The following is a 144,179-nucleotide window of genomic DNA, read 5'->3' as shown; positions in this document are numbered from 1 at the left end:
TTGTAGCCAAATTAAATAAAAAGCGAGCAATTGTGAATGTTCCAAGGGTTCAGAAGAGATGAGGATTGGGTTCACCTCTGTTCCTAGTAAAAAAAATCAAAATCAGGCAATCTGTGCCCAGTGCTAAACTTGAAGAAACATAATAAGCACAGAAAGTTGAATTTGTGCAAAATAAAGAACTTCCTATCAACTGTATTATTGATAAATCTGGGAGATTGGATGCTCTGTAGGTTTATCAGATACCTATCTACTTGTCCCAATCCATCCTGCATTTCAGTTCTACTACCAGTTTCAGTGCCTCCCCTTCAATCTGTCCACCTCCCTCAGCACATTCATAAAGGTCCTACTGTCTGCAATAATGACGGATATGAGAATACACCACTACTTGTACGACATCCTTCTTCTATAGCCAGCATTTCGGAGATGCTTATCCAGCATTAGAATACTCTGCTACACAATCTACAAAATTGTGATAGCTAATTGATTGGAAGAAGAGCTTCCTCTGCCCAGCGCAAAGAATGAGGTTCTTGGCATTTTTTGATACACAGAAAAATTCAGTAGAATTTCCACGAGGGAAGATCCGTCCTCCGATAGAGAAAGCCAAAGGTGCTTTGGAGCCTGAAGAAAAAATGTTTTTATTGAATTTTATATGTAGTACAAACAAATAAACAGAGCAACAAAACTGATAAGCAAGGTTAACTAAATGGGAAATAACAGTATAGGTTCAAGTAGTATAATAAAGATGTACACACATTGCCATCTTGTGTCAGAAAAGCATATTACATGCAAGTACTTATTACATATTAAAGAGGAAGTAAACGCACATAATAAAAACGAGAAAAAAAAAAACCCTGTAAAGACAAAGGCATAATGAGCTAGTATGCATCACATATTAGCTCATTATGAAATACTTACCTAAAAACGAAGCCCCTGCAGTGTCGCCCGCTCAGTAACAGGGCAGCCGACATGTCCGGCCGCCCTGCTTCCTTGTTCACGTCCTCCGGCCATCTGATTGGCCAGAGGCACGATTACATCACTCCCGCGCGCCCGGGAGCCGCCGTTCACAGCATAGGGTTCTGAAGGAATGGCAGGGGTGGCCTTTCCTTCAGAGCGCATACGCCGATGACGTCATCGGCTGCATGCACTGTAAATATCTCCTAAACGGTGCATGTTTAGGAGATATTTGTAGCACCTATAGGTAAATGTCAAAAACGTGGGTTTACAACCTCTTTAAGTATTACAATAGTGTTGTATTGGGTGCCATCTAGTGGTCAAGATGTGTATTACAATTTAGGTATAAGTGTATGGAGATATGTTCATTTAGCAAAATGGGTATCGTACCAAAGTGACCACTGCTGCCATTTAAGTTTTTCTTTCTGGTGAAGATCATAACTGGACATCATAAGGAGCTCATATATGTAATGGGTTTGTGTGACTTCAATTATTTCTAGTAGGGAAGGAGGACTGCTGCTTTTCCATGTTCTTGTTATAGAAGTTTTATTTGCGAGAAGTATGTTGACGGCTACTTTGCGAGATTTTGTAGGGAGATTTTCAATAGTTAGGTTTAGCAAGGCTAGTTCTGGTGTGGGTGGGACATGTGCCCTATGATTGCAGACAGTAGGTGGAAGACTTCCGTCCACAATGAGGCTATAGGGGAACATGTCCACAATATGTGTTTGAGTGTGCCTTCATGACCACAGCCTCTCCAGCATTTGGATGTAGAATCCTTACCAAATTTAACTATTTTGGTCGGAGTGAGGTACCACCTCATGGAGATTTTTAGGTGTAGTTCCCAGAGAGAAGTGCTAAGTGTGGCCTTATAGCTTGAGGTAAGTGCACTTGTGCACTGGGAAGGGGTAAATTAAGTTTCTAGGTCCTGTTCCCATTTTAGTAGGGGTGGGGTTTTAGTAAAGAGATTTTCTTCATTAAGCAGAGGGTAGATAGTTGAGATGCCTTTGGCCTCGCTTGAGGGGGATGTTAGGTAGAGCCAAAGCTTAGTGGGGATTAGGGCACGTAGTTGGGGGTTATGGCTTAGGCACGAGGCAATTTGGAGGTATTGGAGCCATTCTGTGGGTTGTAGGTTCAGTTTGGACGATAGCTGCGAGAAATGTTTTATGGTGTTTGTAGCGTAGAGGGTGCTAAGACGGGTCGGGTTGGTTTAGGTCAATGGCTTCAAGTTTATGTCGGGGAGAAGTTGAAGTAGGCTAGAAATGGGTAGGCCTATAGTGGTGGTTGGTGGTAAATTCCATTTTACCCCCATTAGTCTCCGCCATGTAATAACAGATGCTCTGATGGGTGGAGGTAGGTATGATGGGGTAGCTTCCCCTTGTTTCCTACTGCAGAGCCAGTTGGAAAGGTTTCTGTGGGGGATTAATTCCCTTTCTATATTTCCCCAAATGGTATTCGGGGCAGGTTGTGATAATATGGTAGCATGGTAGTAATCCTCCAGGATGGGCAGTGAGGTGCCCCCTGAGGTTCTATGTTTTAGTAGCGTGGATGAGGCACATCTGGCTTTTTTGGATTGCCACAGGTATCGAGTTAATTTTGGATTGGAGGGAGCTCAAGTATGATTTGAGAACAGGAATGGGAAGAGATCCGAGCGACGCAAGTCTTCCTGACCATGACAGTTCGAATTTAGAGAGGGCCTGGAGTTCTTTGTCCATTTGCGCTTTAAATGGGGTGTAGTTGGCTTGGAAAAGGCTTTTAGTAGATTTAGTAAGGGTTATACCTAAGTAGGTGATTCCTGCATACGCCCATTTGTATGGGAAGGTTTTAGACAGAAGGATTCTAGTGGTGCCATCTACTCCCAGGTCCAGAATATTGGATTTAGCTTAATTGACTTTATATAAGTATATTTTCCCAAATTCTGAGAGTATGTGTTTGATCTTGGGCAGGGAGGTAGTGGGATTGGAGAACATCAAAATAATGTCATCTGCGAATAGACTGATGTGGTGCTCTTGTGGACCTATATGTATGCCTGTAATTTGTGTGTCTGAGCGGATCTTTTGGGCAAGAGGTTCAATGGCCAAGTTGAATATGAGGAGTGATAAGGGGCACCCCTGTCTCGTTCCATTTGTGATTTCAAACGGTCGGGACAGTAGGTTGTCGACCAGAACCTGGGCAGATGGGTTTGTGTATAGAGCTAGGATCGCTGAGAGTATTTTCCCTGTCAATTCAAATCTTTTCTTTTTTTCTTTTTTTTTTAATGATTTTTATTGGATTTTTCAAGAAAGTACAAAACATGTAGTACCATGGTATACAAAACAACATACATAGTTGACTTGTGAACATATTGATAGAACGAGTGTAGAAAACATTTTTAACCACAACTGTCAGTGATTTGGCTTTGATTGCCATGCATTTCAGAAATTTGCATAAATTTGCATAATAGACCATACACAAAAAAAACAGAAAAAGAAGGGGAGGGGAAAACAATGAAAAAATGGTGACTAGCAAGGCGAGGTAGTAACCATACCACCCCACGTTGCCCGCCATCTGTTGTAGTTATCACGGGACACGCGCAGACCCCAGGAAGCACCCAAATGGGAACATTTCCGCCCCCCGGGGTCGCACCCGCCCAAGAATTATATTTTTAAGTAAAAGGAAAAAGAACAGGGTTACATTCTAGATGCTCGGAAAACCTCCCATAATTGCCACCTGCTGTTGAATTGTTTGAAGTTTTGAGCAGAGCGGGAAATAATTTTTTCCTATTCATATGACTCTCCTACGATCTGCAGAACTTCTCTTTTGGAGGGCAATACCTGGCTTTTCCAGTTGCGAGCTATCGCCAATCTAGCTGCATAGAGGACATGTTGGACTATTACTCTGCAGGAAGGCGGGTACCAGTCTAGCCCAATACCCAGTAAGGCTTGTTCCACTCTTAGTTTGTTGAGAATACCCGTGATATCAGCTATCAGTCTGTGTATTGAAGTCCAGAAACTTCGTAAGGATAAGCATGACCACAACATGTGCACTAATGTACCGACTTGCCCGCATCCCCTCCAGCACAGGTTAGAGCAGGAGCCACCGTATTTAGCTAGAACATAGGGAGTCCTATACCACCGCAGGTGGATCTTTTGTGCCCCTTCCCTGAAGGTGGAGCATTTAGTAAGTGAGTAGTTCAGCTTAAAGGCTTTCAGCCATTGGGCATCAGTAAACGTCTGTTGTAGGTCTTTTTCCCATGTCAGTAAATGGGGAAGTTTTAAAAATGAGGATCTGTCATGCAGAGAGTTGTAGAAAATGCTGATCCCCCTCTTGCCTACGATGTCAGTAAAGCAAAACTTGTGAACTAGGCGAGGGAAAGTGATATGCAGCTCCGGTAGAGTGTGAAAAATATGTGAAACTCTGTGGTATGTCAGAAATTCTGTCTTAAAGTCTCAGGCATAGGTCAGCGAACGGTGTTAAGGTGGAGTGAGTGTACAGATCTGGGACCTGATGTAGTCCGTATTTTCCCCAATGTGCAGTGCATAAGTCTGGGGACAGTGCTCTCAACGTGGATAATGCAATAGGTGTCTGAATCTGATCCCCACCCCTAGACCTGTGTGCATAAAAGAATTTCCATGCTTGAATCGTGGCTGAAATGGTGGGGTGGTCAATCGTCTTTGGTTTCTCTGTAAAGGGGAGTGCCAAAATTAGGTCCTTCAGTGAGGGTTGTGGCACATATGAATGCTCCAAAGAGCACCACAGAGGCGCCTTCCCTGTAGAGAACCAGTGCTTGGACTGTGCCAATATAGCCGCCATGTGATAATCTTTCACATCTGGAACTCCCATGCCCCCCACCAGAACGTGCCTGGTGAGAGTCTTGTGAGGTGTTCTAGGCGGTTTACCGGACCAGAGAAATTTACTGATCAGTGTCTGCAGCGCTTTGTAAAAATGGTTTGGGATCTGAATAGGTAGCGCCCGGAAAATGTACAATATTTTGGGTAGTATTAACATCTTGAAGGCCGCATTTTTACCCAACCATGAAAGATAAAACTTCTGGAGTCTGAGAGTGTGCTGAGTTGTGGAGGTCAGAAGGGGAAGAAAATTAGCCTTGAACAGGGATGTCGTGGAGTTAGTCAGTTTGATGCCCAAATAGTCCATGGATTCTTCCTGCCATTGATAATGTACCAAGCTCCGGAGCCGTGCTCGGAGCCTGGGGTCCATTGCCACTCCAAGGAGATTAGATTTAAGCTCATTCACCTTGTAGTAGGAAACCGACTGAAATTCCTCTAGTATGCGTCTAACATGTGTCAATGATGTTTCTGGGTCTGTGCAGGTCAATATGACGTCGTCCGCAAACAATGAAATAACATGAGGAGTTCCTCCAACACATATACCCGTAACCCCAGGGTGGGACCTAACCCTCTCAGCGAGGGGTTCCATGAGCATCGCAAAAATAATTGGTGACAGTGGGCACCCTTGACGTGTGCCATTGGTTATGTCAAAACTGTCAGAAAATAGGCCCTCAGTGAAAACCCTCGCCGAGGGGGAGGAGTATAAGGCCATGATAGCCTGGGATATCGCTCCCCGAAAGCCAAATTTGTCCAGAACCTGCCTCAGGTAGCCCCAGTGAATCCTGTCAAAGGCTTTTTCGGCATCCAAAGACAGGAGTACCGTGGGAACCTTGTGAGTGGAGACTCGATGGATTAGGCCAATTAATCTCCTAGTCGCATCTGTGGCTTGACGCCCCAGAACAAAGCCCACCTGGTCAGGTTTAATTAGGTCAGGAAGGAACCTAGAAATACGGTCAGCCAAAATTCTAGCGTAGACCTTTAAGTCCACGTTTAACAGTGATATGGGCCTAAAATTTTGTGGTCTATTAAGTTCCTTGCCCGGCTTCGGTAGCGTAATCACTGTGGCCTCTAGCATCTCAGCTGGAAAAGGGACCCCACCGATTGCCTTCTGGAACACTCGTGTAGCATAGGGAACTAAAGTATCTGCGAACAGGCTGTAGTACTCGGGAGTGAATCTGTCAGGACCCGGGGATTTCCCCTTGGGGAGAGATTTAACCGCTTTCAAAATCTCTGCATCAGTGAAAGGGGCATTCAGGGTTTTCAGATCCCCAGGCAACAGACTCGGAAGAGAGATGGAAGACAGAAATTGTTGGATGTCTGATATAGTGGGTTGAGGAGTTGATGCGTCCTCGCGTAAGTTGTATAGGGAGCTATAGTATTGGCTAAAGGCGTCCGCTATATCCTTTGGATTGGTCAGACGTTCTCCCGTAGCATGGTGAAGCATGTACGGTATTTTCTGTTTGTTCAGCTTAGCTTTCAGTTGGTTAGCTAGTAATTTTCCGGCCTTATTGCCATGAGAGTACTGCGAGGCCTTGAGCCGCCCAATGGCTCTAGTGTGCTGACCAATCAAAAGGACCCGGAGTTCAGATTGACATTTGAAAAGCTTCTCCGCGCAAGCCGCGGATGGAAGCAATTTGTTTTCAGCTTCTAGATGTTTGATAGAGGTGAGAATGTCATCCAATTTCTGTCTCCTCTGTCTCCGAACCCTCGCCCCTCTAGCCATCAACAGACCACGTACAAAAGCTTTATGTGCATTCCACACGGTGTATGGACAAATCTCAGGGGTATCGTTAATAACAAAAAATTCAGTCAATTTAGAGAGGGTCTCCGTATATGCCTCCTGGTTGGTCAGGAGGGTAGCATCAAACCGCCACCTGTTTGCTCTGGTGGTGTAGGGCACGTCCCCGAATGTTAAAATAACAGGGGCATGGTCCGACCACGTTATGGAGCCCACCGATGCGCGTGTGACCCTTTGTAACAGAAATTTATCCGTGAGGCAGAGGTCAATTCTGGAGTATGAATGATGGATCCTGGAATAGTAAGAATAGTCTCTTTCCGAGGAGTTATAACATCTCCACACATCGTGCAAGTCCGCAGATGACAGAAATGCAGACAAGTCCGCACGGTGATGGCGCCTCGGATAGTTCATGGACACATCCAATTGGTAGTTGGGAACAGCGTTAAAATCACCGCATAGCAGCACATGGCCCTTGAGCATAGGTTGTAGTTGCTGCCACAGGCGTTTGAGAAACGTAATTTGTCTGGAATTGGGGGCATAGATTGTCACTATCGTGTATGTAGAATTGTTAATGGAGCAGGATATTACCAGGAACTTGCCCTCTGGGTCCGCAAACTGCGAGAGCAGCGAAAATACCAAAGTATCCCTGAAGAGCAATGCCACTCCACATCTCTTTTTGGGGTTGTTGGCGTAAAAGGCGTGTGGGTATTGCTTTGATGTGAGTTGTGGGTGAGCTTGGGCCATGAAGTGCGTTTCTTGCATGGCAACCACATCACAATTCTGGGTTTTAAGTTCCCTCCAAAGCATATGTCTCTTGTGGGGGCTATTAAGACCATTTACATTAAGAGAGAGCAATTGGAAAGACATCTTGTGGGGAAGATCAGGAGCAATGTTATGTGAAGGTGTATTGAAGTACACTCACTGAGTTCACGCCAGTTGCCAAGTCGCAGTCCCTCACCGAAGGATCCCGGGAGTTATGGAAGTAGGTGCGAGACAGATCAAGGCGGAGGTCTTGAGTCGTTAGTGCTTGGCAGTTCAGGAGATTGTTGTAGAGCTGGATAGAAAAATTAAAAATAAAACAGAAAAAATAAAAGACAAGGCAAAAGTGCGTGGGAATAGGCACTCTGCAACAGCAGAGATCAGGAAAAATAAAAAAGGACCACTCTACTGGAGAGTCTGCACGGTACACTTTACCGTTAGGTGGGGGTGTAAATAGAACAAACATTAGCCGAGCATGTCACTCGGAGCTTCGTAGTTGTAAACACGTATAACTAGGAGGGTCACATTAGAGGAATCAGCTTGATAAGGCCGCACACATAAAAAGAAAAGTCATTCCACAGCTGGGGCCTGGTGGTCCTCTGGGTCCAAAATGCCCCACCGTTGTAGCAGTGCTATGCCATCATCCAGCGAATTAATCCGGTAGTCTTTGTCCCCCCTAGTAACCACTAAGGTAGCGGGATAATTCCAACGGTATGTGACCTGATGATTTCTAAGAGGCTTAGTGATAGTTGAAAGGTTGCGGCGTCTATTCATTGTATGAGCCGAGAGGTCTGCATAGAAGGATAAGTTGTTTAAAGCAGGAGGAAGATTTGTACCCCTCCGAACCAAGGACATAAATTTTTCTTTCACTGTAAAAAAATGAATCCGGGCAATGGTGTCCCGGGGGAGTGATGCGGCAATGTGTTTCGGTTTGGGCAACCTATGTATGCGGTCAATAGCCATGTCACAGAGTGGGACGTCTGGGAGGACTTCCTGCATCAGTGAAGTAAGATAGTCTGTTAGTTCTTGAGGCTTAACCGACTCAGGGATCCCCCTGATCTTTATGTTGTTGCGTCGTGATCGATCTTCAAGATCTGCGACTTTCGATTTAAGCCATGTGATATCATCGTTGTGTTCGTTGTGGGCATCTACCATAGTATTAAAGGTGTCCGCAAATTCTCCCATCTTATTTTCGATTTTTTCCACCCTTGTATCTACTGCCTTAACAGCCCTGTTGCACTGGGACATAAGCTGTAGCATGTCTGCATGGATGGAGCTCCTAAGGGACATCATCATGTCTTTCAGCAGGGAGTCCATAACAGGTAGGCCTTTAGTGGGGAAAGATGAGATGGTGTCATGAAACTCTAAAGTATCGTCCACTGCTTCACCTGAGGCCCTGTCTTCATCTGTAAGCTGCAGTTTCATCTTAGATTTAGCGGGGCTGGCACAGGGAGAGCGAGGGGTAGAGGTGATATGTGTCTCCCCCTGTGAGTCCGCAGCCGCTGCAGCACCTCCCTCAGTGGCTGACTGTACAGAGCGAGCAGGGGCCGCCAGAGCGGGCAGTGAGGCACCGCTACTAGAAGAGCTGGCGCCATCTTGGCTGCGTGGCCCGCCCGTGGGATGGAAGAAGTTTAGTAGCTTACCGGGTTTATTCTTCCCCCTCCTCTTCCCCGGTATGTGCTGCTGACGTCCGGCCATCGTGGGGTGTAAGTGAGATGTGAAATAACTGACCCTCGATCCGTAGATTCGTAGTGTGACTGCTTAGCGAGGAGCTGTGCAGCTAAGCGTCCATCTCTCTCGCCGGCCGGCTCCGCCCCCAATTCAAATCTTTTCAACACTTCGCGAAGGTAGCCCCAGTGGACCCTGTCGAACGCTTTCTCTGCATCCAATGCAAGAAGAAGAAAAGGCGTTCTAGTGAGGGTGGCAGTGTGTATAACATTTATAAGTCTCCTGGTTGCATCTGCAGATTGTCTCCCTTTTGTAAACCCTGTTTTGTCCATGTGAATGAGGCTCGGTAGAATTGGCGTCAGTCTATTTGCGATTATTTTGGCATATAATTTTACAACAGTATTGAGCAGGGAAATAGGGTGAAAGTTCTGCGGAATGGTAGGTTCCTTGCCAGGCTTTGGAAGAGTAATTACCATTGCTTTTAACATCTCCGTTGGGAAGCTGGAAGAGGAGGCAGCCTCGTTAAATAACGTACACAGGTGGGGAGCTAAGATGTCTTTTATCAGTTTGTAATATTAGTTGAGGCCATGAAGGCCCAGGGATTTGCCCATCCCTGGGCCAGTGCAAATTTCTTCTGTTGTAAAGGGGGCGTTTAGGAAGTCTAGTTGGTCAGGGGAAAGTGTTGGCAGGATGATAGAGTCCAGAAATTTGTTGATTAGTTCCTGGGAGGGGAAGGGGCATCGTCAGAGTGGAGGTTGTAGAGGGAGTCATAGTAGCTGCTGAATGTGTTTGCAATGTCTATAGGGTCATAGAGAGTTTCCCCAGAAGAGGGGTGGTTGATAGATTTAATTCTGGTTTTAGAGCGTTGGCCTTTTATCTTTGCTGCTAGCAGTTTACCCCCCTTGTTGCTGGTAGCATAGTGCCTGGCTTTAGATTTTTCAACTGCCTTTCATATGTGTCTAGTAGGTGGGACCTAAGTTCTTGTCTGAGTAGTATGATTTTCTGTTTCAGGGCAGGGGAAGGGTTGTAGAAGAGAAATGGGAGGGGCCATAGAGAACCCCTTGGAACGGCTGCAGGAAGGGATGCTCAGACCGACTTTGTATAAATTTTCAAAAAGCTTTATTGAGGATCAAATGACACATGGTCTAAAAAGTACCCCAACATTGGGGAACAATGTACAAATATCAAAAAGGTACATGGAAGTACAGCCAACAACATACAAGACATATAAAAACAATGACTCACACTCACAGGGCCGGCCACAAATTCATTCCAGAAGATTTGACCAGTAGATACTTGAGCCTGCTGCATATATTCCCTTATGGGAATTTGTAAATGCCTCTAGCTCATGGGTCTGCTGGTCGGCATGCCACAATTTGGTATTGTAACCTGGTGTATTAATAAACCAATAATGCTGCACCAATTAGACATTGGATCATGGATTACATATAGTATACTCCCATCGAGTCAGGCTAGTGTTTCAAAACCAATATGTGATGAATTCAGGTAGCGATGATGATGACCGATCGGTCACTTTTTTAAGGGAGGGTGCGGCGGAGGATGTCTCTCCGCCCCCAAAGGGGATTCTGAAAAAAGGATCCAAAAAGAACAAAGGAAGCAAAGACAGAGAAAGAGAAAAAACGGGAGGACAGGGAAACGTTTGGGAACAAAGAACCAGACCACGCAATCGTCGGTAATGATTAGTTTCACACAGTCTCCAAACGGTGAAGGGGTCTCGTCCCTTTCAATGACTGAAGGATCAAATGACCCTAAAGTCATTAATCTGTCCAACTTTATTTTAAATGAATCACATATCTCTGTCTTAACTAAAGGCCTCTCTTTCTCACCAACCTCAGGCATGGACCATTTTGAGGTATACAAAGACCTTTGTCTTTACCTCAGGAAAGTGTACTACAGACTGGTACATGCAGGAGAAAGAGAGACCCTAAATGAATCACAATTTAATGCAAAAGAAGTGGAAGCTTTGTCAGCCTTAGAGTCATTACTAGATGAGGCCGGTGAGTTCTCGGAGGAGGATGAAGCCCCACAGGACAGCGATAATTTGAGAAAGAGCAATATCTACATACGCTCAACTAAAATGCCCAAATTTTGCACTAACAAATGGCTAAATTCCTTCTTATTGTTAGTAGAAGAAGATCTCAAACGGGTCAACTGGGACTCGCTCTCCTCCGATAATCTCACACGGGAAGAAAGAATAGCCTTACACGACCTTAAAAAAGCCAGTGACCTAATCATCAAAAAAAGTGACAAAGGAGGCAATGTGGTGTTGCTTACAGCTGATAAATATGAGAGAGAGGTTAAACGCCTACTATCAGATGAAAACACCTATACAAAACTTCAACACAATCCGCTACCAGGGCTAGTAAGTAATATTAATGAAAAACTCCAGTTCGCCCATGAAGCCAGATTAATAACTACCAAGGAGAAACAATATCTCCAGGTATTAGAATACAATATACCCACATTTTATATCATACGAAAAATTCATAAAAATCCAGTGGACCCCCCGGGCAGACCAATAGTGTCTGCCTGTGGGGGCCCACTGGACAGGATTGGTAAATACTTAGACTCATTGATCAAGGATCTTGTTCTCGACCTTCCCTCGTATGTGAGAGATACGGGGGACGTCTTGAGCAAGATCCAAGATCTTGAGTTCACCACTGAAGTACTGCTTGTCGGTATAGACATTGAGTCACTCTATACCTCTATCCCCCACCCCTGGGGGCTACTATCAGTATACCATTTTCTGGAACAAAAATTCCCATTACAGGGCCCACAAAATGAGTTCCTTTTGGAATTGCTTGAATTCTCCCTACTGAACAATGTTTTTCAATTCTCTAACCACTTTTATCAGCAAATTAGAGGTACAGCTATGGGTGCCTCCTGGGCACCTTCATATGCATGCCTGCACCTTGGCATGTGGGAGGAAGAAGTGGTGTACACCTCGTCTATGTACCTCAGCCACGTTCTGACCTGGCTGAGGTACATAGACGATGTGCTCATGGTCTGGGCAGGTACACCACTTGAGTTGGAGCAGTTCATTTCGGAACTCAACAACAATCAGCGCAACATCCGGTTGACCTATACAGTTGATAAGAAAATGATTTCCTTTTTGGATTTGAATATTGAGCTTAGAGATGGAAAACTAGCTACCACTACTTTTTGTAAACCAACAGCCGCCAATACCCTCCTCAGGGCAGATAGCCCCCATCCAACCAGCCTTAAAATGGGGATCCCTGTAGGACAATTTATCCGCATTAAGCGCAACTGCTCATCCGGTGAGGACTATTTACGTGAATCCAGAGAACTCTATGCGAGATTTCGCGAAAGAGGATACTCTCACCGAATGATCAGGAGGGCTAGAAGGAAGGCGGCCGCAAGGGACAGAAATGAGCTGCTGATCCAAAATAAGCCAAAAAAAGAAAATCCCAACCTACCGCGCCTAATCACCAAATATGGCTGCCATTGGAATGAGGTGAGACAAATCCTTCAATCACATTGGCACATACTGCAAAATAATGAACAACTAAAAAATGTAGTGGGCCCAAGTCCACTGTTAACAGCTAAAAGAGCCACAAATCTTAATGACCATCTGGTACGCTCTGAGTTTACACGTATCACCAAAACCAACTGGCTCACTGAACTACAACCCTTAACCCTTGTGGTCACTGTCAGATCTGTAGCCATGTGATAAAATCACAGGTCTACACTGACTCACAATTTAAAGTAACTTACAAAGTTGAGTCCTTCATAAACTGCTCCACCTCCCGAGTATTATATATTATAGAGTGCCCATGTCACAAAATGTACGTAGGTAAGACCAAACGGCAACTACGTATTAGAATAGGGGAGCACCTGAAAAGTGTACGACTCAAGGAAGAGACCCCTATTGGCTTACACTTTGCTGAAAAGCACAATGGAGATCCTTCAGGCTTGAAGGTAATGGGCTTCTGGGCCTTAAAGATATCACCTAGAAGAGGTGATTTTGATAAAGTCCTTCTAAAAGAGGAGAAAGCATGGATTTTCCGTCTCCACACATTGGTACCTTTAGGCCTGAACACCGACATGAGCCTTAGCATATTTCTTGAACCATAGAATCATGGGGTCAGTCTTAGTATTAGGACTATAGGTGGGCAACTAGGTGACACAAAGGGTAGACTATGAGAGGAACCACACTAAGTCTTAGAATACTGGAATAGAGGGCGAAAGAACTCCTTGCTCTTTAATTATCACCAGACAATACCACCTAGCACCCTCTACACTTTCCAGCAAATTATGCGATATTTCCTTCGAACCAGCACCCCTTTGACCTGAATTATATCTGTCTTTCATAAATCCAGATAACTCATCTGTATATTTATCTACATGCATGCTAATAATGGGCGAAACCAATACTAATATGTCCCCTTCATAAGACATAGGCTATTGTACCAAAGCATAGTCTAAGATCCCACTAAAATGAAGTATGGAAACTCTGTTTAAAATAATGCCCACTTTTAGATGTATAGGTCAAAGGTGACACTAAACTAGCACCAGATGTATGGGTTCCATATATCACTTACTAAATCCAGTATATGTCTAATCACTTAATAATCTCAAGCTGTGTTTATCACGGTTGCCATTTGAATAATATCAATGTGACTTGTCAGAAGAGTACTAAAAAATGACAGTAATAACGTAGCTCTATGACTAGCTTGGCCAATGGTACTTCAATATCTGCTGACTATAGTTCTGACTCATGCCTCGAAGTTAGACAATATTTTTGAATGCTGTTGTATGTAGTTCCGGAGCCACGCCATAACTGTTAATGAATATGAAATATAAAGCTTTACCTATTTTTCACCACAAGATGGAGCTCTACCATCCGGTTTTTAACAATACAGGAAGTGGTAATGGAGGAATGTCTGCAGTGCTGCCACCTGACAGCACTCACCAATCAGGCTATCTCCCTATTTATTGTCCTTCCGCACTATCCAATGACGTCCTGACGAAGCGTGCGTCACGCACGCGAAACGCGTTGACGTCACACGCCGGCCGCACGTCACCCGGAAGAGCCACTGATGCATTCCAGCTCCCGCCTACGGCGCAGTCCACCAGCCATACACGGAACACGCTGCCTCTTCATGGCATGCAGGAGCTGAACCCTCACATCGGGCCTTCATCTAAAACTACACCCGAAGAGGATGCACAGAAGTCTACCTATTGAAAGTCTCAAGTGCACGGCGAGCTAAAACCTTTGAATGATAGGGGATAGGGGAGAAAAGGCAGTGAACACCTGGCTGTACTGGACACACAGCATGTCAATGCTATTCAGTGAACGGCCATAGACTGGCCAATTGCAAATTTGTCCCATATTGGATACAGCCTGACCACGGTGTGAGCCCGCGCAGCTATCCAACTATACTGCGTCTCTCCCCAGCTCCCGCACCCCCATCCATTACTGAAAAGAGAGACTTTCTGTTGCAGGCGGACACATGACGATCCGATATTGCTACCGCCAAATTCAAGAGGGACTAAACCATATCCCTCTAAGGACATTAGTCATCGTCCATATTTGAAGGACTGGCTTTCCATATAGCCCATCCTACTCGGCACGCAGACATTCCTCCAGATACCCTCCCCTTAATGGTGGAACTGCATTGGAAACCAAGAGCCAATTTGCATCACAGATAAGCAGAAGGGTAATGGTTCAATGCGCACCTGAGTAGCCCACTAGTGCTTCCTAGTTACATGATTGTCTGCCAAGCGGACTCTTGAATTCATCACATATTGGTTTTGAAACACTAGCCTGACTCGATGGGAGTATACTATATGTAATCCATGATCCAATGTCTAATTGGTGCAGCATTATTGGTTTATTAATACACCAGGTTACCAGGTTACAATACCAAATTGTGGCATGCCGACCAGCAGACCCATGAGCTAGAGGCATTTACAAATTCCCATAAGGGAATATATGCAGCAGGCTCAAGTATCTACTGGTCAAATCTTCTGGAATGAATGTGTGGCCGGCCCTGTGAGTGTGAGTCATTGTTTTTATATGTCTTGTATGTTGTTGGCTGTACTTCCATGTACCTTTTTGATATTTGTACATTGTTCCCCATGTTGGGGTACTTTTTAGACCATGTGTCATTTGATCCTCAATAAAGCTTTTTGAAAATTTATACAAAGTCGGTCTGAGCATCCCTTCCTGCAGGCGTTCCAAGGGGTTCTCTATGGCCCCTCCCATTTCTCCTCTACAGTATTACATTGGCTGCGGTGGCTCCCCACTTATGATTTGAGACTAATTGGATTTCCAATAGGTCTCTTGACGGTTCTGTGCCCAGTACTTATAGGACACAGTAGTCTCTTAATTGGGTGCCCTTCATTCCCAGGGGAAGGGTTGGCCTGGTTTTTGGATTCTATGGTTTTCATTTCGTCAGTCAAATTGTCTAGATGCTGCGTCCTCTTCCGATTAGTTCTGTGGTGCAACTGAATCAATAGACCTCTGCCGAATGCCTTATGGGTAGAGTTGAGCGAACACCTGGATGTTCGGGTTCGGCGGGTTCGACCGAACTTGAAAAAAAAGTCCGGGTTCGTGAACGGGACTTAACCCAAACTTTGTCCTGATCCCGAACCCCATTGAAGTCAATGGAGACACAAACTTTTGAGCACTAAAATGCCTCTTAAACAAACATTGAAAGGGCTAGAGGGCTGCAAATGGAAGCAAAATCAAAATGTGGATAGGGAAATAACTTAAAAGAACATAAAAAACAGAAAAATAAAAAATAATCATCTTGAATGATGTAGGAGGAGGATGAAGCCCATATGGAGTAGGAGGTTGAGGTGGCGGTGGATGTGGCGGTGTAGGTGGAAGCGGCGGCGGCGGTGGAGGAGGAGGACGAGGCCCATATGGAGTAGGAGGTTGAGGTGGCGGTGGATGTGGCAGTGTAGATGGAAGCGGCGGTGGAGGAGGACGAGGTAGCCAACACTGGTTTTTGTTTTGGCTACCTGGGTAAGGCCGGTATACATGTCTATTTTGCACAAGGTACGGACAAGTCCTGTGGGATCCATGCCTGGTTCATTTTAATGAACGTGAGCTTGTCCACATTGGCTCTGGACAGGCGGCTGCGCTTGTCTGTGATAACGCCCCCAGCCGTGCTAAATACACGTTCAGATAATACACTGGCTGCAGGGCAGGCCAGCACCTCCAAGGCATAAAGGGCAAGCTTAGGCCGTGTGCCCAATTTGGAGAGCCAGAAGTTGAAGGGGGCAGACCCCTCATTCAGTACGTCTAGGCGTGTGCACACATACTGCTCCACCATGTTAGTGCTGGGTCGTGGTGCTGCTGGTGGAGCTCCTGTTGCAAGGAGAGGACGTGGTCGATCTGTGCCAGCTACATGCACAAGTGAAACACCTTTCTCAGCTGTGAGTAGGCGACAGAACCTTACAGCAGTATTTGGCAGGGCCTAATGCGCCTCTACAAATGTTGAGGCCAGAACAAGTACAGGCGATAGTAGATTGGGTTGCTAACAGTGCCTCCAGTTCCTTCACATTGTCTCCCACCCAGTCTTCTGCTGAAAGGTCAGAGTTGGCACCTGCAGCTGATGTCCATCAATCTTTCGCCTCACCCCCTTGCAAATCAGCCAAGCAGTCTGAGCCCCAAGTCATGTAGCAGTCTCTTCTTCTTTTTGATGACTCTGTTAGCATGGTTTCCCAGGGCCATCCACCTAGCCCTGCCCCAGAAGTGGAAGAGATCAAGTGCACCGATGCCTAACCACTTATGTCTCCAGATGAGTCCATGGGAGGACCATCGCAGCACGTCCCGGATGATGACAAAACAACTGCAGAATTCCGAATTGTGGAGACCGACAAGGAGGGCAGGGGTGAAGACTGCGTGGAAGATGATGTGGAGGACGATGAGGTCCTCGACCCCACATGAAATGAACGTCATGCAGGTGACCTGAGTAGTTTGGAGGAAGATGCGGTGGTCGCACAGAGCCACCAGCACAGCAGAAGAGGGAGCAGGGTGCAAAAGCGGAGCGGCCGTGCCCTAGACACTACGCCTGCTACTGCCCAACGCAGCAAGAGTCTGAGCACACCAAAGCTAGCTAAAAGGAGTTCCCTAGCGTGGCAGTTCTTCAGACAATGTGATGATGACAGGACACGAGTGGTGTGCACGCTGTGCAATCAGAGCCTGAAGCGAGGCATAAACCTTGTCAACCTGAGCACAACCTGCAAGACCAGGCATCTAAGTGCAAAGCACGATCTGCAGTGGAGTAGACACCTCAAAAACCAAGAAAGGTCTCTGGCTCCACCTGCTTCCTCTTCTGCTGAAGTCTCGGCCTCTTCATTCACCTCTGTAGTGAGACCGGCACCTGCCACCCCGCAAACAGAGGATCTGCCAGCAACACCACCACCTGGGTCACAAACAACCATCTCCACAATGTCCCGCAGAAGTGTTGAGCTTTCTATCTCTAACACTGGAGCAGAAGAGGAAGTACCCCCCTACCCACCCGCGATCCCTGGCCCTGAATGCCATCATTTCAAAATTCCTGGCCTTTGAAATGCTGTCATTCTGGCTGGTGGAGACGCAGAGTTTTAAAAGCCTTATGGTGGCGGCTGTCCCACAGTACGTCGTGCCTAGCCGCCACTACTTTTTCAGGCAAGCCATCCCTTCCCTCCACAAGCAAGTGGGTGACAAAATCAGGTGTGCACTGCGCAATGCCATCTGAGGCAAGGTCCACCTAACTACAGATAACTGGACCAGTAAGCACGGTCAGGGACGTTATATCTCCCTAACAGCACACTGGGTAAATGCAGTGGCGGCTGGGCCTGAGGCGGATAGCAGTTTGATGCATTTCCTTCCACCACCGAGGATTGCAGTGCGCTTTAGTTTGCCTCCTGTTCCTAACTCCTCCTACTCCGCTTCCTTATCCTCTACCGCCTCCTCATCCAGTCAGCATAACACTTTCACTACCAACTTCAGCACAGCCAGGGGTAAACGACAGCAGGCAGTTTTAAACCTCACCTGTTTGGGGGAAAAACCACACACCGCGCAGGAGTTGTGGAGGGGCATTCAACAGCAGACCAATGAGTGGTTGGTGCCAGTGAGCCTCAAGCCGGGCCTGGTGGTGTGCGATAATGGGCGAAATCTCGTAGCAGCTCTGGGCCTAGCCGGTTTGACACACATCCCTTGCCTGGCACATGTGCTAAATTTGGTGGTGCAGAGGTTCCTTAGAAATTACCCCGATATGTCAGAGCTGCTGCAGAAAGTGCGGGCCATCTGTGTGCACTTTCGGCGTTCTCACCCTGCTGCTGCTCGCCTGTCAGCGCTGCAGCGTAACTTTGGCCTTCCCACTCACCGCCTCATATGTGACGTGCCCACAAGGTGGAACTCCACCTTGCACATGCTGGCCAGACTGTGCGAGCAGCAGCAGGCCATAGTGGAGTTTCAGCTGCAGCACGCATGCATGAGTCACTCTGCGGAACAGCACCACTTCCCCACCAGTAACTGGGCCTCAATGCGAAAACTGTGTGCCTTGTTGCGCTGTAACATATGCAGACTAGGCCGCAATGTAATATTTTTTCCATAAATGGGTGTTTATTAAATAGCGGAATAGAACAACAGTATCCAAAGGGTGTATCTCACAGTAACATATGCAGACTAGGCTGCAATGTCATATTTTTTCCCTAAATGTGTGTTTATTGAATAGCGGAATAGAACAACAGTATCCAAAGGGTGTATCTCACAGTAACATATGCAGACTAGGCCGTAAATTAATATTTTTTCCCTAAATGGGTGTTTATTGAATAGCAGAATAGAACAACAGTATCCAAAGGGTGTATCTCACAGTAGAAAAGAAAGGGACAACCAGAACCAAAGAGGGGGAAGGCCCTAAAGCACCATATAAGAGTAAACAGGGTATAAATGAAATAGTTCCCTAACAAAAAATATTGACACAGAAATATATCAAAATGACAATAATTTATTAGAAATACAATGTAATCCAATGTGAAAGAAAAAAAGGAACCAAACCTTCCCCTTGATCACAGTAAAAAGCAGACTATGTAGTCATTAAAAACAAGAACACATGCACCCCACACACTTACTGCTGCGAACCACCAAAAGAGCATATATAGAATAATTGATAACTAAGATAATCAAATCAAAATCATGGGTCAAACCAGGGCTATCACACAAAGCCAATCAGTGTCAGGACACATTGTATTTCTAATAAATTATTGTCATTTTGATATATTTCTGTGTCAGTATTTTTTGTTAGGGAACTATTTCATTTATACCCCGTTTACTCTTATATGGTGCTTTAGGGCCTTCCCCCTCTTTGGTTCTGATTGTCCTGTTTTTTCTATATGCCTTTTACCATTAAGAGTGTCACTCATTTGCGCTGTACAATTGACACCGTTGTGAGTGAAGGGGTTTACCAGGACACCTCTATTTACATAATTTCCTAATTCTGTGTCCATGATACTGCCATTTGTGCTTGTGGCTTTCCACTTTTTTCTTTTTTTGTTAGTGTATCTTACAGTAACATATGCAGACTAGGCTGCAATGTCATATTTTTTGCCTAAATGGGTGTTTATTGAATAGCAGAATAGAACAAAAGTATCCAAAGGGTGTATTTCACAGTAACATATGCAGACTAGGCCGCAATGTAATATTTTTTACATAAATGGGTGTTTATTGAATAGCGCAATAGAACAACAGTATCCAAAGGGTGTATCTCACAGTAACATATGCAGACTAGGCCGAAATTTAATATTTTTTCCCTAAATGGGTGTTTATTGAATAGCAGAATAGAACAACAGTATACAACGGGTGTATCTCACACGTACAGATACAGACCAGGCCGCAATTTAATATTTTTTCCCCTAAATGGGTTTTTTTTGCAATGCACAACACAACAGTATGCAATGGGTGTATCTCACTGTACCATATTCAGACAGGGCTGCAATTTACATTTTATCCCCTATATGGGTTTTTATTGCAAAGCGGAATACAACAGTATGCAATGGGTGTATCTCACTGTAACATATGCAGACAGGGCCGCAATCAACTTTTTTGCCCCTAAATGTTTTTTTTTTTTTTGCAAAGCGCAATACAACAGTATGCAATGGGTGTATGTTACTGTAACATATGCAGACAGGGCCGCAATACATTTTTTTGCCCCTAAATGTTTTTTTTTAATTGCAATGCGCAATACAACAGTATGCAATGGGTGTATCTCACTGTAACATATGCAGACAGGGCCGCAATTAACTTTTTTTGCCCCAAAATGTTTTTTTTTTGCAAAGCGCTATACAACAGTATGCAATGGGTGTATGTCACTGTAACATATGCAGACAGGGCCGCAATTAACTTTTTTTGCCCCTAAATGTTTTTTTTTATTGCAAAGCGCTATACAACAGTATGCAATGGGTGTATGTCAGTGTAACATATGCAGACAGGGCCGCAATTAACTTTTTTTGCCCCTAAGTAGTTTTTTTTTTTTTGCAAAGCGCAATACAACAGTATGCAATGGGTGTATGTCACTGTAACATATGCAGACAGGGCTGCAATTAACTTTTTTTGCCCCTAAGTCTCGGTTCACACTTGTGCGATGCGGGAAGGCTGCGAATTTGCAGCCTGTTCCCGCATCGCAAACGCACCCCTGGCAGTTCACACTGCCATATGCGATACGCAGGGGGTGTCAATGAAATGTTAACAACACCCCCAGTTTGATCGAATATCACAGTGCGATCTGACAGTTAGCACAGGATCGAATCGCACAAGTGTGAACCACTGTGCGATCCGATCCTGATGCGGCTGGAAAAAAGGGTCATGTGCGTGTTTGGTGCGGATACAGTGCGAATTCAGCCATACAAAGTGTATGGCTGAATTCGCATCCGCACCTCCGATTGCATGTAATGAAGGAGCAGTGCGCTGTGAATTACATGCAATTAGCAGACTCGCAAACGTGTGAACCGGCCCAAAATGTTTTTTTTATTGCAATGCGCAATACAACAGTATGCAATGGGTGTATGTTACTGTAACATATGCAGACAGGGCCGCAATACATTTTTTTGCCCCTAAATGTTTTATTTAATTGCAATGCGCAATACAACAGTATGCAATGGGTGTATGTTACTGTAACATATGCAGACAGGGCCGCAATTAACTTTTTTTGCCCCAAAATGTTTTTTTTTTTGCAAAGCGCTATACAACAGTATGCAATGGGTGTATGTCACTGTAATATATGCAGACAGGGCCGCAATTAACTTTTTTTGCCCCTAAATAGGTTTTTTTTTATTGCAAAGCGCTATACAACAGTATGCAATGGGTGTATGTCACTGTAACATATGCAGACAGGGCCGCAATTAACTTTTTTTGCCCCTAAATAGGTTTTTTTTTTTTGCAAAGCGCAATACAACAGTATGCAATGGGTGTATGTCACTGTAACATATGCAGACAGGGCCGCAATTAACTTTTTTTGCCCCTAAATGTTTTTTTTTATTGCAATGCGCAATACAACAGTATGCAATGGGTGTATCTCACTGTAACATATGCAGACAGGGCCGAAATTAACTTTTTTTGCCCCTAAATGTTTTTTTTTTTTAAAAGTGCAATACAACAGTGTGCAATGGGTGTATCTCACTGTAACATATGCAGACAGGGCCGCAATTAATTTTTTTGCCCCTAAATTGTTTTTTTTTTTAGCAAAGCACAATACAACAGTATGCAATGGGTGTATGTTACTGTAACATATGCAGACAGGGCCGCAATTAATTTTTTTGCCCCTAAATGTTTTATTTAATTGCAATGCGCAATACAACAGTATGCAATGGGTGTATCTCACTGTAACATATGCAGACAGGGCCGCAATTAACTTTCTTTGCCCCTAAATGTTTTTTTTATTGCAAAGCGCTATACAACAGTATGCAATGGGTGTATGTCACTGTAACATATGCAGACAGGGCCGCAATTAACTTTTTTTGCCCCTAAATGTTTTTTTTTATTGCAAAGCGCTATACAACAGTATGCAATGGGTGTATGTCAGTGTAACATATGCAGGCAGGGCCGCAATTAACTTTTTTTGCCCCTAAGTAGGTTTTTTTTTTTGCAAAGCGCAATACAACAGTATGCAATGGGTGTATGTCACTGTAACATATGCAGACAGGGCTGCAATTAACTTTTTTTGCCCCTAAGTCTCGGTTCACACTTGTGCGATGCGGGAAGGCTGCGAATTTGCAGCCTGTTCCCGCATCGCAAACGCACCCCTGGCAGTTCACACTGCCATATGCGATACGCAGGGGGTGTCAATGAAATGTTAACAACACCCCCAGTTTGATCGAATATCACAGTGCGATCTGACAGTTAGCACAGGATCAAATCGCACAAGTGTGAACCACTGTGCGATCCGATCCTGATGCGGCTGGAAAAAAGGGTCATGTGCGTGTTTGGTGCGGATACAGTGCGAATTCAGCCATACAAAGTGTATGGCTGAATTCGCATCCGCACCTCCGATTGCATGTAATGAAGGAGCAGTGCGCTCCGAATTACATGCAATTGGCAGACTCGCAAAAGTGTGAACCGGCCCTAAATGTTTTTTTTATTGCAATGCGCAATACAACAGTATGCAATGGGTGTATCTCACTGTAACATATGCAGACAGGGCCGCAACTAATTTTTTTGCCCCTAAATGTTTTTTTTTATTGCAAAACGCTATACAACAGTATGCAATGGGTGTATGTCACTGTAACATATGCAGACAGGGCCGCAATTAACTTTTTTTGCCCCTAAATAGGTTTTTTTTTTTGCAAAGCGCAATACAACAGTATGCAATGGGTGTATGTCACTGTAACATATGCAGACAGGGCCGCAATTAACTTTTTTTGCCCCTAAATGTTTTTTTTTATTGCAATGCGCAATACAACAGTATGCAATGGGTGTATCTCACTGTAACATATGCAGACAGGGCCGCAATTAACTTTTTTTGCCCCTAAATGTTTTTTTTTTTGAAAAGTGCAATACAACAGTATGCAATGGGTGTATCTCACTGTAACATATGCAGACAGGGCCGCAATTAATTTTTTTGCCCCTAAATTGTTTTTTTTTTTAGCAAAGCACAATACAACAGTATGCAATGGGTGTATGTTACTGTAACATATGCAGACAGGGCCGCAATTAATTTTTTTGCCCCTAAATGTTTTATTTAATTGCAATGCGCAATACAACAATATGCAATGGGTGTATGTCACTGTAACATATGCAGACAGGGCCGCAATTAACTTTTTTTGCCCCTAAATGTTTTTTTTTATTGCAAAGCGCTATACAACAGTATGCAATGGGTGTATGTCAGTGTAACATATGCAGACAGGGCCGCAATTAACTTTTTTTGCCCCTAAGTAGGTTTTTTTTTTTGCAAAGCGCAATACAACAGTATGCAATGGGTGTATGTCACTGTAACATATGCAGACAGGGCTGCAATTAACTTTTTTTGCCCCTAAGTCTCGGTTCACACTTGTGCGATGCGGGAAGGCTGCGAATTTGCAGCCTGTTCCCGCATTGCAAACGCACCCCTGGCAGTTCACACTGCCATATGCGATACGCAGGGGGTGTCAATGAAATGTTAACAACACCCCCAGTTTGATCGAATATCACAGTGCGATCTGACAGTTAGCACAGGATCGAATCGCACAAGTGTGAACCACTGTGCGATCCGATCCTGATGCGGCTGGAAAAAAGGGTCATGTGCGTGTTTGGTGCGGATACAGTGCGAATTCAGCCATACAAAGTGTATGGCTGAATTCGCATCCGCACCTCCGATTGCATGTAATGAAGGAGCAGTGCGCTCCGAATTACATGCAATTGGCAGACTCGCAAAAGTGTGAACCGGCCCTAAATGTTTTTTTTTATTGCAATGCGCAATACAACAGTATGCAATGGGTGTATCTCACTGTAACATATGCAGACAGGGCCGCAATTAATTTTTTTGCCCCTAAATTGTTTTTTTTTTAGCAAAGCACAATACAACAGTATGCAATGGGTGTATGTTACTGTAACATATGCAGACAGGGCCGCAATAAATTTTTTTGCCCCTAAATGTTTTATTTAATTGCAATGCGCAATACAACAGTATGCAATGGGTGTATGTCACTGTAACATATGCAGACAGCGCCGCAATTAACTTTTTTTGCCCCTAAATAGGTTTTTTTTTTATTGCAAAGCGCTATACAACAGTATGCAATGGGTGTATGTCACTGTAACATATGCAGACAGGGCCGCAATTAACTTTTTTTGCCCCTAAATAGGTTTTTTTTTTTGCAAAGCGCAATACAACAGTATGCAATGGGTGTATGTCACTGTAACATATGCAGACAGGGCCGCAATTAACTTTTTTCGCCCCTAAATGTTTTTTTTTATTGCAATGCGCAATACAGCAGTATGCAATGGGTGTATCTCACTGTAACATATGCAGACAGGGCCGCAATTAACTTTTTTTGCCCCTAAATGTTTTTTTTTTTGAAAAGTGCAATACAACAGTATGCAATGGGTGTATCTCACTGTAACATATGCAGACAGGGCCGCAATTAATTTTTTTGCCCCTAAATTGTTTTTTTTTTTAGCAAAGCACAATACAACAGTATGCAATGGGTGTATGTTACTGTAACATATGCAGACAGGGCCGCAATTAATTTTTTTGCCCCTAAATGTTTTATTTAATTGCAATGCGCAATACAACAGTATGCAATGGGTGTATCTCACTGTAACATATGCAGACAGGGCCGCAATTAACTTTTTTTGCCCCTAAATGTTTTTTTTTATTGCAAAGCGCTATACAACAGTATGCAATGGGTGTATGTCACTGTAACATATGCAGACAGGGCCGCAATTAACTTTTTTTGCCCCTAAATAGGTTTTTTTTTTTGCAAAGCGCAATACAACAGTATGCAATGGGTGTATGTCACTGTAACATATGCAGACAGGGCTGCAATTAACTTTTTTTGCCCCTAAGTCTCGGTTCACACTTGTGCGATGCGGGAAGGCTGCGAATTTGCAGCCTGTTCCCGCATCGCAAACGCACCCCTGGCAGTTCACACTGCCATATGCGATACGCAGGGGGTGTCAATGAAATGTTAACAACACCCCCAGTTTGATCGAATATCACAGTGCGATCTGACAGTTAGCACAGGATCGAATCGCACAAGTGTGAACCACTGTGCGATCCGATCCTGATGCGGCTGGAAAAAAGGGTCATGTGCGTGTTTGGTGCGGATACAGTGCGAATTCAGCCATACAAAGTGTATGGCTGAATTCGCATCCGCACCTCCGATTGCATGTAATGAAGGAGCAGTGCGCTCCGAATTACATGCAATTGGCAGACTCGCAAAAGTGTGAACCGGCCCTAAATGTTTTTTTTTATTGCAATGCGCAATACAACAGTATGCAATGGGTGTATCTCACTGTAACATATGCAGACAGGGCCGCAATTAATTTTTTTGCCCCTAAATTGTTTTTTTTTTAGCAAAGCACAATACAACAGTATGCAATGGGTGTATGTTACTGTAACATATGCAGACAGGGCCGCAATAAATTTTTTTGCCCCTAAATGTTTTATTTAATTGCAAAGCGCTATACAACAGTATGCAATGGGTGTATGTCACTGTAACATATGCAGACAGGGCCGCAATTAACTTTTTTTGCCCCTAAATAGGTTTTTTTTTTTATTGCAAAGCGCTATACAACAGTATGCAATGGGTGTATGTCACTGTAACATATGCAGACAGGGCCGCAATTAACTTTTTTTGCCCCTAAATAGGTTTTTTTTTTTGCAAAGCGCAATACAACAGTATGCAATGGGTGTATGTCACTGTAACATATGCAGACAGGGCCGCAATTAACTTTTTTTGCCCCTAAATGTTTTTTTTTATTGCAATGCGCAATACAACAGTATGCAATGGGTGTATCTCACTGTAACATATGCAGACAGGGCCGCAATTAACTTTTTTTGCCCCTAAATGTTTTTTTTTTTTGAAAAGCGCAATACAACGGTATGCAATGGGTGTATCTCACTGTAACATATGCAGACAGGGCCGCAATTAATTTTTTTGCCCCTAAATTGTTTTTTTTTTTTTTAGCAAAGCACAATACAACAGTATGCAATGGGTGTATGTTACTGTAACATATGCAGACAGGGCCGCAATTAATTTTTTTGCCCCTAAATGTTTTATTTTATTGCAATGCGCAATACAACAGTATGCAATGGGTGTATGTCACTGTAACATATGCAGACAGGGCCGCAATTAACTTTTTTTGCCCCTAAATGTTTTTTTTTTTATTGCAAAGCGCTATACAACAGTATGCAATGGGTGTATGTCACTGTAACATATGCAGACAGGGCCGCAATTAATTTTTTTGCCCCTAAATTGTTTTTTTTTTTTAGCAAAGCACAATACAACAGTATGCAATGGGTGTATGTCACTGTAACATATGCAGATTGGGCCGCAAACAACTTTTTTTGCCCCTAAATGTTTTTTTTTTTTATTGCAATGCGCAATGCAACAGTATGCAATGGGTGTATCTCAATGTAACATATGCAGACAGGGCCGGAATTCATTTTTTTTGCCCCTAAATGGGTTTTTTTATGCAAAGCACAATACAACAGTATGCAATGGGTGTATGTCACTGTAACATATGCAGATAGGGCCGCAATTAACTTTTTTTTCCCCTAAATGTTTTTTTTTTCTATTGCAATGCGCAATACAACAGTATGCAATGGGTTTATCTCACTGTAACATATGCGGACAGGGCCCCAATCAAATTGTTGTTGCCCCTAAATGGGTTTTTTTATTGCAATGCGCAATACAACAGTATTCAATGGGTGTATCTCACTGTATCTCACTGTAACGTATGAATGAAAAAAGGATAAATAATTGTCCCCTTAATTGGTGCTAAAAGATCATGCACTGCACCCCCACACAATCAAATCAATGTAGATCGCTGTCTGATTATTGAAGATTCTTCCTATGCTTTCCCTAAAAGCAATCTTCAGCCTGACCCTACAGTAAACTCCTATCTCTCCCTCAGAAGCAGCAGGAACCTCTCCCTAGTATAGTTATAGCAAAGTGACGCGCGGCACTATGTGACTCCAGCTTATATAGACTCTGGGTCACATGCTGCACTGGCCAATCACAGCCATGCCATTAGTAGGCATGGCTGTGATGGCTTCTAGGGCACACTAGTTAAACGCTTGCTGATTGGCTGCCTTGCACCTGTTGAAAGCGCGCCATTAAAACCGCGCCAAAACATCAAATAATGTTACCGAACAACAGACAGTACCCGAACATACAGTGAAATGTTCTGGTTTGGGTCCGGGTACCGAATTCCCAAAAGTCAGGTACGAACCCGAACAATACAGTCTGGGTTCGCTCAACCATACTTATGGGCACTCCAGAGAGTTGCGGACTCCGATACCGACCCCTCATTATTGAGAAAGAATTCTGCTTGGGAGTGTAGTAGAAAATCTGCATTGTCTTTGGGTTTCAAAACTTCTGCTCTGGCTCGCCACAGTTTTTGTGACAGGACGTTTTTAGATAGTGATAGGGAGATACTGGTAGGAGCATGGTCCGACCAGGTTATGGGGGCTATCTCGGTAATCGCAGCCCTCTGCAGTAACAATTTGTCAGAAAGAATCACATCTATGTGAGAATAGGTATTGTGAACAGCAGAATGATGGGTATATTCCCTGTCGGAGGGGTGATGGCACCTCCACACGTCAAAACGTTTGTTGCGATGAAACAGGCTCTGGTGTCTTGTGCTGGTGTCTTGTGCTGCAAGCTGATGTGTCCATGGTCCTGTCGGGCTGATCACTTTGTTGTACTGATTCAGGGATGCCACAAACCTTAAGATTATTTCTACTAGAACGATCCTCTAGGTCTGCTATTTTTGCTTTAAGCCAGTGTCTCTCCTCTAAATCTTCTTCATTGGCTTCTACCAGATCATTAACAGTGGTTACTACGTCTGACATGGATGCTTCAATATTATGAACCCTGTCCCCCAGGGAATGAACTTCTGCAGTGAATTGCCTGGTGAGTGTCACAATATCTGCTTGCAAAGAGGTGTGGAGAGAGAGCAGCATCTCTTTTAAAGTTGTGTCTAGTATAGGTTGGTTGGTGGAATGCTGCTATAGGGGATTTTTCCAGGACTGCCTGCAATGTGCGGTCCGCATTGCGGCCTAGCTCTGAGGTCTGGGTGCTGTGTTCCAGCCGCATCCTGGATTTGGCCGGTCTACAGCAGGAGGGGCTGGTGGGTGCTGAGGTGTGGGGGGAGAAAGTAACTGCTGAGCCTTGTCCTCTGGCGGGGTTGTCCCCTGGGAGGTCAGGGTAGTGTTCCCGCAAGCGCTCCGAAGCGACAAGGCCCGGACCGCCAGTGCCATCTTGTCCACCGCCTCGGGGCGGCTGCGGGAAAAATGCAGTTAATTTTCTGGGTCCCTTCTCCTCCTTGCTCTTCCGCGACATGACGGGGTGTTGCTGGCTGCTTTACAGGCTGGATGGAGCAGGGATGGATCACGGATGCTGCCCTCGTCGCTGGGGATGCTGCTGGATAGAGCCGCTGAGTGCCTGAGCTCCGGATTAAGCGGCCAGCTTGGTCCCACGCCTGCCATGCACACTTTTTTTTTTTTTTAAGCAGTGCAGCACAATACACAGTGCATCGACATATGTGCATTGTGGTCCTTTAAAGGGCAGGTGCACTTATTTATATAGTGTATATGTGCATTAAATTGCCACTCAAAATGGGGGGACGATGTACCACAACACACATGCAGTGCGGCACAAGCATTTTTTTTTTGTTTCTTCATTTAACCAGTGGGTTAAAAAAACTGTACATCTAAACCCAGCTTTAGTGCCTGACCTCAGGGGGGCACTAGTGATTTTTATGATGGATGTTACGAAAAGAAGGGGACAGGGATGCCAGGCAAGCCCACCGCAAGATTGCAGTCTCGCTATAAGTCGCTGAACGGTGCCATTACTAGTATAACAAAAATAAATACAAATGTCAGTATATATACACACCACAGTTTATAAATGCTATAACTTTTGTGCAAACCAATAAGTATACCCTTATTGGTAATTTTCTTTTACCAAAAATATGTAGCAGAAAACATATTGGCCTAAATTTAGCGTAGCAAGGTTTCCAGGCCTATGGCCCGATGTGGATCTGCCATTAGTACCGGAATCCTCGCCAGCCCATATGAGCTGAGTCCCCAGGTGCGACAACTGAGACAATGACAACTCTGGCATCTTTGTTTGTGTTTTTTATTGGAAATTAAGGGGATGGGAGAAGGGAATGAGTGAGATACTCCTTTTGGTTTTAACTAATTACAATTGGGACTTGATCCTGGAAAAATGCCCGTTGGTGCTTCCTTGACGCAAGCCAGCGCCAGCCAACGCTCACTGACTCTAAGAACACTCTGTAACTCCAAGAAAGTGTTGAATCTCCGACTAATAGTCCTGTAGATCCAAGACTAAAAACTGTAGAACTATTGATACTGTTATGCTGTGTAGGCCACCAAATACTTTCCCCCGCTTGGTACAGCTTGAGGTAGTATATTGTAGAACTCTGTGTAACTGTTACTGTACTGACTCGCTCTGCACAATTCAGGGCCCAAACTGCAGGTACCCCCTTTGACCTTGACTCTTCAGGGTCCACTGACTATGTACCCCCTTTACAACTTCAGGGTCCTCAGCTAGCTGACACTGGATCCAAGAACCTCTCCTGGAGTGGTCCTCTCTGACACTAAGCAGACCCCCAGGGGCAATCCGCAGTACTCAAGACCTGTGTAGGCTTTCCTGGGACTGGACCCCTCTCTCTCTCTCTCCGCAGGTTCTCGGCACACCGGATCCCCTCTGCTCAGCACTCTCTGGACTCTCAGACAACACCCCAAGACCTCCACCTTCCTCAGACAGGAGGAGAGACAGCCGCGCTCTCCTTCCTGGGACTCTGCTCCCGCCAAAGACAACCCGTCACGTTTTCCCCCAAACTTATACCCACTCCCAGAATCCTTTGCAGCTTAATCTGCCTTCTGGGGTAGTTACAAGCTGGGATGTGTCCCCTGATTGGGCTTCCAACACTGCCCTATGAGAAGCCTCTCACAGGAGCCAGTGGGGATACTTCTCCCTTCAGTAGGCACATCTGGAAGCCCTGACACCCCATCTAACAAAAAGGAAGACAAGGGCGCCAAGTCACAGGGGTGAATGTAAAACAAGGCAATTTATTGTATCAACTTACATGTAGATAAAACAAGATCAGCATATGTGATGTCCAAAGGGGGTCTCCACAGTGAAGCCAGATGGTAAGTAGCGGGCTGTGAGGTCCAGGTGACGGTTATGTGTTGAAGGAGCTCACGATCAAGGCACTGTGCTGAAGCCTGCAGATAGCAAAGGCTCCCTGGATGGGCAACCTCGCTAACGCCGCTGGTGTCCGGAAACCGGAAGTGGCCGGAAACCGGAACCGGAAGTGACAAACTAGTGACCTGTCGGCTCCTCCACGGAGACCGACAGGGATCAGAATGCTAAACAGAGCGTGGAGGGCGGGCCCCAACGTCGTTTCGGAGGACCTCCTCCTTCATCAGGCAGGCCCACCCCTCCACCAACATTGCACTTATATAGAAAACATAACAAAGGGACTAATTGAATGATTAGATAGGTCCAGACACAATTAAAATCGGTCTGTATGTGTATTGAAAAGTGACAGACCAGCAAGGAAAACTAGGAAAAAGGGGGAATGAGTAAAGCGGGACCCTCATTGTGGGCTATTAGAAGGCACCATGGACCAAAAGGCAGGATCATGGCACCTCCTATTTAAACTAAATTGATGTATTTAAAAAACGAAGATGGGAATGGGGAAATATTATTATATTAAACCACCATTAAGGGGGAACCCCCCACCTATGCATCACTAATCTAAAAGCTTCTTATCGCATGTCATGGGACCTTACCCAGTAGTGGTATCCCAGCAACGGTGCATATGATACGTGCATGTATTGCTGTGAATATAAAGTACCACAATGTCATAATGTCTATAATAATAATAATATTTAAGAATTCATAAATTAATAAAAATAAAAATATATGTATAGTTTTTATACTCTGTAGTAATGGATACATCAATTAAGAATTAATTATTAAGATTAAGATAAATCAGTGTCTATTGAACCTGGATGTAAAGTTGCCATTCTATGGCTGATCAGAGCTGGAAAAATGATAAGAAATTAAAATAAAAAATAAATAAATAAAATATAAAATATATATATATATATATATATATATATATGTGATCAAAAACTTAATTCATGTGTCTGTTCTGCTCATGTTACATCCTTATATCCTTGTTAAAATCCTTGTTAAAAACTCATTAAGTGGCAAGAAAGGCAAACTGGGGGGGAAGGAGGAGAAAGAGAGGGATTCATGACATGGTTATCTCGAGTTCCCATTATAAGATGATATTTATTTCGAGCTCTTCATTTAACCCCCCAGGAGCTAAAGAATTGAGGGTAAAAATCCAAAAAGTTTCCCTGAAACATAGGGACTGAAAACGCTCTGCAACCGAATCACAGGGGGGAATGGTCTCAATGACCTAGACCCGTAACCCCTCAGTTGACCGGTTGTGGTGGAGACGGAAGTGTCTGGGGATACTGTGTTCCATGGAGCCCTTTTCTATCAGTCTCCTGTGGTCCCCAAAACGAGCACGCACTATGCCAATAGTGCGTCTCATGTAGAGAAGACCACAGGGACAGGTCAAGCAGTACACCACAAATTCGGTGGAACAACTGTAGAGATGTTTGTGGGTGTACTTCTTCCCCAGTGGACTATGAAAACACCTCTGTCTGTGTGTGACAAAAGGGCACATTTTGCAAAGTATTTTCTTGTACTGGTACATGCCCACTAGATTGCAAAAAGTGGTGAGGGGCCATGGAGAGATCTTAGGCCTGGTGATCCTACTTGGGGCTACTATGTTTTTGACGCTCCTCTGTCTCCTGTAGATAACTTGAGGGCACTTCGGTAAAACAGGAGCCAACTTGGGATCCTGCATTTTAGGATCCCCCAGTGGCGTCTGGTGATGCTTTCCATCTGCTTATGGGTGTGGTGGTACTGAGTTATAAACTTGATTTCACCAGATGCCATCAGCTCTGATGCAGGTTTTGCCATACGGGGATGTCTACATTCCTCAAAAGCCGTGTGAACAAGGGTGGAATCATATCCTTTGTCCAGGAACCTGTTAATTAGAACTTGGCCCTGCGCCTCATAATCCTCACCAAGGGTGCAATTCTTCCGGAGTCTGGTGAATTGCCCCATGGGTATGTTTTGTATCCACTTTGGGTGATGACAACTCCCAGAGTGGAGGTATGAGTTGCCCGCTGAGGATTTGAAATGTGTCTTAGACACAATCGTACCCTCTCTGTGGGACAACTCCAGGTCCAGGAAAACAAGGTAGGTGGAGTCAATCACATGAGTGAAGGCAATGCCCATGTTATTGCTGTTGCAAAATGCAATAAAAGGGAGCTATGGTAGATGGGGGCCCATCCCAGATCACTAACACGTCGTCGATATATCGACCGTAATAGATCAAATGAGCAGCAAAGGGGTTATTCCTTCAAATGCATGTGTCTTCCCACCAACCCATGGTGAGGTTGGCATAGGACAGTGCGAAGGAGGCGCCCATGGCTGTTCCATGCTCCTGGAGGAAATAATCTCCCAAAAATTTAAAATAATTGTGTTCCAAGCAAAACTGGGTGCTATCTGTGATGAATTGGGCTTGTTTGAAATGAATATTGGGGTCCCTGGAAAGAAAATGACTGACGGCAGCAATGCCTGTGTTATGTGGGATGGAGGCTTAGAGTGACGTTACATCTAGTGAAAGCCAGGTGTACGTGTCACTCCACATGTAATGAGAGAGGGCGTCCAGAAGGTTAATGGAATCTCTGATGTAGGAAGGTAAAGGCTGGACCAGAGGCTGCAGGAAGGAGTCTATATACTGGGATAGACCGAAGTCAAACTGTCCATGGCAGCTATGATGGGTCTCCCAGGGGGGGCAGGTGGAATTTTTGTGCACCTTTGGCAGGTGGTAGAAATATGGGTGTTTGTACAGTTCCTTGTACAGGAACTGGTACTCCATTTTATTGATGACTTTGTCCTGCAGGGCCAGGTCTACTAAGGATTTTAGTTCCAGTTTATAGGTGTCTAATGGATCTCCCTTCAATTTTCTGTAGGTGTTCTTATCTGACAAGAGTTTACCTGACTCTGCAAGATAGTCTGATATCTTTACCTAGCACCTACCTGTAGGGTGCTACGCTAGGAAGAAATTTAATTTTTGAATTGTTTTTTATTGGATATGTTTTTTGCAGAAAGTATAAAAATTATTTATTTATTTTTGAAAAATTTGGCAGTTTTTTTGTTTATAGAGCAAAAAATAAAAAAAAAAACAGTGCTGATCCAATACCATCAAAATAAAGCTTGATTTGCGGGAAAATAATTGCATACATTTCATTTATGTACAGTGTTGCATGACCGCACACTTTTCAGTTAAAGTAACGTAGTACTGTATAGCAAAAAATGTCCTGGTCCTGAAAGGGTTTTAACCTCCTACAGATCAAGTGGTTAAAGGTAAATTGTTTCATTTCTTAGAATTGTTCCATATATGAGTGGGCAATATTTTTTATAGAGGTGTTCCACTAATGTATTACTTCCAGGAACCATAGCTAGACCAACTTTGTTTTTAAAGTTCCAAAGATGTAGACCATACGAGTCCGTGAAAGTTGGTGGATTTTCATAAACTTCAAAATATTTTTCCCAGGATGTATACAAAATTGGGTAGAAACGATGAGGATGAAAGTAAAATATATCTTGACATACAGTATCTACTAAAAATGAAAATACTATCTCGCCACACAACTTTTTTATAACACGTGTGAATACTCCTGGTCCTTGATGACCCCATTTCGATCCTTTGTATTCCACTACAAAATTTTCCATAAACTCCCAGGTCACGCTATGAAAGGGGGACAGCCCAAAAACACTACTGCTGGTAACTCTAGTAGATTCAGCAGCTACGAAATGATCCTTAGGTATTGGGCGAATGGAGATGACATCAGTATCCATATAAATTCCACCATGTTTCCACATCATAGCAAACCTGCTGGCATCAGAAATAACATGGGTCCAGTACTTTTCTTTTGTGGGGTTTACCTGTAAACAAAATACAAACACATAGAAAAGCAGTCAAAAGTATTGGTTGATAAAAGTTTTCATTCAACTATGTAAACAGAAATGATAGACCAATGGAAAATATGTTATAAAGTATGTCTGGTTCTTTTCTGTATAAGAGAAGAATTTCTCTTATACAGAAAAGAACCAGACATACTTATGTTTACGCTATGTTCACACAGGCTTCCACTTGTATGAGAGCAGTGCGTACAGCAAGCTCTTGCAAAGCATCTGTAAAGCTTTCAACAAGCTTCAAGCAGCTTAGCAGAAGCCTTTCGAGAAAACTTCACTTTTCATATGGCTAAGTTTGATACTGTACCTGCCAGGGGCATATGTCTTCCCCTGCCATCGGAAATGTCTTTTTCTGCTGCCCCACTATCAAAAGCAGCAAACTGATGAGCTCATCTCATCTACAGTTATTGGCAAGAGCTTTATACCAAGTCAAACTCAGATACTTCCACTACTTAAATTCAAAACAAGGTGTGCATGCCCGCACACCAAAAGACCGCCGCCTTAAGATTATTAGGACTTTTTTAGATAAATTTTTTGGGTGTGCGTGTGTTATCACTTATAGGGAAGGGTATATTCAAAACATACCTCTCAGTCTGGTTACCTCCAGGGCTTTTTTTCTCAGAGAATAGGTGCAGGAACGTACCCTCCCTAGCAAACTCTCCGCCTCCAACCCTGTCTTTCTGCAGGGAGAGAAGTAAAGCGGTGCCTAATCTGCGTAGGCCCAAAAAGGCACAGAGTACCGCACTTAGGAGCGCATAACACACAAGGCTAGGGAAAGTCTTTGCAGTGATGAGGTGTGTGTATCACACAGGGCAGAGAAAAAAAAAAAAAAAAAAACAGCACAACGGACAATACTTACATATCTCCACCACTGTAACCATCTATTGCTTACCTCTGTGCAACCCTTGTCCACAGCCCACCTATGCCCCCCATCCACAGCTCACTCCCCCCCCCCCCCCCGTCTGACGCTTACCAATTCTTTCCCCAGTCAGGAGCTCACTTCTCCCCCCCCCCCATCCTCAGCTCATCACTTCTACCCCCCTCCCCTGTCTGCAGTTCACCAAATTTTCTTCCCTATCCACAACTTAGCATTTCTTCCCCCTGCCCGCAGCTTGAAAATTCCCCCCCACCCACCTCCGCAGCGCACCCCCCCCAATGTCCACAACTTACCACTTTTAGCACTTCTTCCCTCCCGTCTATAGCACACTTCCCCTGTTCCTTCTCAATTCTGCACCCCTGTCAACTGTAGCACCCCCACAACTCATCTTTGTACCCCCTGTCAACAACTCAAATCTGCCCCCCCCCCCTCCCATCCACAGCTTACACCCCAGTCTACAACTATAGCTTGTCTCTACCCCCCTTCCACATTTCACTTCTGTACCCTCAGCTAAAGATTACCCCAATCCACAGCTCTTATCTCTTTAACACTCAAACGTTCACCTTTTCACCCCCTGTCACCTCTAAACAACCTGCCAACCCTCCTTTCCCAGCTCTTGCCACTGTACCACCTGCCCCCCTCCCCACTACTCAGATCTCGCTTTGCCACAACCTCTCCCCCTTTCCAGCTCTCACAACTTCACCCCTCTCTTCACAAATTCACCCCCACTGCGGTTCACAGCTGTTACCTTCCCCACAGATGCCTCTCTGCGCAAGTAACAAAGAAATGGCCCCTGCCCCATCTATAACTGGCCTTAACAGTAAGGAGCACTTGGAAGGGCAAACACATACAAAACAAAACCAGAGAAAACTCCCAGCTCAACTCACCAACCAGTCTGTACAACCACTCGCCTCCCTTCTCCCTTCATAGTTTTCACTCGCCTCCTCTCAATAGCTTACAGTGCAGCTGTCAATGGTTCATTAAGAGCATGCAGTTCCCCCCATCCCACCGCACCTGTTAGAACTGTGTAACACAGAGCCAAGGTGGAGTTTTAGAACACTTCACTTGGCTCTGAGCTACACACTTCTGATAGGCGAGGCAGGGTAGAGTGGGACGGGAGCGGCAGGGCGGGGTGGGAGCCATAGCTCCCGAAGCTCCAGAAGAAAAAACAATGCAGCAGTCATGGTGTGGGTGTACCCCCTGACACATGCACTGTTCTACACATCCTGTGTGCCTGGCAATAGGACATAGAAGCTGGTGGAGAAAGTGAGTAGTGCAAAAAACTTCCTCTACCGCCTTCTGTGGTCGGTGACAGGATGGAGAGGACAGGGCTGCCAGAGGTAGCTGAACGCTGCGCCGGCAGAAAAAAAAAGGCCTGGTTACCTCTATCTTTACTGCAGCAATTAGAAGTAGTATATTAGGGAGGTCTCAGATTTACCTGCCACTAAATTTCCTCCCTATTCAAAAGCACTCCTGGGAAAGTGCTGCAGTATACTAATCACTCTTATCCCTGATCTAGGAGATTAGCCAGAAAGCTCAAAACCCCTCCCCATCAAATATATCCCCATACTGAAGTGATTGGGCACCAAAACCTATCTTACATGTTTTGCTCAAAAATACTTACGTAATCATGTATATAAAAGAGGCAGCAGCATTGCATCCCAAAGACAGGAATCAGCTGAGTCAAGCAGTGCACAAGGAGAAGAAGAGAGGATCCAGCAGAGCTTTAGGAATCCATGGAAAGAACCGCTGAGCGCACAGGATAGAAACCGCACCCCCCCGTGCCGTTCCTTCAGAGCCCTGTCCCATGAACGGCGGCTCCCGCGTGCTTACCATCGCACCTCCGCGTCTCCGATGGCCAGAGGACACGAACCAGGAAGAAGGATGACTGTACATGTCTGCCGTATTACAGTGAATGGGTGGCACTGTAGGGGCTTCGTTCTAAAGTATTTCTTAATGAGCTAGTTAGCGATACATACTACCTCATAATGCCTTTGTCTTTCAGGTTTTTTTTTTCTTTTTTCAGAGGTTTACAACCTCTTTAATGATTACTATGTGTAAAAAAAAAAACCCCTTCAATTGCATCAAATAAAACAGAACAGTTATTTTGGAAAGATGCTGAGTGTATCTTGCCTCTGTTCCCTTCTGCAGTAGTTATTCATTTGGAACCACTAATCAATATTAAGATAGGAGTTTCCTATCTATAAAATATCCAGAACAATTTTCAAGAGAGAAACACTGGAGAAAAAAAAAAAAAACTGCAGTATCATATGCGCCATTTTTTTGTGCAAGTTTCATGAGATAATCCTTATTAGCGATGCTAACACTTCAAATAATAGATCACTAGTTCCCTGCTGGATTTCAAGTGGCAGAGCAGGTTATGAAAAATATGACAAAGTGTGGTTTAGCAGAATAATAATTGTTCTGCCTGGCTGTGCTCTCAGAAGGGAAGTATAATAAGGGCTTTTAGCCACCTAAAATTGTGATTTTTATGCATGATGGAGCCTTTCCTCCTGTCTCCTGCTTCAAAGGTTTAATTTGGGCTACGGATGTCTTCTATTTGTAATAATATTCACAGTTTCAAAAGGAAAACCATTTGTCAGATTCTTTCTAATCTTTCGTTTGCTTTTAAAAATGAACTCCAGTCAAGTATAAAAGAAACAAATAAATGCAACCTAGTATAAATAAATAGAGTTTTTGAGTCTGGGTCGGAGTTGGTTTTGAGACGAAATTATAACAACCAACTACCAATAATGCACTTCTCTGCAAGGTGGCTATGAATTTGGGGGTGGTGGAGAGGAAGATATTTACAATATATGTTAGGGCTGCTGGTGGGTCTCATGGAGCCTCTCGACAGCCTCCTCACATGAACTCCATGTACCACAGGAAGGCGTCAGCTCTGATGAAACGCGCTGGTCACGGCGTACTGACATCACCCACGTAACCCAGAAGGACGGGTGGACATCTTTGCCGGCCGGCTTGTTTGAATTTAGTGCTATTACTCAGCTTTTATGTAAGTGTCTCTCTTTATTTTAATAAATACTGTTATGCGGTTTTACACTATGGAGCCCCTTTATTTCTTTCCATGATGGCTGGCCTAATCATTTGTGGATATTGAGCTGGGAATTAGTGTTTTCACGGGGGTGACATACACGGCCTGTCGCTTTCCTGTGGTGAACACCCTCCAGGATATCCCTTGGCCCATTGAAGTTCTGTGGTTTCTGGTCATCTATTTTGCCATTGGTGTTTTTCAGGCCTCATCTCATATGCTTTCTGGTAAGCAGATCTACATGCAGTGGCGGTGCTGAGCACTCGCAGTGGATGAATCTCTCAGCACTTTATTTATATTAGTAATCGTTACTGTGTCACATTATTTATTAATTTGAGACTTTTGGATTATCACCATTGACACTATTCATTTACTTGCACAAACTCTATATTATTTATTTGATATATAATTTTTAGAATATTGTAAATTTAAAGTCAATTAATCACAAGATTTTATTATTTATTCATTTATTATCGATTATCACTTAGCGCAGCTTGTTTAGTATTATTATGAACTGTCTACAGTCAGAAAAAGGCTGATTGTGTAAGAAGGGGGAAGGAGGGAAAGGCTATATTAGGATTTCAGAAGCATGGCTGATTTGCAGCCCCAAGGAGGAGGAGGAAAAAGTCTAATTAGCAGGCCAAAAAACATGGCTGCTTTTTTCTCTTGTATATAGTGATTTTTTTTGTAATCACAGAGCACGAAGACCAGTTTATACCACACATTATTCAATCATCTAACAAGCCTATCGTTTTGATTCATTATCTAAAAGTATTTTATGCTTAATATTCCATATAACATTTTACCTGCTCAGTCTAGCATTTTTACTTTATTATCATCATTACTTTATTTTATTTCATTCATATTTATTTTCATATGGCTTCAAGTTCCCTTTTTATTTCATCATGCACAATATCCTTTTTTTCCATCCACAAGACCATTACAAGCCTAGATATATGTTTTGTCTTATCACTGCACCGCCACTGAGCATTACATCTATTCACATTACAGCCATAAGACAACTCCATCAGCTCCTTTTTGTACTATGTTGTACCTAGTGCTTAAACTGTACCTCAGTTTAACCACCAGGGGGCATCCAAGCTGTAATAAAGGAGACTGGGATGTTGTTGCTGTTTTAAACTAAACTAGAAGTATAAGTAAAAACTGTATTCATGCTAAATATGTAATCCCAGAATACGATGGTGTTGGAGCTGTCCATGGGAGTTGTACTGTTTTGTTATGCTACATTTGGCTAAAAGTCACCCTCGAAGTTGCATTAAAAGCTGCACCCTCTCCCTTTTACATTGGTACATGTCCACCATGGCAATGCCAAGCCCCACCATGCCCATTTTTTTTTTAACCACTTGCATATTAGCTTTGAATATGGGCTTTATGTGCAGGAGACAATCGCTTTTGTTGGAGATTCCCAATCCCAATTGATGTTTATGTGTTCTAAATCCTGAAAATGCATAACTATGAAGACCAAGTAGGGGAATAAGTACTATTCCACTGCACATATGGATAATCTCTTGTAGCCTTGCTGCCCTCTAGCACCAAGGATGTCCTATGATCACTGAAACAACAAATAAACAAAAGAGGGCACACAGGTCTAGTGCATTATCCCACAAATTATAATAAAAATATGTATGATAAAAAAAAAAAAAAAAACACAAACATGAGTTACAAGCACTCATCAGGCCACACCCCCGTGGCTTAGTAGTTCCACACTTAACAGTCACTACAACATAAGGGGGACCTCGCCGGGGCATTTCGAATGGAGTTCCTTCTTATTGAGAGCCAAAGAGCAAGTGATCTTTCAGCCTATTATTTACACCTACAGTATATGCACTCTGACAAGTCCACATCATGAGAAACAAGGGTCCCTCCCATGTAGGGTTTGGTTTTAAATTGTATTTTTATGTATTTCGTGACGGATTTAAAAAAAAAACACCCAAAAAAAAAAAAACATTTAATAATCTAAATAATTTAATTAATTCAGGCTGGGTTCACACTATTGCAAATTGGATGTGGGTTTCCCTGCATCTAATTTGCATGTCGGGAGCCTGTGGCTGGCTCTCAATGGAGCTGGTTCACACAGCTCCGGGGCGGCTGCGGAGCGAATTTATAGGAGTCTTGTGAGCAGGGCCGCTGATAGGGGGGGGACCACCAGCCCTCTTGTAGGGGGCCCGAGCACACTGGGTGGCCCACACAGAGATGGGGATTAGTGATGGACAACAAATACAGAAATCTTCCTCCAGCACCTGAATCTGATCTGTCCCTCTCCCTGATATCAGCTTTTATCTGCTGAGAAAGAGACAGTTGTCCCTCACTAATCCCCCTCCCTTGTGTGGGCCCCTCCCAGCACTTATCTCTGCTCAGGAGTTTATTTGTAAATTATAACTTTGTTTCTCTCTCTCTGTCTCTCTGATCACTGAGCTCCAACTGCCCAGCGTGTATATTTTTCTCATCTCATCTTCTTTTTTATTTAACATAGTTTTTTTTTTTTAGATTTAGCAGGAATTATGCGAGTTATGTTATATTTGTGTCTGCTAATAGTGGTTTTGTTGCAATTTTAGCTAAATATATCTTTAATATTTTCTTGGGGGGGGGCCTGCCAGGTAGTCTGTATGGGGCCCCGTGATTTCTAACAGCAGCCCTGATTGTGAGTCTTCTGGTCCCTTTCAGGTCCAAATTCAGCCGGACTGAAATAGGACCTGAAACGGTGAACAGGGATACACCAAACCCCTGCTCTGAGCCACTCCGCACAGATGTGTGAACCCGTTCTCCGTGTAAGCAACTGACTTTTACTTGGTATCTTGCAACCTTCTTTACAACAGCATGCAGACTGCGTTAGGAGGAGGCAATCAGGTGTTCTCATAGCTCCCAACTGTCCCATCCCTGATTTTGAGGGACTGTCCCTAAGTTGGAACAAATTCCCTCTGTTCCTTTTTCCTCCTCATTTGTCCCTCATTTTGTTCTGGTCTATATAGTTGTATAAAAAAATGCACTATTTATCTTTTAAAAAGTGTTTCCCAGTGCTAAGCCTTTCATCTTATTTCTAAATTGCTGCATTTGTAAATTTTAAAAGCCAATATATAGGAATAGTAGTGGTAAAAAAAAAAAAAAAAAAGCACTTGTGGGTTTCACTAAACTTTTTTTGTATAATTCTCCTTTAAGGGGGCATGGCCGGGGGTGTGTCCTATGCCTACATACTTTTACTAATAGGTGTCCCTCATTACCATCTCGAAAGGTTAGGAGGTATGGGTTCTGCATGCAAATATATGCTGACCAAACTGATAGGAGAGGGCAGATTAAGCAGAGCAATTACTTTATCAGTCTACTGCTGCTCTTTCACTGTCCAATCAGCAGGATGTTGAAAGGACACCACTGTATTCTTTCTATTGTGTGTACATGATGTCATCTGTCTGACTGTGCTTTGGGGCAGGGCTGTGTTAATCTCAGGACTGGATAATCCATTCCAATAGCTCCCCAATATGTTTTTAGCCTGTTTATTTAGTGGTTTGTCCGGAATTCACCTTTAAATTTACTTCTAGGCAGAAAGATGCTTATAATTCACAAATGGTAGCATATCCTAAAGAGGAGCTCCAGTCCCCCCCCCTCCCCAAAAAAAAAACAAACTGAAAAAACTAACAGTCAGCAGCTACAAATCCAGTAGCTGATGACTTTAATACGGTATAAGGACACTTACCTGCCCCTGGATCCCGGGATGTCCTCACCTGAGCCAATTCTTCAATCGGCTTTGGGTGCAGGCGTTAGCTGCGCTTTGTGATTGGTCTCACAGTCTTCTAGGATCTGTAATGTGTCCTAGAAGGCTGTGGCGAAAGGAGGGGGCCAAACTTCCGCTCAGATTGCAGCAGCAGTCTGGCTGGAAGTGGGGGAGCAGGTACCTGTCAAAATCAGGTACCCACTCCAAGAAAAAAAAAATGCTAAATATAAAAGGGGGGAGGTGGAGTTTTCAGTTTTGGGCGAGGTTCTGCTTCAAATAGATTTACTTCTTCATTTCTTAATTGAGGGACATTTGGGTTATACTGTTGCCTAAAGGAGGATTACAATCGAACAGAAGAAACAGTGATAAGCCTGATAACTCCTCCCACTCTCAGCATGCCTCAGTTTTATCCTATGTATGAAGCTGGGGGGGTGGAGATGGTAGGGGGCTGTATGGAGATGAAGGGTTGTATTAAGCTGGGGGGGGGTGTATGGAGATGGGGGGTGGAGATGGTAGGGGGCTGTCTGGAAATGGAGGGGTGTATAAAGCTGGGGGGTGGGGTGTATGAAGCTGGGGGGGGTGAATGAATCTGGGGGGGTGTATGGAGATAGGGGGTGTATGTAGCTGGGGGGTTGTATGGAGATGGGGGTGTATGAATCTGGGGTGGGTGTATGGAGATGGGGGGTGGAGATGGTAGGGGGCTGTATGGAGATGAAGGGGTGTATTAAGCTGGGAGGTGTATAAAGCTGGGGGGTGTATGAATCTGGGTGGGGGTGTATGGAGATGGGGGTGCATGGTGCTAGGGGGGTGGAGATGGGGGGGGTGTATGAAGCTGGGGGGGTGCATGATGCTAGGGGGGATGTATGTCATCTTCCTACCTTCCCACCCCCTGTCATCTTCATCCCCCATCAGCTTTCTACCACCCCACCCCCTGTCATTTTCATCCCCCCTATCACCTTCATCCCCCTTCAGCTTCCTACCATCCCAACCCCTGTCATCTTCATCTCCCCTGTCATCTTCCTACCATTCCACCCCCTGTCATCTTCATCCCCCATCAGCTTCCCCCCATCCCACCCCCTGTCATCTTCATCCCCCCTGTCATCTTCCTACCATCCCACCCCCTGTCATCTTCATCCCCCAACAGCTTCCCCCATCCCACCCCCTGTCATCTTCATCCCCCCTGTCATCTTCCTACCATCCCACCCCTTGTCATCTTCACCCCCCCCATGTCATCTTCCTACCATCCCACCCCCTGTCATCTTCACCCCCATTGTCATCTTCATCCCCCCTGTCATCTTCCTACCATCACACCCCGTCATCTTCATCCCCCATCAGCTTCCCCCATCCCACCCCCTGTCATCTTCACCCCCCCTGTCATATTCATCCCCCTGTCATCTTTATCCCCCCTGTCATCTTCACCCCCCCTGTCATCTTCACCCCCCCGTCATCTTCCTACTATCCCACCCCCTGTCATCTTCACTCTCCCGTCATCTTCCTACCATCCCACTCCCTGTCATCTTCACTCTCCCCTGTCATCTTCCTACCATCCCACCCCCTGTCATCTTTATCCCTCCTGTCATCTTCATCCCCCCTGTCATTTTCACCCCCCCGTGTCATCTTCATCCCCCCTGTCATCTTCCTACCATCCCACTTCCTGTCATCTTCATCCCCATCAGCTTTCTACCACCCCACCCCCTGTCATCTTCACCCCCCGTCACCTTCATCCCCCTTCAGCTTCCTACCATCCCACCCCCTGTCATCTTCATCCCCCCTGTCATCTTCCTACCATCCCACCCCCTGTCATCTTCATCCCCCATCAGCTTCCCCCCATCCCACCCCCTGTCATCTTCACCCCCTGTCACCTTCATCCCCCTTCAGCTTCCTACCATCCCACCCCCTGTCATCTTCATCCCCCTGTCATCTTCCTGCCATCCCACCCCCTGTCATCTTCATCCCCCATCAGTTTCCCCCTATCCCACCCCCTGTCATCTTCATCCCCCCTGTCATCTTCCTACCACCCCACCCCCTGTCACCTTCATCCCCCATCAGCTTCCCCCCATCCCACCCCCTGTCATCTTCATCCCCCCTGTCATCTTCCTACTATCCCACCCCCTGTCTTCTTCATCCCCCATCAGCTTCCCCCATCCCACCCCCTGTCATCTTCCTACCATCCCACCCCCTGTCATCTTCATCCCCCCTGTCATTTTCATCCCCCCCGTCATTTTCACCCCCCTGTCATCTTCACCCCCCATGTCATCTTCCTACCATCCCACCCCCTGTCATCTTCACCCCCACTGTCATCTTCATCCCCCCTGTCATCTTCCTACCATCCAACCCCCTGTCATCTTCAACCCCCCTGTCATCTTCACCCCCCCTGTCATCTTCCTACCATCCCACCCCCTGTCATCTTCATCCCCCATTAGCTTCCCCCATCCCACCCCCTGTCATCTTCACCCCCCCTGTCATCTTCACCCCCCCGTCATCTTCCTACCATCCCACCCCCTGTCATCTTCACTCTCCCCTGTCATATTCCTACCATCCCACCCCGCCATCTTTATCCCTCCTGTCATCTTCCTACCATCCCACCCCCTGTCATCTTCATCCCCCCTGTCATCTTCACCCCCCCCGTCATCTTCATCCCCCATGTCATTTCCCCCCCCCCCCGTCATCTTAACCCCCCCTGTCATTTTCACCCCCCCTGTCATCTTCATCCCCCCTAATAGCTTCCTACCATCCCACCCCCTGTCATCTTCATCCCCCCTGTACCCCACTGCCAGCTTCCTACCACCCAAGCCCCTTATTTACTGGTGCACATCATATGATGGATGCAGGGAAAACATTTTTTGTGACAACACGGAGACAAGGACATTTGTCCTTACAGTGAAACCACCAATGCAGGGAATTTTTTATTTCAGTGACACCAAGGATGCATTTCTACCCAAAAACCATCTCACCCATAGTGCAGTGCGGTGTTTTAAAAATGGTTTAAAGTTTTTCTTTTTTGGGGGGGGCGCAAGTAGCTGGTCTTGCCTAGGGTGCAAAATAGTCTACAGGCCCAACCCTTTGTGTTTATGGTCTCAAAACTGAGGCGTGCTGGGAGTAGGAGTGATTATAGTAGGCTGGTCACTGTTTTTATATTTGTCAGTATCCAAATCCTCCTGTAGGAGGACTCACATGACCCAAATGTCTCTGAAACTTGTGTCCTGAACTCTAAAAAAAAAAAAGATTTTACAGTACAAAAATCCTATTTTATTTAACAATCTGCCTTGAAGTGATTGTAAACGATCACCTTGTAAAACAACCAACTCAGTTTAAAACAAGAAATTAAAAGGCAAAACATTTTTGTATAGCTATATAAAAAAACAATATAAATACAGTTTTTTATATATCTATACAAAAATGTTTTGCCTTTTATTATAAGTGATCACAATTCCTCTGCAAAAGTGCTGGGGGAGGTGAAGCAGCAGTACACGGAGGTTCCCAGTGAGTAGCTGTGGATGTGGAGGGGGGGGGGGGGGGTAGGGGGGAATTAGGACAAGTCTGAACAGTAAGGGAGAGCAGGCTGAGTTCTAAGCAAAGCTAGAAAACTAACTATGACATGTTCTCCTGTTTAATGTTCTCAGTTTTTATTAGGCAAGCAGAGGGGCTGGCAGGAAGACCAGGGGTTTTACATAAAGGAAGCAATACAAAGAACAGAGGACTTTCTCATATAAGTACATGGTTCAGCTCAGCAGGCACATACAGTATCAGGGATATGAAGTTTTGGGTTTACATACTTTTTAAATTCACCAAAAAGCTACCTTGCCAGCCACATTCTGAAGTCTCATGGTCTGTTTTAGTTACACTTTTATTTCTGTAATGCTTGATATGGGAGGGCTTCTCCAACCCAGTCAGCCATTTCCCCCCAAGTATACATACCTTTTTATACCAAGTCATAAGTGGTATATACATGAACAGCGCCTCCATTTTCAATGGAAAGAAGTAGATATTATCAAACGGTAAAAGAGTTGGAAAGCGTTTGCAAATTCTGTGCTCATCTTCCTCTGTCACGATATACCCCAGTCCTTTCATAAAGAAGAAAATTGGTCTGTCAGGGTAGATTTGGGCTTCCTACCATCCCACCTCCTGTCATCTTCATCCCCCATCAGCTTCCCCCCATCCCACCCCCTGTCATCTTCATCCCCCCTGTCATCTTCCTACCATCCCACCCCCTGTCACCTTCATCCCCCATCAGCTTCCCCCCATCCCACCCCCTGTCATCTTCATCCCCCCTGTCATCTTCCTACCATCCCACCCCCTTTCTTCTTCATCCCCCATCAGCTTCCCCCCATCCCACCCCCTGTCATCTTCCTACCATCCCACCCCCTATCATCTTCATCCCCCCTGTCATTTTCATCCCCCCTGTAATCTTCACCCCCCCCCTGTCATCTTCACCCCCCCATGTCATCTTCCTACCATCCCACCCCCTGTCATCTTCATCCCCCCTGTCATCTTCCTACCATCCAACCCCCTGTCATCTTCATCCCCCCTGTCATCTTCACCCCCCCTGTCATCTTCCTACCATCCCACCCCCTGTCATCTTCATCCCCCATCAGCTTCCCCCATCCCACCCCCTGTCATCTTCATCCCCCCTGTCATCTTCACCCCCCCCGTCATCTTCCTACCATCCCACCCCCTGTCATCTTCACTCTCCCCTGTCATATTCCTACCATCCCACCCCCTGTCATCTTTATCCCTCCTGTCATCTTCCTACCATCCCACCCCCTGTCATCTTCACCCCCCCGTTATCTTCATCCCCCATGTCATTTTCACCCCCCCCTGTCATCTTCATCCCCCCTGTCATCTTCCTACTATCCCACCCCCAGTCATCTTCACCCCCCCTGTCATCTTCATCCCCCCTAGTAGCATCCTACCATCCCACCCCCTGTCATCTTCATCACCCCTGTACCCTACTGCCAGCTTCCTACCACCCAAGCCCCTTAAATTTACTGGTGCACATCATATGATGAATGCAGGGAAAACATTTTTTGTGACAACACGGAGACAAGGACATTTGTTCTTACAGTGAAACCACCAATGCAGGGAATTTTTTATTTCAGTGACACCAAGGGTGCATTTCTACCCAAAAAACATCTCACCCATAGTGCAGTGCAGTGTTTTAAAAATGGTTTAAAGTTTTTCTTTTTTGGGGGGGGCGCAAGTAGCTGGTCTTGCCTAGGGCGCAAAATAGTCTACAGGCCCAACCTTTTGTGTTTATGGTCTCAAAACTGAGGCGTGCTGGGAGTAGGAGTGATTATAGTAGGCTGGTCACTGTTTTTATATTTGTCAGTATCCAAATCCTCCTGTAGGAGGACTCACATGACCCAAATGTCTCTGAAACTTGTGTCCTGAATAGGGTTGAGCGGACACCTAGATGTCCGTGTTCGACAGGTTCGGCCGAACTTTAAAAAAAAGTCCGGGTCCGTGTCCCGGACTTTTACCGAACTTTTCCCGGACACCGAACCCCATTGAAGTCAATGGGGACCCGAACTTTAAGGCACTAAAATGGCTCTAAAACACCAATGGAAAGGGCTAGAGTGCTGCAAATGGCAGCAAAACGTAGTTAAGAGCATGGCAAGTGCTCTGCAAACAAATGTGGATAGGGAAATAACTTAAAACAACAAAAAAAAAAACAGAAAAATAAAATAATGTTCTTCATCTCTGAAGGACGAGGCCCATATGGAGTAGGAGGGAGGTTGAGGTGGTGGTGGATGTGGCGGTGTCATAGGCGTGCGCACAGGGTGTGCCGGGTGTACCTGGGCACACCCTAATCACCTAGGGCACATAGAATTATCGCTCTGTTTGCCAGTGAGGAGATGGGAAAGATCTCCCTCGGACCTGCTCTGCTCTATTTCTCTTTGCCAGCAGGGAGAGTAATGTATCGGGGCCATGTACATGTAGGCAAACACATGCATGTGTATTTCAACTTTGGGGTGCACACCCTAATGCAATAGGCTGCGCACACCTATGGGCGGTGTAGGCGGAAGCGGCGGTGGAGGAGGACCAGGGCCGGATTAAGAGCATCATGGTCTTGGTGCTGAGGATTTTGAAGGGCCTTAAGGGCCGTGCCATGCACCCAGAGGAGGAAGGGTGCAGCCATGCATGCCTAATTCAACATGGGATGCTGTCTCTGAAGCCCATAAACACATCCATGCATCGGCAACTGTCCCTCCTTGTCAGGCCTTCGCGCTGTGTGGGGAGGTTCTGAGGGTGCTGCCTGGGGAAACGAGCATAGAAGCCAGACTTCTGTGTTTACAAGTGACAGAAGAGCGGTCACAGTGAATATGGCCAACCCGGGGCCTATATAAAAGGTAGGGGCCTGGAGCTGCAGCTCCAATAGCCCCTACGTTAATCTGGCCATGAGGAGGAGGACGAGGTAGCCAACACTGCTTCTTTTCACAAATTTTAAATGAGGGTACACCCCAAAAGAGTGAGAAAGAGCAAAAATGGAACAATGGGTGGGTAAGGTCGGTATCCATTGCTATTCTGCACAAGGTACGGAAAAGTCCCGTGGGATCCATGCCTGGTTCATTTTAATGAACGTGAGCTTGTCCACATTGTCTCTGGACAGGCGGCTGCGCTTGTCTGTTATAACGCCCCCAGCCGTGCTAAATACCCGTTCAGATAATACACTGGCTGCAGGGCACGCCAGCACCTCCAAGGCGTAAAGGGCAAGCTCAGGCCATGTGCCCAATTTGGAGACCCAGAAGTTGAAGGGGGCAGACCCCTCATTCACTACATGTAGGCGTGTGCACACATACTGCTCCACCATGTTGGTAAAATGCTGCCTCCTGCTAAGACGTTCCATCTGAGCTGCTGGTGCTGCTGTTTGTTGTGGCGTGCTGACAAAGCTTTTCCACATTTCGGCCATGCTAACCCTGCCTTCTGAGGTGCTGGCGGTGCCCTGGTTGCGTTGGCGACCTCCTCCTCCTCTGCCTTGTGCTTCCACTGTGGCCCCGCTGTCAGATGGGAATGCCAGCAGCATCGCATCTACCAGCGTGCGCTTGTACTCGCGCATCTTGCGATCGCGCTCCAGTGAGTGAATTAAGGACGGTACGTTGTCCTTGTAACGGGGATCCAGCAGCGTGGCCACCCAGTAATCAGCACAAGTTAGAATGTGGGCAACTCGGCGGTCGTTGTGGAGACACTGCAGCATGTAATCGCTCATGTGTGCCAGGCTGCCCAGAGGCGACGAAAGGCTGTCCTCTGTGGGAGGTGTATCGTCCGTGTCCTCTGTATCCCCCCAGCCACGCACCAGTGATGGCCATGAGCTGGCCTGGGTGCCACCCTGCTGTGAACATGCTTCCATCTCCTCCTCCAGCTCCTCCTCCAGCTCCTCCTCCTCCTCATCCTCCAGAACTGTGCCCCTGCTGGACAATTGTGTCCCTGGCATTTGTGTGTGCAGGAACCCACCCTTGGAGCCCCTTGCGAATGACTGCCCTGAAAGCCTTTGAAATGTTACCTCTTCATCCTCCTCCTCCTCCTCCTCATCCTGTGCCACATCCTCTTCCATCATCGCCCGAATTGTTTTTTCAAGGAGGCATAGAAGTGGGATAGTTAAGCTGAGAACGGCGTCATTGCCACTGGCCATGTTGGTGGAGTACTCAAAACAGCGTAACAAGGCACACAGGTCTCGCATGGAGGCCCAGTTATTGGTGGTGAGGTGGTGCTGTTCTGCAGAGCGACTCACGCATGCGTGCTGCAGCTGAAACTCCACTATGGCCTGCTGCTGCTCGCACAGTCTTTGCAGCATGTGCAAGGTGGAGTTCCACCTTGTGGGCACGTCACATATGAGGCGGTGAGCGGGAAGGCCGAAGTTACGCTGCAGCGCTGCCATGCGAGCAGCAGCAGGGTGAGAACGCCGAAAGTGCGCACAGACGGCCCGCACTTTCTGCAGCAGCTCTGACATATCGGGGTAGTTTTTAAGGAACCTCTGCACCACCAAATTCAACACATGCGCCAGGCAAGGGATGTGCGTCAAACCGGCTAGGCCCAGAGCTGCTATGAGATTTCGCCCATTATCGCACACCACCAGGCCGGGCTTGAGGCTCGCTGGCAGCAACCACTCATTTGTCTGCTGTTCCATGCTCCTCCACAACTCCTGCGCGGTGTGTGGTTTGTCCCCCAAACAGGCAAGTTGTAAAACTGCCTGCTGTCGTTTAGCCCTGGCCGTGCTGAAGTTGGTGGTGAAGGTATTACGCTGTCCGGATGAGGATGCGGTAGAGGATGAGGTAGCGGAGTAGGATGAGTTAGGAACAGGAGGCAAACTGAAGCGCCCTGCAATCCTCGGTGGTGGAAGGACATGCGCCAAATTGCTATCCGCCTCAGGCCCATCCGCCACTGCATTTACCCAGTGTGCCGTTAGGGAGATATAACGCCCCTGACCGTGCTTACTGGTCCACGTATCGGTAGTTAGGTGGACCTTGGCACAGATGGCGTTGCGCAGTGCACACCTGATTTTTTCCCCCACTTGGTTGTGCAGGGAAGGGATGGCTTGCCTGGAAAAGTAGTGGCGGCTGGGCACGACGTACTGTGGGACCGCCACCGACATAAGCTTTTTAAAACTGGGCGTCTCCACCAGACGGAATGACAGCATTTCAAAGGCCAATAATTGTGAAATGCTGGCATTCAGGGCCAGGGATCGCGGGTGGGTAGGGGGGTACTTCCTCTTCCTCTCAAGTGTTTGGGAGATGGAAAGCTGAACACTTCCACGGGACATTGTGGAGATGGTTGTTGGTGACCCAGGTGGTGGTGTTGCTGACAGATCGTCTGTTTGCGGGGTGGCAGGTGCCGGTATGACTACAGAGGTGGCTGGAGCGGCCGAGACTGCAGCAGAAGAGGAAGCAGGATGAGCCAGAGACGTTTCTTGGTTTTGAAGGTGTGTACTCCACTGCAGCTCGTGCTTTGCACTTAGATGCCTGATCATGCAGGTTGTGCTCAGGTTGAGAAGGTTTATGCCTCGCTTCAGGCTCTGATTGCACAGGGTGCAAACCACTCGTGTCCTGTCATCAGTCCTGTCCTTGCTGCGTTGGGCAGTAGCAGGCGTAGTGTCTAGGGCACGGCCGCTCCGCTTCTGCACCCTGCTCCCTCTTCTGCTGTGCTGGTGGCTCTGTGCGACCACCGCCTCTTCCTCCAAAATACTCAGGTCACCTGCATGACCTTCATTCCATGTGGGGTCGAGGACCTCATCGTCCTCCACATCATCTTCCACCCAGTCTTCACCCCTGCCCTCCCTGTCGGTCTCCACAATGCTAAACGCCGCAGCAGTTGGCACCTGCGTTTCGTCATCATCGGAGACGTGCTGTGATGGTCCTTCCATGTACTCATCTTGAGAAATAAGTGGTTGGGCATCGCTGCACTCAATCTCTTCCACTTCTGGGGCAGGGCTAGGTGGATGACCCTGGGAAACCCTGCTGACAGAGTCCTCAAAAAGAATAAGAGACTGCTGTATGGCTTGGGGCTCAGACTGCTTGCCTGATTTGCAAGGGGGTGAGGTGAAAGACGGTTGGACATTGGCTGCAGGTGCCAACTCTGACCTTTCTGCAGTAGACTGGGTGGGAGACAATGTGAAGGAACTGGAGGCACTGTCAGCAGCAAACCAATCTACTATCGCCTCTCTGTGTTCTGGCCTCATCACTTCTAGAGGCGTATGATGCCCTACCAAATACTGCTGCAGGTTCTGTCGCCTACTCACACTTGAGGAAGGTGTTTCACTTGTGCGTGTAGCTGGCACAGATTGACCACGTCCTCTCCTTGCAACAGGAGCTCTAGCAGCAGCACCACGACCCCGGCCACGGCCCCTATTTGACGCTCTCCTCATATTTCTGAAATTTAAGATCTTGCCCTAGAAAGGTCTTTATTGAATAGCAGAACAAAAGAACAACAGTATCGCACGGGTGTATCTCACAGTCAAATATGCAAACTATGCCGCAATTTAATGTTTTTTACACCAAAAGGGTGTGTATTGAATAGCGGAATAGGATAAAAAACTGTGTATCTCACACGTACAAACACAGACTAGGCCCGATTAAATTTTTTCCTACCCTAAAGGGAGGATGAGGAAGAGGAGTATGGAACAGGCAGCACCCTCAAATCTTCAGAAGTATGAGATGAACCTCAAAAACTTGGAAAGGTGGATCTCACACGTACCGACACAGACTATTCCGCAATTTAATTGATCCCCAAAGGTTTTTATTGAATAGCGGAATGGGAAATATGATCAAAAAAAGTGTATGTATCTCACACGTACAGAAGCACACTAGGCCCCAATTACTATTGTTTGTACACCTAAAAGGATGGAGGAGGAGGAGGAGGAGTATGGAACAGGCAGCACCCTCAAAGCTTCAGAAGTATGAGATGAACCCCAAAAACTTGGAAAGGTGGATCTCACACGTACCGACACAGACTATTCCGCAATTTAATTGATCCCCAAAGGTTTTTATTGAATAGCGGAATAGGAAATATGATCAAAAAAGTGTATGTATCTCACACGTACAGAAGCACACTAGGCCCCAATTACTATTGTTTGTACACCTAAAAGGATGGAGGAGGAGGAGGAGGAGTATGGAACAGGCAGCACCCTCAAAGCTTCAGAAGTATAAGATGAACCCCAAAAACTTGGAAAGGTGGATCTCACACGTACCGACACAGACTATTCCGCAATTTAATTGATCCCCAAATGTTTTTATTGAATGGCGGAATAGGAAATATGATCAAAAAAAAGTGTATGTTTTTCAAACGTACAGAAGCACACTAGGCCCCAATTACTATTGTTTGTACCCCTAAAAGGATGGATGAGGAGGATGAAACAGGCAGCACCCTCAAATCTTCAGAAGTATGAGATTGTGTTCACTGTACCCCACAAAGATTGTGTTCACTGCACCCCAAAAGGATTGTCTTCACTGCACCCCACAAAGATTGTGTTCACTGTAATCCACAAAGATTGTGTTCACTGTACCCCCCAAAGATTTTGTTCACTGCACCCCACAAAGATTGTGTTCACTGTACCCCACAAAGATTTTGTTCACTGCACCCCACAAGGATTGTCTTCACTGCACCCCACAAGGATTGTGTTCACTGTACCCCACAAAGATTGTGTTCACTGCACCCCAAAAGGATTGTGTTCACTGCACCCCACAAAGATTGTGTTCACTGTACCCCACAAAGATTGTGCTCACTGTACCCCCCAAAGATTGTCTTCACTGCATCCCACAAAGATTGTGTTCACTGTACCCCACAAAGATTGTGTTCACTGCACCCCAAAAGGATTGTCTTCACTGCACCCCACAAAGATTGTGTTCACTGTACCCCACAAGGATTGTCTTCACTGCACCCCACAAGGATTGTCTTCACTGCACCCCACAAAGATTGTGTTCATTGTACCCCACAAAGATTGTGTTCACTGTACCCCCCAAAGATTTTGTTCACTGCACCCCACAAGGATTGTCTTCACTGCACCCCACAAGGATTGTGTTCACTGTACCCCACAAAGATTGTGTTCACTGTACCCCACAAAGATTTTGTTCACTGCACCCCACAAAGATTGTGTTCACTGCACCCCAAAAGGATTGTCTTCACTGCACCCCACAAAGATTGTGTTCACTGTACCCCACAAGGATTGTCTTCACTGCACCCCACAAGGATTGTCTTCACTGCACCCCACAAAGATTGTGTTCACTGTACCCCACAAAGATTGTGTTCACTGCACCCCAAAAGGATTGTCTTCACTACACCCCACAAAGATTGTGTTCACTGTACCCCACAAAGATTGTGTTCACTGTACCCCACAAAGATTTTGTTCACTGCACCCCACAAAGATTGTGTTCACTGCACCCCAAAAGGATTGTCTTCACTGCACCCCACAAAGATTGTGTTCACTGTACCCCACAAGGATTGTCTTCACTGCACCCCACAAGGATTGTCTTCACTGCACCCCACAAAGATTGTGTTCACTGTACCCCACAAAGATTGTGTTCACTGCACCCCAAAAGGATTGTCTTCACTGCACCCCACAAAGATTGTGTTCACTGTACCCCACAAAGATTTTGTTCACTGCACCCCACAAAGATTGTGTTCACTGCACCCCAAAAGGATTGTCTTCACTGCACCCCACAAAGATTGTGTTCACTGTACCCCACAAGGATTGTCTTCACTGCACCCCACAAAGATTGTGTTCACTGTACCCCACAAAGATTTTGTTTCACTGCACCCCAAAAGGATTGTGTTCACTGCACCCCAAAAAGATTGTGTTCACTGCAGCCCACACACAGAAAAATGGATGTGGATCACTGACACCTGCCTATCTCCTATCCCACACCACACAGCAATATCGATTGTAGTTTGTAGAACACACTGACCCTATAATTCAGCAGACTCTATCCCTAAAATGCCTACAACTCGCCCTGCCTAAACACTCCGACCTGACCCTAAATTCTATCCGGACACCAATTCGTTTTCCCTGCCTGTCTTTCCCTAATCAGCAGCCAGCACGTATGTGTGCTCTGTCCCTGAGCTAAGCAGCAGAATGACGCCGCTGCGGCTGCCTCGAACTTATAAAGACTTGGTCACATGCTTCAGACGGCCAATCACAGCTACTCATACATTTGCAGGCATGGCTGGGATAGCTTAAGGCACACCAGTTAAACGATTGTTGATTGGCTGTTGAAAGCCCGCCATGAAAAGAGCGCCAAAACATGCAAAACCCGGAAATAAAACGACCGAACACGGATTTTTTACCCGAACATACAGTAAAGTGTCCGTGTCCGTGTTCGGGTAACAAAAATCCAATTATTCGGTACGAACACGAATAATACAGTCCGTGTTCGCTCAACACTAGTCCTGAACTCTAAAAAAAAAAAAGATTTTACAGTGAGTACAAAAATCCTATTTTATTTAACAATCTGCCTTAAAGTGATTGTAAACGATCACCCTGTAAAACAACCAACTCCGTTTAAAACAAGAAATTAAAAGGCAAAACATTTTTGTATAGATATATAAAAAAACAATATAAATACAGTTTTTTATATATCTATACAAAAATGTTTTGCCTTTTATTATAAGTGATCAAAATTCCTCTGCAAAAGTGCTGGGGGAGGTGAATCTTCATCCCCCATCCCGTCATTTTCAACCCCCGTCATCTTCATCCCCCCTGTCATCTTCCTACTATCCCACCCCAGTCATCTTCACCCCCCCTGTCATCTTCACCCCCCTAGTAGCTTCCTACCATCCCACCCCCTGTCATCTTCATCCCCCCTGTACCCCACTGCCAGCTTCCTACCACCCAAGCCCCTTAAATTTACTGGTGCACATCATATGATGGATGCAGGGAAAAAATTTTTTGTGACAACACGGAGACAAGGACATTTGTTCTTACAGTGAAACCACCAATGCAGGGAATTTTTTATTTCAGTGACACCAAGGATGCATTTCTACCCAAAAACCATCTCACCCATAGTGCAGTGCGGTGTTTTAAAAATGGTTTAAAGTTTTTCTTTTTTGGGGGGGCGCAAGTAGCTGGTCTTGCCTAGGGCGCAAAATAGTCTACAGGCCCAACCCTTTGTGTTTATGGTCTCAAAACTGAGGCGTGCTGGGAGTAGGAGTGATTGTAGTAGGTTGGTCACTGTTTTTATATTTGTCAGTATCCAAATCCTCCTGTAGGAGGACTCACATGACCCAAATGTCTCTGAAACTTGTGTCCTGAACTCTAAAAAAAAAAAAGATTTTACAGTGAGTACAAAAATCCTATTTTATTTAACAATCTGCCTTAAAGTGATTGTAAATGATCACCTTGTAAAACAACCAACTCAGTTTAAAACAAGAAATTAAAAGGCAAAACATTTTTGTATAGATATATAAAAAAAACAATATAAATACAGTTTTTTATATATCTATACAAAAATGTTTTGCCTTTTATTATAAGTGATCACAATTCCTCTGCAAAAGTGCCGATGGGAGGTGAAGCAGCAGTACACGGAGGTTCCCAGTGAGTAGCTGTGGATGTGGAGGGGGGGTAGGGGGGAATTAGGACAAGTCTGAACAGTAAGGGAGAGCAGGCTGAGTTCCAAGCAAAGCTAGAAAACTAACTATGACATGTTCTCCTGTTTAATGTTCTCAGTTTTTATTAGGCTGGCAGGAAGACCAGGGGTTTTACATAAAGGAAGCAATACAAAGAACAGGGGACTTTCTCATATAAGTACATGGTTCAGCTCAGCAGGCACATACAGTATCAGGAATATGAAGTTTTGGGTTTACATACTTTTTAAATTCACCAAAAAGCTACCTTGCCAGCCACATTCTGAAGTCTCATGGTCTGTTTTAGTTACACTTTTATTTCTGTAATGCTTGATATGGGAGGGCTTCTCCAACCCAGTCAGCCATTTCCCCCCAAGTATACATACCTTTTTATACCAAGTCATAAGTGGTGTATACATGAACAGCGCCTCCATTTTCAATGGAAAGATATTATCAAAACGGTAAAAGAGTTGGAAAGCGTTTGCAAATTCTGTGTCACGATATACCCCAGTCCTTTCATAAAGAAGACAATTGGTCTGTCACGGTAGATTTGGGCTTCCTACCATCCCACCTCCTGTCATCTTCATCCCCCATCAGCTTCCCCCCATCCCACCCCCTGTCATCTTCATCCCCCCTGTCATCTTCCTACCATCCCACCCCCTGTCATCTTCATCCCCCATCAGCTTCCCCCCATCCCACCCCCTGTCATCTTCATCCCCCCTGTCATCTTCCTACTATCCCACCCCCTCTGTCATCTTCATCCCCCCTGTCATCTTTACCCCCCCCATCTCATCTTCCTACCATCCCACCCCCTGTCATCTTCACCCCCACTGTCATCTTCATCCCCCCTGTCATCTTCCTACCATCCCACCCAATGACATCTTCATCCCCCATCAGCTTCCCCCCATCCCACCCCCTGTCATCTTCTTCCCCCCTGTCATCTTTATCCCGCCTGTCATCTTCCTACCATCCCACCCCCTGTCATCTTCACCCCCCTGTCATCTTCCTACCATCCCACCCTTTGTCATCTTCATCCCTCCTGTCATCTTCCTACCATCCCACCCCCGTCTTCCTAACCCCCCCCCCTTCATCTTCATCCCCCCTGTCATCTTCCTACAATCCCACCCCCTGTCATCTACACCCCCCCTGTCATCTTCATCCCCCCTAATAGCTTCCTACCATCCCACCCCCTGTCATCTTCATCCCCCCTAATAGCTTCCTACCATCCCACCCCCTGTCATTTTCATCCCCCCCTGTACCCCACTGCCAGCTTCCTACCACCCAAGCCCCTTAAATTTACTGGTGCACATCATATATGATGGATGCAGGAAAAACATTTTTTGTGACAACATGGAGACAAGGACATTTGTCCTTACAGTGAAACCACCAATGCAGGGAATTTTTTATTTCAGTGACATCAAGGATGCATTTCTACCCAAAAACCATCTCACCCATAGTGCAGTGCCGTGTTTTAAAAAGGGGGAGGAGAAGCAGCAGTACACGGAGGTTCCCAGTGAGTAGCTGTGGAGGTGGGGGGGGGGGGGTAGGGGGGCATTAGGACAAGTCTGATCACTAAGGGAGAGCAGGCAGAGTTCCAAGCATAGCTAGAAAACTAACTATGACATGTTCTCCTGTTTAATGTTCTCAGTTTTTATTAGGCAAGCAGAGGGACTGGCAGGAAGATCAGGGGTTTTACATAAAGGAAGCAATACAAAGAACAGGGGACTTTCTCATATAAGTACATGGTTCAGCTCAGCAGGCACATACAGTATCAGGAATATGAAGTTTTGGGTTTACATACTTTTTAAATTCACCAAAAAGCTACCTTGCCAGCCACATTCTGAAGTCTCATGGTCTGTTTTAGTTACACTTTTATTTCTGTAATGCTTGATATGGGAGGGCTTCTCCAACCCAGTCAGCCATTTCCCCCCAAGTATACATACCTTTTTATACCAAGTCATAAGTGGTGTATACATGAACAGCTCCTCCATTTTCAATGGAAAGAAGTAGATATTATCAAACGGTAAAAGAGTTGGAAAGCGTTTGCGAATTCTGTGCTCATCTTCCTCTGTCTCGATATCCCCCAGTCCTTTCATAAAGAAGACAATTGGTCTGTCAGGGTAGACTCGGGCTGCTGATTCAATAGCACACAAGACCAGGGATGGTGGTTCCATTCTGTCTGTGGTCTCCATAAATAGGATTCCATTTCCTTTGCCTAGAATGGTATATGCTGTAATAGGTTTAGACGTTACATTTTTCAGCCTATGAGATTGCGCATCAGTGGAAATGGATGCTGAAACATCTGAAGTAAGTTTGATTGTGGCCTGTTGATTTTTTTGTTTAAAATACACGAATGCAAAAAGAACTATAGCGGTTATCAATATCACCTTGAATTTCGTTAAGTTTATCCACATGATGGCAGAGTCCCATGTCCAATCTACAAAAACAAAAATGGAAAAAAATGTGTTATTGAGTACTAACTCCATATTGAGTACTGTCTGTGATCGTTTTTTTACTTGCACTAACATTTACATTTTCAGGACAAGCTTTTGGGATGTTCCCTTCTTCGCAGTCCAAACATTACTGATAAACTATAGCTGGGTATACACATTCATTTTTTTTTTTTCCTCAACCAAAATGTTAAAACTAAAAAAAAAAAAAACAGATTACCTTGTCTACACAATGATGTGTGCTGCAAGGATCTCCCCATAATGCTATTGTATTCTGACAAAGGGAGGGCTTCCCCTGCCAGAATACACTGATCAGTGCTTGCAGCTATTAGCTGGGCTTTCAGCAAGACTGTTTGACAAAAGCTGGTTGTTAGACTGGTTTCTTTTGTACAGACCGCGGTACACATGTACTAAACGTCAGCCGGTTCCTGCTGAACCAGTTAAAGTGATTGTAAACAATCACCTTGTAAAAAAACCCATTCAGTTTAAAAAATAAATGAAAGGTAAAACATTTTTGTATATAGATATATAAAATATATATATATATATATATATATATATATATATATATATATATATATATATATATATTATCATCGATCCCATTTTTCCCTTTTTTAAAAGTGATCCCATCCCCTCTGTTCTCAGCTGCATAGGAGCTGGGGGGAGAAGAAGCAGCATCACTCTGAGCTTCCCCTTCCCAGTTGAATGGCTGTACAGCGGGGGTGTGTCAGGACAAGTCTGATCATTGGAGCAGGGAAGGCTGAGGTCCCAGCATAGCTAAAGAACTGACCATGGCATGCTCTCCTGCTTAGTCAGTTTTTAATAGGAAAACAGAGGGACTGGCAGGAAAATCAGGGATTTCACATAAAGGAAGCAATACAAAGAGAACAGGAGACTTTCTCATACAAGTACATGGTATAGCAGGCACATATCAGGAATATGAAGTGCTGGAACAAACACTTTAACTTTTGGTACGTGTGCCAGGCTTCAGTTTTAGCAAATGTTGAGTAAAACAATTTCTAGAAAAAAAAAAATAAAACACACATATACAAAAACACACCAACACATATACTTCTCCTTTAATTACCATTGCTACCATTGCTGTGTGACAAAAGAATTTTGGCCATATGCATCACAGGAGTGCAGTTCATTCTGCACTCCTATGACCCATTTTCAGCCGACAGCGGGCTTTGTCACAAAGCCAGTCAAGGCTTGTGAAAGACGCACTGTAAAGTCACCAAAGATCCCAGGACTGGGCAGCTGGCTCAGCCACTCAGCTGGGCCGCTAAAGAACTCATCCATTCAGGTATTATTGAAACAAAGAGCGTTGCATCCTTTTTTAAATCCTTTGTGCATTTGAAATTTGTTATGATGTAAAACTTTTATAGGTCAATGATGTGAGAAGTCTTATGATGTACTGTAAGTATTTGCCTTTGTGTATTGTATTTAGATGCCTTTTGAATGCCTGCTTTAATGCCTTTCCCTTTTTCACACTATTTAGCTTGCTATTTCATCCCCTGATATGTTTACTCCGATATGTGAGTTTCTTTTGAGCTGGCCTGCTCCTGTGGGTATTGTCCACTGAAGCTACCCTAAGGATTAGGTACCTTTCTCAATCCAAAGGGCCTGTCAGTCATGCTCCCTAGGACCTGTCATCCATGGCTTCTCCTTTAAAGAGGAAGCCATTACCAACCTAGCTTTTGCTGGTATCTATCCAGCAACTCTGGTTACTAGGAAATAGGGACACCCTGCAGCCTTGACCTGAAGGTGGAAGTAGTGTATGTGTGTTAGATTAGAAGGAAGAATGATTCTCCTCTCTCCTCCCTGTTGAGCTCCACATGGAAAGGAAACATTTGTTTGCTCCTATGTTTACCCCTTTGCTGCCATATGGGTAAGTGTAGAGCACCCCTTAAGGAGTCGTTGGTGAAACAGATTCCTTTACTGGAGATTAGTGCACATACAGCCAGGTATGCAGCATAGAACAGTTTAAGGGTATCTTTTTCATGTTTTATTGAAAAGTTGAACTTGGATAGGGAGGAGGAAGCATGGGATACCCCCAAAATTTGCTGAACTAACATCATTGAGGACTCCTCTCTTCACACTAAGCTACACAAAAAGTCGACTCTCTCTACAGCCTGGTGCCTATGACTTCAGAATTAAAAACTGCACAGAGTCACTAGGGCACAGCATGTAGTTCATTTACTTGCAATGCCACAGAATCATCAGCTGCCTCCTTCTGATATTCATCAGGCACTCTTCAGGGAGGGAGATACAGACTCACACTACCACAAGACAGCTTGACTTTCTTCCCCCAAATTCTACCAGGTATTCTTTAGTAAACTCACCACACCCAAAAGAAAACTCCCAGACCAGACTTTGCGAATAGGCCCCCCCAGCTTAAGCTCAAGCTGGGAACTCGATGACTCCTAAACAGAGACTCCAGCAGCCTTCCCTCAGGGGCAGAGTCCCCAGATAGGTGATAGGGGTCTCCTCTCAACAGAATTAGACACAGGATCCACACACCCTGCCCCAGGTCTCGGACTATTTATGGGCATTCCAGCCACTGGGCACACCTTCCCAAGGGATTGGCTAGATTTCCATAAATATTCAAGCTGCCTCCCTATTCTTCCTACCACTTTAATTCTAGAATCATCTAGAATCCTCTAGAATACAGGGCAAAGCAATCAGTTCAGCAGCCTGTTAGATACTCAAACGGGAACAATCAATTCCTGCTCCACTGACTACAGAGGAGCTAAACTAAAATTTACCTCACAACCTACATGACCTAAGAAGGTGCTATATTGGTATCATTCTGCTTGCACAGAGGTGGTCCTTACATAGTATAGTATACCATTTTAATGCTGTATTAACTTTTTTCTTTTTTTTTTATAATGTTCAGTTTCCAGTGAGTCAAAAGGCATGTAGTGTTGGACACATGCTTAAAACCCTGTGTCATTGAGGGCAGTTCATTGTGCTTGTTGTGTTACACTATGCAATTTATTATTATTTCTCTGTGTTCATATTTTGGTTTATAATTGCTCTGGGTCTTTAAGCTGTGTCCCTATCCTGTCTAGGCTAAACTCTCTCTCTTATCATACCTTTGTATATCCCCTCCCCTTCCTTCTCTCTGGAATCATTCCACTGTATCCTGTAATGGTGAAAACATCTTTCCATGTGGCTTACGACATCAACGTCTTTCTTTTTGTAGCACCCTCCTTAGGAAGTAGCATATGTGGAGTGAACTGCATCCTGCAGCTCCTTCTGCTTCCCTGTAAATACTGGTCCCAGCTCCACCCCTACAGAAAATACCAGCCCAACTGGCTGCTTTTTCTTCCCAGTCTACCCGGCTGCCATACTGGAGACTTCCCAGAGCAAGGTTGGATGAAGACATGCACACCACTATCTTCTAGAGAGACCTGCTACATGTGGCAGGCTCTCCCCTTGTCTGTCCTTGCACTGTGCTGATCTACTCACAATGTATTTCCTTGCTCCTGCTGCCTCTCCGGAAAGCTTCCTTCCAACTGCCTCCTGTAATGGGATCCTTCCAGGTGAACAACTCTAGCTCCGACCCGAGGTAAAACCCCTCCCAGGCAGGAGACCCTCAAGGCCCTCCCTCAGCACTGCTTCTCCATCTTCCACCCGACTCCCTTGCTGGCATGGCTCATGTCTATTTAAGAGCTCACTTAGTTCCCTGCTAGGCTCACTTCCTGGGAATTGACTAAGGACCCTTAAATATGCAGGGCAACCCTCCTGGCCTCTGCCCACTAATTTCTAGGAATATTCTTCAATATTCTAGAACAAGAGGGAGGCATAAGAGAGCTGCCTGGCTGAGTCATCCAGCCCTGAACTCCAATGAACCCTTACCCGGATTCCAAGATTCAGGCTTAGCCCTTAGCCCTGAGCCAGACTATAGTTTGCCTGCAGTACCACTAGTGGCACACTAGAAGGTGCTACATACAGTATAAATAAGCCCAATCAAGGTGAAACTAGGCAAGGTTGCGTAAGCCAAGGTGGGGACTGTGTTTGGAAGCCAACTACCTTGACTAAAGCTTACTGTAAGATTCTGGTACCTCTGGTACCCTTATTTTCCATTTTCTCTCAATATGCGTCCCACCTTTCTAATTAGGTGGTACGCATACACCTTTAAGACGGATGACGTCATCGCCGAGCGCCGCAGAGCGGCTATTTCAACCGCCGGCGTTCTCTCTCACGTTGTTCGTTCAACCTGCCTGTGTGTCCACATGCTTACAAGCTTGTCTTGCTACCGGAACCTCCAGCTATTCTCTTTTACTTGGAACAGACCGGAACCTCGCTACTGATCCCTGTATCTCGCTACTGGATCACTCCCTCACTACTGGACCCTTCTACTACTAACCTTACTAGTGATAAGTACCCCACAGGGGAATCCTCCATAACCTTACTTACACTATCTACCTCTGCACATTAAGGACTGTTACTATCTATGCATACTAATTCTATCATCTGCACTGTTACATAGATTGCTAGCTCTTGAGTCTACTACCATCTATCCTTGCACTGGGTTAGTCTATCCTGTATTTGTCATCTGCTGTCCTTACCACCTGTTACCATACTCGATTACTAACCTATCTGAATTCTACCTAATACCATCTAATACTCTCCTGAACATTTCTATCAAGTGCTTACCATCTCTGTCACTGTTCACACCTGTCTCTTCAGCACATCATCTTCATACTATCATATACATCCTATCACTCCAGGAACATCTTATTGAGTGTGTATATCTGTATGCTGAAGCTGACAGGCCCACAGTGATGAGTCTGGAGAGTTGGATCTGGTTATTCAACACATCTCTACATGACTACTGAGTGGAGATTCTGCAGCTGCAAATCCAGCCTACTACAAAAACGCAGGAGCGTTACAGATTGAACGAACCTAAAAAATGGATTCAGCAGAATTACCCACTCAAGTGACACAATTAACACAACAAGTAAATGCATTAATACTTGCTCTTACTGAAGTAAAAGAAGAAAATCAGACTCTGACACAGCAGGTAACCCGTCTTTCACGGCTTACTGCTGCTGAACCCCCTGAACCTAAAATAAACCCTCCTCTAGTGTTTACAGGTGATCGGAAAAAATTTTGTAAATTCAAAAACGCATGTCAATTGCTTTTTTTGTTAAAACCTCGTACATACCCTACTGATCAAATGAAAGTCTGTACCGTTATCTCATACTTAACGGGTGATCCACGGGCCTGGGCAGACTCTCTCTTTGAGAAAAATGATCAGCTTCTCAACTCCTATTCTTTATTCCTAGCGGAACTCGCTAGTTTATATGATGACCCCAACAGGCAGAGTACTGCTGATATTCAATTGAGGGCTTTAAAACAAGGAAGGAGACCTGTAGAAGACTTTGTAGCTGAGTTCAAAAGATGGACCCTTGATTCAGGGTGGAATGATACATCTCTGCGAACTCAATTCAGACTCGGGTTGTCAGAAGCTGTTAAAGACGAGCTCGCCCGAGCGGATTTACCTGGCACCTTGGATGCCTTAATACAACTCAGTATCAACATCGACAGGCGACTGCGTGAAAGAAAGGCTGAGAAATTGGGAATGCCATTGTCTAGTCCTTCTCGGATTTCGGCCGTTGACCCTACTCCCATGGAGGTAGGAACCATACGCCCACCTTTATCAACTACTGAACGAGCCAGAAGAAGATCCAGAAACCTCTGCATGTACTGCGCATCCCCGGATCATTTGATAAGCGTCTGTCCCCTTGTCCGCAAAAAAGAGGGTGAGTGCTCACATGTCTTGCTAGGAGGATTAACGACTTCCTTTTCTAACCCCTATCTCTTTGTTCATTTGACATTGCAGTGGGACCAGACTAGGATTACCACCAAGGCTATGATCGACACCGGATCTTGTGGAAACTATATTGATACACGTTTTGTTACCTTAAATAAAATACCTATTATTTCAAAACCTAAACCTGTTTCTGTTAGTTTCATTAACGGTATTCCACTATCTTCCGGTCCAATCACCAACCAGACACAAGCACTCCTTGTCACTGCTAACGAGTCTCATATGGAGATCACCACTTTTGATATACTATCTTCACCCCATTTTTCTATTATTTTGGGACTCCCCTGGTTACACACACATCAACCAATCATAGATTGGAAAAGACGGACTTTGTCTTTCCCTTCTCACTATTGTGAGATTACGTGTAACCTCCCATCTTATGGAAAGATCCTGTCTGTGGTGTCAGATGAGATTGCACCACTATGCTATCAGGATCTGTCCGAAGTATTCCTTGAAAAAAATGCTCAAGTGTTGCCTCCCCATAGGGATTATGATTGCACTATCGATCTACTCCCTAACAGCAAATTGCCTTTCGGTCATGTTTATCCTCTTTCACAGGATGAACTCTCTCATCTCAAGGAATACTTGGATGAGAATTTGACAAAAGGGTTCATCAGACCCTCTACTTCTTCCACAGCTGCAGGACTTTTCTTTGTCCGCAATAAGGATTCAAGTCTTAGGCCTATTATCGATTATAGGCAATTAAATACGATTACAATAAAGGATCGCTATCCTTTACCGCTCATCCCTGAACTCATTGAACAAGTGCGTGGGGCTACTTACTTCTCTAAATTAGACCTGAAAGGGGCATACAACCTAATCCGAATCCGTGACGGAGATAAGTGGAAAACAGCATTCAGAACCAGATACGGATTATTCGAATATCTTGTGATGCCATTCGGGTTGTGTAATGCTCCCGCAGCTTTCCAAAGGTTCATAAACGACATCTTTAGAGACCTAATTGATGTCTGTGTTGTAGTATATCTGGACGATATACTTATCTATTCTCGATCTCTCTCTGAACATATAAAACATGTAAGACTTGTGTTATCCAGATTACTCGCACACAATCTATACGTGAAATTAAAAAAATGCCTATTTCATAAAGAAGAAATATTATTCCTAGGATACATCATATCCAAAACCGGAATTAAGATGGATATGAGCAATATATCCTGTATTCTGGACTGGCCTATACCAACAACTCGTAAGGCATTACAGCGATTCCTTGGATTTTCAAACTTCTATAGGAAGTTCATCAAGAACTTTTCTGCCATTGTGAGACCTCTCACACAACTAACAAGTATAAAGAAACAATTCAAATGGTCAGAAGAAGCAAATCGAGCTTTCTGCTTGTTAAAATCAAGCTTTACTTCTGCTCCCATACTACGCCATCCAGACCCATCCCTCCAATATATTCTGGAGGTAGATGCGTCAAATATGGCAGTAGGAGCAGTTCTCTCCCAACGACCAACAAATACTTCACCACTCCACCCAGTTGCTTTCTTTTCAAAATCATTAAGCAGCCCAGAGGTGAATTACCCAGTGGGTGAAAAGGAGTTGCTTGCCATAAAACTGGCACTGGAGAATTGGCGACATCTACTTGAGGGTACCCGGTTACCAATACTCATATATACAGATCATAAAAACCTTCAATACCTCCAGACTAACAAAACTCTCTCCCACCGGCAGGTACGATGGTCATTATTCTTCCTAAGATTCAACTTCTTAGTGACCTACACGCCTGCAGACAAAAATAAAAAAGCGGATGCGCTATCACGATTAACCGAAGATAACTGCGCCGAAATCCCTTCTATTCCTATAATACCCTATGAACGTATTATTGGGGTTGTTCGTTCCCTGAAGGAAGAGATTTTGCACAGTATAGGATTGGATTCACCTCCACCACAACTAAGTACTGATGCAGAAGGCTTCCTCTATTACAACGACAAACTCTACATACCCCCTACTATGCGCACCAAGATCTTGGAGTTATCACATGATGTGCCCATGGCAGGACATATGGGTATGACGAAAACCCTTAATTTGCTTACTAGGCAGTTTTGGTGGCCTGATATGAAGACGTCTGTACAAAAATTTGTATCTTCATGTGACATCTGTGCAAGGTCCAAAATTGACACTACAAAACCATCTGGTCTACTCTGCAGTCTACCAATACCCCAGGTTCCATGGGAAGTTGTGTCCTTAGACTTTATAGTAGAACTACCACCTTCTAAAGGATTTAATACCATTCTAGTGTCAGTGGACCACCTGACAAAGATGGCACATTTCATCGCTATCCGTAGACTACCTTCATCTAAACAAACAGCGGAACTACTGATGAAACATGTGTTCAAGTTACACGGAATTCCAAAGACTCTTTTATCCGATGGTATGGTTCACAGTTCATCTCCAAATTTTGGCAAGCTCTTTGTCAAATATTACGGATTGAGCGAAAGCTCACTTCTCCCTACCACCCTCAGACCAACGGACAGACTGAAAGAGTCAACCAGTGTATAGAACAATATCTGCGTTGCTACACATCATACCTACAGGATGATTGGGTGGACCTTCTCCCTCTGGCGGAATTTGCTTATAACAACGCAACCCACAGTACTACTAAGCAAAGTCCGTTCTACTTGAACTATGGGTTTCATCCCACACTTCTTCCACCACGCATCCTACCATCAAGTAACCCAGTAGCCTCAGACTATCTTACCCAAGTAAAGGACTCTCTGGGTTTACTTAATACCACTATCTCACACGCCCATAGCCAACAAAAAAGGTACTACGACCTACGTAGAAGACCTTCTCCTCAGTATGCTATTGGGGACCTCGTTTGGCTATCGACAAGAAATTTAAGATTAAATATCCCTAGCAAAAAGCTTGGACCTTTATTTCTGGGACCCTTCCCAATTAAGAAACTTATTGGAAAAGCTGCAGTACAGCTCACCTTACCAGCAGATCTCAAGATCCATCCCATCTTCCATGTGTCGCTACTGAAACCCCATGTTCCTAATCAAGGAATAAGGCCTACCATCTTGCCTCCACCTCCAGTACAAGTTGAAGGTGGAGAAGAATATGAGATTAAGGAGATTTTGGATTCTCGTATCCACAGAGGAAGACTCCAGTATCTCATAAGATGGAAGAACTATGGACCCCAAGACCACACCTGGTTGGATACCACTGATGTTCACGCACCTAGGCTTATACGAAGGTTTCACTCGAAATACCCGGAGAAACCAGTGCTATAGGCCTTCCGGAGCCGGCCTTAAGGGGGGGGTACTGTAAGATTCTGGTACCCTTATTTCCCATTTTCTCTCAATATGCGTCCCACCTTTCTAATTAGGTGGTACGCATACACCTTTAAGACGGATGACGTCATCGCCGAGCGCCGCAGAGCGGCTATTTCAACCGCCGGCGTTCTCTCTCACGTTGTTCGTTCAACCTGCCTGTGTGTCCACATGCTTACAAGCTTGTCTTGCTACCGGAACCTCCAGCTATTCTCTTTTACTTGGAACAGACTGGAACCTCGCTACTGATCCCTGTATCCCGCTACTGGATCACCCCCTCACTACTGGACCCTTCTACTACTAACCTTACTAGTGATAAGTACCCCACAGGGGAATCCTCCATAACCTTACTTACACTATCTACCTCTGCACATTAAGGACTGTTACTATCTATGCATACTAATTCTATCATCTGCACTGTTACATAGATTGCTAGCTCTTGAGTCTACTACCATCTATCCTTGCACTGGGTTAGTCTATCCTGTATTTGTCATCTGCTGTCCTTACCACCTGTTACCATACTCGATTACTAACCTATCTGAATTCTACCTAATACCATCTAATACTCTCCTGAATATTTCTATCAAGTGCTTACCATCTCTGTCACTGTTCACACCTGTCCCTTCAGCACATCATCTTCATACTATCATATACATCCTATCACTCCAGGAACATCTTATTGAGTGTGTATATCTGTATGCTGAAGCTGACAGGCCCACAGTGATGAGTCTGGAGAGTTGGATCTGGTTATTCAACACATCTCTACATGACTACTGAGTGGAGATTCTGCAGCTGCAAATCCAGCCTACTACAAAAACGCAGGAGCGTTACACTTACAGTGTGATTCAGAGTGCGGCTCGGTCTTCACTTTTTGCTACATGTGCAAAAAAGTCATACTTGGAATTCAGCTTCCATAAATGTGCTTTAATCCTACTCAATCCACTTCTGTGCCAGCCCTCTTTCAGGTACACACAGCAGATAAAAAATGAGGTCTTATTTCTAAGAAAGGTAAAAAAAGCATGCCTAAATGTTAATTTATTTATGTTTGAACGGTATATCAGTGCAATTGTCTATAACCACTTGATGTTCTAGAGATAGATTAGGGTAATATGGTTTATAATTGTAATAGGGGGTTGGTTTGGTAGGGGAGTACAACATTGTTTATAACCACAAGAGGAGGTTTAAGCATGTTAGAGCAATAGTTCTCTACCCCTGTAAACCCAGGTACTAGCTGTAAACCCAGGTACTAGGTACATTCTTAAAAAAGAGTAAAGATCGTATAGCAAAACATATATTTACAATTCTTATTTATTAGAAGAAGGTAATCAATCAAAATAATACTGTAAATTACAGTATTCCTGTATAGGTTACTGTGACTTCACAATGACAAAAGAAAATGCAAGAATACATGCAGTCCCTAAGTTACATACATCTGAATTACATACAACTCATACTTACAAACAGAGGGAGAAAACAGGAAGTGAGAGGAAATCTACCCTTGAAAGGGAAATTTACTCCTGTAAGAGTTATCATGGGAAAAGGTGTCTCTACTGAAGCTTGATCACTAATCCTTGTTTCCACAACAACTCAAAAATTTAAAAATCCAATCATCATAGGGACAGAAAGTGAGGTAGAATCTTCTGAACAGGGGCACAGACAGCAAAAACTGAATTTTTGTTTTAGGACCAGCTAGGCATATAGACTTAGTCAAAAGACAAAAAGCATTAGCATATACACACCCACAGGGGCTGTCCCATCTGGCCAATACCCCCCCTGCATCACCACTCCCAACTCAGTTTGGTAGCATAGCAGTAGGTAATAAGAACCCCACAAAAGAGGGGCGGGGGCGGCGACTGTCGGAGGACTCAGAAAAAGGAATTTTACGGTAAGATTTTACAAAAATTCAGTTTTCTCTTACGCCCTCCGACAGTCGCCGCCTCCTCTAAGTCATCACAATGGGGATGTCCCAAAGCAGTATAGACATGAGGGGTGGGAGACGCAACCGTAGAAAAGGCAACGCAGTACCCACAACAGAGAAAGGAATCTTACATGCACTGTAAGAACCAACTGGGCAACAGAGAAAAAAACAAGCTCAACAGGAGCAAAAGCCCAGGAAAGCCAATGCCAACAGCCAGGGACCCAGAGAAAAAACTCAAGGGTCCATCATGGCACAGCCGCACTGAGAACTTTGCAGCCAAAAGAAGCATCATCTGATGCCAGAACGTCTACTTAGTAGAACTTGGAAAAACGTGTGCACAGACGACCAAGTCGCCGCCTTGCACACCTGGGCCACCGAGGCCCGATGCCAATAGGTCCAGGAAGTACTCAAAAACCTGGTAGAGGGCGCCCTAACAGGGAAGGGCGGAACCCGTTCCGTCAAGGCGTAAGCTTGTTCAATGGTCTGTCTGATCCACTTGGCAATAGTCGCTGCGGACGCAGCCATGCCCTTCCGAGGTCCCTCAGGAAGGACAAAGAGGGAATCCGTCTTCCGAAAAGACTCCGTAGACGACAGGTAAACCCTGATCGCCCTGACAACATCCAAGGAATGCAAGGCAATCTCCTTTGGATGTATTGTCTTCGAACAAAGCGAAGGCAGGACAGTGTCCTCATTAAGGTGATAATCCGAGATCACCTTGAGAAGGCAGGATGGGGGTGGTCGCAAAACCACCTTATCCCTGTGAATTATCAAGTAAGGGGAGCGGCAAGACAACGCCGCCAGCTCCGACACACTGCGAGCCGAAGTGATCGCCACAAGAAAAGCAACTTTCTTCGACAGCAGAGGCAACGACATCTCCCTGACATATTCAAAGGGAGCCCGCTGCAACGCGGACAGGACCAAGTTCAGGTCCCATGGAGGTAAAGGCTCCTTCCTGGGAGGAGCCAAATGTCGCACACCTTGAATGAATGTGCGCACCAAGGAACGAGACGCCACAGGACGTTGGAAAAAGGACCGCCAGTGCTGACACCTGGCCCTTTATTGTGGCCAGCGCCAGGCGCAGATCCACTCCAGACTGGAGGAAAGCCAAGAATCACGACCCCAAGTAAGAACGAGGGGAAAACCCCCTGGACTCACACCAGGTGAAGTAGGCCTTCCAGGCACGGTAATAGATCTTACCAGAGGAAGATTTCCTAGCCTTGATCAAGGTAGGAATAACCTCAGAGGATAGACCCTTGTCCTTCAAGACCTGGGTCTCAACAGCCAGGCCGTTAAAGCCAGCGACTGTAAAGCAGGATGGAAGATAGGACCTTGAGACAGGAGATCTTCCCGCAGAGGCAGGCGCCACGAAGGTGCCACTGCCAGGCGAACAACGTCAGCGTACCAGGACCGGCGAGGCCAGTCCGGTGCCACAAGAATCACCATGTGTGGTTCCGAGGCCAATCTGCGAAGGAACCGGGATAGCAACTGAAACGGAGGAAAGGCGCACAGCAGACGATACTGATGCCAAGGGGCCACCAACGCATCCGAGGCGTCCGCCAATGGATCGCGCGGTCTTGCCACGAAGCTTTCCACCTTTCGGTGTAGCCGGGATGCGAACAGATCCACATCTGGGGATCCCCAATTCACACACAGCATCTGAAAGACCTCCGGGTGAAGGGACCATTCCCCCTGGTCCAGGGTCAGGCGGCTCAGATAGTCGGCCTGCCAATTTTTCACACCCGGAATGTATCGCTCTTAGTTCCAGTACATTTATTGGGAGGGAGGATTCCTCCTCCGACCAAGTGCCCTGGGCAGATAGGATGCCCAGGACTCCACCCCAGCCCGACAGGCTGGCGTCCGTGATAACCACTGTCCACACCACAGGGCGGAAGGACTTGCCTTCCGCCACCGACGGGGACTGGATCCACCACAGAAGAGTCAATCTGGACCGGCGACTCAAGGAGACATCCAGATCCAAGGACTGAGGAAGTCTGTCCCACCTGGCCAGGACCTCCCATCTGGAGAGCCCGCGTGTGGAACCGCCTCGAAGGTCGACACCATCAACCCCAGGCCCCGCATGCAGGTCCTGAGTGACGAGGACGGATCGTCCCCGAGGGACCTGAGTACGTCCCGCAAAGTCCGGAGCTGTCCTCCGGCAAGAATACCTTTGCCTGAGAAAAGTCCAGAACCATTCCCAGATAAGCGACGGAGACAATGCTGATTCCTGAACGTTGACGGTCCATCCGAACTCCTGGAGCGTCTGTACCGTGATGGACAGATCGCGCACAAGGTCCTGGCTGGCCCTCGATCTCAGAAACAGATCGTCCAGGTACCCCAGGACCGCAATGCCTGGGGCCCGTAGCAGGCCCAGGACCGGACCAACACCTTGGTAAACACCCTTTGTGCCGAAGCGATACCGAAAGGCAACGCCACAAACTGGTAGTGGTCCTTTGCAATAGCAAACCAAAGGTACCGCTGATGACCCTCGAAAATGGGGACGTGCAGGTACGCATCCTTCAGATCTATCGAAGCCAGGAATTCTCCCGGCCTCAAGGAGGCCACAACCGAACGGAGAGACTCCATTTGAAACCGTCGAATTCGCACAAAGCGGTTCAGTGCTTTCAGGTCAAGAATAGGACGCACTTTGCCCACTTTCCTGAGCACAGTGAACAGATTCGAATAAAAACCCCAAAACCTGTCCCGATGAGGCACCGGGACAACCACTCCCTGAGCCAGCAGGTCCTGCACCGCCCGATGCAAATCCTGCAGACGCCCCGGAAGCAGATGGAGATTGGAGGGAAAGAATCTGTCTGCCGGCCTTGAAAGGAATTCGATCTTGCATCCTGATCGAACGATTTCCTGGACCCACCTGTCCGACATCCGGAGCAGCCAAGGTTTGGAGGAAACCGCGCAAACGTCCCCCCACCCCAGAAACGGTTGAGGGCGCCCATTCAGGCAGAGGCGGAGTGTCACGCCGAGCCGGCATTGCCGGCTTTCTGCTTACCCGCCCAGGGCTTCCTCTGGTTGCCCTGGGCCTTGAAAGGCTTGCCCATGGATTGGTTCCGAAAGGCACGAAAGGACTCCTGATTAGACCTAGGCGCAGAACCCCGCTTGCCTCGGAAGGACTTGTTCTTCGGGTTCTGGGGCAGTATAGCGCTCTTGCCCCCCCGTGGCGCCTTTTACCAGGGTATCCAACGCCTCGCCAAAAAGACGAGAGCCAACATAGGGAAAATCAGCAACAGTTCACTGTGAGGACTGGTCGGCCGACCAGCTCTTCAGCCATATCAGTCGCCGGTGAGGCACCGCGACACTCGAGAGGCGAGCCACCAAGGGGGCCTCATTTAATGCTGCATCACACAGACACATGACTCCTTGGTGGACCTGATCCACCATTTCCAGTCGGGCATGCGGCACGTCATCAGACACCAGGTAGCTACGACGCACCTAGATCCAATCAGCTACCGCCTGTGAGCAACGAACCCGCCACCGTATAGGAATGGCGGGCTAGAGACTCCAACCGCCGGTTCGTGAGATCCCGGAAAACCGGAGTATCCTCAAGAGGAACTAAGGTAGCCTTGTTCAGCACGGCCACAGTGTGATCTACCTGTGGAGGCACACACCAACGCGAGTCCGTAGCAGGCGCAAAAGGATAAAGCAATTTGAACCGACTAGGCACCACGAAACAGACGTTTTAACGTGCGCCACATTTCATTAACAGTGTAATGAAAAGCAGCTGGGCAGGGAAAAACCTGCGCAGACTTGCGGGTTCTGCGCGTCCCAAAAAAGGACACAATGCCCGGAGGATCGGGCTCACCCTCTAAATGCAAAGTTTCCTTTACAGAAAACAATCAACTCATCCATGGTCGCCCGTTCATCAGGGGACCCTGGGGAGGATGTGTCAACACCCTCAATGTCAGCCTCCCCCTCAGACCCCGGGGGGTCCAGGGATGAGCGGGACCCTGAAAAGGGCACGCTTGCAGCAGCAGCCGCAGCATCAGCCATATCCCCATCTGAATCAGAAGAGAGAGACAGCCTGGGCCTTTGTCTTGCAGCCCGTTCAGACATCAGCATTTCCACATTTGCCACTAAAGTCGCAACTACAGCAGCCAGATCAGGTCGCAGCGGAGCCACAGGAGAACTGGGGCCCCCCACCAAAGCAGGAGGAAACTTGTTTTCCTGAGAATCCATGGCTCAATACAGTAAAAAATTACAGTGCAAAAAATCAGTGTACTGTCCCCTTAAATAGCGCTGCGGAGTGCGCAGCCCACCGCTACTGTCACAGCAATGAAGACCCCCAAAGGAGAAAGAAAAACTGAGCCAGAAGCAGCATGCAGAAGAAGACTGAGAGGGATACACTGCAGAGCCCGCAGATCGTTGCTACCTGTGCCTGTGCTGTCGCAGAGAAAAAAGGAAATGCTGTTGGGAGGGGCTGGCTATAAGCCAGACCTCAGGGAAAATGGCTGCCCCATAGGGAAGCATAGGAGGCTTCACTAAAATGGCCGCCGACATGAAGCCGAACCGATCGTTCTCCCGCCCCTAAAATGGCGGCGGATGGCGCCAAAAACGAGCGGTATACTCACCCCAGAGGGGCCACACAGTGTGCATAGCAAAAAACATGGTGGACCGCGCAAATTTTCGCCCGCAGCGGTCGCCGCACCAGACACACGGCTGTACCCCCAAACATGCACCTAAGGTGACACAGGGACAGGGACCCCCAGCAATCAGACATATCTGTACAAAAAACGAACCCCGCAGGGATCGCACAGGGAGTCACACAGGCACAGACATGGGGACACACAGCAACACAGACTGCCACCCCAGACAGAGGCCCCACACAGAAAAGTACTTACCTGTACCCGATGGCGTGGGGAAGCCTCTATGCACGGATAAACCTCTGTCCTCATCTGACAGGGAGTGCCGTGAGCCAGGGACATGACGCTGCAGTACCGCAGACGAGTCCTGTGAGGTAGCCACCTCACGGCTGCATCCCTGCATCGAACAGGGATGGGTCGTTCTTAGTGCCAGGGCGAACCATTGCTGAACGCTCGATGGCGGGCTGGGGGTCCATCTGACCCTCAGTGCCCTGGAGAACCAGGGCGGCCAGTCCGAATCCCAGCACCGCATGATCCATCTTCATCCGAAGACTAAACTAACACTAAAGCTGACAAAATAAACAGCTAGTAAAGTGAGAGAAAAAACTGACATTTTCAAAGAAAATCAAATAAAAGATCAGGAATAGTGTTGAGCGAACACAGACTGTATTATTCGTGTTCGTACCGAATAATTGGATTTTTTGTACCCGAACACGGACACGGACACTTTACTGTATGTTCGGGTAAAAATCCGTGTTCGGTCGTTTTATTTCCGGGTTTTGCATGCTTTGGCGCTCTTTTCATGGCGGGCTTTCAACAGCCAATCAACAATCGTTTAACTGGTGTGCCTTAAGCCATCCCAGCCATGCCTGCAAATGTCTCAGTAGCTGTGATTGGCCGTCTGAAGCATGTGACCAAGTCTTTATAAGTTCGAGGCAGCCGCAGCGGCGTCATTATGCTGCTTAGATTCAGGGACAGAGCACACATCAACGTGCTGGCTGCTGATTAGGGAAAGATAGGCAGGAAAAAACCATTTGTGTCCGGATAGAATTGAGGGACAGGTCGGAGTGTTTAGGCAGGGCGAGTTGTAGGCATTTTAGGGATAGAGTCTGCTGAATTATAGGGTCAGTGTCTTCTACAAACTACAATCGATATTGCTGTGTGGGGGGTGGGGTGAATCTGCACTCAATCCTGATCTACGATCTCTTCTCAATCCTGTTAGGGACAGAGTCTGCTGAATTTTAGGGAAACTGTGTTCTACAAACTACAATCGATATTGCTGTGTGGTGTGGGATTGGAGATAGGCAGGTGTCAGTGATCCACATCCATTTTTCTGTGTGTGAGCTGCAGTGAACACAATCTTTTTGGGCTGCAGTGAACACAATCTTTTTGGGCTGCAGTGAACACAATCTTTTTGGGCTGCAGTGAACACAATCTTTTTGGGCTGCAGTGAACACAATCTTTTTGGGGTGCAGTGAACAAAATCTTTTTGGGGTGCAGTGAACACAATCCTTTTTGGTGTGCAGTGAACACAATCTTTGTGGGGTGCAGTGAACAAAATCCTTTGTGGGGTGCAGTGAACACAATCTTTTTGGGGTGCAGTGAACAAAATCCTTTTTGGGGTGCAGTGAACAACATCCTTTTTGGGGTGCAGTGAACACAATCTTTTTGGGGTGCAGTGAACAAAATCCTTTGTGGGGTGCAGTGAACACAATCTTTTTGGGGTGCAGTGAACAACATCCTTTTTGGGGTGCAGTGAACACAATCTTTTTGGGGTGCAGTGAACAAAATCCTTTGTGGGGTGCAGTGAACACAATCTTTTTGGGGTGGAGTGAACAACATCCTTTTTGGGGGTGCAGTGAACAACATCCTTTTTGGGGTGCAGTGAACACAATCTTTTTGGGGTGCAGTGAACACAATCTTTGTGGGGTACAGTGAACAGAATCTTTGTGGGGTGCAGTGAACACAATCTTTGGGGGGTACAGTGAACACAATCTTTGTGAGGTGCAGTGAACACAATCTTTGTGGGGTGCAGTGAACACAATCATTGTGGGGTGCAGTGAACTCAATCTTTGTGGGGTACAGTGAACACAATCTCATACTTCTGAAGGTTTGAGGGTGCTGCCTGTTCCATACTCCCCCTACTCCTCATCTAGCCTTTTAGGGGTACAAACAATAGTAATTGGGGCCTAGTGTGGTTGTGTACGTGTGATATACATACACTTTTTTGGGATCATATTTTCTATTCCGCTATTTAATCAAAAACCTTTGGGGATCAGTTAAATTGGGGGATAGTCTGTGTTGGTACGTGTGAGAGAGATCCACCTTTCCAAGTTGTTGGGGTTCATCTCATACTTCTGAAGGTTTGAGGGTGCTGCCTGTTCCATACTCCCCCTACTCCTAGCCTTTTAGGGGTACAAACAATAGTAATTGGGGCCTAGTGTGGTTGTGTACGTGTGATATACATACACTTTTTTGGGATCATATTTTCTATTCCGCTATTTAATCAAAAACCTTTGGGGATCAGTTAAATTGGGGGATAGTCTGTGTTGGTACGTGTGAGAGAGATCCACTTTTCCAAGTTGTTGGGGTTCATCTCATACTTCTGAAGGTTTGAGGGTGCTGCCTGTTCCATACCCCCCCTACTCCTCATCTAGCCTTTTAGGGGTACAAACAATAGTAATTGGGGCCTAGTGTGGTTGTGTACGTGCGAGATACATACACTTTTTTTGATCATATTTCCTATTCCGCTATTCAATAAAAACCTTTGAGGATCAATTGAATTGCGGGATAGTCTGTGTCGGTACGTGTGAGAGAGATCCACCTTTCCAAGTTGTTGGGGTTCATCTCATACTTCTGAAGGTTTGAGGGTGCTGCCTGTTCCATACCCCCCCTACTCCTCATCTAGCCTTTTAGGGGTACAAACAATAGTAATTGGGGCCTAGTGTGGTTGTGTACGTGCGAGATACATACACTTTTTTTGATCATATTTCCTATTCCGCTATTCAATAAAAACCTTTGAGGATCAATTGAATTGCGGGATAGTCTGTGTCGGTACGTGTGAGAGAGATCCACCTTTCCAAGTTGTTGGGGTTCATCTCATACTTCTGAAGGTTTGAGGGTGCTGCCTGTTCCATACTCCCCCTACTCCTCATCTAGCCTTTTAGGGGTACAAACAATAGTAATTGGGGCCCAGTGTGGTTGTGTACGTGTGATATACATACACTTTTTTTGGATCATATTTTCTATTCCGCTATTTAATTTAACTGGGCCTCCATGCGAGACCTGTGTGCCTTGTTGCGCTGTTTTGAGTACTCCACCAACATGGCCAGTGGCAATGACGCCGTTCTCAGCTTAACTATCCCACTTCTATGCCTCCTTGAAAAAACAATTCGGGCGATGATGGAAGAGGATGTGGCACAGGATGAGGAGGAGGAGGAGGATGAAGAGGTAACATTTCCAAGGCTTTCAGGGCAGTCATTCGCAAGGGGCTCCGAGGGTGGGTTCCTGCACACGCAAACGCCAGGGACGCAATTGTCCAGCAGGGGCACAGTTCTGGAGGATGAGGAGGATGAGGAGGAGGAGGAGCTGGAGGAGGAGATGGAACCATGTTCACAGCAGGGTGGCACCCAGGCCAGCTCATGGCCATCACTGGTGCGTGGCTGGGGGGATACAGAGGACACGGACGATACACCTCCCACAGAGGACAGCCTTTCGTTGCCTCTGGGCAGCCTGGCACACATGAGCGATTACATGCTGCAGTGTCTCCACAACGACCGCCGAGTTGCCCACATTCTAACTTGTGCTGATTACTGGGTGGCCACGCTGCTGGATCCCCGTTACAAGGACAACGTACCGTCCTTAATTCACTCACTGGAGCGCGATCGCAAGATGCGCGAGTACAAGCGCACGCTGGTAGACGCCATGCTGCTGGCATTCCCATCTGACAGCGGGGCCACAGTGGAAGCACAAGGCAGAGGAGGAGGAGGAGGAGGAGGTCGCCAACGCAACCAGGGCACCGCCAGCACCTCAGAAGGCAGGGTTAGCATGGCCGAAATGTGGAAAAGCTTTGTCAGCACGCCACAACAAACAGCAGCACCAGCAGCTCAGATGGAACGTCTTAGCAGGAGGCAGCATTTTACCAACATGGTGGAGCAGTATGTGTGCACACGCCTACATGTAGTGAATGACGGGTCTGCCCCCTTCAACTTCTGGGTCTCCAAATTGGGCACATGGCTTGAGCTTGCCCTTTACGCCTTGGAGGTGCTGGCGTGCCCTGCAGCCAGTGTATTATCTGAACGGGTATTTAGCACGGCTGGGGGCGTTATAACAGACAAGCGCAGCCGCCTGTCCAGAGACAATGTGGACAAGCTCACGTTCATTAAAATGAACCAGGCATGGATCCCACGGGACTTTTCCTTACCTTATGCAGAATAGCAATGGATACTGACCTTACCCACCCATTGTTCCATTTTTGCTCTTTCTCACTCTTTTGGGGTGTACCCTCATTTAAAATTTTTGAAAAGAAGCAGTGTTGGCTACCTCGTCCTCCTCCTCAGGGCCAGATTAATGTAGGGGCTATTGGAGCTGCAGCTCCAGGCCCCTACCTTTTATATAGGCCCCGGGTTGGCCATATTCACTGTTACCGCTCTTCTGTCACTTGTAAACACAGAAGTCTGGCTTCTATGCTCGCTTCCCCAGGCAGCACCCTCAGAACCTCCCCACACAGCGTGAAGGCCGGACAAGGAGGGACAGTTGGCGATGCATGGATGTGTTTATGGGCTTCAGAGACAGCATCCCATGTTGAATTAGGCATGCATGGCTGCACCCTTCCTCCTCTGGGTGCATGGCAAGGCACGGCCCTTAAGGCCCTTCAAAATCCTCAGCACCAAGCCCATGATGCTGTTAATCCGGCCCTGGTCCTCCTCCACCGCCGCTTCCACCTACACCGCCCATAGGTGTGCGCAGCCTATTGCATTAAGGTGTGCACCCCAAAGTTGAAATACACATGCATGTGTTTGCCAGCAGGGAGAGTAATGTATCGGGGCCATGTACCTGTAGGCAAGGAGAAATAGAGCAGAGCAGGTCCCAGGGAGATCTTTCCCATCTCCTCACTGGCAATGCTATGTGCCCTAGGTGATTAGGGTGTGCCCAGGCACACCCAGCACACCCTGTGCGCACGCCTATGTCACCGCCACATCCACCACCACCTCAACCTCCCTCCTACTCCATATGGGCCTCGTCCTTCAGAGATGAAGAAGAACATTGTTTTATTTTTCTGTTTTTTTTTTGTTGTTTTAAGTTATTTCCCTATCCACATTTGTTTGCAGAGCACTTGCCATGCTCTTAATTACGTTTTGCTGCCATTTGCAGCACTCTAGCCCTTTCCTTTGGTGTTTTAGAGCCATTTTAGTGCCTTAAAGTTCGGGTCCCCATTGACTTCAATGGGGTTCGGTGTCCGGGAAAAGTTCGGTAAAAGTCCGGGACACGGACCCGGACTTTTTTTTAAAGTTCGGCCGAACCCGTCGAACACGGACATCTAGGTGTTCGCTCAACCCTAATCAGGAAGGCTGAGACTAAAGCCCCAGCACAAGGAGAGTCTAACTAGTCCTGATGCTAGGCAGATTAAAACTGAGTTGGGATTGGTGATGCAGGGGGGGGTATTGGCCAGATGGGACAGCCCCCGTGGGTGTGTATATGCTAATGCTTTTTGTCTTTTGACTAAGTCTATATGCCTAGCTGGTCCTACGGACAGGTGGACAATACCCCATTGTGATGACTTAGAGGAGGCGGCGACTGTCGGAGGACGTAAGAGAAACAAACATTACAGGGGTGTGAACCTTTCCCTATGCGATCTAAACAACTTAAAAAATGTTTTTTTGGGCTGGAGTTACACTTACAAACAAAAATGTACATGTTTCAACTAACTTACAAATGTAACCTAAAGTGAATGTAAACCTGATTCATGAAATGTGACCTGGGCACATAGCTGTAGTGTTTACTTGTCTCTCTCCAAAGCCCTGAGTCCCATGTCTTTCTGATGCTCTATTATTCTGTTATCAGCATGATAACTTCTGACAAGTTCTCTGAGAGAGATGGGAGATAAATGCACCTGAAAATTTGTGTTGGGGTGGGTGCTATAAATAGATTAGCGGAGAGCTGGTCTATTCACAGCACAGCTCTGCACATTCCTTCCTTCCTTCCTCCTCTGTGGAGGGGGTGTGTGTGCCTTTCCTCCAATTAGCTGTCACACAGTGTATGCCTAGACTACACTCCTACTGCTAAAACAGGAAGAAAAAAAAAAATCTAACACAAAGTATACTTTCTAAACAATATATAAAAGCTGAAAACAGCAGATATACATGTAAAACGTATATAAGGAGATTGGTTTCATCCCCGTGTATCATCTGAGGCTGTTCACTTCACTAAGTATAGGAGAGGGTTTACATCCACTTTAAGAACAAACCTACAGAACCTATCTTGCTTGTAACCAGGGGACTGCCTGTATGTAAACCTAAAATGTTATATTCCTGATATGCTCCTGCTGTACCATGTACTTGTATGAAAAAGAATCGTGTTCTCTTTGCATTGCTTCCTTTGTGTCAAATCCTTGGTGTTTCTGGCAGTCCCTCTGCTTTCCTATTTAAAAACGGACCACACTAGGCATGAGAGTACAATGTGATCAGTGTTCTGGCTGTGCTGGGAGCTAATCCAATGATCAGACTTGTCCTGGCACTTCCTACCCCCCCCCCCCCCCGCACAGCCATTCACTGGGGAGATTAGTGTTCTGCTGTTTCTCCTCCCCCAGCCCTTATGCAACTGAGAAAAGAGGGTATGTGATCACTTATTGAAAAGGAAGGCTGGAAAAAGTGTTTGTTTTTTTCAATCAAAAAATGTTTTGCCTTTCATTTCTGTTTAAAACTGAATGGGTTGTTTTACAAGGTGAGGGTCTACGTACTTTCCAAAAAAAATCCAAATAGACAGATGAAATTTCAAAGATGCTATAGAGGAGTATTTCCATTGGCAGGAAGAGAAGCAGATGACCCAGCTGAGGATTGACATGTGGTGAATACATAAAAGCGAAATTAGCCTATCATGAAAATGAGAGGCAATACAATTTGGTGAATGTCTTACAGGGAGTGGGTTTCACTGAAGCATGTGGTGAAGTGTGGAAATGGACATAACACATGAAGAATTTTCTTTTTTTTTTATTTCATGATTCTTTTTTGGAGTAAAATCACATGAGGGCTCGTGTTTTAATTTTTATTTTTGATGATAAACGGAGGTATAGCACCATCTAACCTGGATTGGGTATCAGTGGGTACAGTGGGTGTGCATTAATTGATATTAATGGTGGCAACAACACCTTATTTTAGTTTGATTGAGTATTGGTCAATTGTGATATTTTTCCAGGGCACAACATATGTTGTGGTTAATAACTACATTATTACCTAGTAAGAACATCAAAAACATTTGAAGTGTACAATACCTTTAAAGTAAGTAGTTGTAAAGGTAGAAGTTTTTTTTTTTTTTTTTTTTTTTACCTGAATGCATTCTCTGCATTAAGGTAAAAAATATTCTCTAAACAGGACAACCCCAGCCCCCCTAAATACTTACCTGAGCCAAATCTTGATTCAGCACTCTGCCAGAGATAACTCTCTCAACTCTCCCTCTATCCTCAATGGACATGGAGACAGCAGAAGGCAGCCATTGGCTCCTGCTGCTGCCATTCACAGCCTGTGAGGAAAGTGAAGGGGGGGGTGGGGCCGAACTGTGCTGTGTGTGTCTATGGACACGCAGAGCACCACTTGGAATCAAGCCTGCCCCATTCCCCTCTAAGCAAGCAGCTTGCTATTGGGGCACTCAGCAATGGGGGGGCAGGAACACTGGCAGGAGACCAGAGAAGAGGATCGAGGCAGCTCCATGCAGCAAGTAGAAAGTGTTTAATGCCTATTTTTTTTTTAATTAAACGTTTACAATTACTTCAAGTGGGTTATTCTTACTTGGAAAACTTTTTGGTTTAGCTTATATTTACACTTTAACACCTTCCCATGCAGACTATAGCAGAATGATGACTGGGCGGTGGCTTTAATGTTCTGAGTGGACGTCACATGATGTCCTCTCAGAAAGCGCCGCACAGCAGTGCGATCTGGACACAGCCGATGGCTGATCAGTGTTCCGGCTCACTGCTGGTACCATTTGACCAATTACAGAAGATCACATGACAGTTGTAAAAAATGGATGGCTTCCTTTCAGGCCATCCATTGTGTACAATTGTGTTGCTAACAGTGATTGGTCAATGTGATCATATGGTACAGACAGGGCCAATTACAGCTCATCTGCACCATGTGATTAGCTTTGACCAATCACAGCTAATCTCAACAAAACAAGCTAAATAAATCAGTTTCATTCAGTAAAATGCTTGCTTATAGCACTGTAATTCACTGCTATAAGCAATCATAATGTGTACAAAAATAAATAAATAAATCACTCCCCCAGAGTAGTCCAATGTTACATTAGTAATATTATATTGCTCTGGTCACAGTGTGTTTAAAAAAAAAAAACATATAAAACTAAAAAAAAAAAAAAAAAAAAAACGTACATATTTTTTTTTCATTTCTTTATTTTCCAAAAATCACACTTTCAAACACCCACCATAACTCTTACTAAATACCTTGGATTGTATACTTTCCAAAAAGGGGTAATTTGGGGGATATTTGTACTGTCCTGACATTTTAGGGCCTCAATAATATACACTGATTTGGGTTATTTTTCATCAAAGAAATGTAGCAGAATACATTTTGGCCTAAATGTATGAAGACTAGGGTTGAGCGAACACAGACTGTATTATTCGTGTTCGTACCGAATAATTGGATTTTTGTTACCTGAACACGGACCCGAAAACTTTACTGTATATTCGGGTAAAAATCCGTGTTCGGTCGTTTTATTTCCGGGTTTTGCATGCTTTGGCGCGCTTTTCATGGCGGGCTTTCAACAGCCAATCAACAAGCGTTTAACTGGTGTGCCTAAGCCATCCCAGCCATGCCTACAAATGTATCAGTAGCTGTGATTGGCCGTCTGAAGCATGTGACCAAGTCTTTATAAGGTTCGAGGCAGCGCCGCTGCAGCGTCATTCTGCTGTTTAGTTCAGGGAGAGAGCACACATCAACGTGCTGGCTGCTGATTAGGGACAGACAGGAAAAAAAAAACATTTGTGTCCGGATAGAATTGAGGGACAGGTCGGAGTGTGTTAGGCAGGGCGAGTTGTAGGCATTTTAGGGAGAGAGTCTGCTGATTTTTAGTGTCAGACAGTGTGTTCTACAAACTATAATCGATATTGCTGTGTGGGGTGGGGTTTGCAGTCACCCGATCTACGATCTTATCAATCCTTTTAGGGACAGAGTCTGCTGATTTTTAGGGTCAGACAGTGTGTTCTACAAACTACAATCGATATTGCTGTGTGTGTGGGGGGGGGGGTTTGCAGTCACCCGATCTACGATCTTATCAATCCTTTTAGGGACAGAGTCTTCTGATTTTTAGGGTCAGACAGTGTGTTCTACAAACTACAATTGATATTGCTGTGTGGGGGGGGGGGGGGGGGTTTGCAGTCACCCGATCTACGATCTTATCAATCCTTTTAGGGACAGAGTCTGTTGATTTTTAGGGTCAGACAGTGTGTTCTACAAACTACAATCGATATTGCTGTGTGGTGTGGGATAGGAGATAAACAGGTGTCAGTGGTCCACATCCATTTTGCTGTGTGTGGGCTGCAGTGAACACAATCTTTTTGGGGTGCAGTGAACACAATATTTTTGGGGTGCAGTGAACACAATCTTTTTGGGGTGCAGTGAACACAATCTTTTTTGCCCACTGAGGAGGAGGGAGAAAAGTATTTTTCTATCAGGCACTGTGTGCAGCATTTTTCCTTCAGCTGTGCTGTGCTGAGTGACTGATCATACACTGCTGTGTTCAGTTCACATGTGCTATTATTGAGTGGTTTCAAAAATCATACACTTTTTTTCTACTCCACTATTCAATATACAGCCTTGGGTTAAAAAAAATTAAATTGTGGCCTGCAGTAGAGCTGAATGATATTTGGGGTTTTTGGGGTTCATCTCATACTTCTGAAGATTTGAGGGTGCTGCCTGTTCCATACTCCTCCTACTCCTCATCCAGCCTTTTAGGGGTACAAACAATAGTAATTGGGGCCTAGTGTGGTTTTGTACGTGTGAGATACATACACTTTTTTTGATCATATTTTCTATTCCGCTATTCAATAAAAACCTTTGGGGATCAGTTAAATTGCGGGATAGTCTGTGTTGGTACGTGTGAGATCCACCTTTCCAAGTTTTTGGGGTTCATCTCATACTTCTGAAGATTTGAGGGTGCTGCCTGTTCCATACTCCTCCTACTCCTCATCCAGCCTTTTAGGGGTACAAACAATAGTAATTGGGGCCTAGTGTGGTTTTGTACGTGTGAGATACATACACTTTTTTTGATCATATTTTCTATTCCGCTATTCAATAAAAACCTTTGGGGATCAGTTAAATTGCGGGATAGTCTGTGTTGGTACGTGTGAGATCCACCTTTCCAAGTTTTTGGGGTTCATCTCATACTTCTGAAGATTTGAGGGTGCTGCCTGTTCCATACTCCTCCTACTCCTCATCCAGCCTTTTAGGGGTACAAACAATAGTAATTGGGGCCTAGTGTGCTTCTGTACGTGCGAGATACATACACTTTTTTTGATCATATTTCCTATTCCGCTATTCAATAAAAACCTTTGGGGATCAATTAAATTGCGGGATAGTCTGTGTTGGTACGTGTGAGATCCACCTTTCCAAGTTTTTGGGGTTCATCTCATACTTCTGAAGATTTGAGGGTGCTGCCTGTTCCATACTCCTCCTACTCCTCATCCTGCCTTTAGGGGTACAAACAATAGTAATTGGGGCCTTGTGTGCTTCTGTACGTGTGAGATACATACACTTTTTTTGATCATATTTCCTATTCCGCTATTCAATAAAAACCTTTGGGGATCAATTAAATTGCGGGATAGTCTGTGTTGGTACGTGTGAGATCCACCTTTCCAAGTTTTTGGGGTTCATCTCATACTTCTGAAGTATGTAGGGGTACAAACAATAGTAATTGCGGCCTAGTGTGGTTGTGTACGTGTGATATACATACACTTTTTTTGATCATATTTTCTATTCCGCTATTTAATCAAAACCTTTGGGTATAAACAATTAAATTGCGTGATAGTCTGTGTCGGTACGTGTGAGATACACCTTTCCAATTTTTTGGGCGCATCTCATACTGCCGAGGATTTGAGGGTGCTTCAGTCTGCCTCCTGCCTGTTCCGAACTCCTCCTACTCCTCATCCTGCCTTTAGGGTAGAAAAAATTGTAATCAGGGCCTAGTTTGTGTTTGTACGTGTGAGATACACCGTTTTGTAAAATTTGTCCTATTCCGCTATTCAATATACACCCTGTTTGAGTGTAAAAAATTAAATTGCGGGATAGTCTGTATCGGTACATGTGAGATACTCCTTTTGAAATTTGTTTGGCGCATCTCCTTCTACCGCCGAGGATTGCAGGGCGCTTCAGTTTGCCTCCTGTTCCCAACTCCTCCTACTCCTCTTCCTCATCCTGCCTTTAGGGTACAAAAAATTGTAATCGGGGCCTAGTCTGTGTTTGTACGTGTGAGATACACCGTATTATAAATTTTTTCCTATTCCGCTATTCAATATACACCCTTTTGGAGTGTAAAAAATTAAATTACGGCATAGTCTGTATCGGTACGTGTGAGATACACCTTTTAAATTAGTTTGGCGCATCTCCTTCCCCCGCCAAGGATTGCAGGGCGCTTCAGTTTGCCTCCTGTTCCCAACTCCTCCTACTCCTCTTCCTCATCCTCCCTTTAGGGTACAAAAAAATTTAATCGGGCCTAGTCTGTGTTTGTACGTGTGAGATCCTATTCCGCTATTCAATATACACCCTTTTGGGGTAAAAAACATTAAATTGCGGCATAGTTTGCATATTTGACTGTGAGATACACCCGTGCGATACTGTTGTTGTTTTGTTCCGCTATTCAATAAACACCTTTCTAGGGCAAGATCTTAAATTACAGAAATATGAGGAGACCGTCAAATAGGGGCCGTGGCCTGGGTCGTGGTGCTGCTGGTAGAGCTCCTGTTGCAAGGAGAGGACGTGGTCGATCTGTGCCAGCTACACGCACAAGTGAAACACCTTCCTCAAGTGTTAGTAGGCGACAGAACCTGCATCAGTATTTGGTAGGGCATCATACGCCTCTAGAAGTGATGAGGCCAGAACACAGAGAGGCGATAGTAGATTGGTTTGCTGCTGACAGTGCCTCCAGTTCCTTCACATTGTCTCCCACCCAGTCTACTGCAGAAAGGTTGGCACCTGCAGCCGATGTCCAACCGTCTTTCACCTCACCCCCTTGCAAATCAGGCAAGCAGTCTGAGCCCCAAGCCATACAGCAGTCTCTTGTTCTTTTTGAGGACTCTGTCAGCAGGGTTTCCCAGGGCCATCCACCTAGCCCTGCCCCAGAAGTGGAAGAGATTGAGTGCAGCGATGCCCAACCACTCATTTCTCAAGATGAGTACATGCAAGGACCATCGCAGCACGTCTCCGATGATGACGAAACGCAGGTGCCAACTGCTGCGGCGTTCAGCATTGTGGAGACCGACAAGGAGGGCAGGGGTGAAGACTGGGTGGAAGATGATGTGGAGGACGATGAGGTCCTCGACCCCACATGGAATGAACATCATGCAGGTGACCTGAGTAGTTTGGAGGAAGAGGCGGTGGTTGCACAGAGCCACCAGCACAGCAGAAGAGGGAGCAGGGTGCAGAAGCGGAGCGCCCGTGCCCTAGACACTACGCCTGCTACTGCCCAACGCAGCAAGGGAACGAGCGCACCAAAGTCAGCTCAAAGGAGTTCTCTAGCGTGGAAGTTCTTTAGAAAATGTGCTGATGACAGGACACGAGTGGTTTGCACCCTGTGCAATCAGAGCCTGAAGCGAGGCATAAAACTTCTCAACCTGAGCACAACCTGCATGATCAGGCATCTAAGTGCAAAGCACGAGCTGCAGTGGAGTAGACACCTTCAAAACCAAGAAAGTCTCTGGCTCATCCTGCTTCCTCTTCTACTGCAGTCTCGGCCGCTCCAGCCACATCTGTAGTGATACCGGCACCTGCCACCCCGCAAACAGAGGATCTGTCAGCAACACCACCACCTGGGTCACCAACCATCTCCACAATGTCCCGTGGAAGCGTTCAGCTTTCCATCTCCCAAACACTTGAGAGGAAAAGGAAGTACCCCCCTACCCACCCACAATCCCTGGCCCTGAATGCCAGCATTTCAAAAGTCTTGGCCTTTGAAATGCTGTCATTCCGTCTGGTGGAGACGCACAGTTTTAAAAACCTTATGTCGGTGGCTGTCCCACAGTACGTCGTGCCCAGCCGCCACTACTTTTCCAGGCAAGCCATCCCTTCCCTGCACAACCAAGTGGGGGAAAAAATCAGGTGTGCACTGCGCCACGCCATCTGTGCCAAGGTCCACCTAACTACCGATACGTGTACCAGTAAGCACGGTCAGGGGCGTTATGTCTCCCTAACGGCACACTGGGTAAATGCAGTGGCGGATGGGCCTGAGGCAGATAGCAATTTGGCGCATGTCCTTCCACCACCGAGGATTGCAGGGCGCTTCAGTTTGCCTCCTGTTCCTAACTCCTCCTACTCCACTTCCTCATCTACCGCCTCCTCATCCGGACAGCGTAACACCTTCACCACCAACTTCAGCACGGCCAGGGGTAAACGACAGCAGGCAGTTTTAAAACTTGCCTGTTTGGGGGACAAACCACACACCGCGCAGGAGTTGTGGAGGAGCATGGAACAGCAGACAAATGAGTGGTTGCTGCCAGCGAGCCTCAAGCCCGGCCTGGTGGTGTGCGATAACGGGTGAAATCTCATAGCAGCTCTGGGCCTAGCCGGTTTGACGCACATCCCTTGCCTGGCGCATGTGCTGAATTTGGTGGTGCAGAGGTTCCTTAAAAACTACCCCGATATGTCAGAGCTGCTGCAGAAAGTGCGGGCCGTCTGTGCACTTTCGGCGTTCTCACCCTGCTGCTGCTCGCCTGTCAGCGCTGCAGCGTAACTTCGGCCTTCCCGCTCACCGCCTCATATGTGACGTGCCCACAAGGTGGAACTCCACCTTGCACATGCTGCAAAGACTGTGCGAGCAGCAGCAGGCCATAGTGGAGTTTCAGCTGCAGCACGCACGCGTGAGTCGCTCTGCGGAACAGCACCACTTCACCACCAATAACTGGGCCTCCATGCGAGACCTGTGTGCCTTGTTGCGCTGTTTTGAGTACTCCACCAAAATGGCCAGTGCCGATGACGCCGTTCTCAGCTTAACTATCCCACTTCTATGCCTCCTTGAAAAAACAATTTGGGCAATGATGGAAGAGGATGTGGCACAGGATGAGGAGGAGGAGGAGGAGGATGAAGAGGTAACATTTCCAAGGCTTTCAGGGCAGTCATTCGCAAGGGGCTCCAAGGGTGGGTTCCTGCACACACAAACGCCAGGGACACAATTGTCCAGCAGGGGCACAGTTCTGGAGGATGAGGAGGAGGAGCTGGAAGCATGTTCACAGCAGGGTGGCACCCAGGCCAGCTCATGGCCATCACTGGTGCGTGGCTGGGGGGATACAGAGGACACGGATGATACACCTCCCACAGAGGACAGCCTTTCGTTGCCTCTGGGCAGCCTGGCACACATGAGCGATTACATGCTGCAGTGTCTCCACAATGACCGCCGAGTTGCCCACATTCTAACTTGTGCTGATTACTGGGTGGCCACGCTGCTGGATCCCCGTTACAAGGACAACATACCGTCCTTAATTCACTCACTGGAGCGCGATCGCAAGATGCGCGAGTACAAGCGCACGCTGGTAGACGCGATGCTGCTGGCATTCCCACCTGACAGCGGGGCCACAGTGGAAGCACAAGGCAGAGGAGGAGGAGGAGGAGGAGGAGGAAGAGGTCGCCAACGCAACCAGGGCACGGCCAGAACCTCAGAAGGCAGGGTTAGCATGGCCGAAATGTGGAAAAGCTTTGTCAGCACGCCACAACAAACAGCAGCACCAGCAGCTCATATGGAACGTCTTAGCAGGAGGCAGCATTTCACCAACATGGTGGAGCGGTATGTGTGCACACGCCTACGTGTAGTGAATGACGGGTCTGCCCCCTTCAACTTCTGGGTCTCCAAATTGGGCACATGGCCTGAGCTTGCCCTTTACGCCTTGGAGGTGCTGGCGTGCCCTGCAGCCAGTGTATTATCTGAACGGGTATTTAGCATGGCTGGGGGCGTTATCACAGACAAGCGCAGCCGCCTGTCCAGAGACAATGTGGACAAGCTCACGTTCATTAAAATGAACCAGGCATGGATCCCACGGATCCCATGGATCCCTACCTTGTGCAGAATAGCGATGGATACCGACCTTACCCACCCATTGTTCCATTTTTGCTCTCTCACTCTTTTGGGGTGTACCCTCATTTAAAATTTGTGAAAAGAAGCAGTGTTGGCTACCTCGTCCTCCTCAGGGCCAGATTAACGTAGGGGCTATTGGAGCTGCAGCTCCAGGCCCCTACCTTTATATAGGCCCCAGTTTGGCCATATTCACTGTTACCGCTCTTCTGTCACTTGTAAACACAGAAGTCTGGCTTCTATGCTCGCTTCCCCAGGCAGCTCCCTCAGAACCTCCCCACACAGCATGAAGGCCGGACAAGGAGGGACAGTTGCCGATGCATGGATGTGTTTATGGGCTTCAGAGACAGCATCCCATGTTGAATTAGGCATGCATGGCTGCACCCTTCCTCCTCTGGGTGCATGCCAAGGCACGGCCCATAAGGCCCTTCAAAATCCTCAGCACCAAGCCCATGATGCTCTTAATCCGGCCCTGGTCCTCCTCCACCGCCGCTTCCACCTACACCGCCCATAGGTATGCGCAGCCTATTGCATTAGGGTGTGCACCCCAAAGTTTAAATACACATGCATGTGTTTGCCTACATATACATGGCCCCGATACATTACTCTCCCTGCTGGCAAAGTGATATAGAGCAGAGCAGGTCAGAGGGAGATCTTTCCCATCTCCTCACTGGCAAACAGAGCGATAATGCTAATGTGCCCTAGGTGATTAGGGTGTGCCCAGGTACACCCGGCACACGCACACCCTGTGCGCACGCCTATGACACCGCCACATCCACCACCACCTCAACCTCCCTCCTATTCCATATGGGCCTCGTCCTTCAGAGATGAAGAACATTGTTTTATTTTTCTGTTTTTTTTTGTTGTTTTAAGTTATTTCCCTATCCACATTTGTTTGCAGAGCACTTGCCATGCTCTTAAATACGTTTTGCTGCCATTTGCAGCACTCTAGCCCTTTCCTTTGGTGTTTTAGAGCCATTTTAGTGCCTGAAAGTTCGGGTCCCCATTGACTTCAATGGGGTTCGGTGTCCGGGAAAAGTTCGGCAAAAGTCCGGGACACAGACTTTTTTTTAAAGTTTGGCCGAACCCGCCGAACACGGACATCCAGGTGTCCGCTCAACTCTAATGAAGACCAATTATTTATTTGCAAAATTTTATAATAGAAACAAAGAAAACATGTTTTTTTTTTTTTTTGTTTTTTAATCAAAATCTTCTGTGTTTTTTGTTTAATTAGGCTGGGTTCACGATGGTGGGATGTAGGAAACCCTGCGAATACTGAGTGGGTCTCCACATCACACCTGAATCGCAGACAGTTCACACTGACATCTGCGAACTGCTGCGGGTGTCAATGTCACCCCATGATTGGTCCGCAGATCGCACTGCAAAATGGTACAGGTATCAGATTGCATAGGTGTGAACACTCATGCAGACCAAAAAAAAGGGTCATGTACCATTTTGGTCTGAATGTGATGCGAACTCAGCCATACAAACTGTATGGGTGAATTTGCATTGCACAGACAACAAATGTGATCTGCACAGACATGCGATGCGAATCACATGTGAGGTCTGTGTTCGCACCAGTGTGAACCCATCCTTTGTAGAAAATAAAAAACCCAGTGGTGATTAAATACCACCAAAAGAAAGCTCTAGTTGTGTGAACAAAATGATTAAAAAAAAAAAAAACGTAGTTTGGGTAGTGTTGCATGACTGCGCAATTGTCATTAAATGTGGGACAGGGCTGAAAGCTGGGCCTGGGGACTGAGAAGGAACGGTGATAAGAAATTTGCTTACAGCAGTTATGTTCTGTATTTGGATATTTTCATATAACATCTAGCAATATAAGATCTTAAAATAGCTTTGTTGCGTCACTAGAACAGCTCAGAAAAATCTTTCATTGAGCGGAATATCTAATTTAAAAAACAGTTGACTACAGTCTGTAATACTTTTAACCCCTTGCCACCACCACTCCCTAAGAGAAGCAAAGGTCTGGAGACGGAGGCAGACAATCTGACCCAGTGACCACTGTGATTGGCTGTCACAGCGGTCACATGATTGGAAGCTCCTGATCACAAGTATGCATTGCATGCGTTTTGTGACATTTTAGTCAGTGTGCTGGGAAGGAGCAGTGAGCGCACTCTCAGCACAGAAAGTCGTTTTCTATAGACGCATATAAAGCCCATCCCATCAGAGGCCGCATATATGCTTACAGCCAGTGGGAACAGATTCCTTTTTAGAACAAGCTTTTGGGTGGATGGTCCACTTCTTCTGGTCTGGCCTGAAGGCCCTAGGTCCAGAGCCTTAGAAAGTTTGTCCCTCCACTGACTTATGCTTACATGCTTACCCAATGAATAACATTCTATGTACGAACAACAACAAATCCATCCAAAACTCGGCCCCCAACTATATCACTAACCTAGCCTCAAAATTTCACCAAACCCTTCCCTTCGGTCCTCCCAAGATCTTCTGCTCTCTAGCTCCCTTGTCACCTCCTCCAATGCTTGGACTTCTCCCGTGCTTCTCACATCCTTTGGAATTCCTTACCCCAATCTGTCCAACTATCTCCTAATTTTTCCATCTTTAGACGATCCCTGAAAACACTTCTCTTTAACTGCTTGTTGACCGCACCACGTATATGTACTGCGGGATGGCAGCTCCTAGAGGTGAAATCACATACCTGTGTGTCTTCTACACATCCAGGTGTGCAGTGCGCATGTGCCCCCGGTGACCTGCTCCTGCTGGACACAGCGGAAGTCAATCAGCGGGTCTGCCGATCGTTCCCGACAGGGGCAGAATATTGGTCTGACTATGTACACAAGGCAAATCGCTGTTCTGTGACAAGGGAAGACAGAGATCCTGTTTTTCTGTTAAGCAGGAACACGGATCTGTGCCTTGCCACAGTACAAGCACCTCCCCCCACACAGTTAGAAAGCACTCCTTAGGGACACATTTAACCCTTTCAGCATCCTGATGTTAACCCCGTCCCTGACAGTGTCATTAGTACAGCGACAGTGTATATTTTTTTAGCACTGATCACTGTATTGGTGTCATTGGTCCCCAAAAAGTGACTTAGTGTCCGATGTGTCCGCCACAATGTTGCAGTTCCACGATAAATCGCTGACCTCCACCATTACTAGTAAAAAAAAAGACGCTATAAAATTTGCGCAAACCAATCAATATATGCTTATTGGGATTTTTTTTACCAAAAACATGTAGCAGAATACATATTGACCCAAACTGATGAAGAAATTTGATATTTTAAATTTGTTATTGGATGTGTTTTATAGATACAATTATATATTTTAAATTGTCAGTCTTTTTGTTTATAGCGCAAAAAATAAAAACCACAGAGGTGATCAGATAACACCAAAAACAAACTCTGTTTATGAAAAAAATAGGGATATCAATTTTATTTGGGTACAACATCGCACAACCACGCAATTGTAAGTTAAAGTAACGCAGTGCCGTATCGGGAAAAATGGCCTGGTCATAAAAGGGGGGGGGGGGGTAAACCTTTCGGAGATGTTTATTTTTTTTTCAGAAGCCTATCCTGCTTCTAACTTCTAACTAATACACTATGTTTTTACTTTCTCCATCAGTTCATCTCCCACAGTTATCTTTTTTATCACTTGACCCTCCCTCTTAGATTGTAAGCTCTAACGAGCAGGGCCATCTGATTACTCTTGTACCAAATTGTATTGTAACTGTATTGTCTGCCTTCATTTTGTAAAGTGTTGCGCAAACTGTTGGCACTATATAAACATGCAAATAAAAATGATTGCTAGTGGGTATAGTCACTGGCAATAATAGCATCCTAAATATCTGCCATGCTGGTTGTACCCAAGTTAATAGATTGCCTTCGGTACAATCAGCCTGCCCATACATGGTTTGAATCTCGGCCAGCTCCTGCTGAACAGGCAGTGACTTGAGCCGTCTATGGCTGATTTTAATATAAATTAAAAAAATGTATTGCAGACAAAACAGAACTGTATTGTTGCAAGTGCACTAATGCGGCTACAATCACCATAAGCATTACCTTAACCACATAAGTCAGGAAACACCCACAACGTTTCTCTTCAGCTGTTTGGGTAGAGTCCACTGATAAAGCCGTCTTCAAGTTTAGAGTTGTTCCCCTTGTTGCATGTGTCCAACAATTCACTAAAAATGCCCCGACAATATAAATGTCCTGACATCAGCTGTTACTGATTACCATGAAGTTATTTTCAGACTGCAAGGAAAAAGAAGGAGGAGGGGATAGGGTGGGGAGCTGAAAGGTATGCTGTAAAACAGTAGTTGAAAAGTCTACAAAGACGTGACTTGTCACCGATTGGGATGGAAGGCGCAGTCCTGCCCAAATTTCTGGCAGGTAAAAGCATAAACACCAGCATTAACAAGACCTAAAATCTACTTCAATAAAAAGAGATAAAAAAAAAAATAATAATAATCGTGTACCTCTAGTAACCACATACAACCCAGTACTAGAAGGGATAAGAAAGCTAATCAAAGATCTATAACCCATCATACCAGAGGATGAAACTCTGAGCCCGGGTTCACGCTGTTGCGGTGTGGGACACAGCATGTACTTTGCACAGGAATCGCAGCATATTCCGGTGCAAATTATATGCTGTGTCTCTGGGGTGCGATTTGAGCTATGGACTTGTATGGCTCGAACCGCACTGCATTCACACCAAACAGCTGCAGGACCATTTTTTTTGTCCGCATCAGAATCGGATCGCATGGGTGTTCACATCTATACAATCTGATTATGAAAATGGCGCTGTGTTTTGCAAACCGATTGCGGGGTGTCATTAACTTAACATACACTCTGCAAACGGTTTGCATGGATGGGTTGCAATTTAGATGCTGTGCTGAATCCGCAGCAAATTCGCTGTGATCACTATGATACATGGAAGGCAGGAGGGAGGGGTTAATATGGCATATGGAAGGCAGGATGGATCACTATGATACATGGAAGGCAGGAAAAATCCCTATGGTACATGGAAGGCAGGAAGGATCACTATGGCACACTGAAAGGCAGGAAGGAAGGATCACTATAGTACATGAAAGGCAGGAAGGAAGGCTCACTATGGCATATGGAAGGCTGGAAGAAATTATCAATTTGACACCTGGAAGCCAGGAAGCAAGCATCACTATGGCACATGGAAGGCAGGAAGGATCACTATAGCACATGGAAGGCAGGAAGGATCACTATGGTATTATGAAGGAAGAAAGGATCACTATGGCATATGGAAGGCAGGAAGGAAGGATCACTATGTCACATGGAAGGCAGGAAGGATGAATCACTATAGTAGATGGAAGGCTGGAAGGAAGGATCCCTTTGACAAATGGAAGGCAGGACTGAAGCATCACTATGGCACGTGGAAGGCAGGAAGGATTACTATAGCACATGGAAGACAGGAAGGATCACTATAGTACATTGAGGGCAGGAAAGATCACTATGGCCCATGGAAGGCATGAAGGATCACTATGGCACACGGAAGGCAGGAAGGTTCACTGTGGCACATGGAAGGCAGGAGGGATCACTAGGATACATAGAAGGTAGGAAGGAAATATCACTATGGCACATGGAAGACAGGAAGGAAAAATCACTATGGCACATGAAAGGCAGGAACATGGAAGGGAGGGACACTGTGGCACATGGAAGGAAAAATTACTATGGCTCAAAAAAGGAAGGATTACTATAGCACATGGAAGTATGGGAGAGGCAGAGAGAGGGGAGAGTTCACTCGCTGGAGGCTGGCTGCTCTCCAGAGGCTCAGGCAGACATCATGTGCACTGGCTGCTTTAAAATCTCCCAACCACACAACGCCTTCACAGGCACAGCATTGGCAGCATGCCAGGTGTTCTGGGTGAGCACAGGGAGACATGGGGAGGAGGTGAAGCTGACTTAGCCTACCTCCTCCTGCCTCCTCATACAGGGTGAACCGCAGGCGGATGAACCGGCAAGCGGGCATGGGAGGTGGGGGGGGACTGTGCTGCTGGGCCTGACAGCTGCAGCACGGTGCAGCATGAAGCAGACAGAGGGATTAATAAATTCCGGCACTGGGCTCCGCTGCAAGACTCAGCCCAGATTCACAGGACACCGGGATTTACTTGAAATCCTGGGACGGTTGGGCAATATGACATTAACCCACTGAAAGACCGTGACAGCATTAGCAAATGTGCCAAAGGTCTCTTTAAGGTCCTGAAGCCTGCAAGAGCCCTTCAGCACATCTGCACACTCATGTGCAATGCCATTCTCGCCTAGACGAGAAAGGAAGAATGGCTGCCCTGCAGCACAAATAAGTCCTTACAAAAAACAAATTGTAGTACAGGGAGGCTGGAGCCAAATACATGCACATTGTCTTTTTGGGTGAACATTTACTTTAATTGAATAAAGGCTTAACGTGGGAGAAAACTCCCTTCTCTGACTTGTACCTATAGGTAAGCCTATGATAAGGCTTACCTATAGGTACTGTAAACATCTCCTAAATATGCACCGTTTAGGAGATATTTACTGTATATGCAGCCGATGTCACTGGCAGCTCCCCCATGCATGCGCAGGAGTGGTGTCACCATGGCTCCGGCCAGTCACACAGCCAGAGTCCACAGACCCAGAAGGAAGGGGCCTCCAGCAGTAACAGTGCATAGCTGGAGGGCTTCATTTTCACAATGTGCTAGTGTACGATCCATACTAGCACATTATAACATTACCTTTCAGATCAGAAAAAACACCCAGCGGTTTACTACCGCTTTAAAGTGACATTTAAAATGTTCACTTAACCTCCCTGGCGGTCTGATTATGTCAAAATTTTTGTGCTAAAAGCGGTACATTGTTTTGCATGGAAATATGTTTTATATTTTAGGCCTGTAATTCTTAGAAATAACTCCCTTAAATCTGTCCAAACAAGAGTCTAGTAGACATCCCGGGTTTGATAAATTTTGAAACATTAAATAATAATAAAGTTTTATTCAATAATATAATCAAACCAAACACACTGAAATGTGTACAAACAAGGGGTGCGATATTATTAGTCACTGTAATAAAGGTTTAGTAAGCATCTCGGGTATGTTATATTTTGAAACATGGGACTGCACAAAGTCCGACGTCACAATCGGGACAATAGAATCTGGTTTCTTTTCTTATTTTACTTCCACTGTCATCTCTCTTCGAGCAACAAACCATGCCATCCTTGTAGGTGCTGACTTTTTCTTAGTTGGTGGGATGTAGTCCATGAAGTGATGACCAGTCAGGCAATCCGGGTTGCACAGCGTCCAGATCTGTTCACAGCCATTGATGGTGTTTGGTGACTCAGAAAGATTTGTTTGGCAACTTTCCAAATAAAGACCGCATGAATCAAAGGCTTGTCACTCTTTTTTTGTGAGCAGAATGTATGCATTCCACAAGCATTGCTCCAGAAGACGACTGAAGATCTTTTTATAGTATTTATTTTTTTTGGCTGTTTTCCTCAAAGCTGGGTAGAATGTCATTGCTTGGTCGGCTCTGTCAACACCTCCCATGGTGTTGTTGTAGTCTATCACTACTTGTGGCTTCATGACTTCTTTTCCACCTTTCATGCGTACCATAACAGTGCAGGTGTTATGCACTGTACTCATTAGGCACACATCTTTCTTGTCCTTCCATCGCAGTGCCATCATTTTGCCTTTCTGACAGGCAACCATTTCTCCTGTCTTGAACTTCTTTTTGCCAAATATTGGCTGCATGTCGTGCCGGTTAGCCCTTATGGTTCCATAGGCATTGGTTTTATTGTGCAGTAGAACCTCATAAAGTTCAGGAGATATATAAAAGTTGTCTGTTGTTACACAATAGCTCTGATTTAGCAATGGCTCAATTAGTGAAAGAACAGAGATGTTGACATTCCATAATTATTGTATTTTTCATCAAATTTTGTTCCTTTTCCAGTGTTTATCACTGAATTCCAAATGTAGCCAGCTGGCGATACACATAGCATGTAGGATTTTACGCTAAATTGTGCCCTCTTTGATGCAATGTATTGCACCCAGCTGAGCCTTCCCTTGTAGGCCATTAAACTTTCATCTATGCTGTATCTCTTTCAGGCACATAGCTCCATTGGAAATACTGAAGAATCGTTTGATACACTTCCAACATTTTTTTTTTTTTAGTTTTGGTGCAGGATGAGTAGTTTCGTCAAATTCTTTATTATTTTCAAAGTGGAGATATTTAATTATGAGGTAAAATCTGTATTCTGACATGACCGTGCCAAAGAATGGAGTGGCAAGTAATGTATTGGTTGTTCAATACCACTCTGCAGGGGTTTTCCCACCACTCCCTGAAGAATTATTAGGCACAGGCATTTCCAAACGTCCTCTTTGGTCACTGGTTCCCACTTTCTGCATCTTGCAAAACTCCGACCCGTAGCGTATTGTTGCTCTTTGTACCTGTTGGTCTCGGTAACTATTTTTTCAATAACCTCATCGGTCAAAAATAATTGAAGATATCCCAAGGGGTTGTCATGGTCAACGTCATGGTCAACGTCAACTTTCAAACCAGGTGCTCCTGTAAATGAGAATCTTGGGGGTGCTGCCTGATCTGTACCGCCCTCAATAGAGCACATCGCTGAGATCAGTCGCAGAATCGTCATTGTCGTCACTTTCCGTACCTGATGACTAATTTTCCCATGAATCGCTATCAAGTAACACCGTTTTGCTGTCGCTGTTTTCCATTTCGTCTAAAAGTGCATTTGCAACTTCCGGTTCCGGCTCCTGATGTAGCAGCAGCGCGGAACAGCGGCTCCCGGTCTTATCGGCTTACAACATCGCTCTCACGGTCCTTCCGGGCCATCCGTCCCAGCGGACTACTCCTGAGCACCCCGGGGACTCGGTAAATATGGACAGATTTGTCCACCGCGGACCTCCGCAGACCGTCCCACCCCCCAAGGGAGCTCCGGCAGTGCAGGCCTCTCAAGAAGCTGACATGGCGGTTGCGGCTCCCCCGCCCGCCCCCACCTCACAGGGACAGCTTTCCTCTTCATTCCCTGATACACAGGTCACTTCTCTCACCCAGGCAGTGGCTGCCCTGTTGTCACCCACCATTACAGAAGCGGTGGACAAAGCCATTGCACAGGGCATAGTGCAGCTGAGAAAGGAGCTAGGGGAACACTCACACAGACTAGCAGAACTGGAGCACAGAATGTCAGATCTGGAGGATGAGCTCCAGAGCTCATTTTCTATGGACCAGCAGGCCAGATAAACCCAGAGGTACCTGTTAGACAAACTGGACGACCTGGAAAACCGTTCCAGGAGAAATAATCTCCGGATTATAGGGTTACCGGAAACCTATGGGGCTGATACTCTGACTGACTTTACAATGACCCGCCTCCCCACAGCACTGGGGATTGCATCAACCTGCATCGTGGAACGGGCACATTGCCTGGGTGCACTGTCCAACAACAGACGCTCTCCACGCCCAGTAATCGTCCGGTATTTGAATTACTGTATATGGACAGTCAAAACAAGTCCTATCGCGAATCCAAGTCCCTGCAGATTGACGGCCACAAACTGCTTGTTTTCGCCAATTACTCACAGGAAGTATCGAGACGTAGGAAGGCGTTTCAGCCCATTTGCCAGGCCCTATACCACAAGGCTATAAAGTTTACTCTAGCCTATCCGGCCACTCTTAACCTCACAGACACCTCCGGAGACCAAAGTCCTTCTCTCACCCGGACGAAGCTTCCCAATTTCTCCAAACCCACTACAACATCTCCTTGGATGCATCGTCTAACCCGCCATCTTTTCGCCCCCAGGGCGCAAGGGAGCAAAGGAGCCCCAGAAAAGACCCGGCCAAAAAACAGCTTGTCTCTGGCCCTCCTTTCCGCTCCAGGCACCGCTGAGATCCCTTAGCTTTCCTCTCCTGAGATTTATCATTTTCTTGGCTGCCACCTCACAGTGAGATATCCAGCTCTTTCCCACCATTCTGTTCGCTACCTACTAGGTTAGTGCTCCAGGCCTTTCACGTTTCACGTAGGCAGAGGTGTTTCCCTTTCTGATCTCAAAGCTATTCCGTGCTCCGTTTAGGAATGGAGAGCGCCCGCCACCGCATTTTGTGCTGTACTGTATTTTGAATGCATTTCTATTTGTTATTTTCCTTGTGATTTACTGTTTTTCCCTACTCCTAGGCCTTACCCTGCTTGGATTCCTGCTAATCTCCTCTTCTTCCTAGCAGATTCACTCTGCTCTACTGTGGCGGATCTGTTGACCCCACTAAGTGAGTCGAGGACGCCAGACTCCAACTAACGGTAACGCTGTTCCTTACGTTTGTATGTGTTACATGAGGAAAAAAGTGAAGTCTAGGCTTCAGATGTTCTTTTTTACTGTCCCCCCCCCCCCCGACCCCGTTTGGGCCATGTTACCCTAATCACCCCCTTCCTCTCTCCCTGGGTGCCCTTATTTTATTACTATGTTCTGTGCTCAATGCTCACTTATTGCTGTGTCTTCGATTCATTTATAGGATGCTATCATGGTTGGTATGTCTGCGATTGAATCTTCTCCAGCTCCTTTTACCCACATAAAAATTTTCACGTGGAATGTGAGAGGGTTAAGATCTCCCAACAAATGCATGGCTGTCCTCAGGCACTTGAAACGGCTGAGGGCAGACATTGCCATCCTCCAAGAGACCCATTTGCTTGAAAAATACTTTTTTCGCATGCGGAAACTATGGGTGGGACAAGTTTTCGGTTCTTCCGCTGTCAAGGGTAAAGCGGGTGTCATGGTTTTAATTCACAAAAGGTTACCTAGTGACTTGATGTCCTCGAGTCTTGAGGAGGATGGACGCATATCAGTTCTTCATCTCAAAACCCTGAATCGGGACTGGACGATAGCAGGTGTCCATGCACCTAACTCACCATCAAAATCATTCTTCCAACAACTCACTACTCGCCTAGCAGACTATCTCCACCTCCCCTTACTGGTAGCGGGTGATTTTAATCAGATTATGCACTCAGGGGAAGATAGATCATCGGGAAAGGCCCATCCTGGGGATCACCTGAGCAACTACTCTCCAGTACTCCGCACCTTTACTAACAGTGCTCGCCTCACTGATGTGTGGCGTCAGTCGCACCCAGATGCAAGGGAATTCTCCTTTTTCTCGCGCCACAATACCCTAACAAGAATAGACTACTTATTCGCTAATGATAAGATGCTCCCCTATACAGCCCACCCCTCTATTCATGACATCGCAATCTCAGATCATGCCCCCGTGTCACTAGATGTAGCCTTCCTGTCCAGTGCCCCTTCGTAAGGGACCTGGCGCTTTCCCTCCTATTTGGCAAGGGACCCTGGTGTCCGAACACTCGTCAAGGAAGCCTGGGCTGATTTTCTCGCTCTCAACAACTCCCCGGACTGCTCCCCGACTCTACTCCGGTCCTCAGGGGTCGGCTCATTTCTTATGCTTCGGCCTATAAGAAAAAGGTGGCCAGCGCCTTCACAGCGGCCAGTGCTTCCCTACGGGCGGCGCAGGCTGCCTTGAACCACTCTAATACTCCCACTAACAGGGAACGGTGGAGACTGGCCAAGGCAAACTTTGACGAGTGGGCAGAGAACAGAGAAAACTTGTTTAAATCCCATCAAGCTTGGCAGTTTCATAACTATGGCAACAAACCTAGGAAACTGCTGGCTACCCTCAGCAAAGCTTCTCACCCTCCTACCCATATTACGGCTTTTAAAGACCCTAGTTGAAGACCCAAAACGCATCGTCGACCTTTTTGAACGATTTTACCAGTCCCTGTACAGTCCTGACCCTATAGACCCGTCGGCAGTTGCGACCCTTTTATCCTCAGTCCCGCTCCCTACGATTTCGGCGGACCATATATCCCTCCTTAATACCCCGGTGACCCTGGAGGAAGTGACCAGCACTATTAAATACCTAACCTTAGGGAAATCACCCGGACCCGATGGGTACACCCCGGATTTTTATAAATTATTTTTTTTTTTTCCATAAACATTTTATTGAAAGAATCAAAAGAGGATATACAGGGTATACATATAACCATACAGAAATCAGAACAATATGCATAAAGGAGAGTAGCACGAAAAAAAACAACACACAAGGCTATACTCTAACTTGGGTTTGGTGGGATCCAGACAGAGTAAGTATCATATACCACCGGTCAGGCCACAATTGTTATGTGGGTGGAGGCATAGGACAAAAACCTGAGCCAACAGAAAATAAACATAGGTAGTCTCATGTGCCACAGCGGCACCATGCATAAAATACAGTTAGCCAGGTTGTATGGAGAGTAGGGGCTAAGAGCGACCACTGGATAGGGGGGATCCCACTGATCAGTAAATAATAGATTTTATAGCCGGTATGGAGAGAGGGACAACAGACAGGGAAGTAAAGAGAGCATGAGAAGGAAAGGAAAGATGAGAAGAACTGGGAAAGGGGGGAAGAGAGGGGAGAAAAAAAAAGGGGAGGGGGAATCCTGGTGGGATGGGGGTCAAGAGGGATTAGGGATAACGGTGTGCACCCGGTAAAAAATATGCAAGAGTACAGGCAGGGGTGTGAGAAAACAGTGTCCCAACACCCCCATGGGGGGCCAGAGCTCTCAAAAGAAGACACTAAAGCCCCATTACAGTTTTATAGGTATCTGTATCTTTGAAGCGGGTCCAGTCGAACCATTGGGCAGAGAATTTGTGGATTTGATCAGGGGAGATGCTGATAAGTTCCTCCAGTTCCTCAATTCTATTGAGTCTGAGGAACCATTCACGGGTCGAGGGAACAGATGATGATCTCCAGTGGCAAGGCAAGCATAGCTTGGCGGCATTCAGCATATAATTAAAATACTAGTGTAGCGCAGTCCGAAATCTGAAAATTATGACAATTAAATAAATTCTTAAAAAGTCACAAACATTTTTAAAATATATAGTAGTAAAAAGTTCATAAAGGTAAAATTCAAAGATGATAGGGAGAAAAACACACAGTCCACTGGTGATCTGGTGAAATAATTAATATGTGTGACTTGAGTGCTCATAAAATCCCTTCACCCGGCATTCTCTGCCTCTCACCTCCAGAACTTGACCCCACAGGGTCTAAAAGCATAGATCAATCTCCACGAAGATCAGCCAAAACGATAATTAACAGGACCAGATCGATACCTCCAGCATACCGATGTCTCAAACCACAGAGGATAATCTTTCCCAAAAAGCTCCACAACATAAGGGTAAAAAGAAACAATCTAGTGCTCTCTGTTGCGGTAATCACATATTTATTGCTCATAGTATGATATTGCACTTACATTGTGTCCCGGTTTGTTTAGCAAAATAATAGCAGAGCATGCAGCGTGCTGTGAGGTGTCTGGCTTCCGCGCTGTATGACCGACAGACCGAGTGACCAATCCCCCGTACGCGTTACGTCTGTTGGGCGTAGACTTCTTCAGCAGGGATGCTGATAGGTCAGTGGTCCGGCTCTTTAAGCTTGACTTGGGCGGCGCCTATTTCGTCATGTCCGGCGTTTCACCATCGCCATGGAGACCCAATGGTCTCTCAGGACAGGAAACGGAAAGGCGGGCACGGTCATAATGTAAACAATAGCAAAGCCACAAAATATGTGTATTGCTATGGGAACAAGCGTTCTCCGAAAAAAACGATCTAAAATAAAAACGGCAGCAATCTACATAATGGGAAAAAAAGTTTAAAACCAATTCCTCATGTAATTTACTGGCCAATTAAGGATTCACCTTATACTATCAATCTCTGATAATAATAATGGTCCATCGGACCTGGCGGCCATACTATTGACCAGGCACTAGATGGCAGCATACTGCATATTCTGAGGACAGCCTATATCAAATACAGTGATTTATGTGAAAAAAACAATTAACATGGCTAATTAAAAATACATATAAATACAATCAAATTTATTATAGGATAAAACTTAATGCTAAAAAATATTTAAATAACATACATATAACAGTTAATTGAATAAAATGACCATAAAACTCATCTGTCAGAAATAAAACAATTAAGATCAAAATCAACATTTAAGCCCCAAGGAGTTAAAACCTTCGTCTCATAGATCCAAAAGGATTCGCGGCGACTGAGTTGTCTGATAAAATTACCACCCCGCCAATGATAGCTGACTTTTTCGATGCCCCAAAATTTTAAGGTGCTAGGGTTCTTATGATGGTAATTTTTAAAATGTCTGGATACACTGTGGGTAGTGAGTTCCTTACGTATATTATTTACGTGTTCTTCAACTCTTACATGTAAGGCTCTTGAAGTGCGACCTATGTACTGTAGCCCACAGTCACACTCTAGCATGTAGACTACGCCAAGCGTAGCGCATGTTATCAAATTCAGCATATGGCGCGCAAGGATTGTCTTGCATGTGGAGCAATCAGCAGGGGTATGATTGAGTAGGAATTGCTCAGGGGAATAGGGAAGATCACAAGATGTGACTTCTCGCACCATCTTATGGACCATTTCCCAAAAAGTCTGAATCACAGTGCAGGACCACCAGATATGGAGCATGGTGCCGGAGGCATTGTTGCATCTCCAGCATAAGTCCGGATACCCGGTTGGAACCTATGGATTTTATCTGGTGTTCTGTACCAACGAGACAGAATTTTATTTACATTTTCCTGGGTTGTGACGTTTATTGAGGCCTGGTGGACCAAACGGCATATGGATTCCCAGTCTTTGTCAGGGAGAGAGAGTTGGAGATCCCAGGACCAGGCTTGGGCAAATGGAGCAGAGGCAGCTGAGGGAGCATCGAGCAAGTGGCCATATAGTTCAGAGATCAGATGACGGGCTCGGGCACATATTGCTTCGGGGGGCGTCAGGGGTCTCGTCCATTCCTTGGGTGAGAAGGTGGCCGAAAGAAAATGGCGTATCTGAAAGTATGACCATAATGGGAGACCACAAGGTTTCAGGGAGCAATTTAACGACTCCCAGGACATGAGAGCTCCATTTCTGAAGAAGTGTTTGGCAGGCATGGGATTATGGGAAGGCAGGCATTATGGTAGCTGGATATGTCAGGGAGCCCTAGTCCCCCCCCTGTGTTTAGGGGCTGTAAGGCGAGAAAATTTGATTCTAGGGGATTTGCCACTCCAAATGAACTGCAAGCTACTCGAACGGAGAGTAGCGAAGAAAGACGGGGGGAGATGGATCGGCACAGCTTGAAAGAGAAAATTTTGGCATAAAGTTTGGCATCCACATTTAGCAAAGAAATCGGCCGGTAACTGGTTACTAGTGCGCTGTCCTTCCCCTCCTTAGGTATCACCATGATATAAGCCTACAGGAGAGAAGCGGAGTGGTGCTGAGTCTCAGGCAAGGCTCCTAAAGGCACGGAGGAAATGAGGCTTAAGAATGTCTGTAAAGGATTTTTATAAATTGGCCCTCGAGTCGGTCGCCCCTACACTGCTCGAGGTCTTTAATCACATTTTATCAGGGCATCCCTATTTGCCCACGGGCTTCCAAGCACACATTAAACTTATACCGAAAAGGGGCAAAGACCCCACTGACCCGGGCTCATACGCCCCATCTAACTCCTCAATGTCGACTCCAAGATGTTATCCAAAATTATTGCTAATAGGCTCGCCCTCATTCTACCTTCTACCTTATTCACCCTGCCCAAGCAGGATTTACCCAGGGTAGATCCGCTACTTCCAATATTAGGAAGGTTCTCATCGCGATGGAGGCCTCCAAAACAGATCCAAACACTGATGCTGAAATTCTCACGTTAGATGCCGAAAAGGCGTCCGTTTTCAGTGGTTGGATCTGGTTCTTACATAATTAGACTTTACGGGCCCCTTCCTCCATCTAATACGGCTATGTACTCTTCCCCTTCTGCACAGGTGGTGGCGGCGGGCAACATTTCTCATCCTTTTCGGTTACACAAGGGGATGAGACAGGGCTGCCCCCTCTCCCCGCTTTTATTTAATTTGGCGATTGAACCGTTATCCAGATACTTGTTGCACCATCCAGACCTCAGGGGCATTGGGGTAGGATAGCAAGAGCTGTGCTTGGCCCTATTTGCCAATGACATTTTGATCTTCACCTCCGACCCCTGCCACGACCTTCCCATTATTCAGTCAGTCTTCAGCGAATTTCAACAATGCGCGGGACTCCGCATAAACTTCTCAAAAAGTGGGATATTGCCACAACACCACACGTACACCTTCCTGGGCCGCCTCCTCCCCTCTGAGAGTCACAGATACACATATTACCTACCTAGGAATTCAAGATAGGTCGCCACCCCTCCTCGCTATATCGTCTCAACTTTACTCCAGTAATAGATAAAATTGTTGCAGAACTGCATAATTGGGCCAATCTCCCCCTATTGCTTTTTGGTAGGTGCCATTTGTACAAAATGTCCAGCTTCCCGAAATTACTTTACCCCCTTCAGACCATTCCTCTCCTCCTCAAACATACGGATGTCAAAAGGTTAGATAAATCTTTGAACGCCTTTTTGTGGAAGGGTCGGCGTCCTCGCATTGCTTTTAAACAAGCTTCACCTCTCTAAACAAGAGGGAGTCATTGACCTTCCTAACACTAGACTTTATAATATGTCATGCCTCCTACGGGGATGTTTGGACTGGATAGAGGCCAAATTGAGATATACCAACTTTGATCTGGAGGCACAAATGGCCTCTCCACATAATTTGGTTGCCTTGCTGCACTGCGGTCACAGGGATCTCCCTCCCTCTTTGCAACACAATGTACTCATCAGAGACACGATACTGGCTTGGAGGGAGGAGAGGAAACGGATGGGGGGCCCCTTTAAATCTCTCTCGCTATCTGCCTATCCGTCACCATCCCCGGTTTCCGCAGGCACAGTAATTTGCCGCCTTCCAGGCTTGGCCGGGACTGGGCATTACTGTGTTTTCTCAACTATTTGACACGGTCACGGGGAGGCCCCTCTCTGTCGCTGACCTCTCTCACAAATATGGTATTCCTGCATCTCATCACTTGTATATTAGTCAATGTCTGGGCTTTGTGGACTCACTCTGCAGCTACCCAACGCAACGCTTCAAAAGCACCACCTTGGATACTTGGATCACCCAAGGCAGGCACAAAATCTCACATCTGTACAAACCGTTACTCAAGGAATTCAGTGCCAGTGTCTCACGATCTATTGCTAGACCATGGAACAAATCTCTCAACTCGGACCTAGCCAACGATTATACTGTCCGGCTACAGGACCACTTGTCGTCAGATTAGCAATGCATTCTGGAGAGAACAACAGTTTAAGATCCTTCATAGGGCATATATTCCCCACCTCAGGTGGTCCCAAGATACTCAACACCATTTCTGTACTCTCTGCAAGGCTTCTTACCCTTCCTACCCTTCCCTTCTCCACAAGCTGTGGCTATGCCCGTCTGTCTCCACCTTTTGGGATCGTCTCCTTCGCCACATCTCCCATTCACTGGGTCTCCTGCTCCCTAAAATATATTTTTGGAATACTCTTTGAACATTTGGACTCCCTAACATCTTCGCTCCCTCGACAACAGCATCTACTCTTCTCCCAAAACCAACGGTGGCTGATCACATGTTTTATGGTTGCCCGTAGAGTGATTTTCAGACGTCGGATGGACACGACCCCCCCCCCCCACTATAGCGGAACTACTATCTGATCTTCTATCCCTGCGCAACACTGAACGTCTGGGCCTGGCACTGTCCCCTCATCCTAACCCCAAATCCTTCCATCTCAAATGGAAAAACCCAGCTGCCCTAACAGACCTTACCCTCTTGCCACCAATGTGAGGACTTAAGCTGCTTCCCTCTCTTCGCCCTCCTTAGTCATCCCTCTTACCACATATCCCCCCCCCCCCGGCGATCCTCATGGCTCGCCCTAAGTTTAGTATCCTTCTAACATGTAGTTGTATGTTGCATTAGGACTCGGCAAGTGTAAATGTATACTGATTTTGTTGTACTCTCTAGGATAATGATCGTGCACCTTGTCCTCTCTCTCCCTACGTCCCCCCCTCTTTTTTTGGCCCTTCCCCTCCCCTCTACTTCTCTCATCCTTTCACGTCCCCACCTTCCCTGCTCAATGACCGCCCCCCCCCCCCCTCTCAGCTTTCCCCTCTTCCCTTACCCAGAGTTAATTATAAAAGAGTTATTCATACAGTAATTTTTGCTTTATGATCTTAAGCTACAAGCAAGCACCTTGTTAACTTGTTATGTTCTGTGACTCATCCTGTACGATGTTTAACATATGTTTCATCTACTTTGCTTTCACAACCAAGTTACTTTTGTTATGTTTGGTGAACTCTAATAAAAATCTTGATTAAAAGAAAAAAAAAAAAGTGCTTTTGCTAAAAAAGAACGCTTTTTGGACGCCATGGTCGTTCTCAATTTTCCAGGCACAAAGAACTGGAAACGCACAGGCCGGGCACTTAAAAAGCCACCAGGTGCAATCCTGTGGTGAAATGGCTCGACACAGTGTAAATCAATTAGGATTACAACTTTGTATCTTGTCATTTGTTTTATTTACATTTTTGAAATTGCCGCCGGTTCCACCCCCCTGCGTCGCAGCACTCGCAGGGAAGGAAACTGGAAGACAGGTGCCGGCATCGGCCGAGCACACAGCGAGAGGACAGGGAGAGGATGGCGGGGGATCGCAGGGGAGTTGTATTGTGGGGTAATCCCGAGAGTGGCTCGGGGTTACCGCTTTTGGTACTCTATAATAACCCCCGAATCACACTCTGGAATACCGCTAGGGAGGTTAAAAAAAAAAAAAAATTATACTTACCTTCTCTGTGCAGGGGTTTTCCACAAAGCAGCCTGGATCCCTTGATACATGATTATGTGCACGCGGTTTCGGCAGCGCCTGCGCTCCCTCTGTGATTAGACGCAACAGGAGCCAGACCGGGGGAGGAGTGGGCTCGATCACCCCTGGCCTCCCACGATCTTCGGCTAGAATAACAGAAGAGCCGCCTGCTTATGTAAACAAAGCAGGCAGCTTTTCTGTCAGAGAGGCAGGGAAAGCTAAGCTGAATCATCAATCTCTCTCTGCCTCGGTCCAACCCATCCCCCCACACAGTTAGTAAGCACAAAAGGGAACACATTTAACCTCTTGATCACCCCCAGTGTTAATCCCTTCCCTGCCAGTGTCATTTATACAGTAACAGTGTATATTATTTAGCACTGATTACTGTAATAATGTCACTGGTCCCAAAAAAGTGTCAAAAATGTCAGTTAGGGGTCTAATCTGTGAGACGCAATGTCGCAGTCCCGCTAAAAATCGCTGATCGCCACCATTACTAATAAAAGAAAAATAATAAAAAAAAAAAAAAAAGTCCATATATCTATCCTGTAGTTTGTAAACACTATAACTTCTACGCAAACTAATTAATATATGCTTTTCGGGATTTTTTTTTTACCAAAAATATTTAGTAGTATACAAATTGGCCTAAACTGATAAAAAAAAATTTGATTTTTAATTTTTTTTTTATTGGGAATGTTTTAGGACAGAAAGTAGAAAATATAGTTTTTTTTAAAATTGACGCTTTTTTTTTGTTCATAGGGTAAAAATGAAAAATCACAGAAATGATTTGGGTTTGGGTACAGCGTCGCACGACTGCGCAATTGTCAGTTAAAGCAACGCAGTGCCGAATCGCAAAAAAATGGCGTGGTCATTAAGGGGGTAAAACCTTTTCGAGCTGAAGTGGTTAAGCTGGCTACACATCATACAATTTTTTTGCTAAATTTCCTTTAGATTTACCTCCAACTACGTAGTGCAAGGGCCTGCCTGATTGCATACAATTTGAAAGTGTTTAGGTTTGACCTCATATTATATGGTTTTGGTAAATCCAAAGGAAACATGTACCAGAAAATTGTGTAATGTGTAGCCAGCTTTAGATATACACACAATATACAGGGTGTGTACAGTAAATCCTCCCGCTATCAGGTCTGTACGATATACGGACTTGGCAGTGAAAGGGTTAAATAATTGTGCAAATATAAGCATATAAAAGTATATTGAAAGCCAAAACATTTTTCCTTTAGAGTAAAATAGCAAAGTATTATTATACATGTCAGCTTTTCGTTGCTGTGTGCGCCCCCCTGGGGAGACCCTTCCTCTTTTTGCTTGGTTGATTGTTATTGGGACAGGGCGTGATACAAAATTCCAAACTTTTACAGTTCTCGCTGGAACAAAAAATGGCAGGAAATCATTAATGGGAACACCTGTTCCGGTGAGTGAGGTTAATCTTCCTGTTTCGCTATGACAAGAAAGGAAAGTTAATCTCCTTAGATTAACACCCAAATGAAAAACATTTTAACTATTCCCAACTCTATTCAAACTTTCAATTCAAATCACAATAAAGTGGTTGTAAACCTCAGACATGAAATATGAACAAAGCATATCCCTCTATGGTGTGCACGTGTCTCAACCCAAAGCACTACGTTTCTTTCTGTCTGCTGTTTCGTTCCCCCCCGCTGTCAGTATGAGTCACTTCTGACAAGTTTTCCGGACACCAAAAGAAAAAAAGGTGACAGGGGAGGGACATTCAGCTGATTGATAGCCTCAGCTCTGTTTCTGTGTGCTGTGCAAAGGGGAGTGAGTCCCTTCCTTCAAATCAGCTCTCAGAGCTCTCCTCACTGATCTCTGCAGTGTGTAATTTCAGCTCTCCGCCCCTTTTTTTCTGACAGCTCAAACAAGCTTTATGAATTCTGGAATTTGAACGGATGTAGAGAAGAGAAGACTGCAAATTAACAGGAACAACATATATATAGGAGGATCTGTTTCATCTCTGTGTATCACCTGAGGCCTGTCACTTCAATGATTATATGTAAGGGTTTACAACCACTTTAAGGTAACTTTTTGTTCTCTTTAACATATCTGTTCATGGTTTTTTGGCAATTTCAGTAAAACCATACGATTTGCTTTGGCATTACTGCTGGGGACATGGGACTAACCAAGTGTCCTCATGTGACTTGTCAACCAACCCCTCCTTTTTACATACTGTATTTTCTTCAATGGCTAAAAACTTTAACTGAATTAGTACAATAAGGCTGGGTTCACACTTGTGCAATGACAGACATTGCATGTGATTTACACCGCATTGCTGTGCAGATCACATGCGATGCTTGTGCTATGCGATTTCAGCCATACAAACTGGCTGAAAATTGGCTGAAATTGGGTGGCATTCACACCAAAATAGTGCAGGACCCTTTTTTGGTCCGCACTGGAATCGGATCGCATGCTATCTAATTTCTGCACCACTACGGACTGCGATCCGATCTGGGGGTGTCATTAACTTAACACTAACACCCCCAGCGGTTCACAGATCTTAGTGTGAACCAGTGTGCGATTCAGGAGCAATGCGGGAACCAGCACTGAATCGCAGGGTTTTCCACATCGCACCTGTGTGAAACGGGTCTAAAAGTTACATAATCTTTCTGCTGGTTTTCTCTGTTTAGGTTTTCAGGTCCTGGGACTCCTTCCCATCCACCTCACATCCTGGTCACTGATAAAAAGCTATTGCCAGAAGATCCTCACTGATTTGATCCTGGGCAGTTAAAAAAAAAATGTTTAGAAGTGAAACTTGGAAGTAAATCAAGCAACCAATGAGGATGATGTGTTTTCCTTTTTTTTTTTCCATGATGTGTTTTCCTTTATAGGTGCCAACACCTTTGCTCTGGTACAAAAGTCTGAATCTTCAATCAAGCTGTCATCTTCCTTCCCTCCCTTTGTCGAGGCTCTAACTTTGTTGGGGTAATGTCATCCAACAGGTGTGGGTGGACAGTGTTTATGGTGGAATCTGGTGGTTGGTTCAGTTACTTGGTGCTTAAAGTGTTACTAAACCCAGAAGTAAAAGAAAATACAACATTTTTGGTTGTCCCTGAAAAAGTAATAGAGGGGAAGTCCTCCAATGGGGACACGAGTTCTGGTGACCTGGGGGTTCCCAATGAATTCCCTTAATTTGCAGGGATTTGCTCTCACTTTCTATTTTGGCTATGGGACAGGTGATGGGAAATCTACACAATGGGACACAGATGGCAAAAAAAATAAAAAATCTGACAGGGGTTATAAAACTTCCTTACTGTATCCAAAATGAACAAAAACGCTTTGCCTATAGTTCAATTTTAATATGGGGTAGACCTCTGCTAAGTGTATGGAGAATCCAGTGAGGCCTGTAGGAGAGAATAGACGGAAGGGCGGCATGACTAGGGGAGGAACAGGGGAACAGGGTCAAGGAAGGGTCAGCTAGGTCAGTGTAGTGTGAAGGGGAGTAGGCCTTACCTGATTGGAGGTAGAAGTTGGTGGGCAGGGTTCAGATGTGTAGGGGTTTGCGTATGCAGGTCCATCCAGTCAATCTGAAGAATTTAAGGAGAAGAGGTGACTTCCCTCCCTCCCTCCCGCCCTTGGGTTAGCGGTTATTGAAGGACATGGGTGGTTGTAATGTTTTTTTCTTTTGTTTGCTGCCCAGGGCTGTGGATGTAGTTTAAAATTAAAAAAAAAAAAAACCTCGGGAAAGTTGGCATAAATCAATTACTACCTCAAAACCAAAAAAAAATAATAATACAATAAATAAATTAAATAAATAAATCAATAAAATAAAAATACAATTAATAATTAAAGAACTAACTGCCATACATGCACTAAGATTAAATGGAAGAAGTAAATCCGTAAAAAAAAAAAAAAATATATGTTTATTTGTTTGTTTAAATTATGCCGTTTTTTTTTAACATTTGTCACAGCAGTGGCGGGTCAAGGGGTCTTTGGGGGGGTCAGTGAGCAAGTAAATTGTTAAAAGAATTGTGGGGCCCATCTAAGGTATGGTGCTTTCATTTGGTTAGTGGTGGTCCTCCCAGGAGCTAGGTCCCCTGGGGGGAAAAATGGAAGTATGTGTGGTGTTGTAACGTCTTCGAGCCAGTTGGGGCGCGGCTGAGGACATGGACGATTACAGTTACAATTGTGTCTAAGGACACGCAAAGACCCCTTCTGGTTTAAGCATTGTTTATGTTTTATTGTTATGTTATTTATTCTTTATTTAATAAAAATGGCTGCTGTGGCCGTATTAGCCCCGGTTCACACTAGGGCGACCTGTGAGGCGACCTGGTCGCCTCACAGGTCGCCGCAGGTCGCCTCCCATAGGGAAGCTACAGACCCGTTCTAATAGGAGTGACACAAGTCGCTCCGACCTAGAAAAAGGGTCCGGAGCTTCTTTGGGGCGACCAGGAGGCGACCGCCATAGACTTCAATGTTATGAAGTCTGTGGCGGCCGCTCCGAGGTTGCGGCGCGCTGCTCGCACCGCGATCTCGGAGGTCGCCCCTGAAAGTAGCGTCGCGCCAGTGTGAACTGGCGCTTAAACCCATGTCACCCCAGGTTGACGAATCCTTTAGTCATGTGTTTACCACCAACAATATAATGAATCAGCTACTGAAAAGTCAATTGCTATACAGAATTGAAACAATGTTGCAGAGACAGAAGGCTGTTTGATAAGCTTAGAGAATGAAACCCTTCACAGATGAGTAAAAGGTCACCTAAGGCCCCTTTCACATGGAACATAGTCAGCTGCTCTGATCGGCAGAGGAACTGTGAGCAGATCCCTTACTGATCAAACATGAACATAACACATTGCAGGGTTTTGACATCCATGCCCATTCATTTTCTGCCCAGGGGACACAGGAGTACCCTTGTTATCCCCATGGGCAGTCAGATATAAAAGGATATCACTGTCCATTTACATCAGGCTACCTTCAATATAGTTCAGAAAAACGTCCTTTTACATTTTTTTTTTCCAGACCTTGGTGGACTCAGAAGTAGGAGGGTGTAAACAAACACTAGTCTGTTTATATCCCCCGTCCATAGGACTCCATGGACCTTACAATCAGGCTCACCCGAAAAGCTGAAATACAAAGGGAGAGGCGCCTCTAAGGCCCCTTTCACACTAGCGGACCGTTCGGATCCCACCTGTCAGTTTTTCAGACGGTTCTGAACGGATGCACCATGCATCTCTATGGAGAAATGTCCGCTGACATCCGATCCTGTCCGTCAAATCTAGACGGATGGAAAACATATTTTCCATCTGTCCAGTGGATTGGATCGGATGGGATTGGATGAGAACGGACAGGCGGTCCGTTCTCATCCGATTCCCCCATAGAGAACAGCGGGGACCTGACAGCTGTGTTACCGCACACAGCGCGGAGACAGAGCTGCCATCCGCCTGCTCAGCGGGGGAATCGGCGGATCCATCCCCCGCTGAGAAAAACTGAGTCCACCGACTGACTCCCATGTGTGAAAGGGGCCTAAGAGTAAACTGTAATACACTTTAATACACAGTTAGACATATGCAACTCACATGGAGTAGAGGATAAAGGAGCACATCAGATGGAAAGGACAATCAGGATGAAACTTCTGTGGACGTGTAGACATCCCATGACACGACAGTGCTGTGTGAGCTGCTTCTCATTGATCACCGTTGAAGCCGGCTAAACGGTGGATGATAGTCCAGAACGAGGCTTGGAAAGCAGATAGTGCGGCAGCGTGTATGGATGACATCACCAGGATGCGATGCGTTTCTGAGCATGCGTGCTGCGAGTAGTATGGCAGCCACGCTCCTTCTTCATAGCAGAGACTCGCAGCACGCACTTTCAGAAACGCGTTTGGCTTGTGAATGTTTATTGAATATGGCTGATGGTGACTTTTTACACATTAAAAATTATTTTTTCTGCTCCAATAAGATGCCAACACATTGGGGTTGATTTACTAAAGGCAAATAGACTGTGCACTTTTCAAAGTGCAATTGCACTCTGCAAGAGCAGTTGCTCCAGAGCTTAGTAAATGAGCAGGAGCTCTGCTGACTTCCATCATCCTAACACATGCAAGCAAAAATGCTGTTTTTTTTGTTTTTTTTTAATTAACCTTGCATGTGATTGAATATTCTTTGCAAAGTCAAGCTTTACCTCATTTACTAAGCTCTGGAGAAACTGCACTTGCAGAGTGCAACTTTGAAAAGTACACAGCTCCAGTAGAAGTCCAACGACGAAATGTACGTAGGGCGGTACTCTACGTCAACACATCACTTCCGCTCTGCAGTCTGCCAGTCCCTTGGTACGCGGAAGGCACTGCAATATACTGCTGAATCAATCAGACTGAACCGTGAGTGTTCACTACTTGCCTACTTGTTGATTGTACTTACTACACCATGGGGATCTTCTCTCTGTGTTTGAGCACCTAGATGGGACTTGTCGATCCGTGAGGATTCCAGGAACCCCAGCTCATTAATCACAGTTTGGACCCCCCCCCCCCCCGTGTGGAACTACATCCACTCTCGTATCATTTACTGCCATTTTAGTGGTGTAGTGATGTGATAATTTTTTTGCCCATCTTTCAAGTGTGTATTCCTGTTATGCAGTGTTTGTTTTGCCCTTTGTCAATATGGCTGCTGTGCTTTCTTTCTCTCTCTGCAAGAAGGATGAGGTCATCAAAAAGGGCAGAGCAAGGATTGCTGGGTAAGACTGGAGAAAAGAGAGACATGAGGACACACAGGAATTTCATGCTTAGAGAACAGACTGTAAGTGCTGCAACATCCCCTCACTGAGACACACAGAGACACTGCTAATGATTTCATGTTCCTATGAGGAGAATTTATTATGTTGTATGGTTCACTGAATGTTATTTCTTCAATACATGGACATTTAAACACTCTGCTGTGTGGATTACTGTGTATATGGATATGTTTTCTCAATTGGGATTTCACTTGCTAATCACAAGCCCTGATTGAGTGGAGGCACTGGCGCTTATGCCCCGTACACACGTACCGATCGGCCGTCTTTTGTCCAGGGCTGTCCTGTCCGCTGAAAAGTGCAAAAGACTGCACAAGAATTTTGTCCGCCGACTGCAGAAGTGATGTCATGTGATGGTTAACTTTCCCTGTGTTTTTTTCTTCTCTGAGCATGCCCAGTCTTGCAAATCTGCTGATTGTCGGCCGAATTCTGTACTGACTGGCGAACAATCGGCCGTTCTGGTGTTGGCCAACAAAAATTTTAATGACTGCACGACAGATTCTTTTCGGCCGAAAGTGCGCTGTCGGCTGTCGGACGCATCATACTAACAAGCCTACAATCGGCCGTCGGCCGAATATTTACGGCCGACAATCGGTACGTGTGTACGGGGCTTTACTATAAATCCTGTCCTGATCACACAGATTATATAGACTGTGCTCCTAAATACTACACAGGTGGCGTCATCATACCCCAGTAGCCGCCAAGAGTGATCAAAATAGCGCTACAATTTTAGTGGAAACCAAGGTTGAGTGCTACATCTAGTGGACACTTTAGGAACAGGCACCTATGTTCCTTGATACTCACTCCCACTATATTGCACCTTATCACAGACATTAGTCCAGCACAATTATTTTTTGTATAGGGGGCCTCTCTCTCGCCCTCCTTTTTTCTTCACCATATCATTTATTGGCATCTTCTTTCATTTTTACCACTTAAGATTCTGGTGCACATCTTTGCTCTGATACATTCTTTTACACTTCCCAATAAAATATATTTTGCACTTAGTGATATCAGCTTTATTTATTTTCTCACAGCACTTCAAGTATATCTAGGGCGTATCACATTTAACCCATTTTTTGTCTCTGCGTTTTTGTCTCTGCGTTTCTGCACTAAGCACTTTATGATATTATATATTGTCTCACCATCTATATGTTTTACGATAAGATCACTTTGTAGTATCTTGGCACATCTATAATACCAGGTAGCGCCGCTTCCAACCTCTCCCTTTTTTTCTCAAACATTGTTGGCTCCTAATTCTTTAGGGGCTGGTTGGTGGCAGCTTCGACATCTATACACATTTGTCCCCATCACTCCATAGCGCTGGTCACCCCCCCCCCCCCCCCATTCACACAGTCTATTTGCCTTTAGTAAATCAACCCCATATAAACACAGTTGGTAAAATAGATGGTAAGGCTGAATAAAGACACCAGTCCAACCTTAGAGCGTATACGTAGGTGTGTGTGTTTATGACACTACCATTTTCCATATGCCTGTACATTGCATTCACCAAGAAACACATCTAAATGATGATAATAAAATCTAACTTTTGTTGACATATTACAAGAATGCCTAATCTGTAATTTGATGCCTTTTGGAGATTTTTCCATCTTTCCTTGGCTTCTTTATGCACATTAATACAAATTTTTACCTGGGGTGCCTAAACTTTAAATTTATCTACATTTCCCGCTGACATCACCAATTGTGGAAGAGGATTCCACATCCTTACTCCTCCAAAAGGTAAAGAATCCCTAACAGAGTTTAAGATTGAACAGCTTCTTCTCCAACTTCATTGTGTGGACATGTGTCTTTTTTAGAGAATACAAAAGTGGAAAAGAAGGTGCAGCCATCTAAGTGTATCTGTTTATTGATAAAAACATGCATTAGGTAAAAGGATTGCACTCACAGAATATGGAAAGTGGTCATGCAGAGTGATCATCCTCCTCCAGAAGCAGATGACTGTGGCATGGATCCAGAGGGATGGATATGTCGATATCTCTGTGCTGCTGGGTCTGACTGAGTCAACAATGACCGATTGGTAAAGGGTGGCTCTTTTTGGCAGATAGCCAATTATCCTCATTATATGGAGAGCTAAAAGGAATGGTGTCCAGGGATCACCGCCGGACTGGCTAACATACACGAAAGAGTATAGCCAGGAGCCATCACCAGCCGTGACCAGACTGGAACGCAAGCTGGCGTGAGATCAGTGTTCACAGGACCTCAGGCCGAAATGACGTGGTGGAAAGGAAAGGGGAGGGGTTGTAAAGGCCGAGAAGTCTATTTAAAATAGAACTCTACTAACTACGGGAAAGATCTATGTCATTTTTAATGTTTTTTTTTTTTTACTAGTAATGTCGGCGATCTGCGATTTTTTCCGGGACTGCGACATTGCGGCGGACAAATCGGACCCCTGACTGACATTTTTTACACTTTTGGGGGTACCAGTGACGTTACTACAGTAATCAGTGCTAAAAATATGCACTGTTACTGTAATAATGACACTGGCAGGAAGGAATAAGGTGGTGGAAAGGAAAGGGGAGGGGTTGTGAAAGCTGAGAAGTCTATTTAAAATAGAACTCTACACTATAATCTCCTATTACCAGCAGAAAATTAGTACTATGAATTGTTTAAGTTTACAGGAGAGTAATAAAAAGGAAAAATATTTTAGATAAAATAAACCATAAAATGAGGAATAATTAAGTAAAACCAAACATGAAATAGTAATAAAGATGAAAAAAACAAATAAAAAAAAAGGAAATTTTGGCTGCAATTTATTTATAAAGCAGTCTAGATTGGATACTCATAATGTGCATTTAACAAAGATTCAAATGCATTTTTGGGTGTGGAATTATGATAAAGACCCCTTGTAACAGGGGTGAAGATGCTGTATCCAAATATAATTGACGTCCTTTTTTTGCCACAAATAGAGCTTTCTTTTGGTGGTATTTGATCACTTGTGCGATTTTTATTTTTTGCGCTATAAACAAAAAGCGACAATTTTGAAAAAAAAAAAAAACAACAATATTTTTCACTTTCTGCTATATGACATTCCTAAAAAAAAAAAATTAAAAACCAAATTTTTTAAACATTTTAGGCCAATTTGTTTTCTGCTACATATATTTGTTAAAAAAATTGCAATAAGCATATTTTGATTGGTTTGCGCAAAAGTTATTGCGTGTACTAACTACGGGAAAGATTTATGTAATTTTTAATGTTTTTCCTTTTTTACTAGTAATGGCGGCGATCTGCGATTTTTTTCGGGACTGCGACATTGCGGCGGACAGATCGGACCCCTGACAGACATTTTTGACACTTTTGGGGGTACCAGTGACATTACTACAGTAATCAGTGCTATAAATATGCACTGTTACTGTAATAATGACACTGGCAGGGAATGGGTATAACTGTAACTGTATAGGTGATCAAGGGGTTAAATGTGACCCTAGGGGAGTGATTCTAACTGTATGGGGGTTGGACTTGTGAAATGATCACAAGACACATGCGATCCTATATAGAAGGATCACAGGAGCTCTGTGATCATTTCAGGGAGGAGGATGGTCGACTGTGTTTACAACAGCCGACCATCCTTCTCTCTCAGCGGGGAACGATCAAAAGCGCCCCGTACTGTTAGCGAACGTGCAGAAGTGAACGTATACGCAAGTCGCGCCCACATATGTAAACGGTGTTCAAACCACACATGTGAGGTATCACTGCGATCATTAGAGCGAGAGCAATAATTTGAGCCCTAGACTGTTAATCTAAATTGGTAACCTGTAGAAATTTTTTACATTTTGCCTATGGAGATTTCTAAGTACTAATGTTTGTTGTCATTCCACGAGAGTGCATAATTTTGAAGCATGACATGTTGGGTATCTATTTACTCGGTGTAACAATATCTTTAACTTTATAAAAAAAAATTGGGCTAACTTTACTGTTTTCTTATTGTTTAATTATAAAAAGTGTATTTTTTTTAAAAAAAATGCGTTTGTAAGATCGCTGCGCAAATACGGTGTGATAAAAAATATTGCAGCAATCTCCATTTTATTCTCTAGGGTCTCTGCTCAAAATAAATATATAATGTTTGGGTGTTCTAATTTTCTAGCAAAAAAAAAAAAACAACTGATTTTAACTTGTAAACTACACGTGTCAGAAAAAGACCTGGTCCAGAAGTGGTTAAAGAAAAAATCCAATAGGTTTCTTGTTCACATAATTTTCTGTACCTTTCCTCTATTTGAAGGGTGTGGGGAATTTGTTCTACGACCCATACTGTTAACCCCTCAGTGGATTGGGTGTGTACTTCTCGAAAATGTTTAGGTACGCTGTATTTTTTCTTTCTTTCTTTGTCTCCTTGTTCTATGGCTCTCCTATTCTCTCCTATGCTCGCCAAGTCTAGTCCTCAGGGGTCTGATGGTCCTGCCTATGTAGAGCAGACCACAAGGGCACCTGAGGGAATAGATAATGAAGTCAGAGGAGCAAGTGAAAAAAGCTGTCTATTGGGTAGCAATTCCTCTTGGCTCCCCATATAATCTGGATAATTGGCTATCTGCCGAACAGAGCCACCCTTTGCCTATCAGTCATTGGTGACTAGGTCATATGCAGCAGCACAGAGATATTGACCTATCCATCCCTCTGGATCTATGCCTCAGTCATCTACTTCTGGAGGAGGATGATGATCACTCTGCATGACCACTTTCCATATTCTGTGAGTGCAATCCTTTTACCTAATGAAAGTTTTTATCAATAAACAGATACACTTAGATGGCTGCGCCTTCTTGTCCACTTTTGTATTCACAGTTTACAGAGGCTCCAATACCTTCATAGAAGAAGTGCTGCAGTCAGTGGCGGCTGGTGCGTTGGGGGCGCAGGGGCACCGCCCCCCCTATCCATGCGTCCGGCCCCCTAATCTACATGCGGGGCGCCGGACGCATGGAGTTCAACGTTTTTTTGTTTTTTTTAATCACCTGGTTCGAGCCAGAGGCTCTAATAGGCTTCAGGAAAGGGTGGACCTGGGGCGCAGAGCAGTGCACCCCGAGCCCACCCATTATGTGACAACAGCGAATGAAAATTCGCTATTGTCACACGGATCCTCCTCCTGGCCAATCAGGGTCCGAGACCCGCTTCCTGGTTGGCCGAAAGGCGAACGCATGCCATTGGCCGAGGAGGAGGCGGGAGGACTCGAGGAGATGCCGCCGCTGCAGGTAAGTCTCTCTGCATTGAAGGGGGCACGGCACGCTGGTCACTGCATTGATGGAGGCACGCTGGTCACTGCATTGATGGGGGCACGGCACGCTGGTCACTGGATTGATGGGGGCACGGCACGCTGGTCACTGCACTGATGGGGGCTCGCTGGTCACTGCATTGGTGGGGGCACGCTGGTCACTGGATTGATGGGGGCATGCTAGTCTCTCTGCATTGAATGGGGGCATGCTGGTCACTGCATTGATGGGGGCACGCTGGTCTCTCTGCATTGAAGGGGGCATGCTGGTCACTCTGCATTGAATGGGGGCACGCTGGTCTCTCTGCATTGAAAGGGGGTAAGCTGGTCTCTCTGCATTGAAAGGGGGCACGCTGGTCTCTCTGCATTGAAAGGGGGCACGCTGGTCTCTCTGCATTGAAAGGGGGCACGCTGGTCTCTCTGCATTGAAAGGGGGCACGCTGGTCTCTCTGCATTGAAATATGGCACGCTGGTCACTCTGCATTGAAAGGGGGCACGCTGGTCATTCTGCATTGAAAAGGGGCACGCTGGTCTCTGCATTGAAAGGGGGCACGCTGGTCACTCTGCATTGAATGGGGGCACGCTGGTCACTCTGCATTGAATGGGGGCACGCTGGTCACTCTGCATTGAAAGAGGGCATACTGGTCACTCTGCATTGAAAGGGGGCACGCTGGTCACTCTGCATTGAAAGGGGACACGCTGGTCACTCTGCATTGAAAAGGGGCAGGCTGGTCACTCTGCATTGAAAAGGGGCAGGCTGGTCACTCTGCATTGAAAGGGGGCACAATATACCTTGATTACTGAAGGCCCCTTTCACACTTTTGTGACCTCAAAGTCACGCAATTTTTACAGCGTTTTGTGCCGCAAAGCAATGCCTATTACATTTTTCTGTTTGCGCCCCCCACCCCCCCAAAAAAAAAAATTTGAGCACCAGCCGCCACTGGCGGCTGTAGTCTACATAAGTGAAACTTTTATGGGACTTTCCTATGGAGTTTAAAGGACTTTTTTTCCCTAGATACAGACATTTGATATAATGAGGCTATAAATATATCTTGTTGGTGCCAAAAGTTTATTTCTTCCTATTAAATGAGTCTTCTTCAGAGACCTTAGGTTAAATAGCTTCCTCCAACAATACAGTCCCCATTAACCACTTCAATACTGACCACCTTCATTCCCTTCCCGCCAGGCAATTTTTCAGCTTTCAGCGCTGTCACATTTTTAATTACAACTGTGCGGTCATGCAACCCTGTACCCAAATTAAATTTTTATAATTTTTTTGAGACAGATAAAGCATTCTTTTGGTGGTATTTTGCTGATAAACAAACAAAAACAGACTAAAAATTTGCTTTTCTTAGTGTCTGTTAAATATTTTTGCAAAGAGGTCGTTTTTTTTTCTTTACTGATGGGCAGTACATGGGCACTGATGAGGAGGCACTAATGAGGCAGCACTTATGGGCACTAATGAGCCTGAATTTATGGGCATTGAAAAGCTGCACTGATGGGCATTTATTGGCAATGATGATCAGTGCTCTGCTTATCAATGTAAACAATTTACTGACCTTTACAACCTGTACAGATGCATGGTGTGAGGAAAGGACCGTTAATAACCAGAATGTTTGTTTACATGTAACCAGCTGTGTTTGGACACAGCTGATCATATGGTAAAGAGCTGCTGTAATTGGCCCTTTACCGCGATCTGTGATCAGCTGTGTCCAAGGGACACAGTGGTGACAGAGTGCACCCGATGCGGCACGGGAGGTGGGCTCCGTGAGGACATCCATGTAAGTCCTCCCAGAACTGAAAGTCCATGCTGTAGTCATCTTTTGGCCATAGTGTGGGGGGGAAGTGGATAAAGATTTGTATATTGGGATCATATCCCCTCTCAAGTGCCTCTTCTCCAAGGAGAAAAAGTTTAAAATGGAATTCCACCCAAAAGAGGAAGTTCCACTTACCTGCTTCCTCCTCCCCTATGGTGCCACATTAAGCAGCTTTCGGGGGGGGGGGGAAGGGGATACCTGTAACCACCAGCAGTACCAGCCAGCAGTACCCATCAGCAGTAACCACCAGCAGTACCAGCCAGCAGTAACCAGCCAGCAGTACCCACCAGCAGTACCAGCCAGTAGTAACCACCAGCAGTACCAGCCAGCAGTAACCGCCAGCAGTACCAGCTAGCCGTACCCGCCAGCAGTACCCGCCAGCAGTACCCAGCCAGCAGTACCAGCTAGCAGTACCTACCAGCAGTACCAGCCAGCAGTAATCGCCAACAGTAAGTCACATGTGCTAGGGGTGCAACTATTCCCCAGCACATAATTGTAAATATCCCAGCATGTGAAGTGTTTCTGACTCCTACCACCATGACCAGTTCAAATCACTGAAGTAGTCATGGTAGTTAGAGTGTTACTTTAATATCTCTCAGAAGAAGTAAACCTCTGTAAACTGATTCCGTTTCATTTGATCATCCTCTAGTTGTGTTAAATTGATGGGGGGCGTTCTCCCTGAAATTAGTTTGTCACGTCCCTGAAATTAGTTTTTGCAGGTTGGGATGTCTGTGGCAAGCGCCTGTCGGCCCTGCGCTGCTGTCAGGCCACTTGACTGCAGGAATGCCTGTCCGCCTCCATAGAAACAGACCCACACAGGAAAGTAGAGCCTGACTCCCATCCGTGTGTGTGTGATCACCGGACCCAGCCGCTGAACTTGAAAGCTGTCATTAGCCTGGCACTGCTGTCAGGCTAATCGGGCCATGAAGAGGTGTCCACAGCAGCAGGAGTGCCTGCCGCAAAGCCGGGGGTACTGCTGTAGAAGCCTAAAGTGGAAACGCTAACTCACATTTTTGGGGGGTTCAGTGACATTACTACAGTAATCAGTGCTAAAAATAGGCACTTTTACTGTAATAATGACACTGGCAGGGAAGGGGTTAACCTAGGGGTGATCAACGGGCTTAAGTGTGAGCCTAGGGGAGTGTTTTCTAACTGTATGGGGGAGGGACTTGTGAAATGACCACAGAGACCTGTGATCCTAAATAGAAGGATCACAGGCGCTCTGTGATCATTTCGGAGAGAACAATGGTCAGCTGTGTTTACAACAGCTGACCGGTGTTCTCTCTCAGCGGGGAACGATCACAGGTGCCCAGTAGCAATCGCGGCCACCGGCCCTGTAGAACGGCATTCCTGCTGCCTAGTGGGGACAGGAGTGTGCCGCACTCACCCCCAACACTACTCCCATTTGCACAGTCGAGCCAGCCTGCCGCAGTATATATACAGCGGGCAGGTGGCAAGCAGTTAATCATTTGTCAGTTCCTTCTCATTGATCTAACTGCTGATAACCTATTCTCATTGATATACCTAAATCTACAGTATATCAAGTTATTTTTGTGATCATTTGGTCCAGATGTCCTTTTAAACAAATCTGACATGACAAATTTTTGTTTATTTTTTGTTTTCGGTCAGGAGCTTGTAACTCCCTGGTCATTCTCCTCTTGCTTCATCTCAAAAGAATTCTCTTGATAAGCAGCATGAAGATTCAATAGTGAATCATTGGAAGGCTTTTGGTGTAACTACATAATCCCCTCTGGGGCTCGGCCACAGAGAGCTGCATTCTCCAATGCTCCTCCTCCTCTCAATTCAGTACAGGGCTCTGCTTTTCTTTTAGTAAATCACAGTGCATATTTACTATAGAGCTTTGCAAAACACTGTTGCCTGGTAGGAAGTTTGTTCTTAAAGCCAGAGTCCAGTGAGCATGGGAAAAGTGATGGTCTTCCAGTTTGATGTTATGTCCCTTTGGTTGCTGAATCACAGTTCTGCCTTACTCCACATTTTTTTCCTGGGGGTTGTTATAATGTACGTTAGGATGGAGTTTTAGACTCCTACAAAAGACGCAGTATTTTTTCAGAACCACCTTATTGGAAAATAGTATACTGTTTATGTGATTCATTTGTTCTTGCGTTTTTTGTTTTTTGTATCACGCATTATGCCTATGAGCAGAATTTTACTAGTACATAAATTCCCTTATTAACATGTTGGTTATGTTAGAAGGTAAAAAAGAGTATCTACTGTTTTTGGTGCAAATTTATTTCAACTTAAAATGTTAGCTGAGCTCTATGTGTCAGGTGAAATTTGTTTTAGATGAGCATTTTCTAGTTGTCTACAGATGCAGCAGAATCTATTGAGCCCCGGTTCACACTTGTGCGTGTGCGGGGTTCGCATGTAATGTCGGAGCGCACTGCTCCGACATTACATGCGATCGGCTGTGCGGTGCGAGTTTAGCCATACACTTTGTATGGCTAAATTCGCACCGCAGCTGCACCAAACACGCACAGGGACCCTTTTTGGCAGCCGCATCAGGATCGGATCGCACAGCGGTTCACACTTGTGCGATCCGATCCTGTGCGAACTGCACGATCGCACTGCGATATGCGATCAAACTGGGGGTGTCGTTAAGATTACATTGACACCCCCAGCGTATCACATATGGCAGTGTGAACTGCCGGAGGTGCGTGTGCGATGCGGGAACAGGCTTCGGATTCGCAGCCTTCCCGCACTCGCATAAGTGTGAACCGGGGCTGAATGTGGTGATTTACACTCTAGCAAATAGTGTTCACCGTTTGTATCAGAATATTGTATTTACACTGTATCCCTAAGAATATTGTTCTCTTGGGCTCTTCCCTGTTTTTGTGGCTATGGCACTTTGGATCAGGTAGTTCAGCCTCCAGAGCCTCTTATGGATGAATGTTAGAATAGTGTTTTTATGCAATGAACTGTAGAAGATATCTGGTCCTTCTTGTTTTTCGTTTAACCACTTTCCGTAAACCGATGTACCTGTACATCGGCTTAAAGAAGTGGTTGTACCGGAATGATGCCTGCAGCTGCAGGCATCTCCCCGGTATAATTTTTTAGAGCGGACGGTCGGTTTTCTGATGATAACAACCGATGAGGCTCAGCAGCCGCTCGGCCATTATCACAGCGAGCAGGAGGGGACGTCCCCCTTCCGCCGCTCTGCCGGGTCTCCCATCCCACCGGGAGACCAAGCAAACCAGAAGGCACGTCCGCCAGCTGGTTAGAATCCCGAACAAAGCTGGATTTGGCTTTGATCGGGTCTCCGATCAAACAACCCGGAAGGAACGTCACAATGTCAATTCCGGTTTACTCGGCTGCCAATGGCGCTGATTTAAAAAAGTGACAGTATTCAAAAAGGCAGATTTCAGCGCTCTGAATACTTTGAAGTGCAGTGGAGGGGTTTGGGGTCTTTTAGAACCCAGATCGCTCCATAAAGAGTACCTGTCACTGTCTATTACTGTCACAAGGGATGTTTACATCTCTTAGCATTCCGTTGCGGACCGTGCTCTGCTCAGCGGCGATCAATCCGCCGATCCCTGCTGAGCCGGCGGATGAGCTTGCACACCAAAATAAATGCATGCATAAGTCGCAACCGCAAATATAAACAATGTTCAAATCACACACATGAGGTATCGTCGCGATCGTAAGACTGAGTGCAAAAATTCTAGCAAAAGACCTCCTCTGTAAAAAGCAAAAGACTAGTAACTGTTAAATTTTTTTTAAAGCGTCGCCTATGGAGATTCTTAAGCACTGTTGTTTGTCGCCATTCCACAAGTGTGCGCAATTTTAAACCGTAACATATTAGGTATCTGTTTACTTGGCGTGACATCATCTTTCACACCATACAAAAAAATTGGGCTAACTTTACTGTTTTGTTTTTTTTTTTAGATTCAGTGAAGTGTATTTTTCCCAAAGAACTGTGTTTGAAAGACCGCTGCGCAAATACCGTGTGAAAAAAAATATTGCAACGACCTCCATTTTATTCTCCAGAGTCTTTACTAAAAAAAAAATTGGTCCTTAAGTGGTTAATATTAAGTAACCAATTCTGGACCGGAAGTTTTAATAATGACCAGGCCGTATATTGATTGGTTTGGGCAAAATTTATCGCGTCTACAAACTAGGGGAAACTTCTAGTCTGTCATTTTTAGCAATCAGCAATTTTTAGCGGGACTGCAACATTGAGGCGGACAGATCAGACCCCTAACTGACATTTTTGACACTTTCGGGGGGACCAGTGACATTACTAGAGAAATCAGTGCTAAAAATATGCACTGTTACTGTAATAATGACACTGGCAGGGAAGGGGTTAACACCAGGGGCGATCAAAGGGTTAAATGTGTCCCTGTTCTTCTGCATGTAAAACACTTTAGAATTGCTTTCCCACTCCATTCAGTCTGGTTAGTTGGGGTAACTTGTTAACTTGCAGGACATGAGGACAGAAGTGTTAGCAGAATCACTCAGATTAACCACTTCTGGACCGGAAGATTTTCCTCCTTAATGACCAGGCCATATTTTGCGATTCGGCACTGCGTTGCTTTAACGGACAATTGCGCAGTCGTGTGACGCTGTATCCAAATAAAATTGATGTCCTTTTTTTCACACACATAGAGCTTTCTTTTGATGTTATTTGATCACCTGTGCGATTTTTTTCTTGCGCTATAAACAAAAAATGAGCGACAATTCTGAAAAAAAGCAATATTTTTCACTTACTGCTATGACATTCTCAAAAAAAAAAATTTAAAAATCACATTTTTTTTAACATTTAGGGCCGGTTCACATTAGTGCGATCACAGAGATAAATTACATGCGATCTCTGTGCAGTGCAAATTCCAGCCATGCAGTTTGTATGGCTGAATTCGCACCGCAATCGCACTAAACACGCACATGACCCTTTTTTTTATCCGCCGCAGAATTGGATCGCATGGTGGTTCACACTAGTGCGATCCGATTCTGTGCGAACTTGCAGATCGCACTGCGATATGCGATCTCAACTGGAGGTGTCCTTCACTTTTAATTGACACCCCCTGCGTATTGCATATGGCAGTGTGAACTGCCAGGGGTGCGGATGCGATGTGGGAACACGCTGCATATTCGCAGCATTACCGCATCGCAGAGGTGTAAACCTGGACTTAAGGCGAATTCGTTTTCTGTTATTTGTTTATGGTAAAAAAAAAAAAAATCGCAATAAGCGTATTTTGATTGGTTTGCGCAAAAGTTATCGCGTCTACTAACTACGGGAAAGATTTATGTCATTTTTATTGTTTTTTTTACTAGTAACGGCAGCGATCTGCGATTTTTAGCGGGACTGCAACATTGCGGCGGACAGATCGGACCCCTTACTGACATTTTTGACACTTTTAGGGGGACCAGTGACATTACTACAGTAATCAGTGCTAAAAATATGCACTGTTACTGTAGTAAGGACACTGGCAGGGAAGGGGTTAACATTGTGGGTGATCAAGGGGTTAAATGTGAGCCTAGGGGAGTGATTCTAACTGTGGGGGGGCGTGGCTTGTGAAATTATCATAGAGACCTGTGATCCTATATAGAAGGATCACATGGGCTCTGTGATCATTCCAGGGAGAAGAACGGTCAGCTGTGTTTACAATAGCTGACCGTTCTTCTCTCTTAGCAGGGAACGATCGTGGGTAACAGGCAGCAATCGAAGCCGCCTTCTCCATGCATTGGCTTCCCCGCTGCCGAGTGGGGGCGGGAGCGCGCGACCGGCGAAGGGTCAACATCGGTTTGCGCAAGGGGGGCCGCACTGCCGCAGTAAAAAGGCGGCGGGCAGTCGGGAAGTGGTAAACAAGACAAAGATAGGCAGTTATCACTTCACGCCTTAGGTCATTTTCATTGCTCAATATTGCGGTTTCAGCAATTTTAACTATTCACAAGGCTTTCCTTTCTTTTTCAGTCACATGTAAATGGCTCTTCTTTATCACAATCATAAATTTAAATCTGTCCCTAAAAGATGCTGATAGTGCAGTATATGCAGCCGCTACATAGGAGTGCCCTGCTCTTTATGTCCATCCTACTTTTTTGCATTTATTACGCACGTCCCCACTTTTTATTTGAATAAAGAAAAAAAGAAATAATAGTATGAATATTTGACATTGATATTTTTTCTGGTGTGGAGGATTTTATTTTTCCTCCTGTTAAAATTCCATCTCTCTTGCAGGGTATACGGGGTATGTATTTGGAATAGCTGGATGCTCATATTCCCTATTTGCAAGTGTGAGCTGTGTTGGATATCTTTGTTGTTCACCTGGAAGGGAATGATTTAGGTGGATTCAAAATATTAGACCTTCTAAATAAAATGGGAACTGTTCTGTCTACAATTAATGTTTTTCTAGGCCCGGGCTTCAGTTCATGGTAAAGTTACCATAAAATGTGGATTGATTGATATGCCGATAAGCAACCTGGCTTTTGGGTAATGTCGCCCACTTTGTCGGTGGGCAGTGGTTGGTAAAATGTTATTTGGTTGGAATGAGATATTGCTGCTTGAGTCATAGTGACTAAGCATGTTGGTCTGTTAATGGTTAACAGCGGTTCGGTATAAAAGTTAATTTCATAATCAAAATTGTTTTAAACCCAATAAAGGGGCCATGGCCTAAAATTTTTCTACAATACTTGTGTGTTTATTTTATATTTTAGGTATGTTCTTCTGGTATAATGAGTGTTAATGGGGTGTACAATCCCATGTCAGGGCCACAAGGAATAAAATAAGGAGTGGCCCCATGGGATTGTCACCCCGAACACCCATTTGTTTTATAAATACATTTTACTTTTAATAGAGGGCTATGTTGATTGTTAAGTACATGTCTCTTTGGCTGCTTGGCCGGTTCTTTTTCTTTTGTGTTTCAGGTGACAAGCTGCCTACTGTTGCTAGGAAGATTTACCTCAGCACTGGATTGGAGACAAATCTTTTGGCGGGAAACATCCAGCCAATAAGTGTAACCCAAGGCTTGATAAACCCCAGGCACCAGGTTGCCATGGCGACTAGAAATTGCATCCTGGCGCCTGGGCTTGTCAGCCCATTCACTGCCGGGGTTGCAGGCTATAGGATTCTGAGAGTGACATTCTCTTACGCAGCCCAGAGCATGCGCTGATAGTTCCCCCCCTCCCCTCCACACAGACGATAGAGGAGACAGATAGCTGGTCAGCTTCTCCTCCTCCCACCCTCTCCTCCTGTGCAGTGGTCCCAGGTGCACATGGAGCCACCAGGGCCGGTCAGATTGTGGCTTCAGCAGAGAGCACAGGCAGAAATACTGTAGCTACATATATCCTGTAGACTGGGTGAGAATAAGATATGATCCTTGCAAACCTCATGCCGCCTATTTACACTGCTGTTATCTGCAATGTACTCTCCCTGGCAATTAACCCTCTCATAGGATGCTAGGGGATGACTTTGCTTATCTACTCTGCTTCATTTAAGTGCTGCTTACCTAAATGGGTAAACGATTAATGCTTTACAGCTTAACATCTGCAGGCTTTTGCTTCTAGTATGAATGGCATTTGTGCCTGCTTGTATATCTGGTTAACCCTTCATAGCTACCTGGGACTATATGGCTAATGCTGCCTTCTGACATACAAGGAAATGTGTAATTTCTGATTATAGATCAGTCTGGGTTTTACTGTCCATCCTGCTGACTACATTTAAGACTGACGGATTATTTCTTTTTTTTTTTTTTTTGTGTGTCCATTTAACTACACATGTCTCTATTCGGAGTGAACAGTGAAGTCTGCTGAAGAGATCAATGATTTTGCCCTGCCCCCTTATAATCTATCCAATCTCTGCTGTCCTGCTCCATAAGCCCCCCTCCACCCACTGATGCGCACAAACAGACACATGCACACACACGCGCTTTCTGTGTGTATGTTAAGGTGTGTGACAAATTGGAGTACATGCACACTAAAGGCTGGAAAATTAGTGAGTTTAAACACCACCTCTACCCTTGAAAGTTGCACTAATGCCCTCTCTGCTGCTCTGAGTCTCTGATTAAAAAAAGACTGCCACTCCTCTGAAAAGCAATCCACACACAGATTTCTTTTCGGAGAGAATTGACAGGCAGTGAGAAGGCAATATGTAAATGCTGCAGCATGGACCCTTTTATTTGAATGGGTTGCGTTCAGTAGTAGTGGGTTGTAATTCTTGAGAGTAGGTGCATAAATTATGGCAGGCTTATAGGGGCACCAGTGCATTACTTTGCCCAGGGTCCCATGATGCTACTAAGATGGCCCTGTATGTTTGGGTGGGAAGTTTAACTTTTTTAGCTAGCTCCTAGATTCAAAGCAAATTTGTCAAGCCCTGGTGTAACTGTTTACTTATGTCCTCTCCTGTCACTGGGGGGAGTCAGCATTTACCTCAGGTCTGTTAGCTGGACTCGCCTCTGGATTCTCCTCAGCCTTCCCTCTGGATCTTTTGACCTGCTCTCCCAGCCTCTCCCTTTGTTATTTCCCCTCATCGTGGTCCACCTTTATGTGGGTAACCTCGCCCCCTTTGTGGGTGGACAGTGGTTGTTACACTGTTATTGGTATAAGATACTGCTGCTTGAGTCTTAGTGACTAAGCATATTGGTCTGTTATTGGTTAACAGCAGTTCTGTTTGGTATTGAAAGTCCATCTTTTTGGGTAATGTGGCCCACTTTGTGGGTGGACAGTGGTTGGTATAAGGTATTGCTGCTTGACTCATAGTGATTAAGCATGTTGATCTGGTAATGGTTAAAAGCGGTTCTGTTTGGTATTAAAGGTTAAAGTTCATTTCATAATTAAAATTTTTTAAGCCCAATAAAATTTTCCTCGGAACAAAGGGTTTGTACCAGACAGTGGGTTGTAAGGAGCAAGTCACGGGATGTCTAAGGGCTCTTTCACACGGTCCGCTCCGTAGGCGGATCCGTGTTGCTCAGCGGGGATCGATCCGCGATCCCCGCTGAGCCGGGCGGGTGACAGCTCCATCTCCGCTTGCAGAGCGGAGAGGGAGGTGTCTCTGCCCCCGCTGCCCTCTATGGGGGATCGGATGAGAGCGGACCGCTTGTCCGCTCTCATCAGATCCGTTCCGCTCCGATTACTGAACGGATGGAAAAATAGGGTTTCCATCCGTCCAGATTTCAAGCACGGGATCGGATGCGGATGGCAGCGGGTGTCAGCGGAGGTGTCTCCGCTGACATCCGCTGCCCCATAGAGCTGCATGGAGGATCCGATCAGATCCGCCTAAGAAACTGACAGGCGGATCTGATCGGACCGCCCGTGTGAAAGAGCCCTAAATGTGCTATACGATCTCTTCACACTTAAGAGAGAGCTAAAAGTGGGGAAAGTCTTCAGTGGAGGTAATCTAAGGGGAGAGTCTGTACTGGGAATGTGGGGGGGGGGGGGGGGCAATATTTGTTTAACAGTGGCCAGTGTGTTACCTACCTCTGAGCCCTGTGCAATGCATACTCCTGAGTAGGGTTGAGCGAACATGGACTGTATTATTCGTGTTCGTACCGAATAATTGGATTTTTGTTACCCGAACACGGACACGAACACTTTACTGTATATTCGGGTAAAAATCCGTGTTCGGTCGTTTTATTTACGGGTTTTGCATGCTTTGGCGCGCTTTTCATGGCGGGCTTTCAACAGCCAATCAACACGCGTTTAACTGGTGTGCCTAAGCCATCCCAGCCATGCCTACAAATGTATCAGTAGCTGTGATTGGCCGTCTGAAGCATGTGACCAAGTCTTTATAAGTTTGAGGCAGCGCCGCTGCGGCATCATTCTGCTGTTTAGATCAGGGAGAGAGCACACATCAACGTGCTGGCTGCGGATTAGGGACAGACAGGAAAAAAAAAACATTTGTGTCCGGATAGAATTGAGGGACAGGTCGGAGTGTGTTAGGCAGGGCGAGTTGTAGGCATTTTAGGGAGAGAGTCTGCTGATTTTTTAGGGACAGTGCGTTCTACAAACTACAATCGACATTGCTGTGTGGGGTGGGGTTTGCAGTCACCCGATCTACGATCTTATCAATCCTGTTAGGGAGAGAGTCTGCTGATTTTTAGGGAAAGTGTGTTCTACAAACTACAATCGATATTGCTGTGTGGGGTGGGGTTTGCAGTCCCGATCTACGATCTTATCAATCCTGTTAGGGAGAGAGTCTGCTGATTTTTAGGGAAAGTGTGTTCTACAAACTACAATCGATATTGCTGTGTGGGGTGGGTTTTGCAGTCCCGATCTACGATCTTATCAATCCTGTTAGGGACAGAGTCTGCTGATTTTTAGGGACAGTGTGTTCTACAAACTACAATCGATATTGCTGTGTGGTGTGGGATAGGAGATAGGCAGGTGTCAGTGGTCCACATCCATTTTGCTGTGTGTGGGCTGCAGTGAACACAATCTTTTTGGGGTGCAGTGAACGCAATCTTTTTGGGGTGCAGTGAACGCAATATTTTTGGGGTGCAGTGAACACAATCTTTTTGGGGTGCAGTGAACACAATCTTTTTTGCCCACTGAGGAGGAGGGAGAAAAGTATTTTTCTATCAGGCACTGTGTGCAGCCTTTTTCCTTCAGCTGTGCTGTGCTGAGTGACTGATCATACACTGCTGTGTTCAGTTCACATGTGCTAATATTGAGTGGTTTCAAAAATCATACACTTTTTTTCTATTCCACTATTCAATATACAGCCTTGGGTTAAAAAAAAAATTAAATTGTGGCCTGCAGCAGAGCTGAATGATATTTAGGGTTTTTGGGGTTCATCTCATACTTCTGAAGATTTGAGGGTGTTGCCTGTTCCATACTCCTACTCCTCATCCAGCCTTTTAGGGGTACAAACAATAGTAATTGGGGCCTAGTGTGGTTGTGTACGTGTGATATACATACACTTTTTTTGATCATATTTTCTATTCCGCTATTTAATCAAAAACCTTTGGGGATCAGTTAAATTGGGGGATAGTCTGTGTCGGTACGTGTGAGATCCACCTTTCCAAGTTTTTGGGGTTCATCTCATACTTCTGAAGATTTGAGGGTGCTGCCTGTTCCATACTCCTCCTACTCCTCATCCTGCCTTTAGGGGTACAAACAATAGTAATTGGGGCCTAGTGTGCTTCTGTACGTGTGAGATACATACACTTTTTTTGATCATATTTCCTATTCCGCTATTCAATAAAAACCTTTGGGGATCAATTAAATTGCGGGATAGTCTGTGTCGGTACGTGTGAGATACACCTTTCCAATTTTTTGGGCGAATCTCATACTGCCGAGGATTTGAGGGTGCTTCAGTCTGCCTCCTGCCTGTTCCGAACTCCTCATCCTGCCTTTAGGGTAGAAAAAAATTGTAATCGGGGCCTAGTTTGTGTTTGTACGTGTGAGATACACCGTTTTGTAAAATTTGTCCTATTCCAATATACACCCTCTTTGAGTGTAAAAAATTAAATTGCGGGATAGTCTGTATCGGTACATGTGAGATACACCTTTTTAAATTTGTTTGGCGCATCTCCTTCTACCGCCGAGGATTGCAGGGCGCTTCAGTTTGCCTCCTGTTCCCAACTCCTCCTACTCCTCTTCCTCATCCTGCCTTTAGGGTACAAAAAATTGTAATCGGCGGGGCCTAGTCTGTGTTTGTACGTGTGAGATACACCATATTATAAAATTTTTCCTATTCCGCTATTCAATAAACACCCTTTTGGAGTGTAAAAAATTAAATTACGGCATAGTCTGTATCGGTACGTGTGAGATACACCTTTTAAATTAGTTTGGCGCATCTCCTTCCCCCGCCAAGGGCGCTTCAGTTTGCCTCCTGTTCCCAACTCCTCCTACTCTTCTTCCTCATCCTCCCTTTAGGGTACAAAAAAATGTAATCGGGCCTAGTCTGTGTTTGTACGTGTGAGATACACCGTTTTTTATCCTATTCCGCTATTCAATATACACCCTTTTGGGGTAAAAAACATTAAATTGCGGCATAGTTTTACAACTTGCCTGTTTGGGGGACAAACCACACACCGTGCAGGAGTTGTGGAGGAGCATGGAACAGCAGACAAATGAGTGGTTGCTGCCAGCGAGCCTCAAGCCCGGCCTGGTGGTGTGCGATAACGGGCGAAATCTCATAGCAGCTCTGGGCCTAGCCGGTTTGACGCACATCCCTTGCCTGGCGCATGTGCTGAATTTGGTGGTGCAGAGGTTCCTTAAAAACTACCCCGATATGTCAGAGCTGCTGCAGAAAGTGCGGGCCGTCTGTGCGCACTTTCGGCGTTCTCACCCTGCTGCTGCTCGCCTGTCAGCGCCGCAGCTTAACTTCGGCCTTCCCGCTCACCGCCTCATATGTGACGTGCCCACAAGGTGGAACTCCACCTTGCACATGCTGCAAAGACTGTGCGAGCAGCAGCAGGCCATAGTGGAGTTTCAGCTGCAGCACGCACGCGTGAGTCGCTCTGCGGAACAGCACCACTTCACCACCAATAACTGGGCCTCCATGCGAGACCTGTGTGCCTTGTTGCGCTGTTTTGAGTACTCCACCAACATGGCCAGTGCCGATGACGCCGTTCTCAGCTTAACTATCCCACTTCTATGCCTCCTTGAAAAAACAATATGGGCGATGATGGAAGAGGATGTGGCACAGGATGAGGAGGAGGATGAAGAGGTAACATTTCCAAGGCTTTCAGGGCAGTCATTCGCAAGGGGCTCCGAGGGTGGGTTCCTGCACACACAAACGCCAGGGACACAATTGTCCAGCAGGGGCACAGTTCTGGAGGATGAGGAGGATGAGGAGCTGGAGGAGGAGATGGAACCATGTTCACAGCAGGGTGGCACCCAGGCCAGCTCATGGCCATCACTGGTGACTGGCTGGGGGGATACAGAGGACACGGACGATACATCTCCCACAGAGGACAGCCTTTCGTTGCCTCTGGGCAGCCTGGCACACATGTGCGATTACATGCTGCAGTGTCTCCACAACGACCGCCGAGTTGCCCACATTCTAACTTGTGCTGATTACTGGGTGGCCACGCTGCTGGATCCCCGTTACAAGGACAACGTACCGTCCTTAATTCACTCACTGGAGCGCGATCGCAAGATGCGCGAGTACAAGCGCACGCTGGTAGACGCGATGCTGCTGGCATTCCCACCTGACAGCGGGGCCACAGTGGAAGCACAAGGCAGAGGAGGAGGAGGAAGAGGTCGCCAACGCAACCAGGGCACCGCCAGCACCTCAGAAGGCAGGGTTAGCATGGCCGAAATGTGGAAAAGCTTTGTCAGCACGCCACAACAAACAGCAGCACCAGCAGCTCATATGGAACGTCTTAGCAGGAGGCAGCATTTCACCAACATGGTGGAGCAGTATGTGTGCACACGCCTACATGTAGTGAATGACGGGTCTGCCCCCTTCAACTTCTGGGTCTCCAAATTGGGCACATGGCCTGAGCTTGCCCTTTACGCCTTGGAGGTGCTGGCGTGCCCTGCAGCCAGTGTATTATCTGAACGGGTATTTAGCACGGCTGGGGGCGTTATAACAGACAAGCGCAGCCGCCTGTCCAGAGACAATGTGGACAAGCTCACGTTCATTAAAATGAACCAGGCATGGATCCCACGGGACTTTTCCGTACCTTGTGCAGAATAGCGATGGATACTGACCTTACCCACCCATTGTTCCATTTCTGCTCTTTCTCACTCTTTTGGGGTGTACCCTCATTTAAAATTTGTGAAAAGAAGCAGTGTTGGCTACCTCGTCCTCCTTTAGGGCCAGATTAACGTAGGGGCTATTGTAGCTGCAGCTCCAGGCCCCTACCTTTTATATAGGCCCCGGGTTGGCCATATTCACTGTTACTGCTCTTCTGTCACTTGTAAACACAGAAGTCTGGCTTCTATGCTCGCTTCCCCAAGCAGCTCCCTCAGAACCTCCCCACACAGCACGAAGGCTGGACAAGGAGGGACAGTTGCCGATGCATGGATGTGTTTATGGGCTTCAGAGACAGCATCCCATGTTGAATTAGGCATGCATGGCTGCACCCTTCCTTCACTGGGTGCATGCCAAGGCACGGCCCTTAAGGCCCTTCAAAATCCTCAGCACCAAGCCCATGATGCTCTTAATCCGGCCCTGGTCCTCCTCCACCGCCGCTTCCACCTACACCGCCCATAGGTGTGCGCAGCCTATTGCATTAGGGTGTGCACCCCAAAGTTTAAATACACATGCATGTGTTTGCCTACATGTACATGGCCCCGATACATTACTCTCCCTGCTGGCAAAGTGAAATAGAGCAGAGCAGGTCCGAGGGAGATCTTTCCCATCTCCTCACTGGCAAACAGAGCGATAATGCTAATGTGCCCTAGGTGATTAGGGTGTGCCCAGGCACACCCGGCACACCCTGTGCGCACACCTATGACACAGCCACATCCACCACCACCTCAACCTCCCTCCTACTCCATATGGGCCTCGTCCTTCAGAGATGAAGAACATTGTTTTATTTTTCTGTTTTTTTTTTTTGTTGTTTTAAGTTATTTCCCTATCCACATTTGTTTGCAGAGCACTTGCCATGCTCTTAAATAAGTTTTGCTGCCATTTGCAGCACTCTAGCCCTTTCCTTTGGTGTTTTAGAGCCATTTTAGTGCCTGAAAGTTCGGGTCCCCATTGACTTCAATGGGGTTCGGTGTCCGGGAAAAGTTCGGCAAAAGTCCGGGACACGGACCCGGACTTTTTTTTAAAGTTCGGCCGAACCCGCCGAACACGGACATCCAGGTGTCCGCTCAACTCTACTCCTGAGCACTTTGTGAAACACACTTTTGAGCCCTCTACTTCATATGCTATGTACTCCTGAGCCCTACAAAAGAATCAACCTGAGCCCAACACCCTGTGCACTCCCATGCTCTGTGCAATGCGCACTCCTGTGCTCTGAGTGATACACGCTCCCCTACTCTGTGAAATGTGCACTCCTGTGCTCTTAGTGATACACGCTCCCGTACTCTGTGAAATGTGCACTCCTGTGCTCTGAGTGATACACGTTCCCGTACTCTGTGAAATGTGCACTCCTGTGCTCTTAGTGATACACGCTCCTGTACTCTGTGAAATGTGCACTCCTGTGCTCTGAGTGATACACGCTCCCGTACTCTGTGAAATGTGCACTCCTGTGCTCTGAGTGATACACGCTCCCATACTCTGTGAAATGTGCACTCCTGTGCTCTGAGTGATGCACGCTCCCTTACTCTGTGAAATGCGCACTCCTGTGCTCTGAGTGATACCTGCTCCTGTACTCTGTGAAATGCGCACTCCTGTGCTCTGAGTGATACACGCTCCCGTACTCTGTGAAATGTGCACTCCTGTGCTCTGAGTGATACATGCTCCCGTACTCTGTGAAATGCGCACTCCTGTGCTCTGAGTGATACCTGCTCCCGTACTCTGTGAAATGCGCACTCCTGTGCTCTGAGTGATACCTGCTCCCGTACTCTGTGAAATGTGCACTCCTGTGCTCCGAGTGATACACGCTCCTGTACTCTGTTAAATGCGCACTCCTGTGCTCTGAGTGATACCTGCTCTCGTACTCTGTGAAATGCGCACTCCTGTGCTCTGAGTGATACCTGCTCCCGTACTCTGTGAAATGCGCACTCCTGTGCTCTGAGTGATACACGCTCCCATACTCTGTGAAATGCGCACTCCTGTGCTCTGAGTGATACACGCTCCCGTACTCTGTGAAATGTGCACTCCTGTGCTCTGAGTGATACACGCTCCCGTACTCTGTGAAATGCGCACTCCTGTGCTCTGAGTGTTACACGCTCCCATACTCTGTGAAATGCGCACTCCTGTGCTCTGAGTGATACACGCTCCCGTACTCTGTGTGACACACGCTCCCGTGCTCTGTGCGACACGCACGCCTGAGCCCTGCAGCCTGTGCAATGCATACTCCTGAGCCCTGTACTCTGTGCAAAATGGGGGGGGGGGGTGAGTGCCTGCACCTATGTTAGATCTAATAAATAGAAAAAAGTGCGAAAACTTTTTGAAGACCCCCCTAACAAACCTACTCACTGTCTCTGCACACTCAACAGACTCTCTGCCAAGCAGAATCAACTCCAAGTACCTTCAGCTTGGCAATGAGTCCTCCAAGGAAAAAAACAACGCTGATCCTCCTGACCCACTTCCCCACTGGTCTCTGCCCAACAGTGGTGAGCATACAGCCACAACTGAAGCACTTTACATATCCGCTTTAAGGAGACCCTGTCATTTAAATGAAAAAATTGATAAAGGCATAAATTGGAGGCAACTAGAGGTTCTGTCCAAGGGTGTAGGAACCCACACAAATCTGGGGGGGCAGCATTTTTACTTGCCAGGTATATGCTTTTTCAGTAAACTGCGAGAGAGAGAGTGTGTGTGTGCTCCTTACATTGGTGGTCAATGGGAATGGGTGTCAATGGGTGTCAATGTCAATGGGAATGGGTGGTCAATGCTCCTTACATTGGTGGTCAGTGGTAAGAATGTCCCTTACATTGGTGGTCAGTGGGAAGAATGTCCCTTACAGTGATGGTCAGTGGGAAGAATGCTCCTTACATTGGTGGTCAGTGGGAAGAATGTCCCTTACATTGATGGTCAGTGGGAAGAATGCTCCTTACATTGGTGGTCAGTGGGAAGAAGGAGGAGGACACACCCAAGGAGCTCTCTGTGAGAACCAGCCCTTTTCAAGCCTGGGCCTTGCTTGCTAGCTTGGCCCAGGAACAATGCCTGATCCTGGGGGAGGCCCTGGGAGGGACCCCCCTGATGACACGGGGCCTAGTGAGGAGGAGGTGGAGGACCTGTCTGTGGGTCCAGGCCCCGATGAGAATGCGGATGTCTTCAGCCAGAAGGTTATCAATCGTTTTAGGGCGATTGGAAGAGCTGAAGAAAAGCTTAAAGTTTTGAAGGCTGAACACAAATCCTTCAGAGCCAAATACTGCCAGGCCTGGAGTAAAAATCGTACAGCCATGAAGCCTGAGTTACAGGATCTGGAAGATAAGGTAAAGAAACAATCTTTATTGTTGGAAAAGTTGAAAGATAGAAGCGGAGTGTTTAAAGAAAAATTTGATAATGAGAGGAGATTTGCCAGCCAAACATCAGCAAGCTCTGTGGATCAGCAGCCTCAGTTAATGGATGACCAGGCTCCATCTGCCTCTGCACCTCTCCCCCCATGCCAGAACTGGGAATCGCCAGCGGCAACCAGCCAGGGGGTTGAGAGTGGGCATGGATCCCTGACATTTATCCAGGAGATCACCCCTGAGAGCAGATAAGTTTGCATTCACTGATGATCCATCAGAAATCCCTGTGGATGGGCAGAGGAGATACAAACCAGCAAAGCCAGTACTGGTGGAGAAATCCCGGTATACCATGCTGCCATCCAACATGTCTGCCCCACCTGCTGTAGTGGATGGTGTCCCAGGTGAGAAGGAGCTTTGCCTACAGCTACCTATTGGAGATTCTGCTGTGAACACAACCAGTACAGACATGCAGGGAAAATCCCTGACCGTGAAATCCCCGGACCATCAGGTGAATGTGGATGGACCTGCATCTAACACCCCAGACATGGATTTTGCTGGTCTGGCTGAGACCAGTAGTCCCTCTGAAAGCAAAATGGCTGCCAGCTCCAAGGAGTCTGTTTCACTTTCACCAGAGCTTCCCAGTGTTTCAGGGCTGATTGACCAGCTGTTTGCTGGTGGGGGAGGGGATCAGCATGCTGCTGTGTTTGGAATGGAGGCAGCCATGGAAGTTACCTGCAGTGTTTTACCTGCTGCTGTGCTAGAACAGAATTCCATTTCCACAGCTGAAAACCCTGTCCCAGTGGAAGAGAAGATGACAGCTGAATCTCTTACCAGTGCAGCACCAACTATGGATTCTGCTGTGAAGACAACAAATATCCCAGCAAGTATTAAAAATGACAATAATCATAAAGCAATGAATGTGGTGGGTGGTGGTGAAGGGGATAATATTGCTGGGAAAAATAGAAATGACATTTCTCCTCCTGCTCAGCAGAGGAAAGATTTATCGATTGTACAGATCAATCCCGGATCTGTACAATCGTTATCTGTTATGTCTGTGTCGGATGTTTCAAAACAAACTGATGGATTTTCTGCTGGGAGGAATGTTGGAAGCTATGCTTCAGTTTTGGGGAGTCACACCAGGGTGGGTGGTGGGGTTTCGGTTAATAATCGCAATTCAAGGAGGTTTGTTGGGGGGTTGGTTAGTGGGTATAGGAGGAGGAATGTGGTACAGTTGCGGTGGGAGGGCGATGGAACGCCGCCAGTAAGGGGGAGAGTGGCCGAGTTGGTCTTGGAAATGGGATTTAAAGCTTGTGACATTTTTGCTTTGATTTGCCCGGTGGGAAGTTATGAATTTGATTTATCATTTGTGAAACCTGAGAGTTTGGATCTCTTTTGGGAGAGATTTAGGAGGTGCAAGGGCCTTCAGCAGTGGAGTGGTTTGGTGCCAAAGGTGATCTCAAGACAGCCTCTGATAAAGTCGGTGACCATCTTGGTGCGTAACGAATCCATACCAGAGGCTGATTTATTAGTATGGCTACGCCGATATGGCGAGGTCCTCACTCCACTGCGGAAGGTCCTTGATGAGCATGGGATATGGACAGGGGCCTGGACAGTGTCACTAAAATTGGGGGTGCTGGGCGATGTAGTTCAGCACCTTCCCTGCTCAGCCTTTCTGGGTAGGGATAGGCTGACCATTTTCTACCAAGGTCAGCCTAAGGTATGTAATAAATGTGGTGATAAAGGCCACTTTGCATCGTCCTGCACCCACAAGAAGTGCTCACTGTGCCAGGATTTAGGCCATTTGGCCAGAGAATGCACCCAGATTCGGTGCAATTTGTGCCAGCAGCTGGGTCATCCATATAGCCAGTGCCCAGAGGCACTGCATAACCTGCCAGGATTGGAGACTGAGCTGCAGAGGCTTGATAAAGAAGATGAAGCAGCTGAAGTTAGAGAGGAAATTGTTGTTGCCCCTCCTGTGTCTGTTGTGTCAGATTCTGTTTCCCCTAGTGATGTGGTCCCTGTGTCTGTCCCTCCTGTTGTTCCTACATCTACTGTGCGTAGATCCTCCAGACTAGCGGAAGCTGCTGGGGGGGCGGGTATAGTGGATCTTCCCCCTCGGCCTACTCCACCTCCAGTCCCTGTCTCTCGACACCGCAAACGCGGCCAAGAGGGTGCAGGGGTGCTGGATGGTGGTGGGATCGATGGGGTTGAGGGAGGGGTGTCCATGTCCCATGTCTCACCCTCTGTTGTGGAGGATTCGGATGAGGAGGGGTGGGAGAGGACAAAGAGGAAGAAAAAGAAGAAGAGGAAGACCAGTAAAGCGGTCGTTTCTTCCTTACAGTTAGAGCCAGGAGGGGTTCCTCTTGGCAACACATTTTCGGTTTTATCAGGGGAGGAGTTAGTATCCGATTTATCTACTTCTTTATCATCTATGGATGAGGGGGAGTCACATAGTGTAAAGAGAGCTGCTTCGGGTGATGAGAGTGTGGTGGAGGTTAAGAAACGACTACCCCAATCATCCTGATGGCAGTGCCCGCTCTGATAAAGGTGGCGACCATTAATGTCGCCAGCGTGAAATCTGCAAGAGCTCGTGATATTGCCTTATTTTTGCTCAGTGAGTTTGATGCTGAGATTTTATTTTTGCAAGAGACCTGGCTCAATACTTTGGCCGATGTCCATCTAGCAAAAAGGGAGTGGAGATGCGGTCCCTCCTTTTGGTCTCTTGCGGCTGAGCCTTGCAGCGGAGTTGCGGTTCTTTTTAAAACCGATATGGTAACGTGCCGGCGGATAATTGAGGTAGAAATGGGGAGATGCATGGTCTTAGACGTCTCTGTTAGGGGGCAGGACCTGCGCCTCATCAATATCTATGGACCGCAGTCAAAATGGGACAGGAAAGGCCTCTTCACAAAGATCAAGCCCTTCCTTTTTACATCCCAGCAGGTTGTCTTTGGAGGTGACTTTAACACCATAATTAGGCCTGAAGACAGGAGGGTCTCCATAGACAGGCTGGGTTATGATAGCGTTTTTCTTAGAGATATGGTTAGACAAGCAGGCCTGGTAGATGTGCACATTAAGCACTGCCCTGGCAGCACGGGATTCACGTTTCAGAGAGGGAATAGTCAGAGTAGGATAGATAGGTTTTTTTTAAAGGAGAACTCTGCTTTCTCGGCTCCTGAGTTGAGGGCGGTGGAGTTCTCTGACCACTGTATGCTGTCTGTGACTCTGAATGCCTCGGACACTCCACCCAGGGGAAGGGGTACCTGGAAACTGAATTCGGCTCTCCTGGAAGATGTAGAGGTAAGACAATCCTTTGAGGATTTTTTTCAGGCACAGGTTTCTATTCTGGACTTTTGCAGCAGTAAGTCAGAGTGGTGGGAGCTTGTGAAACAAAGGGCGATTGGACTTTTCAAGGCCATAAGTAAGAAGATGCAGCTTGGTATGTATATTGCCTACCAGCATTTGCGGAGGAAGCTTGATCGTCTTGTCTCGTATGGAGGAGATCCAGGGGAGATCTCGGAGGTAAAGCTTCTTCTTAGGAAGTGTCAATACGACCGGCATGCCTCCTTGGTTCTGGAGAGAGATTATGGGAAATATCACTCGCCTGATCCTTACCAGAACTGTAAGCAAGGCATAGCAGTTAAGACGGTCATAGGTCTGAGGGATAGTACGGGTTCCCTGGTGAAGTCCAGATCAGGGATCCTGGAGATCTTCAGGTCATATTACGCAGACCTTCTGGGAAGAAAGGACCTTAATCGGGACAGGATGGAAAGCTTTCTGGATTCTACTCCAGGATTGGGAAATGATACATTGCCTTTGATGGATTTGACAGAACCAATTTCAGCGGATGAGGTAGTTCGTGCTATAGAGAAGCTGGCTACCAAAAAGTCGCCTGGGCCAGATGGGTTGACAGCTGAATTTTACAAGTGTTTTAAGTCCATTCTGGCTCCCTTTTTAGCGGAGGTTTATAACAGCTGTTTAGAAGAGGGTTCTCTCCCTCCCTCCATGAGGCAATCCGCTGTGATTCTTCTGTCAAAAGGTAAAGACCCCTCAATAATTGAGAACTGGCGCCCCATCAGTCTTCTCAATGTTGATAGAAAGATCTTGGCGAAGATTCTTTTTTGGCGCTTGTCGTCAGTAGCAGGCGATTTGTTGTCCAATCATCAGCACTGCTCGGTCCAGGGCAGAAGTACCTTTTCAGCAATTTTAGCTGTCCGGGAGGCTTTGGAGCGATGCAGGGCTGCTGGATGGAGAAAGTACTTGCTGGCATTGGATCAGGCGAAGGCTTTTGATCGAGTCAATCATGAGTACCTGTATTTGCTACTTGGTAGATACGGCCTGCAGGGGAGGTTTATTGATTGGCTGAAAACATTATATAAAGGGGCTGAGAGCTTCCCACTTGTTAATGGTTGGGTTGGACGGCCTTTTGAGGTTGGCTCTGGTGTGCGCCAGGGGTGTCCTTTGAGCCCCCTGCTATATGTATTCGCAATCGACCCCTTCATAAGAAGGTTAGAGAGTGGATCGTTGTGTGGGGTGCCTTTGGGCATTGCTGGTGTGCCGCCTTTGAAGGTCGTGGCCTATGCCGATGATGTGTCTGTTATTATCTCTGGGATGGAGGAGGCGCAGGAGGTGGTCTCTGTGATAGAGCAGTACACTGAGGCTTCTGGCTCTAAAATCAATCATGAAAAGAGTGAAGTTTTCTGGATGGGTGAGGAGGGTGAAAGCTTCGAACTTCCGGATGCCTTCCCAGAGCCCCAGCAGGAAATTAAAGTGTTGGGCATCAAATTTGGTCCTGGTGACTATGGTCATCGAAATTGGGAAAGCAGGTTGTTGAATGCCAATGCCAAGGTGGCAAGCTGGAAGAAATGGAAACTTTCCTTGAGGGAAAGGGTTGACTTGATTAAAACTTACCTGATCCCAATCTTTTTATATGTCAGCTTTGTCTGTATCTTGCCGGAATCTCTCTATGCAAGGGTGTACAGCTGCTTTTTCCAACTGTTATGGGGAAATAGGCTGAACCTGATCAAACGCAATGTAACTTACCTGTCCAGGCGGGAGGGTGGTCTAGGAATGGTCAACCCTATAGTTTTCTTTTCTCTGCTTTTTTTAAAGTATAATCTTGGTAATATGTTAGCAGAGACCCCGCCGGGATGGGTGGGTATTTT

General features: G+C 45.9%; 1 protein-coding gene across 1 annotated transcript; it reads right to left on the bottom strand.

Moving 5' to 3' along the window:
* Positions 1–33,582: 33,582 nt before the first annotated feature.
* Positions 33,583–93,753, bottom strand: LOC309548890 (alpha-1,4-N-acetylglucosaminyltransferase-like). Its single transcript, XM_082248818.1, has 3 exons — positions 93,553–93,753; positions 57,861–58,354; positions 33,583–34,185 (listed from the first exon to the last, which is right to left on the bottom strand). Exons 2-3 carry the CDS (start codon positions 58,329–58,331, stop codon positions 33,598–33,600), a joined length of 1,059 nt encoding a protein of 352 aa, XP_082104944.1. The 5' UTR covers positions 58,332–58,354; positions 93,553–93,753; the 3' UTR covers positions 33,583–33,597.
* Positions 93,754–144,179: the final 50,426 nt, after the last annotated feature.

The sequence above is a fragment of the Pelophylax lessonae genome (genome assembly GCF_965119305.1).
Source record: "Pelophylax lessonae genome assembly, chromosome: 3".
Lineage (NCBI taxonomy): Eukaryota > Metazoa > Chordata > Amphibia > Anura > Ranidae > Pelophylax > Pelophylax lessonae.
Note: the sequence above shows the minus strand (reverse complement) of the source record. Positions and strands in the feature narration are given on the sequence as shown.

Excerpts from the sequence above, each read along its gene's own strand:
- LOC309548890 (XM_082248818.1), bottom strand. The coding sequence starts at position 58,331 with ATGTGGATAAACTTAACGAAATTCAAGGTGATATTGATAACCGCTATA. Across the intron at positions 34,186-57,860 it reads TTATGACTTGGTATAAAAAG|GTAAACCCCACAAAAGAAAA; the intron begins GTATGTATACTT and ends TTTTGTTTACAG.